Source organism: Pelophylax lessonae (assembly GCF_965119305.1).
Source record: "Pelophylax lessonae genome assembly, chromosome: 5".
Classification (NCBI taxonomy): Eukaryota; Metazoa; Chordata; class Amphibia; order Anura; family Ranidae; genus Pelophylax; species Pelophylax lessonae.
This window is the reverse complement of record NC_138772.1, coordinates 324,247,882-324,365,122: the sequence shown is the minus strand read 5'-3', so window position 1 is coordinate 324,365,122 and position 117,241 is coordinate 324,247,882. Positions and strand designations below refer to the sequence as shown.

Here is a 117,241-nt window from a genome sequence, read left to right as displayed (position 1 = left end):
ATCCTCTATGTGGAGATAGGATGAGAATGGACCGCCTGTGGGTTCTCATCCGATCCCATCCGAGCCGATCCTCCAGAGGGATTGAAAATAGGTTTTCCATCCGTCCGGATTTCACGGACAGGATTGGAATCGGATAGCAGTGGGTGTCAGCGGAGATGTCTCCGCTGACACCCGTTGCCCCATATGGTGCAGAATGCAGAACATTAATCTATAATTTAAGTAAATAATGACTCTGACACTAATAATATGGTGTAATTGGCTGCGGCCATTTATTAAACCAATATATATAACATGTGGGATATAACATATCTTTTTTTGATTCTTATTAGTCCAGCCAAGAAGCTCGAACTAAACCATTTTTACTACCAATACCAACTTATAACATGTAGCTCAATCAAAAAATTTGAGCTACCCATTAACACACATAACATATAATATCCCCCATAACATATACAAAGCCGCGACAGCAATAAGGGTGGGAGGGAGGGACGAATTTTCTGCTTCTCTCCCGCTGACTGTTGAACTAATGTAACGTTCCTCTTTTTTATAGAGAATTCCTTAATGCCCAAGGTTTCAGTTACAACCGATTACCGTTAATAACATCAATTTTTTAAACAATGGATACCATATTTTAAACTGACCAATTATATAACTACCTTAACGGACCAATCATATTTATTTAGTTTTATCAATGACTTAAACTGACTATTTTCAAAACTGTTTGTGTCATGCCTCTGCCCCATGCATGCAGTGTGGGTACAGTTTGACCCACCCTGCATATTTATGGTGCAGAATGCAGAACATTAATCTATAATTTAAGTAAATAATGACTCTGACACTAATAATATGGTGTAATTGGCCGCGGCCATTTATTAAACCAATATATATAACATGTGGGATATAACATATCTTTTTTTGATACTTATTAGTCCAGCCAAGAAGCTCGAACTAAACCGTTTTTACTACCAATACCAACTTATAACATGTAGCTCAATCAAAAAATTTGAGCTACCCATTAACACACATAACATATAATATCCCACACGCCATGCACTATATTAAGGGCATGGCACCACCACCAGGGCCGCGGCCAATTCTATACAAGAATGAAAACCTAAATTAAGAATGTCAATGGCTACATCTGACAAATGGACTGAATCAGCCCTGTAAAACCCATCTAAACCCAGAGTTGTACAAAGTACTCGAAACCCATACTTGAGTAAAAGTACAAGTGCTCAATCAAAAAGTGACTTGAGTAGAAGTGGAAGTGCTCGATCAAAAAGTGACTTGAGTAGAAGTACTAAAGTATTCAACATTTTTTGTACTTAAGTATTGCAAGTAGTTTTTTTTTTAATTTTGCTACTCAAGTACTGAAAGTAAAAGTACCAGTAGTTTTTTTAAAAAAATTGTTACTTAAGTACTGAAAGTAAAAGTACAAGTACTGTGTTATGTAGTTATTAAAGAAAGAAGTCAAAAGTTTATTAAAGTTAAAGTTATTAAAGTTATTAAAGAAAGAAGTCAAAAGAAGTCAAAAGTTAAAAGTAAATGACATTATACATATTTTTTTGAGCTTCATGAAACCTGCCATTTACTGTTCTGGCAGTGGTAATTTTTATAATTGTAACGAGTAACTATGCAGCACAAAAAAAAAATATCGGAGTAGAAGTATTGAAATCATCAAAAAATGTAGTGAAGTAAAAGTGGAAGTAGGAGAAAACAATTCTACTCCAGGAAAGTACAGATACCGCCTTTCGGTACTTAAGTACAGTAGTGAAGTAGTTCTACTTAGTTACTATACATCTCTGTCTAAACCACCCTCAAGGTCCACATGCCTGTAAGAAAGATGTCCAATAGAAGACATAAATTTTGAAATTGATCTATTAACCCGTTTGCGATTTTTCTCAAGAAAAATCGAATCCGAGGAAAACCAACTCAAACGAGGCACAATTTCTGAAAAAACAAATTTGCAGCTAGGAAAAACTGAACTAAAATAGAAAAAAATTGGATTTAATGTTTAAAATTAAGTCAATATTTTTTCTGTAGCCAATGTCATTCCCTCCTAAATGGATAATGACCACATCAGGAGAAGGCCAATGAAAACACCTATCTGTAAAAACTGAAAAAAGGTCAGCCCAATGCATCCCCCTATTACCATACCAAAATACTTTAAACATGGAATTATCAAAACACAAATTCTCGCCATAGCTCCTCAGACCAGCACGCCTACGGGCCCAAAAGATGTAGGAATGTCCAAGAAGCCACACAACAGTAGATTGACCTGAAATCAAACGCAAAAATTAGGTCTAATATAAGTTTTAAATGCATCTGAACGCCATCTGCCAATAGTTTTAATTGATGAATTAGGAAAACCCAAACCAGCAGCCGTAGTAGCTGCACCAATACGAAAAGAGTGTGAAGAAATGGGCAGAGGGCTCAGATTCAAGTAAACTAAACATTTTTTAAGAACAGCCCCAAATTGGAATACAGTAAGAGGAGAACCATTGATATGAATAAAAAAGTGATGGAAAGGAATCGGCCGAAGACTCAAATAACTCTCGGCTAACTTTATTACACAAATATCAGAATCAGTAGTGCTCCCCAAAGTAATCCATTTCCCTTTACCTATCTGATCAGTCTTACTACGTCGTAACAATATCCGTAAACGGTCTTTTAAAATAGAGACATCTGAAAATGTCAAACCATTAAGAGCTGAAGAATTGGAAGCAAGCATTTCGGATATCCAAAACGCGCCATAGTAACACATGCAAAAAGCACATTTGAAAAGACAAATTTAGGGAATAGATCTGCAGCACCACAGCTAAAACCTCCATCCCTAAAATTGTGAAAAGAAAATCGGGGAGGCCAGTGGGACTTTGAGTGAGGTGAGACATTAGCTGTTAAATTAACTGAATAAAAAATTGGTGCCAAATAATGATTTATTTTGTCAATGGCTACATGAAGGATAAAATTCAAGCAGCAATTGTCACAATCAAAACATGTCGATCAGTAAATATTGAGGACTAAAAACAACACGAGCATGGATACCATGGAGAAAAACATTCAAACATGCACGTGTGTAATGCATATAACATCAATAACGAATATATACTGTGTTATACTATAATATGAACCCATGTACATACAAAATACACGTTACATGAATGCTCTGAATCTGAAGAAAATTAGAATTTGACAAGACAAGCCTCGTATGGGGATGAGCACACTGAATCCGTGGCTACACATAACTTTTTCAACATCGCTAAAGAAATGGCACACCTGTTATCAGAAACTGCATGGGCCTTACGATAACCACGTAGAGCTAGTTTAACTGAAAAATAGTCCATACAAGAGGCACAACCATGCATTTTTGCAAAAAAGGAAACGCCAGCAAGCGTTTTTAGAACATGAGAATAGGAGAAATTCTGAGCCATCAAAAATTCCAGGAACTGTAATACTTGACTCTCAGGAAATGACAGCGAATTAGAGTCACAAAGCTCAAAAAAGGAAAGCCACAACTCCCACGCAGAACTATATGATTTCCAAGTGGACGGAGCAATAGAATTTTGAATGGCTGCAGAAACCGAGGTCAAACCAAATCCCAAAGATGATGGGGGCAAGGCAGCCCCAACACATTCGCCTCTGGAGCCAAATCCCTGAACCTCTCGAACTGCTGGCGAGAAAGGGAATCCGCAATGTCGTTAGAAAATCCTGGAATAAACTTGGCTTTTAACCAAATATTCAACTGCAAGCATTGAAAAACTAAGTACCTTAATAATGTAATGACAGGCAACGAGCGAGAAGCTAAGCAGTTTATCGTATAAACTACACCCTTGTTGTCTGAATGCAGCAGAATTCGCTTGTTCTTAAAACTGCCACCCCACAATTCCATAGCCACAATTACTGGGAATAGTTCTAAAAGAACTATGTTAGTAGTCAAACCTTCCGAGACCCAGCGTGGGTGCCAAGCAGAAGTGGACCACTGACCATTCCAGTACGCACCATAACCGTGTACCCCAGAAGAGTCAGTAAATAAGTTCAAGGCTCTTGCAGAGCAAAAACAGTCTTGCCAAACTGAAGATCTATTATAGGTATCCAAAAATCTTAACCAGACCAAGAAGTCTGCCTTAATGTCTGCCGAAAGCCGAATGAAATGTGAAGGAGATGATACGCCTGAAATGGCTCTGTAAAGTCCTTTGGAAAAAACACGACCTACTGGCATCACACGAGACGCAAAATTCAACAATCCTAATAATGATTGAACAGTTTTTCAATTGGACTTTTTGTTTATGCAGAATTAAGTGCAATAAAATTTTCATTTTTGAAATTTTTGAGTCAGGCAACCTAAATTCCATCTTTTCTGTATCCACAAAAATGCCCAAAAATTCCAGACCTGTGGTCGGATAAACTGTTTTCTCTTCAGCCAATGGAACATTAAACAAAGAACAAGTGACACGAAATTCAGTCAACAAATATAAACAGTCCAAAGAACCAGCCTTGCCTATAAACAAAAAATCGTCTAAGTAATGCAAGATGTTATTTGAACCTGCCTGATAAGACACTACCCATTCCAAGAAAGTTGAAAAGGCTTCGAAGTAAAAGCAAGAGAGCGAACAGCCCATGGGCAAGCACTTATCGAAAAAATAATTAGCTTCAAAAAAGAAACCCAGGGAGTTGAAAGCCTCAGGATTAATAGGCAGAAGCCTAAAAGCGGATTTTATATCCGCTTTGGCTAGCAACGCTGCCCCACCAACACTCCGAATTTTATCTAAGGCTGTATCAAATGAAGCATAAGATACTGTGCACAAAGAAGGGTCTATGTCATCGTTCAATGACATGCCATCAGGAAAGGATAGGTGGTGAATGATGCGAAATTCACCAGGTTCCTTTTTTGGGATAACCCCTAAAGGAGATATCCGAAAATTAGGAAATGGTGGCGACAAAAAAGGTCCAGCCACCCTACCACATTCTACTTCTTTAAAAATTTTAGTTCGTACAACTTCAGGATAAAGAAGAACAGAGGGCAAATTGCCCTGAATCACACATCCGGAACCAGAGAACGAAGGTAAGTCAAATCCCACTTCAAAGCCATGAAACAGCAAGTTTGCATCCTTACTGTTTGGGTATATTAGCAGCCAAGGGAGCATTTTTTCCAAGTTCACCTGAGCTGCCGCTCTTGAGAAAAAGATGCTCCCTGGAAACCTGCGAAGGGACGGGGGTGTTCTTCTTAAAACACCTGGAAAAAGGATGTGTACCAGCGCAATGGGAGCATTCGTGCCTAAACTTGCAATTGTTAGGCCATTTGCACATACCTTCATTGAACCCAAAACACACACCCTTCCTGAATTGACTTGAAGCAACCGGTTTAGCAGAAGAAATTAGCCTTTGAGGCAACAACAAATTGAGCCAAAGTCCAACATCCTTCGCTCCCCAGGTAAGTGACTTATGTACAGACAGTTTCTGACGAAATGACTCGTCATACTGGAACCAAGCAAGGCCAGGGAAATTTTTGTAGGCTTCAAGGATAATGTCCAGGTGTTGAAAAAGCTTACTGCATAATTGGGGTTGTTTCTCACCCAAAATGCAATAACCTTGAAGCCAGTTATTAAAAGACCTAGGTACCGTCCTAAACCTGTCCTCACCTGGTTTATCAGAATCAGCTCTAATATTCTTAGAACTAGGCAATAAAGAGAGAACATCCACAAATTCTCCTCTCCAAATTTTTTCTTTGATATTCTCCTTTAAGTGGAAACCTAATGGAGATAATTCACAAGGAAGAGCTTCCTTAACATAAGACTCAGGGACCGAAGTCAAACAAGTAGGAGTAGCATAATTAACATCTTTAGAAGGCAGAAGCTGAATATCATGATGCAAATTTTCATCACCCAATTCAGAACTCCAAACATTAGCAACCGGCTGCAAATCCCTAACTTGATTCATCTCAACAACATTAGGCACATGAGAAATATTTGAAGCATGAGAAACATTTGAAGTATTTAAAACATTGGTACATACAGAAGACAACAACTGTACAAAAGCATTCAATACAGAGTTGTTATCTTGCTCACCTGCATGTACTGTGTCAGTACCGACCACAGTGGTATTAGCTGGAGGGTGATGGGCAATCGACAGTGAAGGAACCGTTGATGTTGAGGAGGTTGATGGCGCAGCAAAAACTTCGGAATCCACCGACGCATCCAGCACTCGACCAACCGACGAATTTTCTCCCTGCAAAGTAAAAGGGTTAGCATGGCCAGGCTGAGAAACACGGGCCTTAATGGCATTTTTATTTTGCTTCCCTCTCTTCGCAGAATTTGCTGCATACAGGCCCTCCGGACCGAACCGACTAGGCCTCTTCGCTACCCGCACCGATCTTCTTCCGGTATTTCCGGCAATAGACGTCGCCCGGAAATGATGTATTCGGAAGTCGTCATCGGGGTCACCGGCCGCGGCGGCTCCCATTCGACGGTCCGCGGCGGCAGAAACAACGTCAGCCGGGAGGTCAACGATAACAGGAACTACGTCATCCGCAGCCGACAAAGATGGGGGATGAAGCTGGGACCGAACCGGAATCTCCACCGGAATCGCCAGACATTTCTTCATCCAAGCTTCCCCGTCTGCACTGCCAGCTCGGTCCATCAACTGCCACAAGAGAGACTCCATAGCCAAGGCAAGACAAACACCAAACAAATTTTCTGCTTCTCTCCCGCTGACTGTTGAACTAATGTAACGTTCCTCTTTTTTTAAGAATTCCTTAATGCCCAAGGTTTCAGTTGCAACCAATTACTGTTAATAACATCAATTTTTTAACCAATGGATACCATATTTTAAACTGACCAATTATATAACTCCCTTAACGGACCAATCATATTTATTTAGTTTTATCAATGACTTAAACTGACTATTTTCAAAACTGTTTGTGTCATGCCTCTGCCCCATGCATGCAGTGTGGGTACAGTTTGACCCACCCTGCATATTTAGGGATGCATGGAACATGCAATCAGGTCCGCCTGAAAAACTGACAGGCGGATCGGATCGCCCATGTGAAAGGGGCCTTACATTTACACTTTTGTTGTGCCTTCCATGTTTATTTAAATTATGTATTATCAGGAATTTCTTTCTTTTACTAATTTACCCTTTATGGCTACTTATATATTAGGAAATGTGGACAGTAGCCCTGCTGAACTGCTAAGCTAACATGTAGTTTTGAAAACAGTCTCTTGTTTCCAAGCATGCTGACTAGATGAATAGGCTTGCATTGAAAGAGAAGATTGGTAAGGCACAAGTACTGTGCAGTATTACTAATGAAGCAGAAGCTGAGTAAATATGGATGCCCCCAAGTAAATACAGAAATAAAGCTACCCAAATAAGCAAAGTTTTTAAAACATTAATACATATTGTTAAGTGTATTCACATTATGATCGTCACATGCAAATGTACTGTATGTCTAAATAACAATGTAAAGTCAACTCCACTTAAAAAATATATCCCCTGTTATCAAATAGAAAACATTATTAAATGCTTTTTTCAAATATAGCTAGTACTTGAAATATTTATTAATATTATTTTCCCATGCACGTCTGCACACCATGAGAAGGAGTGAAACCATTAAAAGCCAATCTGGACTGGAACTGAAGCTAGCTATACACACAGGGCCGGATTAACATAGGGGCTATTGGAACTGCAGCACCAGGCTCCCTCCCTTAACCACTCTACAACCGCTCACAGTAATACTACTGCGGCAGAGTGGTTCGTTATCGTCCAGCCACGTAGTATTAACGTCGTTGGACACTCCCCCTTCTGGGCGGCGCTTGCGCGCCGCCGGAGGCTCGCTCCCGCTGTTTTCATTCACAGCGGGAGTCGGGCCAGGGGAGGAGCAGCGGCGATCGCCGCTGCTCTTACCCGATCGTCGGGGATCGAGTCTGGAGATCCGCCCGCTGTGTGTAAACACAGCGGGCGGATCTCCATAGTGACAGGCAGTGACAGATCGGACTGTTCAGCATAGCTGGACATCCGATCTGTCCATGACTCACACAGTCACCTCCCCCCCTACACGTCAGTAAGCACCAGGCATACATTAACCCCTCCCTCTCCAATAAAATTAACCCCTTCCCTGCCAGTGTCATTTTTACAGTAACAGTGCATATTTATAGCACTGATTACTGCAGTAATGTCACTGGTACCCCCAAAAGTGTCAAAAATGTCAGTCAGGGGTCCGGTCTGTCCGCCGCAATGTCGCAGTCCCGCAAAAAAAATCGCAGATCGCCGCCATTACGCGTTAAAAAAAAAACACCAAAAATGACAGAAATCTTTCCCTTTGTTAGTAAACGCAATAACTTTTGCGCAAACCAATCAAAATACGCTTATTGCGATTTTTTTTACCAAACATATGTAGCATAAAACAAATTGGCCAAAAATTTTTAAAAAAATTGTTTTTTATATCTTTTTTGGGGGGAATTTCATATAAAAAAATGTTAAAAATATTGTTATTTTTTCAAAATAAACGCTCTTTTTTTGTTTATAGCGAAAAAAGTAAAAATTGCACAGGTGATCAAATACCACCAAAAGAAAGCTCTGTTTGTGGGAAAAAAAGGACGTAAATTTCGTTTGGGTACGGCGTCGCACGACCGCGCAATTGTCAGTTGAAGTCGCACAGCGCCGAATCGCAAAAAGTGGCCTGGACGGAAGACAGCAAAATCCTCCGGTGGTAAAGTGGTTAAGATAGGCCCACCCAGCCAGCAGCATGAGCCTGATTTCTCCTGTCCATAAACGTCTATGGGACAGTCCGTACAGTGAAGTGAAGGAGCCGTGTGGGCGGGAATTTATACACAGAGCAGCTGACAAATACAACATGAACATGATATGTGTGAGTGATAAGCCTCCAGGAACCATTCATATGTAAGCTCAGTGACTGGACTCTTCCCCTGCCTCCTTTCTTCTCTCCCTCCCCCTCTTTTTTAACTTTTTCTCCAGCTTTAGCTGTTAAAACTGTAGCCAAAGTGTTTAGAATTGTGTCATCAGCCTATGGTAGTGCTTAGTCCTTTGTGTGTTTAAGTTGGTTCACACTGGTTTCATGGTTTGTCCCATTGCACGTGTATCCGCAGATTCCTATTAGGTTGCATGTTTTTTCTGTATTTTCTGAAAGCACAACAAAATACCTGCATGCTGCATCTTTGGTACACTTTCAGAAAATGCAGCAAAAAACTTGCAACCTAATAGAAATCAATAGGATTGCAGCTAAAACTGCAGGTAAAATGCAGGAAACTGCGGATCAATGCGGCCAAACTGCAGCACACTAGTGTGAACCCAAAGGCTTGTACACACACGCAGCAGGCACTGTCACTAAACTGAAAAGTGACCGGCAGTGAGGAGGTGATATCATACTTCTTCACTGCATGTTTTTACCCCCCAAATGCCAATTCATGCAGGTAATAGTATGGTTCACTTTGAACTCCACCTTATTTCTGTCGCTCTCTTTAGGTATTCAGTCTGCTCTCATCCTATTTTCTATACATGCAATACCTTAAAAAAAAAGGAATTGAGATAAGGTGCAAAGTGAATTTCTACACTTAAGCGGAGCACTTCACAGAACATTTTAAGACATTGTTATAACTAAATGCAATTTTTTTTCTTGTTTGTTGATAGAGTGGAGCGGGATTAGATCCTCTGTCAGGTTTCCATCACTGCCTATGTCCCTGTTAGGGAGATTTACCCTTTCTGTTTGTCTCTATTTGTCCTGTTTACTGTTATCATGAAATGTGGAAGTAAATGAAAACCCTAAATTTTGGGTGTCCCCAGAGCAGGAATAGAGGGGAAATCATCCAATGGTGACACTAGTTCTGGTGACAACCAGGGATTCCCTTACTTTGGAGGGATTTTCTCTCACTTCCTGTTTGGCTATGGGACAGGAAGTGAAGAGAAATCTCCGAAATGGGACACAGATTGGAAAAAAAAAGCTGACAGAGGTATGAGCCTTGTTTCAGACTATTGCAAACACAGACATTGCATGCGATTTGCACCACATTGCTATGCAGATCACATGGGATATCTGTGCAATGCGAATTCAGCCATACATTTTGTATGGCTAAACTCCCATTGCATTCCCAAGAAAATGCTGTAGGAACCATTTTTTTCCCCGCACTGGAATCGGATTCCCATGCGATCCAATTCCTGTCCAAATTCACAGTTTGCACTGCGATCTGCAAACCAATCTGGGGGTTGTCATTACCTTTGTTTTGACACCGGCAGCTGTTTGCAGAGCGGAGTTTGAACTGCCTGCGGGGAGATGCGAGAACCGGCACAGGAGTGGCGGTGGCTCCCGTATCGCAGTAGTGTGAACCCAGGCTAATCCCTCCTTACTCTATTCAAAAAAAATAAAAGCTTTCCCTATGGTTGCACTTTAACCACTTACCGCATACTAACGTAGGTCTACGTCAGTAAACTTTGCGGTAGTGTACCGGGATGATGCCTCTAGCTAGAGGCACCATCCCGGTACCGTGGTTTAGATCCGACGGTTGGCTTTCCGTCGGTACCGACCGATGCGGCTCGGTAGCCGCTCGATCGGTACCCGGGGGGGCGGGAGGGGACGTCCCCCCCCCTCCCGCCGCCTTCCGTGGCTTTGCCCGGGGCTCCCGTTCCACCGGGAGCCCCGAGCACCCAGCCGTCACGTCCGCCGGCTGGATGGAGTCCCGATGAATGCCGGAAACGGCATCGATCGGGTCTCCGATGACGTAACCCGGAGGCGGCGTCCATGACGTCACTTCCGGGTTACTGTGCTGCAAAAGGCGGCAAATTTGAAAAACGGCTGTATGCAAAAATGCCGTTTTCGGCGTTTTGCATACAGGGAAGTGTAGTGGAGGGGTCTAGGGTCTTTTAGACCCTCGATCCCTCCATAAAGTGTACCTGTCACTACATATTGGTGTCACAAGGGATGTTTACATTTCTTGTGACAGCAATAAAAGTGATCAGATTTTTTTTTTTTTTTTTAAAACTTTAATAAAGTTAAAAAAATAAATAAAATAAATGGGAAAAAAAAAAAAAAAAAAAATTTAGCCGCCCCCGTCACCGTTAGCTCGCGCACAAAAAAAAACGTATACGGAAGTCGAGCCGCAAATTAAATCGCTGTTCAAACCACACATGTGAGGTATCGCCGCGATCGCCAGAGCGTGAGCAATAATTTAAAAAAAAGAGCTACACTCTAACTCAAAACTGGTAACCGTTAAATAAATTTAAAGCGTCGCAGATTGAGATCTCTTTTGACCGTAGTTTGTCGCGATCCCACGGGGGGGCGCAATTTTAAACCGTAACATGTTGGGTATCTATTTACTCGGCGTGACATGTTCTTTCACAATATACAAAAAAAATGGGCTAACTTTACTGTTTAGTATTTTTTAAAATTAGTGAAATGTGATTTTTCAAAAATTTTCCAAAAAAATGGCGCTTTAAAGACCGCTGCGCAAATACCGCGTGATAAAAAATATTACAATGACCGACATTTTATTCTCCAGAGTCTTTGCTAAAAAAATATATATAATGTTTGGGGGTTCTAAGTAGTTTTCTAGGAAAAAATACTGATTTAAACTTGTAAACAAAAAGTGTCCGAAATAGGGCTGGGGCTTAAGTGGTTAAACCCAGAGACTGGTGGCCTTTTATTATTAGTAGGAATAGTATTGCACATAATATCAGAGATATACAGAACTTCAGTTTTGGGTGGAGTAATATTTTCTTTTTGGTGCCACACTATATTACATTATTGTTTGATACACAGGATTTAAAATGTCCTTTTATTAGGGTTTACACCTCCCCTACCCCCTCCTTTCCTCCTCCCTGTCTCTCTCCCATCTCCTCCCTTATGGCACAATAATAATGAGTATTATGTGGGTACAACGACTTTGGCATGAGTGTGCAGTATATATAGTGACTAAGATTCTGTTTAAAGTGGAGTTCCACCCAAAAGTGGAACTTCTGCTTTAAGGCCTCTTGACCCCTTGATATGCCACATTTGGCATGTCCTTTTTTTGGAGGAAGCGGGTACCTAGATTTGACAGGTACCCACTCTCACTTCCTTAGCAAAAAGTTGTTTGCTTTTTTATTTTATTTATTTCCATAAAAAGGTCCACCAAAATCTTCAGCACCAGGCCCATGATGCTCTTAATCCGGCCCTGTATACACAGTTAGAATTTAGTCTGATTTCTGCTGAAACAGCCGAAATTCCAGGCACGGGTGACCCTGTCAGTGCCATCCAGCTTAACAAATTTTGAAAAATTGAAGAAGCAGGGTGGAAAAATGTTGCCCAAACAGTGACTGCATTCTGTCACATGTAGTCATTGTTCAAGTATCCTGATAGCCACAGGCCGCTTAAAAACAATAGCTGAGACTGCTTTCTCTGTAACAAATCATTTGTTATTAAGTTAATCATCTGTAATGAAAATGTTTCCATTGAACCCTTGTGAAATATTATTATATAGGTGTGTAGTAAGGCTATTTATAAACTTTGCCATTGCAAGCATTACTAAGGATTAGTTTTAACCTCTCCATTTCAATATGCAGTTTCTTAACCACTTGCTGACCACTAGCAGTACATTTACTGCTGGTGGGTAGCTCCCCCAGGCACCGAAAATGTACCCATACGTCGCAAAGCACATGTGCAGCTGTGCGATCTGTGACCTGCTATGTCCTCTTTAACACAGCGGATTGCGTTGCTTGATTTCTGGACGCTTTGAGTGGCCTAGATACCACGGGATCACTGTGCGATCACATGACACCTAGTAAACAATAGTCATGAATGGAATCCATTTATGACATCATTGTTAACTACTGTGTGGAATCTTTAAAGGGTCACCAGTAATCATATGGTATCTGGGCCAATCACAGCACCCTGTACCATGTGATAGCTGTGGGTCAGTGACAACATCACAATAGTAAACAATGCATCATGAATGAAAGCCATTCATGACAGTTCAAGTAATTGCTGTTACTGTGATCATCACTGTAACAAGCAATCACAGTGTAAAAAACAATTGCTGATCACCCCTCCAGAGTAGTACAGCGTCAGCATGGTGACACTGAACTCTGATGGGAATATGTAGAAAAAAAATGTTGAAAAAGTTGTTTATTTATTTCGTTATTTTTTTCACATACTGTCACCAGTCAGTATCCCCGATCACTGCCAATCCAGTCATATGATGATGCTGTACTGCACTGGTGACCATATATTAAAAAAACAAATTTTGAAACAAAAACTAATTTTATTGAAATTTCTTCATTCTCCAAAACATTGTGACAAAAAATGTAAACTTTTAAAAAAAACTTGCCATGCCTCTTACTAAATGCCTTACAGCCTTGGGCTGTCTACTTTCCATTGAGGTTGGGGGGGGGGGGGTATTTGTACTGTCCTGGCATTTTAAGGCTTTAAGAAATGAAATAGGCTGTCAGTACATCAGGACTGATCAATTTTTAACCACTTAAGCCCCGGAAGATTTTACCCCCTTCCTGACCAGGGCCTATTTTGCGATTCGGCACTGCGTGATTTTAACGGACAATTGCGCGGCCATGCGACGCTGTACCTAAACTAATTTGACGTCCTTTTTTTCCCACAAACAGAGCTTTCTTTTGGTGGTATTTGATCACCTGTGCAATTTTTTGATCATGTGCTATAAACAAAAAAAATTATATTTTTTACATTTTTTTATATGAAATTCCCCCCAAAAAATGTAAAAATCTAAATTTTTTAACATTTTAGGCCAATTTGTTTTACGCTACATATGTTTGGTAAAAGAAATCGCAAAAAGCGTATTTTGATTGGTTTGCGCAAAAGTTATTGTGTTTACTTACTAAGGGAAAGATTTTTGTCATTTTTGTTGTTGTTTTTTTAACGAGTAATGGCGGCGATCTGCGATTTTTTTGCGGGACTGCGTCATTGCGGCAGACAGATCCGACCCTTGACTGACATTTTTGACACTTTTGGGGTTACCAGTGACATTACTACAGTAATCAGTGCTATACATATGCACTGTTACTGTAAACTGTCACTGGCAGGGAAGGAGTTAACTTTATTTGAGAAGGAGGGGTTAAGTGTGTCCCTAGGGGTTAAGTGTGTCCCTAGGGGTTAAGTGTGTCCCTAAGGGCGTGCTTCTAACTGTGATTGGATGTGGCTTGAGGTGTAAGAACAGAGATCAATGGTCCTACATAGCAGAAACGGATGATCTCCATTCTTACACAGGGGAGAATGACAGGCGGCTGTGTTTACATTAGCCGCCTGCCTTTCTCCCACTGTAACGCACACACGCGGGGGGTCCGTGAGCGAGCGAGAGCAAGAGCGCGCCTCCAGCAGGGCGCGCTCGCTCCCAAGAGCCTCACAGGCTAGCGATGTAGACCTACGTCGCTTTGCCTGTGAGGGGCTGACTGCCGACGTAAATCGGCGTTAGGCAGTCGGCAAGCGGTTAAAGATATATACCATAGTTTGTAGACTTTCACACAGACCAAATAATATACTATACACTAGTTTGGGTTATTTTTACCAATGACATGTAGCAGACTACATTTTAGCCTAAATTTATGAAGAAAGATTATCTATTAGCAAAATTTTATAACAGAAACTAAGAAAAATGTCTTTTAAACTTTTTTTCAAAATGTTCAGTATTTTTTCATTTATATAGCAAAAATAAAAAACACCACCAAACGAAAGCTCTATTTGTGTATAAAAAATTGTATACATTTATTTTGCATACAGTGTTGCATGACCGAGCAAGTGCCAGTGAAAATAGCATAGTGCTAAATAGCAAAAAATGCTCTGGTCGCGAAGGGGGTAAAATCTTCTGAAGGCAAATGGATAATTTGCCAAGCACAACAAATAAAAACTCCCTGGCGGGCTTCTGTACAAAATGTGTATACAGTTTTTCCCCCCAAAAAATCATATCCTACCTATGCAGTTACCTCACCAATTAATGTCTTCACACACCTTGAAGTCAAAACATAGGCAATAAGAACTTATTTTCAAACAGTTTCACACATTGAGGAGGACAATAATGAAGGCCGTTTCCACTAAAAAGTAATTTTATAAACTTTTTGGCTGTAGTATTCTGGAGTATTGTTCACATGCTTGGAATCAATATCTAACAGGACTAAAACTGGCCACGGGTTGCAGGAAAGAAAATCGTTACTGACTATGTTGATAGGGAATCAAATCGTCTCAGCCGGGAGAACACACAGTGATTACTGCTAGCGGCTATAATAGCCACTAGCAATATTTGCATGTTAATCCAACAGGCTGGTTGTACCTAAGTTGATCAATTGATCAACTTGGGTACAATCAGTCTGCCCATACATGGTTCGATTCTCAGTCAGTCTCTGAAGAGATTCAAACCATCAATGGCTGTATTAAGATGGCTCCAGCCATACTCTTAACCGCCAAGCAGCAACATACCATTATATACACTTCACTTTTGCAGTGTCACCCAGTGTTCCCCACAATTCCCACGTTGACAATAGCTATCGGGTTTCCATATCAGCAAAAGGTATGAATCTAAAGAAAGCTTGCTAACATCCTTTAAGTAATCTGGAGGGGAATGTCTTTGTTTTTCTCAACAAAACTGGAAATTCACTTAAATAATAGGACACAAAAGAACCCAAAAAAACAATGACTTGCACCAGTGAAGCTTCGAATAGCAGTATTTGCTAGCTGCTATGTTTTATGTTTCTGTAATGCACACGTTTATGTAATCCTTAATCTTAAAATCACACAGCATCATACACAAATATTAAGACAAGGTACTTTATTAAAAAAATACTTTTTTCAATCTTTATGTAGCCTCTCACCTCTGGAGAGACCACTGGAAATAACCCAGGTCTCCCCTACCTGTTCAGTGGCTACCAGGTCCAGTCTTACCTTAAAACGAAGTCCCCCAGTGGCACACTGTCAACGCATCTATTTTCACCAGGTCTTCCTTCCAATTTCAGGCTTGTTGAAATGGTCAGGCTGTGATAATTTAATTCTCGTGCATGTGCATAGGAGTCTTGGTCGTGGCACATCGCTCTCTTGGTCGTGGAACATCCATTCAAAGTGCAGTACAGCTGCTACAAATGTGAATATCACCTAAATGGTACACGTTTAGGAGATATTCAGTGTATGTTCAGGTAAGCCTTGTTATCGGCTTATCTGTAGGTACAAATCATAAAGTGGAATTTACTAATGCTTTAAGGAGACATCAAGGGAGTAGTAAAGGCTAAAAGTTTTTTTTATCTTAATGCATTCTATGCATTAAGATGAAAAACCTTTTGTGTGTAGCAGCCTCAGCAGCACCCCCTAATGCTTACCTGTGCCCCATCTCTGTCCAGTGATGCCCTTCGGCCATCCGGGACTCTCCCTCCTGATTGGCTGAGACACAGCCGTGGTGCCATTGGCACCTGCGGCTGTCAATCAAAGTCAGTTAGCCAATCGGTAGAGCTGAATGGCAGTTCCATGTCTGAATGGACACACGGAGCTGCAGCTCGGCTCAGGTACCCCCATAGCAAGCTGCTTACTGTGGGGGCACTCGATAGGAGGGAGGGGCGTTAAGCCGCAATGAGGGACCCGAGAAGAGGAGGATCCAGGCTGCTCTATGCAAAACCAACTGTATAGAGGCGGTAAGTATATGTTTGTTTGTTTTATTTTTAAAAGAAGACTTTACAATTACTTCAAGGGTCTATTATCCTTTGAAGCTAATTAGGTACAGACAATGCTTGATTATCTTCTTTGCAACAGAGTACAGGGAATGAAAAAGCCAGAATGGGATCAGAGCTGTTTACTTACAGTGTGATTGTTCACAGAGGAGATTAGCGATCCTTTAGCTTTCTATGTCCCTCTTTCGCTATGATAGCCCTGGGAACCAAGAAGGTACAGGTGAGTCTGGAACACATGGTAGAGAAGGGGGGGCGGCATATTACAAGTGACTACACATATCACTTCTAGAAGAACGTTGGCAGCTTACTGTGAAAATGTACACAAAGTCTGTTTGCATGTCTGTAGGAGTTAAAGCTGAGCTATGCACTGCAAGGTTTAACTGTTTTTTTCAGTCTAAAGGACTTTGTAAAGCACTTTTACTTACCCAGTCCTCTGTTTCTGCAGCTCCTCTGTGCTACTAGACCAGTCCCTGTAGCCTCTTCTCTTCCATGCTCAGGTGGTCTGAGGTCCTCTCACATTATCAAGACTGATGCAGGGACCCTAGACATAAATTGGATGAGATGATACTGAGAAACAGTCCACCACCAGAGCATGGGGGAGTACTGTCTCCTGGAGGAGTGGAGGATCAGGTAAGTAAAACTGCCACCTGTCAGTACATTTACCAGATACTGTATATTGGACCAATAATTATAGCAGAGATTTATTTACTTTTTGGTATTCCACTGACTTTAATGCAACTTGTGATCTGCAGCTGGGAGGCTGCAATACAGAATACAAAAGTATTTTGACCTAGTTAATTGGGCATTGCTATAAATGAGTTTTCAAACTCATAAACCTTGTTATGATCACACACTCAACCAGTTCAGAGATTTTCCTGCTCTGGGACAACAATCTAACAAAAATCTAACCAGCAGGCTGAGAATAATTGTCACTGGGGCAGGTTACCTGAGCAGTTTAGCCGTTTACACCTACACACAGGGTGTGCGTGCCGGGTGTGCCTGGGCACACCCTAATCACCTATTGCACATTAGCATTATCGCTCTGTGTGTGGGCAGGGAGATGGGAAAGATCTCACTCTTACCAGCTCAGCCATAAGAGAAGTGCTAGAGCACTTCTCTTTCATTGTGCCAGCAGGGAGATGAATGCGGGCCATATACATGTAGACACACACATGCATATGTGTTTGAGATTTGAGGTGCACACCCTAATGCAATAGGCTGCGTACACCTATGCCTACACACACACACTAGCTGCCTACACATGGTTTATTGGAAACGTACATCATTCACAGAATTTTCATTTGCAATTCTGACCTTGTAGTGTTAATTTTGGCATCGAATTTTGATTTTGTTTTAGTTATAGTCTTTTGACTAAAATGCCACTTTAGTTTAAGCCCCATTTTAGTCATCTGCAATTGTTTTATTCATAGTGTTTTGACTAAAATGCCATTTTAGTTTTAGCATAGCTCCCAACTGTCCCTGATTTTGAGGGGCTGTCCCTGATTTGGAACAAAGTCCCTCTGTCTCTCTGTCCTTGTTTCCTCCTCATTTGTCCCTCATTTTGGTCTGATCTATATAGTTGTATAAAAAAATGCACTTTTTATTTTTCCAGAAAGTATTTCCTAGTGCTAAACCTTTAATCCAATTTCTAAATTGGTGCATTTGTAAATTTCAAAAGCCAGTATAAAGGAATAGTAGTGTTAAAAAAAAGCACTTGTAGGTTTAAAGTGATTGTAAAGCCTGTTTAATTAACATGTTATACTTACCTGTATATGTACCTTTTCTGATTGGCTTACTGAATTTGACAGCAGCAGGAGCCAATGGTGCTGCCATCTCAGCCAATCAGCAGCAAGAGTCTCAGGCAGCCGAGACACTCCTGCAACAACGCTGGATAGAGATGGGCCCAGGTAAGTATTAGGGGGGCTGAGGAGGACTGCTGCACACAGAAGGCTTTTTAATCCTCATGCATAGAATGTATTAAGATAAAAAAAACTTCTGACTTTACAACCACTTTAACTAATCATTTTGTTGTATAATTCTCCTTTAAGGGGGTGTGGCAGTGTGTGTGCCTTATGTCTACACACTTTTGCTACTCGGTGTCCCTCGTTCCAATCTGAAAAAGTTGAGAGGTATGGTTTTAGTCCCATTTTAGTCATCTGCAATTGTTTTAGTCATAGTCTTTTGATTAAAATGCCATTTTAGTTTTTATTTAAATATAATGTTTAGGTAACTTTGAATGCATTATTTAGGCATTTCTATAGAATTTCCAAACTCACTATATACTCCTGGAGTAAAAAAAATATCATGGTATTATTTATGGTATTAAGGTTTGAAAAAAAACTCAGACAGAGATTTAGCCACTCTGTACAATCTGAGGAGACCTGTCCTGCTCTGGACGGTGGTGTGAGGAGGCCTGTAATGCACACAGTGCTCTGGATATGGACAGTCTGAAGAGTAGGCATGTAATACATTGCAAACAGTGCTCTGGATGGTGATCTGAGGAGGCTTGTAATTCACATAGTGTTCTGGGCGGTAGTCTGAGGAGGCCTGTATTGCACACTGTGCTCTGGACATGGACACTCTAAAGAGGAGGCCTGTAATGCATTTCACACAGTGCTCTGGGCGGTGGTCTAAGGAAGCTTGTAATGCTACACAGTGCTCTGGATGGTGGTCTGAGGAGGCCTGTAATGCTGAACAGTGTTCTGGACAGTGGTCTGAGAGGTCTGTAATGCTACACAGTGCTCTGGACGGTGGGCTGAGGAGGCCTGTAATGCTGAACAGTGTTCTGGACAGTGGTCTGAGAGGTCTGTAATGCTACACAGTGCTCTGGATGGTGGGCTGAGGAGGCCTGTAATGCTACACAGTGCTCTGGATGGTGGAATGAGGGGAGGCCTGTAATGCACAGTGCTCTGGGATTGTTGTCTAACACTAAGAGGCCTGTAATTAGGGATGATCGAACTTTTCAAAAGTTCGGTTCGACCAGAACACCCGAACTTCCCGAAAGTTCGGCTCGGATTTCAGAACCCCATTGGAATCAATGGGACCCGAACTTCAGTAAACAAAAAACATCATTTTGAAGCCCTAAAACCCAATAAATGCCCCTAAAAAGTGCCTAGGGTTCTGGGTCATGCCCCAGGGACTATTAATCACACAAAAAAAGTTCTTAAAAATTGTAATTTTTGATAGAGAGCCAATTATTGAAAAAATTATTGAAAAAAAAAAAAAAGGAATTTCTTTGGATTTAGTGTCTGGGGGGTCTAAAAAGTGTACCTGTGAAGTTTCAGCTCTGTAGCATGTCCAGAACCAGAAAAAAAAAAGTTTGTTTGTATTAGAATTAATATAGAACAGGGATATGGCTTGCTGCGTTTTGTAGCAAGCGTTTTTTGGGGGACTTTGGAGGCAGGCATAACATCAGAACTTCTGTGTAGGGGTATATATACATACACCCAAATAGCGGAGCCATATCCCTGTTCTATATTAATTCTAATACAAACAAACTTTTTTTTATGCACATACACAGTATTTATACACATACACATACACATATATAGGTGTGAAAGTAGCAGAAACCTATGCTTGCGCTAATGAAATAATTAACAGGCATATGTCTCCGCTCCTATCACACCTATATATGTGTATAAATACATATACATATGTAGTGTGTGTGTATATATACCCCTATACAGAATTTCAGATGTTTTGCCTGCCTCCAAAGACCCACAAAAATGCCCAAAAAAATGCCTGCGCCAAAAAAAAAATGCCCAGGTGTGTTGTTGCAGGCGGTTTTTTTTGGGCATTTTTTGTGGGTCTTTGGAGGCAGGCAAAACATCTGAACTTCTGTATAGGGGTATATATACACACACACTTATATGTATTTATACACATACACATATATAGGTGTGATAGGAGAGAAGCCATATTGGTGTTAATTAGCGCAAGCATAGGTTTCTGCTATTTTCACACCTATATATGTGTATGTGTATATATACATACATGAGTGTATGTATATATACCCCTACACAGAAGTTCAGATGTTATGCCTGCCTCCAAAGACGCCCAAAAAATGCCCAAAAAAACACCAGCTACAAAAACGCCCAGGTGTGTTTTTGCAGCTGGCGTTTTTTTTTTGGGCATTTTTTTGGGGTCTTTGGAGGCAGGCAAAACATCTGAACTTCTGTATAGGGGTATATATATACACACACACTTATATGTATTTATACACATACACACATATAGGTGTGATAGGAGCGGAGACATATGCCTGTTAATTATTTCATTAGCGCAAGCATAATGTTCTGCTACTTTCACACCTATATATGTGTATGTGTATATATACATACATGGGTGTATGTATATATACCCCTACACAGAAGTTCAGATGTCATGCCTGACTCCAAACATGTCCTCACAAAATCCCTATAAACGCCTGCAGCAAAAAGCAGGGAGACAGGCGAGAAGCCATATCGCTGTTCTGTAAGTGACCTAAGAGAAACTATCTTTTCTCTATAGCAGTCACCCTGACATGGAAGGGTTTTGTCACCCTGCCATAGCAGTCAGAGTCAGTTAACCCTACAGTTAACCCTACACTACACTACGGTCCCCTTACACTTAACACTTTCCCTACAGAAACTAGATTATTAAAGCTAACTATAGTGGAAAATAACACCCTAACTACACTAGATATCCCTTTCCTCACACTAAAAATTGCTAAATGACACTTTGTAGCAGAAGTCACAGAACTGCTTCCACTCTCTTCCATGTCCCTGTATAACAATGCTAGGAATTTGGCGGGACTATCTTATATACTGGGGGGCGTATTCACTAATGATTGGCCTAGGGACCCCCTAGTCACTCCAATCACATTCCTAGCATTCTCCTGCTCCCTCAATTGGCTTTTACTGATGGTTCTGGTCCAATCACGGGCTTTTAAAGCCCATTTCCTGTACCATTGCATTTTGGTCGGTTCTGGTTGCTGAATTCCAAACTTTTCCAGCAAAAAGTTCGGAATTCGGCCGAACCTCGAACGGCCAATGTTCGGGTCGAACCGATGGTCGACCCGAACCTTTCGATCATCCCTACCTGTAATGCTGCACAGTGCTGGATCTGGATGGTGGTCTCAGGTCTGAGGGATGGCCTGCAATGCACAGTGCTCTGGATGCCGGTGGTCAGAGAAGGCCTGTAATGTACCCACAGTGCTCTGGACAGATGGTGGTCTGAGGGGAGGCCTGTAATTATAATGTACACACTGACAGTGCTCTCTGCTCTGGATGGTCTTTGTCATGAGTGGGAGTGGGACTCACACTGACAGTGCTCTCTGCACTGGATGGTCTTTGTCATGAGTGGGAGTGGGACTCTCGGCGAGAAGCCTGTAATGCACATTGCTGCTCTGGATGGTCTTCTCAGGACTTGGAGTGCCATGGAAACAGGAAGTTTACGAGGGTAAACGTCCCTGCCTCACATTTGTATTTAGTTTTGTTTGTTTCATCAGTGGATGAAAATGTGGTGTACATTTTTAGTTTCGTTTTCATCACTGTAAAAAGGCTACTGACGAAAATTTTGACAAATCATTAATTTAATTGACAAAATTAACACTGCTTTTAAGGAAAGTCTGTATTACTTGCTGCCACATGGAGATAGGAATGTAACAGAGTTTACATTATGATAGTGCCATACAAGAGGCATTTAGTGATTCAGCTTATCAATTTCTAAATATAATTTAATGAAAAGAAAGGAAAGAAGAGCATGAAAATATTTACTGAAAACATACTATCAGGGCTTATAAGTGAAAACTTGATAAATAAAGTTGCCTGGTAATTGATTCTATACAAAGTCCAATTCACTTACAGAAAATGCAAATCTAATGTTTGCAATAGTCACTGTCCCTCAGGAAAAGTGACTTCTAGTATCCGTAAAGGTTTGTATGTCAAACGAGAGCATAGAGCTGCAAATGCAGCCATTTTGTCATGTCCATTGAAAGGGTTTCTTATAGTCAAAACTACTCAATAATTTGATTAAGGGGTGTTCTGTAGGGGACTGAAGAGTATTTTAATATGCATTGCTTAGCAGATACACCCTTAATGCTAACTATTTTTAATATTTACATCTATATTTCCCTCTGACAAGATTTAACAATTTAAAAACCAGCACATTATTTAGCAGAATGAAATTAAATTTTTAACGATAGCAAACATAAAATAAATCCTATGCATGTTTCCCTTTGTTGGTCAAATGTGTCCTATTAGCCTTCTGGACCTTATAATATAGGCAGGGCTGCTGTTAGAAATCACGTGAGCCCTGTACAACCTACTTGATAGGGCAAGTACCCCCCAAAAGAAAATGTTAAAACTATAATTTGATTAAAAATACGCTAAAATCTCTAATCTGCACAATTACCATGCTCTGTTCTTCCTAAATAATTTGATTTGTACACTGTTTTTGTGTAGCGTATATGAGGTGTACTCCTTTCTTTAAATAAAGAAAGTTTAAAAAAACAAAACACCAAAATCATTATTACCGGACACAAAGGTAACATAACTTACACATTCCCTGCTAAATGTAAAAGATAAAATTGTAATTGTAGAGTTAATAAATAAAGCTCTGTGTGTAAATGAGGTCTTGGGGTTCATTCACATACGTGCTTTAGCCTGTACAGTGTAAATTAGTATTTTTTTTTTAAATGTGGCTATTGCTGAGTGCAGGCAGCCATGTGTTACGTTATGGTGACGCAGCAACTGAACGAACACGGCTGCAAGTCCTAATTTGACAGTTGCAAAGATGCAGGAGTATTGCCCCTGAACACAGACAGTGTGTATTTGGAGTCACCCACACCTGCACACCTGTCAAATTAGGACCTGCGGCTGCATCCTAATAAAGGCTCAGGCTGGACAAACCTCTCATTCACACTGTATTGGCCAGAGAACCCTTAACTTTTTTAAATCATTTTTTTAATTTTTTTTAAATAATTTTTTAGAATATTTTAAGTTTTTATTTTTTTTACATTTTTAAAATTATTTTTTACAATTTATTATTGTTCACATTTTTTTTTTACAATGCTGTTGGGGGGAGGGATTGGGTGAAATATCAGGGGTTTAAACAGATACCTGACATCTCACCTTTGAGACAGAGAAAGGAACTGAGGACATAGATTCTTCAATTTCTTTCTCTGCAGCCTCAGCTGCACTGCAAATGAATGAACAGGAAACAAAGGTTCCTGATCGATCATAAACGGAACACTGTTTACTATGCTTCAGTAATGAATGAACACAGTGAGTAATCACTGTGGGGCGATGTTCTTGGACTCACCCTTTGGAAGCTTGGGCCATGCCTTTTTTGGTATTTATTCACTTTTCTATATTTTCTCACTTCCCATGTTTTTCCACATCCATGACTATTTTATCTGGTCTTTCTTTTCATTTTTTATCCTCTACTCTTCCATGTGCCTTTTTTGGTTTTTATTATTTTTTCACACTTCCCATGTGTTCCTCACGATCGGGGTTCCCCTCCCCTTTGCACTACTGTTTTTTCCTTCACATTCAGCTTTACTAGCTTCACACCTTCGATCTGTACTTCATATATTTTCTTAACACTATTTGGTGTCACTCCCTTACTAATATATCCTTTACACCCCAGCAATCGACAAGCAGCACTATATATATTTTTATATATATTTCTTACTTTTTTATATATCTATATATTTTTTATTAGTTTATATACTGATTAATACAAATATTTCTTGCTGCTCACATGCACCATTTTTTACTTTATTCAGTTCAGCCCATATCTTCCGGTGAGTGGTACCCTTGCCTCTGCCCTTTTGCTCTGTGTTCCCTCAGCTCCTGTGGGAGACCTCTGGCCCCATGTCTTGCCTCTTATGCTAGCACGCATATCAATTGCAACGTAAGTTTTGGTAAACTGGGAGTTTTTATTTCATCCCTCCTTCCTTTTTTTGTCCAGTTTTCATTTCCCATTAAGGCTATTGTTGCTCTATACATATTTACACTTATATATTTTGTAGATATGAAGCCAACATCTACTCCTGATGAAGTGGCATTATAAGTCCACGAAACGCGTCAAGTTGTTTGATGTTTTGATTTTACACTACTATTCTACATTAGAAAAAAAAACGCTGAATGGCCATATATATCCATATATGAAAAAGACACCTTCATCCCATATGAACATGTAAACAATTTCAAACAGTTTCCATGAAGCAGACGCGAGGGACCGCCCAACTACAGTGGTGGAAGACGCCAATCCACCCTATGTTGAGCAGGTCACAACCGCGACATGGGAAGTAAGAGAAACAGGAGAGGGGGGGATGGGGCTTGGTGGGATTTTAATGGTGTTTTACACAAATTATAAAAGACAAAGCAATAAAAATATAGAGTTATTTTATTACATCAAAACATGACATTTAAAAGTGCAAAAGACAGAATGAGCACATCCAAACAAGTAAATACATTATGACAGGTAGGACATGGAAGAGTGCAGATTTTTCAAAAAACCAGAACACCTGGTAAATTGGTAATATGAAAAATCCATGTCCATCCACAAGACTTTACATGTTTTGCGGTATTTAGACCGCTTCTTCAGAAGTGTTTTGTATAAGCAGATACAAATGCTATAACTACAATGAAACAAAATAACAGCGTCAATAACATAGTTCATGCATATACATTATAGAAAAGCAGCCCATTGATTGTGTCCCAGAGACCAACACCAGTGTGTGCCTCCCCTACGCCCAAGTCACAAAGGAGTGGGCACAGATGGAAATTGAACCCCAAGCCACATCAGAAGGTCTCCCGGGCGGGTGTGGTGGCATACAAGGATCAAGACTAACCCAAGAATAGAAGTAAAAAATTGAGAAAATTGGTCAGATGGGAAATGGGGAGAATGAAATAAAGGGAATAGACTATACTCCAAGAGAGAGGGGAAAGAGGAAAAACCCACCTATAAATCGATAGGCAGGATAGATACCTCTTATATACCCAAGAATCCTCTGCAGTCTAAAAATAACATCAGAAAGGATACCCCATATCAAAATGACATGATGTAATCCATAACATCGCACACCTGAAAGGTTTCACAGCAGTATTTTTTGAAAATTGATAAATAATGACATATAAAGATGTATATATTTAACCAGTATAATCATACCGAGAATATGGTCCCTTGAGGAAAAGCGCAGGCGGCCAGAATGTGCAGTCAACAGGCACTATGGTCTAAGGCCCCTTGGTTTGACCCATGACAAAAAGAGTCACCAAATGGATCCCAATAAAATGTATATCAGCTTGTATCCAGGTCACAAGTGTTCAAAAAAAGGAGACTAGAATAATAGAAAGCGGAGATATTAAAGTAATAAAATTTAGGTATCAGTACCATTTAGAAAGGATTATTGTAATAGAGATTGTAAAAGAGATTCGATACCTGATGCCTGGACTGTACAACACAAATGGCCGACTGAGACCATTAACACACTAGGGTAGCGTCTTAAATTGCGCCACAATCTGGGCATCATCCAATCCGAAGGGACCGGAAATGACGCACTGGACCCGCTGTCAAAATGCGCACGCCGTGGAGTTCCACAGCCCGATCTGCCAGGGGAGGCGGGGGCTGCGGCCAGGACTTGTTCGCCGAGGACCCCGCCCCCCCTCCCGACAGCGCGCACCCGCCCATAGGACCAAGGCGCAGCTGCGATGCACATACCAATCAATAAGGGCAGGAACAGAGACACAACCACGGGCATTGCATCAAGGGAAACAAGCAAAGGGCTGCAAAAACCAAAAATAAATTACAATATATTACATATATCATACATAAAGACATGGGAGAACAATGCAATACATTACAATAACAACCGGTAATCGGGTGTATGTAACAGAAAATAAAAATACCGTAGGGGAAATGGGAATTCCAACTATGCTCCTCCCCTTCTTTTTACACATACCCAAAAACAGGAACGGCTCAAGAGATTCTTGGGTATATAAGTGGGTTTTTCCTCTTTTCCCTCTCTCTTGGAGTATAGTCTATTCCCTTTATTTCATTCTCCCCATTTCCCATCTGACCAATTTTCTCTATTTTTTACTTCTATTCTTGGCCAAAAGGAGAAGCGATCTTACTGGCCAGTGGCCAGGAAGAGGCAGAAGAGACACCGCTGGAGGAGAAGGACAGCGGCTCACGGTTCAGCCATCCAGCACTCCCCAGCTCAGACAGGAGGATGGAGGAGGTAAAAAGGCAGGCCGTGGGGGGGGGGGGGGAATGTGTCGCCTGCCAACCGACCGACTGGGGGGGTGCGCAATTGGTTTTGCCGCCCCCCCCCAGTTACCGAGCACCAGCCGCCACTGCTTATTAAATACCTTGCTAGTGGAGGTTTATGACATCACCACATTCTGTTTTAGCTGGTTTGTGTTTCATCAAATGTGTCACCTTCCAGAAATGCCTAACATAGACACGGGATTTAAAACTGACAATTTTTCTTGTAACTGACTTGCAGTGGTGGCTGGTGCTCTGTAATTTGGAGGGGGGGGGGGCGGCAAACCAATGCTCACCCCCCTCGGTCAGTCAGTCAGTCGGCAGGCGACACGTTCCCCCCCCCCCCCACTGTCTGCCTCCTTACCTCCTCCTTCCTCCTGTCCGAGCTGGGGAGTGCTGGATGGCTTAGCCGTGAGCCTCTGTCCTTCTCCTCCAACCATGACTCTTCTGCCTCTTCCTGGCCACTGGCCAGTAAGATCGCTTCTCCTTTTGGCCAATCATGAAAGGGGTCTCACAACCCTCTTCCTGATTAGCTGGGAGGTCAGTGTGACAATATTCAATCGCTATTGTCACACAATGGGTGGGCCCAGGGCGCAGTTCCCTGCGCCCCGAGCCCACCCTTTTTTGAAGCCTGTTAGAGCCTCTGGCTCTTATCACGTGCTTCAAAAAAAAATCCCCTATTAGAATCCATGAGTCCAGCGCCCTGCATGTAGATTAGGGGGCCGGATGCATGGATGGGGGGGCAGTGCCCCTGCGCCCCCAATGGACGGGCCATCCCTGCCGACTTGTGAATTTTGAAGAAATTAGGCTGGCACTGTGTTCAGTACATCTCCCTCATTCTTTACACACAGCTTGGGGCTTGTCAGACCACACTATTATTATAGACCTCTCTTAGAAAGAGCCGTGAAGCCCAACTTCATTAAGCAGAATTTATAACCAGGAATCTGAGTTTGCATGTGTAATGAATTGTAATGAAAAGACTATACTCAAGCCTTAAATAGCCTGAATAATGGCATACATGCACATTCTGTAAATATAGTGTGTTTTTCATAGACGAAGGTTCATTTCCTATATGCATATACCCAGGCCATCTTTTTTGTACCTTATCCTGACCTCCACCCTAATAAAAGCCTGTGTAGGTGAGCTTTGGGTTGCAATGGCAGGATGCTTTTGACATCAGTTGAGACATTTCTGAGCTCATCTAGAATTGGCAGTTACATTTAACCTGGCTTTAAGCTACATTTGACCTTGACCAGCTTCAGCATTCTCACTGAGTTTTATAAGGAGAAAAGCAGTTCCAACTCAAACAAAAGCCTATTAATACCGGTACTAACACTAATGTCAGAGTTCAGCAAAGCAGCAAGAGCTGGGAAATGAAAAGGTAAAAAAGTCAGAATCTGCAGGGCTAGCAACAAGGCCGGTTAAAATTTGTGGATAACAGGGCACCACATCTGCCAGACCTGCTACCCACCTGTACAGCCTATGTGGCCTATGCAGAACTTTGACCCTGAAAAGAACACATGAGAGTACTCCTACTGCTGCTGGTAGCCAAAGGCCTTGTTATATAAACTGCCTAGATCTTCGTATGATGCAGCAGCTCAGAAGCATCATTTTCTTTTATTATTTTTCTTTTATACAAAACAGAAAATAAATATTTTTAATTAAAAAAACATAATATGATTAATTAATGCAGACATGTACCCTATTGATTGTTGTGAACTGTACATTTTCATGACATGCCACTTTAGTAAGAAAGGTTGGAAAATAAAACCTATCGATATTACATTTGTACTGGAAGAATAGTAATAAGCACAAATATGAGATTAGGACATGTATAACTAAAAACAAGCACGGTGTACAAGGTAGGTAATAACAGCTCCCATTTCAGATAACCTGAGACAATAAATCAGAGAAACACAGGAAGCTGAGCAGGGATCTGCTGTTGTTCCTAGCAAGACACAAGCATTTCCTGACATTTTCAAGAGATGCTAAGGAGGCTAAATCACAAGACTCTTTAACAGGCATTTTATTGGGCAGACATTAAGCTTACATAATTGCTTCCTGATTCTTTGTGCAAAAACTGTACTCATTAATTGGGGTTATCAGCTCAATAATAATAGGATGTATGCTTTAAAAGGCAGCACAGTTAATGCATGTGAATGGAAGCACTTTTCGGGCTTGCAAGTTTTATCTGTACTTGGACTGAGAGAGCAATAAGCATTAAAAGCTTCAACTACTCAAGGTAAGAATTCTAATTTCTCTTCTTTACATTTAATGACATGTAATATAAAATATCACAATAGTTAAATCACTTTTAAAACTTAACACAATGGGCAAGATTAACAGTGCCATTTATTGCAATCAGATTTTTGTTCAGGTATAGCCCACCTGTATCAAGGCATTGATAAAAGATGGGCTGCACCCCACCGAAACGTTAGGCACGTAATAAATTGCACTGTTTATCTTGCCCCTTGTTTCAAGTTCTGAGAATGCTTCAACTATTGTGAGTTTATATGTGCCAACTTGCATACAGCACCTAGACAGCTTTATGTTTTATGTGTGCTAGAACCATAGATCCACCGCAATATTTTTTTCTATATAAATTATTTGAAAGTTGCCATTGTCTATCTCTGAAATGGCTTGTCCTGTGGCTGGTCTATTTTTAAAAATTGAGTGACCCACAAAAGAAAGCAGCAAGTTGTGAGTCCTCAAACTTATTTCTTGGTGATTTTTACTTTGGGCAGTGTATTTCCATCAACATACAGTATAACTTAAGTATGATAGTGCAGAAGTTCAGGAAAGAGATGTCACTACTGTCTGTGCAAAGTGAAATCCATGAGTTTTTATTAAATAATTTCAGAAGAATTTATGTGTGAAATGTTTAGATAATTAGTTATGTTCTGCAAGTTTTACTGTCTTCTATTTTCAATATAATTTTTTTTTTTTTTTTTTAAAGTGGTCCATAAAATAAAAAATGCAGACATTATTTTATCTAAGCTACGAGCTCTGAAACAAAATGAATTCAAATAAAACATTATCTGTCTTGGAAAGGTTACACTGTTAGGTTAAGGCACTGTTGTTCAGTGTCACTGAATAAACCATACGTACGTTAAGGTCTACTCTAAAGGCTTTAAAAATTCTGTCTGTAAAATGATAGAAAACTGGAGCAAAGACTGCATTGATAAACACTCTAAATGTTCTAAGGTTGTTAGTGATGTGGCGTACCCCAATATTCAGTGTTAGGCTACGTACTGGAATAAAGCTCCTTCAAGATGTCTTAAAAACAGAAGCAGACCTAAATGCAAATGAGGTTTTGCATTGAAATGCTGTACAAAGCACTGGTAAGACCTCATCCAGAATATTTAGATCAGTTCTGAGCACCAGTTCAAAAAAAGGATGTTGGGAAACTGCTGAGTTTAGAGAAAGGCAACAAGACAGATAAGAGGCATGGAAGACCTTAGCAATGGTTGCAATCAAAACCCCCCAGCACTGGTGTCAGTGACCGCTATAACAACCCCCAGCCTTGGTGTGAGAGACAGAAATAATAAACCCCACATTGGCATCAGTGCTGCAATAATAACCCCAGGCAGTGGGGTCAGTGGCAATACTATTAACAAACACACACACACACTCACACACACACACACACACTGTAGGTCAGTGGCAATGCTATAAATCCCCCAACCTCCTTGCTCTGATGGTCATTTTCAGTGCTATGTACCATCTCCACAATCCTAGTTGGTACTCATTTTCATTGTGTCCTTACCCTTACCCTCCCCCCCAACATTTGTTGTCAGTGGCAATTAAATTGTAACCCCCCCAACATTGGTGATCACTTATATGATCACATACTACCACACAGGTCCCTGTCACCCCCAAGCCAGGACTTTGCTTGTTAAGTGGGTGAAGATCATTCTGCCTCATGGTCTTTCTTTCTGTTCCATTTGCTGGAACGCACAAATGGTTCCAGTGCCTTGTACCCTGCTGTTAGTGCTGGATTGCATGCAGAGGGCCAGTGGGCTGCATTGCCTTAGAGAATCAGGAAGGGATTTTAGGATTTTTTGGGGGATTTTTGGAAAATTGACTCATGCCTTTTTGCTTTCCTGTGAATCAGATGTGGGTTTAGAGTTCTGTATATGCTGTTTATTTATTTATCTATTCATTTTTCTATAAAACTCATTCAATCTGATAAAAATGTATTTTTTTCCATTTGACCAACTATGTAACTATGCCACTCTGCATTCAAAATAATTTCCAACAAGTTAAAAACCCAAACATACAGAGATCAGTAGGAGCAGAAATGATGACAAAATATGGCTAACAAGGTATTAAAAGCTGGGATAAGAAAAAAACCTGAATAAGAAGTAGTATAAAATAAAATATATTTAAATCTAAAATGACTAAAGTAGAGTCACTATTGTCATGGTATTATTTTATTACTTGTTGTCTTACTGGTTATCTTTTTTTTTTTTATTGGTAGCTCATTTTTTGGTAGCTCATGTTCTGAACTATGTCAATAGAATATCTATTAAAACAGCAGGGCCATATAACACGTAATTCACTGGAGATATTACTGTTTGAGCACAGGTTTTTGTTTCACTGTTTGCTGTGTAAGAAACATGTTCAATAATCAATATATAAATATCAATGATTCAACTACAGTAACTAAATATTTTCAGCTGTGCAATTTCATAATTATTAGTCTTATCCATGTTAGTATTGTAACAGCTGAGTATTCATAAGTTTTTTTCTGTATTTGTGAGTAGAATCAGTTTTATTTAACCACTTCTGGACAAGAAGATTTTCCCCCTAATGACCAGGCTATTTTTTGTGATACGGCACTGCATTACTTTAACTGATAATTGCGCAGTCGTGCACGCTGTACCAAAATAAAATGTATGTCTTTTTTTCACCACAAATAGAGCTTTCTTTTGGTGGTATTTGACCACCTCTGCAATTTTTATTTTTTGTGCTATAAACAAATAAAGAGCAACAATTTAAAAGAAATATATATTTTTTTAACTATCTGCTATTAAACACAGCCAAAAAATAAATTTAAAAAATCAAATATTTTCATAAATTTAGGCCAATATGTATTCTGCTACATATTTTTGGTAAACAAAAATCTCAATAATTGCATATTGATTGGTTTGCTCAAAAGTTATAGCGTCTACAAACGATGCAATATTTTTATGGTATTTTTATTTATTTATTTTTTTTACTAGTAACAGCAGCGATCAGCGGTTTTTAGCGGGACTGCATCATTGTAGCTGACAAATCAGACATCTAACTGACATTTTTTTGGGGACCAGTGACACCAATACAGTGATCAGGGCTAAAAGAAATGCACTAATGACACTGGCAGGGAAGAAGTTAAAATCAGGGGTGATCAAAGGTTAAATGTGTCCCTAGGGGGTACTTACTAACTGTGGGGGAAAAGAGAAAAAAAAATGTTTTTGGCCTACTTGTGTGCTTTCTAATGAAAACAAACAACGGAATGTGTGGGTCCAATCACGGAGCAACACACCTGTGTTGATCAAACTGCATTCAGGTGATAATGTGATATGCAACACACATCTGCGTCTAGTGGTGTAAAATGCATCACCTTTATCCCCTGCCTTATGCCTGTACATTATCTGTGCTTGCTTTTAATATCTCCTGAATAAATTACATTGCATCTTATGGGAGTAGGGCTATCCTCTTCTTGTTTCGTTCATGACTTCCCGTAGCAGTGACAGGACGTGATCCCCATTCTAGAAGCCTGTTAATTAATTTCCGGCCCTGCCGAATCACCTGGAACAGTGGGATTTGTCTTTTAACTGTGGGAGTTGAACTGATTGGGGGAAGACAGAGATCGATGTTCCTGCTTAGCAGGAACACAAGGTCTCCATCTTGTCCCCTTGCAGAATAGTGATCTGCCTTGTTTATATAGGCAAACCGTTGTTCTGCCTCTTTTGGGGATGATCGCAGGTGGCCGGCTGACATCTGGTCAGCGGGACCCACTAATTGACATCCCCTCCAGCCAATCATGGAGTGATGGTCTCATCTAGTTGCTATTGAATGAAACAACGTGCAGGAATGTCATTTTGTGTAATAGAGCCACAGTGCCACAGTAAATACACAGCAACCACTCACTTATTCATTTTAAAGCAGAATTCAACTCTGCTGTTTATTTATTTTACTATTTTTTTTAATACATGGGCCCCCAGGAGCTTAACGCCATAATGTGCTGGTTTGCACAACATATTAACACATTAGGGCAAATGTACCTGTCAAATGATGTTCTCCAGTGATGCGCTGTCAGTCCCCCTGCTGGTTACTGATGCTTGCATCTTCTCTTGGTCTTCCTTTGGGGTTCGCTTTTTTCAGCTGCTTGACTGGGTGGCCAAGATGATGTCACTTTCACACAGATGCACAGGAATCACATCATCATGGCACAGGGAGGTAATGTGTGGCTTGGTGTACATTACCGCTAACAGGCAGGGAAAAAGGGTTTATATCAGAAGAAATCCACCACTGGCTTTTGCTGCTGTCAATCACAGCCATTGAGGAAGGAAGGGGCCAAGCCGTGCTGTGTGTGCCAATGGATCAAGCCTGGAGGAGTGCCCCCGTAGGCTGCTTGCTATGGGGGCACTCAGCAGGGGGAGGAGCCAGGATCACCGGTGGGGGACCAGGGAAGAGGAGAATTGGGGCTGTTCTGTGCAAAACCATTGCACAGAGCAGGTAAGTTTGTCATGTTCATTATTTAACCACTTTAAGATGGGAAGGATTTGCCCCCTTAATGACCAGGCCCTATTTTGCGATTCCGCACTGCATTAGTTTAACGGACAATTGCGTGGTCGTGCAACGCTGTACCCAAACTAAATTTTGGTCCTTTTTTTCCCACACATAGAGCTTTCTTTTGGTGGTATTTGTTTACCTGTGCGATTTTTATTTTTTGCGTTAAAAACAGAAAAAGAGCGACAATTTTGAAAAAAAAAAAAACAATATTTTTCACATTCTACTATATGACATTCTCAAAAAAAAAATTTAAAAATCTAAATTTTTTAACATTTTAGGCCAATTTGTTTTCTGCTACATATTTTTGGTAAAAAAAATAGCAATAAGCATATTTTGATTGGTTGGCTCAAAAGTTATCGTGTCTACTAACTACGGGAAAGATTTATGTCATTTTTTATTGTATTTTTTTTTCTAGTAATGACAGCGGTCTGCGATTTTTTGTGGGACTGCGACATTGCGCCGGATAGATCGGACCCCTGACTGGCAGGGCAGGAGCCAGCCTGCCGCAGTAAATATGGCGTAAGCGGTCGGCAAGTGGTTTAAAAAATCCCCTTGCTTACAATAAATTTATATTGATGGATCAGGGAGCAGAATATAACATTAGCTGAGTGAATAATACCTGGGGCACTATTAATCACCCAGCTGATTTTATATTCTGCTCCCTAATTCACCAATACAAATATAAAATATTTCAGAGCATTGAAGAAATACTTTGAGGTTTGATGTCTCTAGGCAGTGAAGGCTGGAAGATGGGCATGTAGTTGACAGCTCTTTATTCTGAGATCCACTTGTAGTGGTACTTGGAACTAAACAAGTGCTACCAGCATCTACAGTTTACTTTCTAAGAAGCACAAGGCCGAAAAGGACAGCACCAGAGTTGTCTCTTAAAAGGGAAGTTAAACCTGAGAAGCCTTTATATCACCCCGCAGTGAGGATTGCATGATATGACCAATTGAGGTCTATACTTGAGGTGAGAGTCCCCCTTAAACAGGAGGTGTGGTGTGATTTAACTTTTTGTCTATTGGTTTATTGCCTGGGATTTCGGTCACACACCTACGGAAGAAAAGTTTACCTATATCTGCGTTAAAGCATAAGGCATTACAGAAATCGTTATCGGTGTGGACATCTAAACACGTTTATTGTATTTAGAATCATTGGTTGCTTTGCAGCACTGTTTTTTTTTTTTGTTCACAATTTCCACATTTTTCTTTACTTGTACACTTTAGATAACTGTATTTTATATGATTGGTTGCCTTACAGCACTGGGAACTTGGTCACATTTCTATATATATTTTGTTGGTTTATCCCATCCATTTGTGTTTTTAATTATTGGCAAGTTTGGATTTGGTCATTTTGCTATTTATAGTTTTCGATTAAGTTGTGGGAACACGTGTCAGCAGCAACACATCGCATATTCAGTTAAGGGAATAGCAGCGCATTGGTAATTAGTTAAAGGAAAGTTAATTTTTTTTATTAGCACACATTTCTCATATACCTGCTAGTAGCAACCATGGAGGTCTTCTCATATTTAGAGAATAGGGACATAAATATGGAAGATATATTCTCAGGGGATACCCAAAAAGATAACGATTTATCCCATACATTTCGAAAAATAGGTCACCTGATGGATAAAAAGATTAATCTATGGTGGGATCTGTCAACTATGGACAAATATGTTAAGGAGGGTATAGTTCCAAGGAAGTTGAGATGGGATATACCTATTAGTGATGGTCTAACGGAAGAAGCTGACAAGCTGGAATGGTTTACCTTCTTTGACGAGAAAGGTAAGCAGCTGCTGGACTTCTTAATTAATGGCAATATAGAGGCAACCACCCACGGGGCCCACCTCCTTATCAGAACCAACACTGGGATAATCGTGGCCCCCCACATTACTATAGGGGACCACCACCATACCATCGTAATCAACATTGGGAACCCCGTGGCCCCCAACAACAGAATAGAGGACCCCAACACGGTGGTCAACAACAGTATGGAAACTACTACTCAGGTGGACAACAAAATAGAGCCCCACAATATAATAGAGTCCAGGGATCATACCAACAACAGGACCCACCATCCAGAGGGTACCCCAATAGGGGCCCCACAGAAACAAATCAATACAGATCACCTAGGAATAGGAACTCAGCAAACGGGAGGATGTATGAGACAAATTCAAGGACTCAAGGCCCCAATAGGGAGAACCGGAATGAGGGCTTCTACACCCCTAAACCTCAGAGGATAAACCAACGTAAGCTGGACCAAGAAGTGTATTCAGTTCCAACAAGCAACAGATATTCACCCTTAAGGAATGAGGAACGTAATGATATTGAGGATAGCCCTCCTTTTTTAGGGACATGGTGGGGAGCACCCACCAACGAGAGAAGAAAGGACGAAGGAGAGGATGTAGATCAAGGAGGAGACTACAGCAGAAAAAGAAGAAGGTACCAATAGGTGAAGGGATCTATAATTTGAGTGGGGCCACTCTTACCCAAGAAGAGCTGACCACTCTAGATAAAGGCATTAAATTTGCCCCTAAGAAAGGGTTGAACAAATATGAAACTTATGTAGGCATTTAAAAATGTATTAGACAGATTAACATTAAAAAATATTATGCCTCGAACCCTTATGAACGTTCCGCTTTGACCAATTCCCATACCCTATTAAGGAACAAATCGTTTTTTAACCCAGAGATTACTGATAATAAGTGTGCTGACATGTTTAAAAAATTGGTCACCACCGAACTGGACCTTTTACCTATAAAAAAGGTATATGGACAGGCCGATATTATAAAAGGGATCAAAACACTTGAAAAAAGAAAGGACATAGTGATCCGCCCAGCGGACAAGGGAGGGGGGTTGGTCGTATTATCCAAGGAGCAATATAATGGAGAAATGGAAAGGTTATTGGAAGACCGAGAAACGTATATGAAGCTGCTAACCAATCCTACAAAAAGATACAAGAAGGAACTTGATGAATTGATCCAATATGGTACCAAGAAAGGTATACTGAACAAGGAGGAATCAAGATATTTATTGCCATCTGCTTGCCGTATTCACATGATATATTCCGTACCCAAAATACACAAGGACAGTGTAAATCCCCGGGCAGATCAATAATTAGCGGGATAGACTCCCTAACCTCTCGGTTAGGGGAGTACATTGACATATTTTTACAGCCACTTGTAAAGGATACCGTCTCCTATTTAAAAGACACCAAGCATACCCTACAGTTGTTGGATAATATAGTAGTTGACCAGGATACAATTATGGCAACAGCAGATGTGGCGTCACTTTACACGAACATAAGCCACAAAGGAGCATTGGAAGCAGTCCAGAGAAATCATCAATTACCAATGTGAAATTGAAGAAATTTATCTTTGAAGTGCTTAAAATTCAGCTTAAGCCAAAACTACTTTTGGTATGGTAGTGCAAATGAAAACCAGCGCAAAAATGGTGTAACCAAGCTCATGGGATGGTCAATGGATCAAATAATTTAGGTGATGATTCAAAACTTAAATAGACATAAATAATCAAAATATCCTCTAGTGGTGTGATTCAGACTCCCAATATTAAGAATAATCAATTCCAATATAAAACAATAGCTCCCAATAGTAAGAATAATCAATTCCAATATAAAACAATATGATGACCAATAGTCCAAAATATTAATATTAATAGTCCCAAAAAATCATGCAGCAAGTAGCCAGTGAAAGTTCTATGAAGAAACAGCCACAATAAAGTGCTCAAGTGCTGGAAAACAAACACATGCCGCAGTGGTGTGATGCTATAGTGGATGATTCCTCTCCCCAAAAGTGATTCCACTTACCGGACAGCGTGGACCCCCAGACCTTATGGTGTAAGGGTCTCACAGGCAGGGTCCGGTATGTAATCCGGGCAATAATCCTTTAGATCGGGATGCTGGCCAGTGTGGATCCCCTAAGCTCTCTCAGCAGGTATTAGCCATGTAGAAGGGAAGAAAGGAATTCCAATAGCGTGATACTGCTATAACAGGTTTATTGATAAAGTAACAAAGAATAAAACTCACATTTGTTAAAATAAACCAGGCGATACAGGATGATATTAGTAGATCCTAATAGGATGACGGTGCGCAGCGGGGCTTGGCTCCGGCGTGCGTTCCACCTCTACCGGAAGTGACGTTGAAGAGCGTGCAGCCGGAAATTGCGTCGACGCGTTTCGCCAACCAATAGGCGTTCTCACAGACGTATTTCCGGCTACCAGAAGGGCGGTCTTTTTATACCGCTCGGTATAGGTTATGATTACGCATTTCCTTATCCTGTTGGGTGTACCTGGCCTCAGGTACACCCAACCGGAAGTCAACTCCGGTTCATTTCCTTAATAAACTGGTATGCATAATTCTACATGACAATGATATATAACAACAATATTAAAACAATATTAAAAATCCCCATTCCTCATTGCGCATTTCGGACATACCCCACCAGAATGTGCTTGCATTCTACTTTTGTAAAGGTATTGCACCGATGTCCCTAAGGTGCGCATCGGGGTATATAGTGATAGTATTATTGATATTAGATTGGATTTAAAATGTATTACATATATATCAGAATTGAGGATGGGGATACTCCGAATCATCCACATAATGGGTTATTCTGGTGGGGATATCCATCTCCGCTGTTACCAGTACCCAATTTATGTACACAAAAAATTCACATTCTTAAAGGGAAATTACTTCCTGTTTATCTTTACAAATAGTGATCTGCTATGCATCAAATATAAAAATGTTAAAATATTAAATTCTTAAAAGCTATGGTGATAAGTTATGGTGGTGTGTAGAATTTATAAAATATTAATCCCCAAGGGATATTAAATGCAAAAAAACTCAAAAAGGGCTACGAACCAATCATGAAATCAGGTTCTAGAAGTTCCTTTGAGTGAGTAGCAGTTGGATGGGAAAACTGGTATAATCTAAAATATATTCCAAAAGATATTTAATATATAGATCTTTAAAATACTTTTAAAATACTAATCAGGCCGTAAACAGGATAAAAATAATTATTACATTACCAATTGGATAAAAAGCAATTCAGATCGAAATCTATATTTAACCCATGGGGATGAAGGGTTTTTAAAAAATATATCCATTTCCCTTCATTCTGTGAAATGCCCTGGGTAAGATTTCCGCCTCTCCAGTTGGGTATCACCCTATCAATACCACAAAATTTTAGTTCAGTGGGGTCCTGGTTATGAAACAATCGAAAGTGGTTCGAGAGACTATGTTTTTTGAAACCATTTTTAATGTTGGTTACATGCTCTCTTAACCGAACCCCTAGTGGGCGGGTGGTGCGTCCAACATACTGGAGTTTGCATGTGCATTCCAGAAGGTAAGTCACATGTGTAGTGTTGCATGTGATAAACTTATCAATAGTATAAGTCCTACCACTGGTGTTGGACTTAAACTGGGTGATTTTTCTGACCCTATTTTTGGAGGTTCTGCATATAACACACCTTCCACAAGAATAAAATCCTACCAAATCTAAAAAAGTCCCTAGTGGTTTTGGAGGGTTGACTACATTCCTAGCCAGCCTATGTCTGAAGGTTGTGGGTCTGGTGTATATAAATTGTGGTTGTTTTGGCAATAGTTGTGCAAGAATGTTGTCTTTTTGTAGTATGTGCCAGTGTTTTTTAAAAAAAATTTCTACATCCCTGTACTGTCGATTAAAACCAGTCATAAAGGCAGTGCCATAATTGTTCCTTTTGGGCTTATTGTGTGTTTTGATCATATCTTTCCTGTCTAATTGGCGGACCTCTTCCTTGGTTTTGATTAAAGACAATGTGTTGTACCCTTTTTCTTCAAATCTTCTGATGATGGTATCAGCTTGTGTATTATAATCATCTTCATTACCACAATTACGCCTGATCCTAATCAGTTGGCTTTTGGGCACAGCATTTAGCGACCTGGGGTGGTGGCAGCTATGTTTTGGGATATACCCATTCCGGTCCACTTCTTTAAAATAGGTCTTTGTACATAGTTTACCATTATTCTTGGAGATGACCAGGTCAAGGAAGTTAATACTTTCCTTGTTCCAAGTGTCGGAAAAGGAGATGGAATAGTCATTGGTTCTAATTTCATCCATAAATTCCTGAAAGGATTCAGGGCTTCCATCCCACACAATCAAAATGTCGTCTATATAGCGTTTATATAGACGCAATTCTGGTCTCTCTTTACTGTAAATGACCTCTTCCTCCCATTTACTAAGAAAGATGTTTGCTACCGAAGGGGCATACTTCGTGCCCATGGTGACGCCCTTTTTTTGTCTAAAGTAGCTGCCACTATGCCAAAAGTAATTTTCGCTCATGGCCAATTCCAGTGCTTGCAAAAGGAAATCAATTTGTTCCTCAGGCATCTCGGATCTGGAAAAGGCCCATTTTACAGCCTCTAATGCGTGTGATTGGTGTATATTCGTATACAGGGAATCTACGTCAACACTTGCCAGGATTTGATGGGTATTTGTTCCTATCTGCTCCAATACTTGAATAACCTCCTTGCTGTCTTGTAAGTAGGCTGGAAAGGTTTTGGCTAAGGGTTGAAGGAAACAGTCCAAGTATTCCCCTAATCTGCTAAACACTGATTCAATCCCACTAACGATGGGGCGGCCCGGGGTCTATTTTTATTTTTGTGGACCTTGGGAATCTGGTAGATGACAGGAATTCGGGGGGCACTTGGAACTAAATATTTTGCTTCTTTCTTGCTGATGAGTTCATCATGCCGTGCTCGCTTAATCATTCTTTTCAGCTTCGCTTTATTCTTGTTTGTTGGGTTTCCTTTGAGTTTTTCATAGGTTTCCTGGTCCCCCACGAGTCTGTTGAGTTCATCGAGGTAATCTTGTTTGTTGAGGATCACCAAGCCTCCCCCCTTGTCGTCTGGTCTGATCACTACATTCTTTTTACTTTCTAATGCTTTGATCCCCCGTTCAATATCAGATTGCTTTCTCCCGGCCTTTGTGTTGAGTAGTTCAATCTCCTGTTCAACTAGGACTTTAAAAACTTCACTGAAATGTGGATTTTTGGTTTTGGGGTTACAAATGGACTTATTCCTTAATTCTGTATACCGATATTTCCCAGTATTGACTTGATTAAAATCTCCTTTGTTAAAAAAATGTTTTTTAATATTAATTTTGCTTAAAAACTTTTGCAGATCAATAAAAACTTCAAATTTATTTAATTGCTTGTTGGGGGCAAACTTAAGTCCTAGTTCTAAAACCTTGAGTTCCTCTTCCGAGAATGTCGCATTACTCAAGTTAAAGATACCTAGGCCTAATGTTCCCTTTTTCGTTTTCCTGCGGCCTCCTCGGCATCCTCTTGTTCTCTGCTTCTTAACCCAGAGATTACTGATAATACGTGTGCTGACATGTTTAAAAAATTGGTCACCACCGAACTGGACCATTTACCTATAAAAAAGGTATATGGACAGGCCGATATTATAAAAGGGATCAAAACACTTGAAAAAAGAAAGGACATAGTGATCCGCCCAGCGGACAAGGGAGGGGGGTTGGTCGTATTATCCAAGGAGCAATATAATGGAGAAATGGAAAGGTTATTGGAAGACCGAGAAACGTATGAGAAGCTGCTAACCAATCCTACAAAAAGATACAAGAAGGAACTTGATGAATTGATCCAATATGGTACCAAGAAAGGTATACTGAACAAGGAGGAATCAAGATATTTATTGCCATCTGCTTGCCGTATTCACATGATATATTCCGTACCCAAAATACACAAGGACAGTGTAAATCCCCGGGCAGATCAATAATTAGCGGGATAGACTCCCTAACCTCTCGGTTAGGGGAGTACATTGACATATTTTTTACAGCCACTTGTAAAGGATACCGTCTCCTATTTAAAAGACACCAAGCATACCCTACAGCTGTTGGATAATATAGTAGTTGACCAGGATACAATTATGGCAACAGCAGATGTGGCGTCACTTTACACGAACATAAGCCACAAAGGAGCATTGGAAGCAGTCCAGAGAAATCATCAATTACCAATGTGAAATTGAAGAAATTTATCTTGAAGTGCTTAAAATTCAGCTTAAGCCACAACTACTTTTGGTATGGGAACAATTATTACCTACAAATAAGGGGCATGGCCATGGGAGCCAGGTTCGCCCCTAGTGTGGCGAACCTGTACATGGCAAAATGGGAGGAAGGTTGGAGAAGCTCCGTGCAATCACCACAGATAGTCATGTACAATAGATTTATAGATGACCTCATTATGATAGCAAAAGGAGACCCCTCAGAGATGGAGAATCTATTTGAAGGATTGAATGCTAATGACCAAAATATATCGTTAACATGGACCATCAGTAAACATACCAAGGGGTCAATATATACGTCTAAGGAGAAATTGCACAAATACGGAGGACTTCGAGGCACAGGCAAACAAACTCACGCAAATGTTCCAAAATAAAGGCTACCAAAATGAATTCTTGCAAAAGGAGGTGAATGGGGTTATAACTATGGATAGGCGAAACCTGGTGTATGCAGAAAAAGTTGAAAATGAGACAAATCATAAAGAAACTAAATTCGTGTTAGACTTTAACATACAACACAAAAAGGTAGAACAAATCATAATTAAATATTGGCCTGTATTGAAGCAGGATACAATCTTAGGCCCATTATAGAAGGAAAAACCGGATTTCGTATACAGACGCGCTCCAAATTTGAGGGACAAAATCATTAAAAATGTGATAGAACCCCCCACTAAACCATCTATGTTTGGATGGAAATTCAAGGGTTTCCATGCATGCGGGCGATGCTATGGATGCATGAGGGTGCCCGACAATGTAAGGAAACTATTAACATTTGATAACCCCCCAAACAGTATATCATATGAAATTAGGGACTTCATCACATGTGATACGGAGGGTGTCGTTTATGCCATCAAATGCCCCTGTAACAAAATTTATGTGGGACATACCAAAAGACCCCTGAGGGAAAGAATTAAGGAGCACGTCTATAATATTTATAGGGGATTTGAAAAACATTACCTATCTATGCACTTCAAAGAAAAACATAAAAAAAGCTGTAAGGACATGTCCTTTTGGGGTATTGAAGCCCCCAAAAAACACTGGCGTGGGGGCAACTTTGTCAGGGGACTCAGTAAGAGGGAATCTTGGAGGATACACCAGCTTGGGTCCCTATATCCCAGGGGAATCAATAAGGAGTTCGATTTAGGATGTTTTATCAGTAATTATTAAAAGACTTCACATTTTTTAGGTAAATATATGGTTTTTAACATTATACATGTGAATGTGGAAAATAACCACGCTAAGCTAATGTACCAATGAGCTGCAGCTTATAGTGTGACAAACACTTAAACAAAAATGATATCAACATAAGCCGCGCTAAGCAGTGAATCAGTGCTATAACACACAAATTATTAAATATTGTGAAATACCAACTTGAATAAAAATATAAACAGCAACTTGGTGTATGTTGGGTGTATGTCACATTCCAAGTTGCTGTTTATATTTTTATTCAAGTAATCAACTTGGTATTTCACAATATTTAATAATTTGTGTGTTATAGCACTGATTCACTGCTTAGCGCGGCTTACTTTGATATCATTTTAACATTATACGATGTATTGATGCATAGTCGACACAATTTTTTAATTGCACAGATGGATATAGATACTTGGAATGTTACATGTTGGCTATATAAATGGTGCAAAATTGATTTTAAAACTTGGTTTTTATAAATATACTTTTTAGCCTATGTTTTTGGCAATATATTGTTGCCCATATGAATATGTTGTATACTGTTTTTTAAAAAAATATACACGAGTGGTTAAGAGGGAGATGCCAACTAGATAGTTAGCTCCTGTTCGCCCTTTTTAATATGTGAAATTGCTGCGATTTGTATGTCTATAGTAATCGGATAGACTATCATTGAGCCTTGGAAAAATGGCGCTGATCCACCCTTTATAATACAATGAGCACCCCGCCGTCCAATCAAATCCCCCTGAGGAAGACACGTGGTCCCTTGTGTGGTCACGCGTAGGGGAGGGGCAAGGACGGATGGAGCGCTTTGCTGGATTACATGCGAGACTATCGGGCTGTCGGCTGAATCCACTGCAGAGGATAAGGACACAGCTGCGGCGTCTCCCACTACACCACAATGGTACTTTGGAAAGTGTTTTAACCTGGATGGCTTATTAAAGGTGCATGGATGCACCTGGAAATGTGAGTGCACTATTATATCATTTTATGGAATAAATAGATTTTAAATGGTATAAACACTATTGTGAGCTTCTTTACTTCCATGTTATGCTGACTACTGCGGAGAAAACAGCTAGCATATGGGATAAGATCACCTGGAATCGTTAGATATTCAGCATATTCAGCATTTGAGCCTAATTTTATCATATATAAGGTGAGCGCCCAATAACAAGAGGGTGCACGAATAGGATAAAGTTGTGACACCCTGGTCACCCACCTGGTTTGAGGGTTGTGATCACTGCCACATATTGGTGGCTCAAGCACTTATAGAAGACTTTATTGCACAGATTGGCACCAAGATTTTATTGGACACTTGATTGTTTTTTTGTTCTTTGTTTGATGCATGGACATATATATTCTTTATTTTTTCACAGTCATCATTTATAAATATTTTTTATTTTTTATTTTTAAAGTGTTTGGACTGTGTTTTTAAAGTGTTTGAACATTTTTTGCACTAGGATTTAATGTGATATACACGTGTATCCCATCACTTTGCACTTTCTTATAACTTTCTTATAGCACAAATATTTATTCAATTTTTATTCATTTTAGGAATCACATATAGCACAAACATTATATTATATTTTATCTCTCAGCAACGGATTTTATATATGATATAACATTTTAGATCACAGAAATTTATTTTATCCAACTGATCCTTAATGGGGGTGGATTCCCTGCTACTAAGACTGGCGTGGGCTTCACATTTTTTAGAATTACACATATTAGTGTTGGGGGGATAATGACATTTTAATCATTATGTCCTAAAATTCCATCTCTTTTGTACCCAACTTACTGTATATCTTAAAAATATATTGTACACATTTTTATTAAGACTCAAAGAATTGTTGAAATGTCATTAGGCTACTTCTCCATCCTTTATATACAGGTGCTTCTAAAAAAAATTGAATATATTCAAAAAGTTAATGTATTTCAGTAATTCAATTAAAAAAGTGAAGCTCATATAGTATGTAGATTCATTACACACAGAGTGATATATTTCAAGCATTTATTTCTTTTAATTTTGATTATAGCTTACAGCTAGTGAAAACCCAAAATTCAGGATCTCAGAAAAATAGACCAATAAAAAAAAAAAAAAAAAAAATTTCTAATGCAGAAATGTTTGCTTATTAAAAAGTATGTCCATGTACAGTATAGCATGCACTCAATGCTTGGTCAGGACTCCTTTTGCATGAAATCCTGCATCATTGTGGCGTAACATGGAGGCGATCAGCCTGTGGCACTGCTGAAGTGTTATGGAAGCCCAGGTTGCTTTGATAGCAGCCTTAAGCTGGTCTGCATTGTTGGGTCTGGTGTCTCTCATCTTCCTCTTGACAATACCCACAGATTCTCTTTGGGGTTTCGGTCAGGTGAGTTTTCTGGCCAATCAAACACAGTGATACCATGATCATTAAACCAGGTACTGGTACTTTTGACAGTGTGGGCAAGTGCCAAGTCCTGCTGGAAAATGAAATCAGCATTTTCATAAAGCTGGTCAGCAGAGGGAAGCATGAAGTGCTCTAGAATTTCCTGGTAGAGGGCTGTGCTGACTTTGGACTTGATAAAACTTAGTGGACCAACACCAGCAGATGACACGGCTCCCCAAATCATCTCTGACTGTGGAAACTTCACACTGGAACTCATGCAACTTGGATCCTGTGCCTCTCCACTCTTCCTCCCGACTCCGGGACCTTGATTTCCAAATGAAATACACAATTTACATTCATCAGAAAAGAGGACTTTGGACCACAGAGCAACAGTCCAGTTCTTTTTCTCTTTAGCCCAGGTAAGACACTTTTAATGTTCAGGAGTGGCTTGACACAAGGAATGCAACAGTTGTAGCCCATGTCCTAGATACTGTACATCTATGTGGGGTGGCTCTTGAAGCACTGACACCAGCCATAGTCCACTCTTTGTAAATCTTCCCCAAATTCTTAAATGGCCTTTGCTTTACAATCCTCTCTGCGGTTGCGGTTATCTCTGTTGCTTGTGCATCTTTTTCTACCACACTTTTTCCTTCCACTTAACTTTCCATTAATATGCTTGGATGCAGCACTCTGTGAAAAGCCAGCTTCTTTAGCAATGACCTTTTGTGACTTACCCTCCCTGTCTTCTGGACAACTGTCAAGTCAGCAGTCTTCCCCATGATTGAATACTGAACCAGATTGGGAGACCATTTAATGGCTCAGAAAACCTTTACAGGTGTTTTGAGTTATTTAGCTTATTAGAGTGTGGCACCATGAGTCTACAATACTGACCTTTTTCACAATATTCTAATTTTCTGAGATTTTTCTTTTTGTTTTTCACTTAATGTAAGCCATAATCATCAAAGCTAAAAGAAAGAAATGCTTGAAAAATATCACTTTGTGTGTAATGAATTTGTATATAATATATGCATTTCACTGATATACTGAAATAAATGTACTTTTTGATGATATTATTTTATTTATTTTTTTTTTTGATGCACCTGTTTACACCTTAGCGATAGAACAACATGGTCCAAAAACTCTTACATGCACATAACCACCATATCTCTCAATAACCTAGATGGGACAAACAATCCTGCCAAGGCCACTCCTCTCAGCTATATATAATATTAACCATTAAATACAAATTAACTGTTTTCCAAAATAAATGCTAGGTCCATAATCAAATTGTTCTGGACTTCTATATATCTGTAAAAAGTGCTTGCAAGTTCAACCAATTTGTTGTGTCATTGAAGTACAAGGACTGCGTTGTTTAAACCATTCTCCTCTTATTATACTCAGTGAAATTGACCTACCATGTAATTGCTATGGTTGACTTAGGAGGGTAATCGCACAATGAGCTGCTTTAACTTATTTACCCATATACTGTATATGCCCTATATCAGGGGTGTCAAACCATTGCAGGCCGCATTAGCATTATGGTTGCCATCGAAGGGCTGGTTATATCTGTAAGATTAGATGTCCAGAGCACCCCACATCCCCTTACACCCTTACATGGGAGATGTCAAGAGCCCCCCCTGCACCATCAGAAGTCAAAAGTCACCTACCCTCCCTTACATCACAATGCAGCCCCTTACCATGAAGAAGATGCGGGTGGATATGGGAAGAAGGGCAGGGTCTGGAGGAGACCCAGAGGAGGGCTGGAGTCAGCTTTCAGAATCTGCTGAATGCTGGGACCAGGGGAGGCAGAGGCAAGGTGGTGTTGCAGCTGTAAAGAGAGGTGCAGGATCTGTAGGAGGAGTTCTGCCCTCTTCTCTGCTGTGGACTGCTGAGAAGGGGGGGGGTGGGCAAAGATGAGCCTTTTTTCACCTGTACAGAGGAGTGCAGGATCTGGCAAAGGGGTTTGGTCCTCTCTGCTGCCGACCACAGAGACAAGGTGGGGGCAGAGATGGGGGGGGGGGTTGCTGCAGCTGCAGGAGAGGTGCTAAGGCCACATGAAATGGCCTGGAGGGCCACATTCGGTACGCGGGCCTTGTGTTTGACATCTGTGGCCTATATGATGATTAGAGTTCCTCACCACTGAAATAATATGTTAAACCAGTGGTATTTCTGTTACTGTAACTTTATAACCATTTAAAAATTGGAATGTTGAAATCTTTTACCTTTACATATTTGTATTCCTCATGATTCATGACATCCTCCATGTCCAATCTAAGTTTTTAGTTAAAGTGTATGTAAGCCCCTAGCAATGAACTTTTTTTATTTGCTAATTATTGATCTGTTAAATATACTATTAAAAGTGTATGTTATATTTTTTCAGAAAGTGAAAAAAAAAAAAACATGTTGATCAGGTCAGATATTCAAAGCAGCTTTTTGTCCTTTGCACATTTACTGTGTTATTGATCAACATGGGTATAACCAGCCTGCTGGATTTTACATGCAATTATCACTAGCGGCTGTTATAGCCGCTAGCAACAATCACTATGTTCATTTAGCGGGAACGGTTTCCCCTATCCCCCAGCTGGGAAAGCACAATGGCTCGGCAGGAGGGATTTCCCCGTCAACACTGACTGACAAATTTCTTTTCTGCAGCCCGTGGAAGCAGGAAAGAACTTTTTATCTTGTACCACAGAATAATTTTGGGTTGATTTACTAGGCTGTTCACTTTGCAAGATACATTTTCTTAATGCATAGTAAATGTGTTGAAAATTCACTGTGCAAAGATTACCCAATCATTTGCAAACAGAATGTTTGCTTGCACATGATTGGACGATGGAAATCGGCAAAAGCTCCACCTCATTCACTAAGCTAAATAAACAGCCCATTTGCCTTTGGTGAATCAACTTCTTTTTCTCTATGTTGTAAAAAATAGAATAGGGGAGGGTTTGTGTGGTTTAGCAAAAGATAGCTGAACATAGCTGACATTACTCAGTCCAGAAAAATGTTGCGTGTTGTCAGCTCACAATAGGAGAAGAGTGCTTTTCTAGCAGATCAATGGGTATTTTTCTGTACTTGTTGGCTCTTTAAAATGATAACAAATAGAGCATTGTGCAATTATTATAAAGATGCACAGTATATATACATACTCTATATTATCAAAAGTATTGGGAAGTCTGCCTTTACACACACATAAACTTTAATGGCATCCCAGTCTTAGTCCATAGGGTTCAATATTGAGTTGGTCCACCATTTGCAGCTATAACAGCTTCAACTCTTCTGGGAAGGCTGTTCATAAAGTTTAGGAGTGTGTCTATGGGAATGTTTGACCATTCTTCTAGAAGTGCTTTTGTGAGGTCAGGCACTGATGTGGACAAGAAAGCCTGGCTCATAGTCTCTATTCTAATTTATCCCAAAAGTGTTCTATCAGGTTGAGGTCAGGACTTTGCGCAGGTCAAGTTCCTCCAACCCAAACTCGCTCATCCATTTCTTTATGGATCTTGTTTTGTGCACTTGTCCAAATCATTTGGTGGAGGGGGGATTAGGGTGTGGGGTTGTTTTTCAGGGATTGGGCTTTGCCCCTTAATTCCAGTGGAGGGAAATCTTAAGATGTCAGCATACCAAGACATTTTGAAAAATTTCATTTTCAATCAATATTGAACCCTACGGACTAAGACTTGGATGCCATTAAAGTTCATGTGCGTGTAAAGGCAGGCGTCCCAATACCTTTGGTAATATAGTGTAGAAACGGTGTGTGTATATATATATATATATATATATATATATATATATATATATACAGTGCCTTGCAAAAGTATTCGGCCCCCTTGAACTTTTTGACCTTTTGCCACATTTCAGGCTTCAAACATAAAGATATAAAACTGTAATTTTTTGTGAAGAATCAACAACAAGTGGAACACAATCATTGAGTAGAATGAAATTTATTGGATTCAAACTTTTTTAACAAATAAAAAACTGAAAAATTGGGCGTGCAAAATTATTCAGCCCCTTTACTTTCAGTGCAGCAAACTCTCTCCAGAAGTTCAGTGAGGATCTCTGAATGATCCAATGTTGACCTAAATGACTAATGATGATAAATAGAATCAACCTGTGTGTAATCAAGTCTCTGTATAAATGCACCTGCACTGTGATAGTCTCAGAGGTCCGTTTAAAGCGCAGAGAGCATCATGAAGAACAAGGAACACACCAGGCAGGTCCGAGATACTGTTGTGGAGAAGTTTAAAGCCGGATTTGGATACAAAAAGATTTCCCAAGCTTTAAACATCCCAAGGAGCACTGTGCAAGTGATAATATTGAAATGGAAAAAGTATCAGACCACTGCAAATCTATGAAGACCTGGCCGTCCATCTAAACTTTCAGCTCATACAAGGAGAAGACTGATCAGAGATGCAGCCAAGAGGCCCATGATCACTCTGGATGAACTGCAGAGATCTACAGCTGAGATGGGAGACTCTGTCCATAGGATAACAATCAGTCGTATACTGCACAAATCTGGCCTTTATGGAAGAGTGGCAAGAAGAAAGCCATTTCTTAAAGATATCCATAAAAAGTGTCGTTTAAAGTTTGCCACAAGCCATCTGGGAGACACACGAAACATGTGGAAGAAGGTGCTCTGGTCAGATGAAACCAAAATCAAACCTTTTGGCAACAATGCAAAACGTTATGTTTGGCGTAAAAGCAACACATCTCATCACCCTGAACACACCATCCCCACTGTCAAACATGGTGGTGGCATCATCATGGTTTGGGCCTACTTTTCTTCAGCAGGCACAGGGAAGATGGTTAAAATTGATGGGAAGATGGATGGAGCCAATTATAGGACCATTCTGGAAGAAAACCTGATGGAGTCTGCAAAAGACCTGAGACTGGGACGGAGATTTGTCTTCCAACAAGACAGTGATCCAAAACATAAAGCAAAATCTACAATGGAATGGTTCACAAATAAACATATCCAGGTGTTAGAATGGCCAAGTCAAAGTCCAGACCTGAATCCAATCGAGAATCTGTGGAAAGAACTGAAAACTGCTGTCCATCCAACCTCACTGAGTTTGAGCTGTTTTGCAAGGAGGAATGGGCAAAAATTTCAGTCTCTCGATGTGCAAAACTGAAAGAGACATACCCCAAGCGACTTACAGCTGTAATCGCAGCAAAAGGTGGCGCTACAAAGTATTAACTTAAGGGGGCTGAATAATTTTGCACGCCCAATTTTTCCGTTTTTTATTTGTTAAAAAAGTTTGAAATATCCAATAAATTTCGTTCCACTTTATGATTGTGTCCCACTTGTTGTTGATTCTTCACAAAAAATTACAGTTTTATATCTTTATGTTTGAAGCCTGAAATGTGGCAAAAGGTCGAAAAGTTCAAGGGTGCCGAATACTTTCGCAAGGCACTGTATATATATATATATATATATATATATATATATATATTTTTTTTTTTTTATATATTTATTATTTATATATATATATATATATATATATATATATATTTTTTTTTTTTTTAATTTGTACTTTTGTACTGACATATGGATTTAACAGAGAAATGGATTACCCTTAATCTTTATTTTTCTTTACCTCCGTCATAGGTCTTATTTCTCCTGTTGTCATATTGTTTCTATTTTTACATGACCAGTTTTTTATTATATTTCCATAGTTATTATTTAACCACTTAAGCTCCGGAAGGTTTTACCCCCTTCATGACCGGGGCTTTTTTTTGTTATTCAGCACTGCACTAATCTAACTGGTAACTGTGCGGCCATGCAACATTGTACACAAATGACATTTTTATAACTTTTTTTACACAAATAAAGCTTTCTTTTGGTTGTATTTGAGCAACGCTGGCTTATTTATTTTTTGCAGTTTAAATGAAAAAAAAGAAAATTTTGAAAAAAAATTCAATATTTTCTACTTTCTGTTTTAAGGCATATCCAATAAATAAAAAAAATAAAATAAAAAAAAAAACATATTTCTCGCTTTAGGACAAAATATATTCTGCTAAATGTCTTTGGTTAAAAAAAAAAAAATCCCAATATGTGTATATTAATTGTTTTTTGCAAAAGTTATAGCGTCTACAAACTATGGTATATGTACTTGAATTTAAGCATGACACTATACTGGTAATGGTGGTGATCAGTGCCTTATAGTGGGACTGTGATAGTTTGGCAGGCAATCAGGTGCTATCTGATGCTGGCTGGGAGGTACACCATCTGACTAACTGACACTGACATCAATAGTGACACTAATACAGTGATCAGTTGTAATACTATATGAAAACAAACAACAGGAGCACCACTTTAAGTGTAGTATTAAAAAGGACTGTGGTTTTATTCAAACAATTAGGCAACTTACAAGATATAAGTAGGGATGATCGAACGGTTCGGGTCCACCATCGGTTCGGCCCGAACATTGGGTGTTCGAGGTTCGGCCGAATTTAGAACTTTTTGCCCAAAAAGTTCGGAATTCGGCAACCAGAACCGCCCAAAATGCAATGCTTCAGGAAATGGGCTTTAAAAGCCCGTGATTGGACCAGAACCATTAGCAAAAGCCAATTGAGGGGGCAGGAGAATGCTAGGAATGTGATTGGAGTGACTAGGGGGTCCCTAGACCAATCATTAGTGAATACGCCCCCCAGTATATAAGATCGCCCCCGCCATATTCCCAGCATTGTTATACTGGACATGGAAGAGAGTGGAAGCAGTTCTGTTAATTTTACTTTAAAAGTGTCATTTAGCTATTTTTAGTGTGAGGAAAGGGATATCTAGTGTAGTTAGAGTGCTCCTTTACACTTAAGTTAGCTTCAAAAATTTAGTTTCTGTAGGGAAAGTGTTAAGTGTCAGGGGACCGTAGTGTAGTGTAGGGTTAACTGACAGTGACTGCTATGGCAGGGTGACAAAACCCTTCCATAGCAGGGTGACCGCTATAGAGAAATGATCATTTCTCTGCTTCGGGACAGGTATGTGGCTTCTCACCAGCAAGCATTTTTTAATGCTGCAGGGGCTGCCACTGCCAGTGCTTTTTTGAGGACATGTTTGATGTCAGACATGACATCTGAATATGTGTATAGGGGGGATATATAGACATATATGTCTGAATATATACCCCTAGACATATATAGGTGTGATAGTAGCAGAAATAAATGCTTGCGCTAATGAAATCATTTACAGTAATATATTTCTGCTACTATCACACCTATATATGTCTAGGGGTATATATTCAGACATATATGCCTATATATACCCCCTATACACATGTTCAGATGTTTTGCCTGCCTCAAAAGAACCCCAAAAAATGCCAAAAAAACGCTAGTGTCAAAAAAAAAAAATGCCCAGGTGTGTTTTTGCTGGCATTTTTTGGGGGGTTTTGGAGGCAGGCAAAACATCAGAACTTGTGCACAGTACCACTATACACAAGTTCAGATGTTTTGCCTGCCTCAAAAGAACCCCAAAAAATGCCAAAAAAAACGCTAGCGTCAAAAAAAAAATGCCCAGGTGTGTTTTTGCTGGCATTTTTTGGGGGGTTTTGGAGGCAGGCAAAACATCAGAACTTGTGCACAGTACCACTATACACAAGTTCAGATGTTTTTCCTGACTGCAAAGAACCCAAAAAAATGCCTGCTATTAAACCGGCAAGGTGTTACAGCAGAGAAGCCATATTCCTGTGCTTAAAGTTTTCTAATACAAACAATCTTTTTTTTTATGGTTCTGGACATGCTACAGAGCTGAAACTTCACAGGTACACCTTTTAGACCCCCCAGACACAAAATCACACAAAAAAAAGTTCTTAAAAATTGTCATTTTTGATAAAAAAGCCAATTATTGAAAAATTAAAAAAAAAAAAAAAAAAAAAAGAGATTTTTTGATTTTTACTTTGGATTTAGTATCTGGGGGGTCTAAAAAGTGTACATGTGAAGTTTCAGCTCTGTAGCATGTCCAGAACCCCCCAAAAATTAGCATTTTCTTATAATTTTTATTAGAACAGGAATACGGCTTCTCTACGGCGCTTTTTCTTGCATTTATCGGGCATTTTTGGAGGCAGGCATGACTTTTTTTGGATTTAGTGTCTGGGAGGTGTAAAAAGTGTACCTGTGAAGTTTCAGCTCTGTAGCATGTCCAGAACCAGAAAAAAGATAATTTTTCAGTAGAGCAGGGATGGTGGGACCCCTCTTTTACACTTATATGATCTTTTTTTGGGGTTCTGGACATGCTACAGAGCTGAAACTTCACAGGTACACATTTTAGACCCCCCAGACACAAAATCACACAAAAAAAGTTCTTAAAAATTGTCATTTTTGATAAAAAAGCCAATTATTGAAAAATTAAAAAAAAAAAAAGAGAGATTTTTTGATTTTTACTTTGGATTTAGTATCTGGGGGGTCTAAAAAGTGTACATGTGAAGTTTCAGCTCTGTAGCATGTCCAGAACCATAAAAAAAAAAGATCGTTTGTATTAGAAAACTTTAAGCACAGGAATATGGCTTCTCTGCTGTAACACCTTGCCGGTTTAATAGCAGGCATTTTTTTGGGTTCTTTGCAGTCAGGAAAAACATCTGAACTTGTGTATAGTGGTACTGTGCACAAGTTCTGATGTTTTGCCTGCCTCCAAAATTCCCCAAAAAATGCCAGCAAAAACACACCTGGGCATTTTTTTTTTTTGACGCTAGCGTTTTTTTTGGCATTTTTTGGGGTTCTTTTGAGGCAGGCAAAACATCTGAACATGTGTATAGGGTGTATATATAGGCATATATGTCTGAATATATACCCCTAGACATATATAGGTGTGATAGTAGCAGAAATATATTACTGTAAATGATTTCATTAGCGCAAGCATTTATTTCTGCTACTATCACACCTATATATGTCTAGGGGTATATATTCAGACATATATGTCTATATATCCCCCCTATACACATGTTCAGATGTTTTGCCTGCCTCAAAAGAACCCCAAAAAATGCCAAAAAAAACGCTAGCGTCAAAAAAAAAAAATGCCCAGGTGTGTTTTTGCTGGCATTTTTTGGGGAATTTTGGAGGCAGGCAAAACATCAGAACTTGTGCACAGTACTACTATACACAAGTTCAGATGTTTTTCCTGACTGCAAAGAACCCAAAAAAATGCCTGCTATTAAACCGGCAAGGTGTTACAGCAGAGAAGCCATATTCCTGTGCTTAAAGTTTTCTAATACAAACGATCTTTTTTTTTTCTGGTTCTGGACATGCTACAGACCTGAAACTTCACATGCACACCTTTTAGACCCCCCAGATACTAAATCCAAAGTAAAAATCAAAAAAATCTCTTTTTTTTTTTTTTTTAATTTTTCAATAATTGGCTTTTTTATCAAAAATGACAATTTTTAAGAACTTTTTTTTTGTGTGATTAATAGTTAATGGGGCATGACCCAGAACCCTAGGCACTTTTTAGGGGCATTTATTGGGTTTTAGGGCTTAAAAATGGTGTTTTTTGATTACAGAAGTTCGGGTCCCATTGATTTCAATGGGGTTCTGAAATCCGGGCCGAACTTTTGTGAAGTTCGGGTGTTCTGGTCGAACCGAACTTTTCAAAAGTTCGATCATCCCTAGATATAAAATGATATGTGTACGTCAGACCCTCCAGGGGTTAGAGAGGCTACAACACAAACAGCGTGTCTGAGGCTCGGCAAATCTGTACGTGTGTTGGTTCGGTTGGTGGGGAGAGCAGGAGGCTTCCAAACCACCACTATACAAGACAAGCTTTGAGAAAAGAGCCATGGACAGCTCTGAAACGCGTTAGCCACACCCAGTCCATACCCCCTGTGCTGAACCTGGCGGCTTACACACGCGGTCTTGTATAGTGGCGGCTTGGAAGCCTCCTGCTCTCTCCACCAACCGAACAGACACACGTACGGATTTGCCGAGCCACAGATGCGCTGCTTGTGTTGTAGTCTCTCTAACCCTTGGAGGGTCTGACGTGCACATATCATCTTATATCTAGTGATGTCGCGAACCTAAAATTCGCCGTTCGCGAACGGCGAACGCGAACATCGGAAAATGTTCGCGAACCGGCGAACCGGGCGAACCGCCATAGACTTCAATAGGCAGGCGAATTTTAAAACACACAGGGACTCTTTCTGGCCACAATAGTGATGGAAAAGTTGTTTCAAGGGGACTAACACCTGGACTGTGGCATGCCGGAGAGGGATCACGCAAAAAAAAGTTCTTAAAAATTATAATTTTTTGATAGAGAGCCAATTATTGGAAAAATTAAAAAAAAATAAAAAAAATTTCTTTGGATTTAGCATCTGGGGGGTCTAAAAAGTGTACCTGTGAAGTTTCAGCTCTGTAGCATGTCCAGAACCCCTAAAAAACAGCATTTGTCTTATATTTTCAGGAATATGGCTTCTCTGCGGCTGGCTTTTTCTCTTGCAGGCATTTATCGGGCATTTTTTTAGGCAGGCATGTCATTTTTTGTATTTAGTGTCTGGGGGGTCTAAAAAGTGTACCTGTCAAGTTTCAGCTCTGTAGCATGTCCAGAACCCCTAAAAAGCAGCATTTTTCTTATATTTTCAGGAATATGGCTTCTCTGCGGCTGGCTTTTTCTCTTGCAGGCATTTAGCGGGCATTTTTTTAGGCAGGCATGTAATTTTTTGTATTTAGTGTCTGGGGGGTCTAAAAGGTGTACCTGTCAAGTTTCAGCTCTGTAGCATGTCCAGAACCCCTAAAAAACAGCATTTTTATTATATTTTCAGTAATACGGCTTCTCTGCGGCTGGCTTTTTCTCTTGCAGGCATTTATCGGGCATTTTTTTAGGCAGGCATGTCATTTTTTGTATTTAGTGTCTGGGGGGTCTAAAAAGTGTACCTGTCAAGTTTCAGCTCTGTAGCATGTCCAGAACCCCTAAAAAACAGCATTTTTCTTATATTTTCAGGAATACGGCTTCTCTGCGGCTGGCTTTTTTTCTTGCAGGCATTTAGCGGGCATTTTTTTAGGCAGGCATGTCATTTTTTGTATTTAGTGTCTGGGGGGTCTAAAAAATGTACCTGTCAAGTTTCAGCTCTGTAGCATGTCCAGAACCCCTAAAAAACAGCATTTTTCTTATATTTTCAGGAATACGGCTTCTCTGCGGCTGGCTTTTTCTCTTGCAGGCATTTAGCGGGCATTTTTTTAGGCAGGCATGTCATTTTTTGTATTTAGTGTCTGGGGGGTCTAAAAAGTGTACCTGTCAAGTTTCAGCTCTGTAGCATGTCCAGAACCCCTAAAAATCAGCATTTTTCTTATATTTTCAGGAATACGGCTTCTCTGCGGCTGGCTTTTTCTCTTGCAGGCATATATATCAGTGGTGGGTGGGCAGTGGCACAGTACACTCTCTGTGGACCTGACAGCAGTCACTGGCACCCAGGCAACTGCAATTTAAAAAATATATATATATTTTTTTACTTTGCAAGCTGCTGTGCCACTTTATATATCAGTGGTGGGTGGGCAGTGGCACAGTACACTCTCTGTGGACCTGACAGCAGTCACTGGCACCCAGGCAACTGCAATTTAAAAAATATATATATATTTTTTTACTTTGCAAGCTGCTGTGCCACTTTATATATCAGTGGTGGGTGGGCAGTGGCACAGTACACTCTCTGTGGACCTGACAGCAGTCACTGGCACCCAGGCAACTGAAATTTAAAAAAATATATATTTTTTTTTACTTTGCAAGCTGCTGTGCCACCTTATATATCAGTGGTGGGTGGGCAGTGGCACAGTACACTCTCTGTGGACCTGACAGCAGTCACTGGCACCCAGGCAACTGCAATTTTAAAAAATATATATTTTATTTTACTTTGCAAGCTGCTGTGCCACCTTATATATCAGTGGTGGGTGGGCAGTGGCACAGTACACTCTCTGTGGACCTGACAGCAGTCACTGGCACCCAGGCAACTGCAATTTTAAAAAAATATATTTTATTTTACTTTGCAAGCTGCTGTGCCACCTTATATATCAGTGGTGGGTGGGCAGTGGCACAGTACACTCTCTGTGGACCTGACAGCAGTCACTGGCACCCAGGCAACTGCAATTAAAAAAAATATATATATTTTTTTACTTTGCAAGCTGCTGTGCCACCTTATATATCAGTGGTGGGTGGGCACACAGTGGCACTGCAGTGGGCACAGTACACTCTGTGGACCTGACAGTAACTGGCAGCCCAGGCAACTGCAATAATAAAAAATATTTTTTTTTTTTCAATTTATTGCAACAAGATGCTGTGCCACCGTATATATATCAGTGGTGGGCAGTGCACTGCAGTGGGTACAGTGCACTCTGTGGACCTGACACAGCACTCACTGCAATTATGACAGAGGAAAAAAAAAATATTTTTTAAAATGCAAGGTACTGTGCCTGTGCCACCCGAAATGAGTGTGGTGTGCACACAGTACAGTCTGTGGTAGGTCTGTGGCCTCTCACACACAGCGGGCAGGCAACTGCAGTGTACAATAGATATATATAGATATATATATAAAGAAAAAACTCTATTACCTTACCAGCCCTTAAAAGGGCTTTTGGGGACACTATATATATATATATATATATATATATATATATATATATATATATATATGTATATATATAAATAAAAAAAATCCTCAATTACCAGCCCTTAAAAGGGCTTTTGGGGACACTAGATAGATATAGATATATATATATATATATATAAGAAGAAACAACTCAATTACCAGCCCTTAAAAGGGCTTTTGGGGACGCTAGGTATATATATATATATATATATATATATATATATATAAAAAAAACCACAAATACCAGCCCTTAGAAGGGCTTTTTGGGGTGCTGATATTACAGCAGTAGTGGACCAAGAACACTGCAAGACCAGGAACACTGACTAACTGTCCCTAGCTTAACAGCAGCAGCAGCAGCAGCAGCAGCTCTCTCCCTACTCTCACTACACACACTGCTTCAGAATGATCTAAGATGGATGCTGCCCTTGCTTATTTATAGGAGGTGGGAGGGTGTGGGAGGGAGGTATGCTGATTGGCTGGAAATGTGTCTGCTGACTGTAAAGTTCAGGGTCAAAGTTTGCCTCAATGATGTCTTATGGGGGGCGGACCGAACATCGCATATGTTCGCCGGCAGCGGCGAACGCGAACATGCTAAGTTCGCCGGGAACTGTTCGCCGGCGAACAGTTCTATACATCTCTACTTATATCTTGTAAGTTGCTTAATTTTTTTAATAAAGCCACAGTCATTTTAATACTGCACTTAGAGTTGCGCTCCTGTTGTTTGTTTTCATGTTACTCCTTCATCTCCTGTGAGCTGCCTTCTAGTTGTGCTTGTTAGTGCTGCTGCTACTGCTGTTCATCTGCCATTCCTGCCAGATCCTTTACGTTTAGGCTGTCGCTTTGGATATCATGTCTCGTCCACCTATGCGTCATCTGCCCTGCCTCAACTCAGTGATAATACTATACACTGTCACTGTACTTATGACAATGGCTGGGAAGGGGTTAAATTGGTAGTAAACTGCAGTTGAAGATTAAAAAATTAAAAATAAAATTTCCCTGCAAAGCAATGTCATAATGTGCTAGCATACATCAGATACTAACACATTATGAGAGACTTACCCTAAAACAAAGTCCTCCAGCGCTGCGCTGTCACCTCTGAGAGGGCTTCCATCTTCCCCCAGTCTTCCTTCAAGGGTTTGCGGCCTCCGGGTACATGAGTGGTCGGAGGAGCGATGATGTCCCTCCCATGTATGCGCAGGAGCAGCTGTTTACAGCATGGACTCTGAAGGTCTGGCACTGTTTGCTGGACCTTCAGAGTGCATGTGTGGGTGAGATCACCGGCTGCATGCACTCTGAACATCTTCTAAACAGTGCAAGTTTAGGAGATATTCACAGTACCTACAGGTAAGCCCTATTATAGGCTTACCTGTAAATACTGTATAAGTAGTGGAACAGAGATTACTACCACTTTAACTTCTAGGGCAATCAAAGGGTTAACTGTGGGCCTAACAATGTGTAATGAGTACATACAGTATATACAGAGAACCCTAAAAGGTTCAAGCTACACATCGATATAAACCTAGGGATGGAATATAATATCCCAATTAGTCCCTAGTATAAGTTAACTGTCACTCATTAATAATAATAATATGAAAAGAGAGTGTTAACCTCTAGACAAATCACAGCATACAGTAAAGAAGAATGAGTCCTCAAGAGTTTCATCAAAAACCGGTTTGAAAATACAAAATTATTTTTATTGAAATATACAAATATTATTAAAAACCCCCCTCCACCATAACCATAGTTAAAAAATGACAACATTGTCACCACAGACAGGCAGCTGCACCAAACACGCTTCCATCCATCCACCTACATCTGAGTTAACATAATGAGTAATGATCGGGGCAGTTCGGTGTTTGGAAACAGACAATAATCTCACAGTCAACAGCAGCCAATCTGCTTGAAAAGGCAGAGGAAAGTCAATCTAATAAAACTGAAGCCATATAAATTTACTTTAGTAGTATAATTAGATGGGTGTTTGGAGTGAATAGCTGCTCAAATCCCTTAGAGGCTGCACAGAGATAAATCAAACCCTCAAACAAATAACATAGAGTTCTGTGCTATGTGGGCGATGCGAGGCTTCCGCTCAGTGTAAAGCAGCACACGGGATAACCTAGAGCAGGTGAGTAGTGGATGATTGCGGGTATGGGCAGTGTGCAAGTATGGAGATGTAAGAGATGCTATACATTGGTGAGAAACAAGTAGGTGTGCAGTTGAAAGCTGTTTGCAATTATCTCACCGCTTCCCGGTAGGTTTTTTAAAGTACCAAGTTAGTCCTGGGGCCGCCACTAATGCACATCTGTGGTCGCGTCCACACTCCTTCCCAGACAGCCACTTGTCAACGGATGGATGGTCGATCTGGTCTCACTCGTCACACAAGCTTCTTCAGAGCTGTTAGGGGCAGGGGAGAGGTGTCTTTTGTTGGCTCTGCACACCGGAGGCATTATTTCATTCCTTCTCACTGCTCACTAACCCATACACCCCACCACAGGAGTCAATCAACATAATATAATGACTCAGTCAATATAATGACTCTGAGTGCAAACTAACAAAGTGCTTACTATGTACATACTTAAAAAATAAAAATAGGAATATTAATATGTAAATATCAATGCTGATATTCAAACCTAGATGAGACAGAGGAAGATATAGGTATTATACTGCACTGGTAAAATCTGCCCACTCTAAACTTTTAATCAGTGGTCATGGAAGTGGACCAAAAATTTTACAAGCGATCCGAACCTCGTAGACAATAGGAATATTGTCCAATGGGGTCCACATGGTGATAATTGTAATTATAGGGAGGATGTCAGGGTTTATTGTTCCAAAAAGGCAGATAGATTGCACTCTGTATTTAACCAATGGGGATACAAAATACCTAATCAATATATCCACATTTTTTCCTTTTGAATAAGAATCCTATCAAAGTTTCCCCCGTCTAGAGGTAAATTGAGGCTATAGATACCCTTGGCCTTTAATCTCCTGGGGTCACCTCCATGGTGTTGAAAAAAGTGCACTGTGAGTGGACATTCATCGTCCTTTTTTGAATACTCTGGACATGTTCACTAATCCGGACTTTCAACTGCCTTTTCCTTTTACCCACATAAGATTGACCACGAGGACAGGTAAGCATATAGGTAACTCGAGTGGTGGAGCAGTTGATAAAATGTTGAATCTTAAACCTGTTATTCCCATCCGAGCTAGTGAACGTGCCTGTTTTTTCTTCATACTTACAAATTGTACAATCTCCACAGGGGTACATACCTCATAGGGGTGGGAGATCTGTTAGCCAAATATTTTTTGTTGTTCTTCGATTTTCTGTGAGTGAGTAATGATGTCCCCTAGATTTATTGACTGGCGAACTGTCAAAAGAGGAGGAGTCATCATGATCTCTGCCAACACTGGAGATCTGGTAAGTATATGCCAATGTTGGTATAGGATTGATTTGACCTAAATCTATTGTGACCCGGAGCGTGTAATTATCCTAGCGGGATTATTCTTCATTGGTACGACATTACACTGTTTTTTGGGTTGTAAAAGATCCAATCATTTCCTTTTCAATTGCTCTTTTTTTAGCCTTTCTAATGCAGCTGTGGGAATAGCCCCTCACTCTAAACCTGCGATACATATCCTCTGCTTCATGGAAATCTTTCTCCAATGTGCAGTTATGTTTTATTCAAAAAAAATTGTCCCACCGGAATTCTCTGAATATAAGAATGAGGGTAGGGACTGGTAGCCTGCAAAAGCGTATTAGCTGCTGTCTCTTTACGGTAGGTTTTCATGGAGATTTTGCCCTCAGATGTCTCAATCTGAAGGTCCAGGAAGGGTCATTTCTGATGGTGAAAAGAGTACAATAATTTAATGTTTCTATTATTAGAATTGAGCTCCTCCATAAAGGAGGACAGTTGGGTATCTGTACCCTCCTAGACCATCAGCACATCATCAATATACCTCAGCCACCGTGGATGGTGGCTGAGGTACAGAGAGGAAAGGTAGTCTACCTCTTCCTCCCAGAGGCCCAGATGGAGACATGCATATGATGGGACCCGAGGGGCCCGCATCGAGGTGCCCCTAAGTTGCTGGTAATTGACACCAAGAAATTGAAAGCAGTTATGGTTTAAAATGAATTCAAGGGCCTCAACAATGAACTTGTTATGGGCACCCAGTTGTGGGAACATCTGATCTAGGAAATGCGTGACCCTTCACTCGTGTATAAAGTTATTCAACATTGATTCCAACTAAGAGGGTTCCTTCAGGGACCTCAATAAAGTCTAACCTACAGTATGTACAATAAGATATCTCTTGTGTCCTGCACAAACAAGGGTAAGTCCCACACTAATTCCTTGATCAGGGCATGAATGAATTTACCAACCCTTTCTAAGGGGCCCCCTCATAGCTGAAACGGTCTTCCAGGGGGATTGCTCATTGATTTGTGAAGCTTGGGAGTGATATGAAAAGTTGGAATATTAAAATCCCAGACCATAAGAAAGTCCTGTTCTTTTTTAGAAATTAAACCAGCTTTACAAATTAATTTCATCCTGTGATTGAGGGCCTCCACTAGGGCTGGGAAGGGGTTATTAGTTAATTTTTTCGTATGTAGTTTCATCGTTGAGCTGGTGCAAAACTTCATGCTCATACACATCTTCAGTCAATAAAACTGTATTCCCTCCTTTGTCACTGCTCTTAATCACCAGGTCGGGGGCCTTTTCCAGTTCCCTCAGAGCTGTCCTCTGTTCTCTAGTCAGATTATGTAGACCTTTCCTGTTCCAATTTATTGTGGCCAGGTCTTTTTGTACCTGGTCTAAGAACAGACCTATCTACTTATGTTTAGAAAATGGGGGCATTTTAGTAGATCTAATTTTGATGTCCACTGATCTTGTGTAGCTGGGAGAGGAGATGTCATAATCATTATTCAATTTACTGTCAGCGTTCTCTTCAAGGAGTGAAACCAAGGCATTGAGCGCTTCTTCTTCATCTCTGTTCACCTGTCGTTCCCATTGTCCCACTATCGGTAATTATGCCAATACCTGAAGATTACCTTCCACAAAAAGAGGCTGATATCCTTAAACACTTCAAATTCACTGCTAGAAGAGGTGGGAGAGAAGGATAAACTCTTATGTAATAGGGAAAGGTGATGTTGGTTTAAAGGAAAGTCTGAAAAGTTTACCACCTTGAAGTCGCAGTGCCACCCCCCTTATCCTTACTAATAGATGCATTAGAGGGGTCCATTATCTCCTGCGATTCCTTGGTCTTAACTCCCATTTATCTTTTCCTATTTCTCTTCCTCTTTCCTTGTCTGCTGTGGACATCTGGGTAAACTCCTTTCCCCCTTGTTTGTTTTTTTTGTTAATGCTTCTCTTTGGAATAACACCCTTCTCTGCTAGTTCTATCTTTTCCAAAAAAGTGACCAATTTATCTAGTTGTTCACCTTCGCTGTCTGACGAATAATATTTGTATTGGTTAGGGGTTTGGTTTCGCCCTCTACCCTGACAGGAACGACTTCTGGCACGTTGTTCCGTTAGATCAAAAATATCATCCTTTTCCCAATTTGAATATTCTGCCTGAGTTTCTCTTGTTTAGTTATTCTCAAATTTTTCTGTACCCTTTCTACCTCTTTTTGTAATGTGTGTAATATTTGTTGCTTTTACTTTAGTATCTGTTTGATTTTTTTTCCCCCCTGCTTTGCATGGAGAAGAAACAGACAGATTGCTTTTCGCAGGACACCAAGTTCTGTGTTTTTATAACCACTTTGGGACCGGAAGATTCCCCCCTTAATGACCAGTCCTTTTTTTGCAATTCGGCACTGCATTACTTTAACGGACAATTGCGCGGTCATGCGACGTTGTACCTGAAAAAAAAACAATGTCCTTTTTTCCCCACAAATAGAGCTTTTTTTTGGTGGTATTTGATCACCTCTGCGATTTTTGTTTTGCGCTATAAACAAAAAAAGAGCAACCATTTTGAAAAAAAAAAACAATATTTTTCACTTTTTGCTATATAACATTCCCGATAAAAAAAATTAAAAATCTAATTTTTTCATCATTTTAGGCCAATTTTTATTCTGCTACATGATTTTGGTAAAAAAAAAAATCCCAATAAACCTATTTTTATTGGTTTTCGCAAAAGTTATCGCATCTACAACCTAGGGGAAAGATTTCTGTAATGTATATTTATTTTATTTTTTTTACTAGTAATGGCGGCGATGAGCGATTTTTAGCAGGGCTGCGACATCGCGGTGGATAGATCAAACCAGTAACTGACCTTTTTGAAACTTTTGGGGGGACGAGTGACATTACTACAGTAATGAGTGCCAAAAATATGCTCTCTTACTGTAATAATGACACTGGCAGGGAAGGGGTTAACCCAGGGGTGATTATAGGGTTAAATGTGAGCCTAGGGGGTGTTTTCTAACCGTGAGGGGGATGGGCTTGTGAAATCAACACAAAGACCTGTGTTCCTAAATAGGAGGAACACAGGAGCTCTGTGTTGATAGCTGAGAGAAAAACAGTCTGCTGTGTTTACAACAGCAGACCTCTGTTCTCTCTTCACGGGGAGCGATCGCGGGTGCCCAGCGGCGATCGCGGCCGCCGGCCATGTAGATCGGCCTCCCCACTGGCGAGTGGGCACGCACCGCCAGGATCGGTCCCGCGAATCGCCATAGAGGTACAGTGATTCGCGGGAACCTGCTGCCGTATAACTGCGGCGGCTGGTCGGAAGGTGGTTAAACACAGAACTGTCGATAAGCTGACTTCACCCAAAATCATTGGCTGAAATCTGCTGCCAAACTTTTGATGTGTCCAATCACATCGTATACGCGCACCCTGAACCCAGAAGAAAGGCCGCAACATACAGGTACATCGCCCGGCCTGGAGCTGCCGCCCACTCGCAGTACAACTACTGTGGGTGGGTAGCAAGCAGTTAAAGAAAAATGAAGATGTCTCTACTAATGGGCCATACACACTATAAGATTTTCTTTAGACTTTTTCCTTCAGATTTACCTTTTCTATGTATTACAAGGGCCTGCCAGATTGCATACAAATTGAAAGTGTTTAGGTTTGACCTCATATTATATGGATTTGGTAAGTCTGAAGGAAAAAGTCTTCAGAAAATCTTATAGTGTGTATGGCCCATAAGCAAACATTTGATATTTTAATCTAAATTAGGTATATTTTATTCACCTGCTCTGTTACCCGTTATAGTCTTCCTATATTACCCAATTGTTCTCATCCATCATGCTTCCTTCTTTCAATAACCAATTATATTGAAAATAATTTCCTATCTTCTCCACCTAATAAAGCTGAAGTAGCATCATCTTTCTTATGGATTTCAAATTCATCACTACTAGGGTTGAGCGAATACGGACTGTATTATTCGTGTTCGTACCGAATAATTGGATTTTTGTTACCCGAACACGGACCCGAAAACTTTACTGTATGTTCGGGTAAAAATCCGCGTTCGGTCATATTATTTCCGGGTTTTGCATGCATTGGCGCGCTTTTCATGGCGGGCTTTCAACAGCCAATCAACAAGCGTTTAACTGGTGTGCCTAAGCCATCCCAGCCATGCCTACAAATGTATTAGTAGCTGTGATTGGCCGTCTGAAGCATGTGACCAAGTCTTTATAAGTTCGAGGCAGCGCCGCTGCAGGGTCATTCTGCTGTTTAGTTCAGGGAAAGAGCACACATCAACGTGTGCTGATTAGGGACAGACAGGAAAAAAAAACATTTGTGTCCGGATAGAATTGAGGGACAGGTCGGAGTGTGTTAGGCAGGGCGAGTTGTAGGCATTTTATGGAGAGAGTCTGCTGATTTTTAGGGTCAGTTTTCTACGATCGATTTTGCTGTGTGGGAGGGGTTTGCAGTGACCGATCTACGATCTTATCAATCCTTTTAGGGAGAGAGTCTGCTGATTTTTAGGGTCAGTGTGTTCTACAAACTACAATCGATATTGCTGTGTGGGGTGGGGTTTGCAGTGACCGATCTACGATCTTATCAATCCTTTTAGGGAGAGAGTCTGCTGATTTTTAGGGTCAGTGTGTTCTACAAACTACAATCGATATTGCTGTGTGGGGTGGGGTTTGCAGTGACCGATCTACGATCTTATCAATCCTTTTAGGGAGAGAGTCTGCTGATTTTTAGGGTCAGTGTGTTCTACAAACTACAATCGATATTGCTGTGTGGGGTGGGGTTTGCAGTGACCGATCTATGATCTTATCAATCCTTTTAGGGAGAGAGTCTGCTGGTTTTTAGGGTCAGTGTGTTCTACAAACTACAATCGATATTGGTGTGTGGGGTGGGGTTTGCAGTGACCGATCTACGATCTTATCAATCCTTTTAGGGAGAGAGTCTGCTGATTTTTAGGGTCAGTGTGTTCTACAAACTACAATCGATATTGCTGTGGGGGGTGGGGTTTGCAGTGAAAGATCTACGATCTTATCAATCCTTTTAGGGAGAGAGTCTGCTGATTTTTAGGGTCAGTTTGTTCTACAAACTACAATCGATATTGCTGTGTGGGGTGGGATAGGAGATAGGCAGGTGTCAGTGGTCCACATCGGTTTTGCTGTGTGTGGGGTGCAGTGAACACAATCTTTTTGGGGTGCAGTGAAAACAATCTTTTTGGGGTGCAGTGAACACAATCTTTTTGGGGTGCAGTGAACACAAACTTTTTTGCCCACTGAGGAGGAGGGAGAAAAGTATTTTTCTATCAGGCACTGTGTGCAGCGTTTTTCCTTCAGCTGTGCTGTGCTGACTGATCATACACTGCTGTGTTCAGTTCACATGTGCTATTATTGAGTGGTTTCAAAAATCATACACTTTTTTTCAATTCCACTATTCAATATACAGCCTTGGGTTAAAAAAAAATTAAATTGTGGCCTGCAGCAGAGCTGAATGATATTTGGGGTTTTTGGGGTTCATCTCAGACTTGAGGGTGCTGCCTGTTCCAAACTCCTCCTACTCCTCATCCAGCCTTTTAGGGGTACAAACAATAGTAATTGGGGCCTAGTGTGCTTCTGTACGTGTGAGATACATACACTTTTTTTGATCATATTTCCTTTTCCGCTATTCAATAAAAACCTTTGGGGATCAATTAAATTGCGGGATAGTCTGTGTTGGTACGTGTGAGATCCACCTTTCCAAGTTTTTGGGGTTCATCTCATACTTCTGAAGATTTGAGGGTGCTGCCTGTTCCAAACTCCTCCTACTCCTCATCCTGCCTTTAGGGGTACAAACAATAGTAATTGGGGCCTAGTGTGCTTCTGTACGTGTGAGATACATACACTTTTTTGGATCATATTTCCTATTCCGCTATTCAATAAAAACCTTTGGGGATCAATTAAATTGCGGGATAGTCTGTGTTGGTACGTGTGAGATCCACCTTTCCAAGTTTTTGGGGTTCATCTCATACTTCTGAAGATTTGAGGGTGCTGCCTGTTCCATATTCCTCCTACTCCTCATCCAGCCTTTTAGGGGTACAAACAATAGTAATTGGGGCCTAGTGTGCTTCTGTACGTGTGAGATACATACACTTTTTTGGATCATATTTCCTATTCCGCTATTCAATAAAAACCTTTGGGGATCAGTTAAATTGCGGGATAGTCTGTGTTGGTACATGTGAGATCCACCTTTCCAAGTTTTTGGGGTTCATCTCATACTTCTGAAGATTTGAGGGTGCTGCCTGTTCCATACTCCTCCTACTCCTCATCCTGCCTTTAGAGGTACAAACAATAGTAATTGGGGCCTAGTGTGCTTCTGTACGTGTGAGATACATACACTTTTTTTGATCATATTTCCTATTCCGCTATTCAATAAAAACCTTTGGGGATCAATTAAATTGCGGGATAGTCTGTGTTGGTACGTGTGAGATCCACCTTTCCAAGTTTTTGGGGTTCATCTCATACTTCTGAAGATTTGAGGGTGCTGCCTGTTCCAAACTCCTCCTACTCCTCATCCTGCCTTTAGGGGTACAAACAATAGTAATTGGGGCCTAGTGTGCTTCTGTACGTGTGAGATACATACACTTTTTTTGATCATATTTCCTATTCCGCTATTCAATAAAAACCTTTGGGGATCAGTTAAATTGCGGGATAGTCTGTGTTGGTACGTGTGAGATCCACCTTTCCAAGTTTTTGGGGTTCATCTCATACTTCTGAAGATTTGAGGGTGCTGCCTGTTCCATATTCCTCCTACTCCTTATCCAGCCTTTTAGGGGTACAAACAATAGTAATTGGGGCCTAGTGTGCTTCTGTACGTGTGAGATACATACACTTTTTTGGATCATATTTCCTATTCCGCTATTCAATAAAAACCTTTGGGGATCAGTTAAATTGCGGGATAGTCTGTGTTGGTACGTGTGAGATCCACCTTTCCAAATTTTTGGGGTTCATCTCATACTTCTGAAGATTTGAGGGTGCTGCCTGTTCCAAACTCCTCCTACTCCTCATCCTGCCTTTAGGGGTACAAACAATAGTAATTGGGGCCTAGTATGCTTCTGTACGTGTGAGATACATACACTTTTTTTGATCATATTTCCTATTCCGCTATTCAATAAAAACCTTTGGGGATCAATTAAATTGCGGGATAGTCTGTGTTGGTACGTGTGAGATCCACCTTTCCAAGTTTTTGGGGTTCATCTCATACTTCTGAATATTTGAGGGTGCTGCCTGTTCCAAACTCCTCCTACTCCTCATCCTGCCTTTAGGGGTACAAACAATAGTAATTGGGGCCTAGTGTGCTTCTGTACGTGTGAGATACATACACTTTTTTGGATCATATTTCCTATTCCGCAATTCAATAAAAACCTTTGGGGATCAGTTAAATTGCGGGATAGTCTGTGTTGGTACGTGTGAGATCCACCTTTCCAAGTTTTTGGGGTTCATCTCATACTTCTGAAGATTTGATGGTGCTGCCTGTTCCAAACTCCTCCTACTCCTCATCCTGCCTTTAGGGGTACAAACAATAGTAATTGGGGCCTAGTGTGCTTCTGTACGTGTGAGATACATACACTTTTTTTGATCATATTTCCTTTTCCGCTATTCAATAAAAACCTTTGGGGATCAATTAAATTGCGGGATAGTCTGTGTTGGTACGTGTGAGATCCACCTTTCCAAGTTTTTGGGGTTCATCTCATACTTCTGAAGATTTGAGGGTGCTGCCTGTTCCAAACTCCTCCTACTCCTCATCCTGCCTTTAGGGGTACAAACAATAGTAATTGGGGCCTAGTGTGCTTCTGTACGTGGGAGATACATACACTTTTTTTGGATCATATTTCCTATTCCGCTATTCAATAAAAACCTTTGGGGATCAATTAAATTGCGGGATAGTCTGTGTTGGTACGTGTGAGATCCACCTTTCCAAGTTTTTGGGGTTCATCTCATACTTCTGAAGATTTGAGGGTGCTGCCTGTTCCATACTCCTCCTACTCCTCATCCAGCCTTTTAGGGGTACAAACAATAGTAATTGGGGCCTAGTGTGCTTCTGTACGTGTGAGATACATACACTTTTTTGGATCATATTTCCTATTCCGCTATTCAATAAAAACCTTTGGGGATCAGTTAAATTGCGGGATAGTCTGTGTTGGTACGTGTGAGATCCACCTTTCCAAGTTTTTGGGGTTCATCTCATACTTCTGAAGATTTGAGGGTGCTGCCTGTTCCATACTCCTCCTACTCCTCATCCTGCCTTTAGAGGTACAAACAATAGTAATTGGGGCCTAGTGTGCTTCTGTACGTGTGAGATACATACACTTTTTTTGATCATATTTCCTATTCCGCTGTTCAATAAAAACCTTTGGGGATCAATTAAATTGCGGGATAGTCTGTGTTGGTACGTGTGAGATCCACCTTTCCAAGTTTTTGGGGTTCATCTCATACTTCTGAAGATTTGAGGGTGCTGCCTGTTCCAAACTCCTCCTACTCCTCATCCTGCCTTTAGGGGTACAAACAATAGTAATTGGGGCCTAGTGTGCTTCTGTACGTGTGAGATACATACACTTTTTTTGATCATATTTCCTATTCCGCTATTCAATAAAAACCTTTGGGGATCAGTTAAATTGCGGGATAGTCTGTGTTGGTACGTGTGAGATCCACCTTTCCAAGTTTTTGGGGTTCATCTCATACTTCTGAAGATTTGAGGGTGCTGCCTGTTCCATATTCCTCCTACTCCTCATCCAGCCTTTTAGGGGTACAAACAATAGTAATTGGGGCCTAGTGTGCTTCTGTACGTGTGAGATACATACACTTTTTTGGATCATATTTCCTATTCCGCTATTCAATAAAAACCTTTGGGGATCAGTTGAATTGCGGGATAGTCTGTGTTGGTACGTGTGAGATCCACCTTTCCAAGTTTTTGGGGTTCATCTCATACTTCTGAAGATTTGAGGGTGCTGCCTGTTCCAAACTCCTCCTACTCCTCATCCTGCCTTTAGGGGTACAAACAATAGTAATTGGGGCCTAGTATGCTTCTGTACGTGTGAGATACATACACTTTTTTTGATCATATTTCCTATTCCGCTATTCAATAAAAACCTTTGGGGATCAATTAAATTGCGGGATAGTCTGTGTTGGTACGTGTGAGATCCACCTTTCCAAGTTTTTGGGGTTCATCTCATACTTCTGAATATTTGAGGGTGCTGCCTGTTCCAAACTCCTCCTACTCCTCATTCTGCCTTTAGGGGTACAAACAATAGTAATTGGGGCCTAGTGTGCTTCTGTACGTGTGAGATACATACACTTTTTTGGATCATATTTCCTATTCCGCAATTCAATAAAAACCTTTGGGGATCAGTTAAATTGCGGTATAGTCTGTGTTGGTACGTGTGAGATCCACCTTTCCAAGTTTTTGGGGTTCATCTCATACTTCTGAAGATTTGATGGTGCTGCCTGTTCCAAACTCCTCCTACTCCTCATCCTGCCTTTAGGGGTACAAACAATAGTAATTGGGACCTAGTGTGCTTCTGTACGTGTGAGATACATACACTTTTTTTGATCATATTTCCTATTCCGCTATTCAATAAAAACTTTGGGGATCAATTAAATTGCGGGATAGTCTGTGTTGGTACGTGTGAGATCCACCTTTCCAAGTTTTTGGGATTCATCTCATACTTCTGAAGATTTGAGGGTGCTGCCTGTTCCAAACTCCTCCTACTCCTCATCCTGCCTTTAGGGGTACAAACAATAGTAATTAGGGCCTAGTGTGCTTCTGTACGTGTGAGATACATACACTTTTTTGGATCATATTTCCTATTCCGCTATTCAATAAAAACCTTTGGGGATCAATTAAATTGCGGGATAGTCTGTGTTGGTACGTGTGAGATCCACCTTTTCCAAGTTTTTGGGGTTCATCTCATACTTCTGAAGATTTGAGGGTGCTGCCTGTTCCAAACTCCTCCTACTCCTCATCCTGCCTTTAGGGGTACAAACAATAGTAATTGGGGCCTAGTGTGCTTCTGTACGTGTAAGATACATACACTTTTTTTGATCATATTTCCTATTCCGCTATTCAATAAAAACCTTTGGGGATCAGTTAAGTTGCGGGATAGTCTGTGTTGGTACGTGTGAGATACACCTTTCCAATTTTTGGGGCGCATCTTATACTGCCGAGGATTTGAGGGTGCTTCAGTCTGCCTCCTGCCTGTTCCGAACTCCTCCTACTCCTCATCCTGCCTTTAGGGTACAAAAAATTGTAATCGGGGCCTAGATTGTGTTTGTACGTGTGAGATACACCGTTTTGTAAAATTTCTCCTATTCCGCTATTCAATATACACCCTGTTTGAGTGTAAAAAATTAAATTGCGGGATAGTCTGTACCGGTACATGTGAGATACACCCTTTTAAATTTGTTTGGCGCATCTCCTTCGACCGCCGAGGATTGCAGGGCGCTTCAGTATTTGCTCCTGTTCCCAACTCCTCCTACTCCTCTTCCTCATCCTGCCTTTAGGGTACAAAAAATTGTAATCGGGGCCTAGTCTGTGTTTGTACGTGTGAGATACACCGTATTATAACATTTTTCCTATTCCGCTATTCAATATACACCCTTTTGGAGTGTAAGAAAATTAAATTACGGCATAGTCTGTATCGGTACGTGTGAGATACACCTTTTAAATTTGTTTGGCGCATCTCCTTCCACCGCCAAGGATTGCAGGGCGCTTCAGTTTGCCTCCTGTTCCCAACTCCTCCTACTCCTCATCCTCCCTTTAGGGTACAAAAAATTTTAGTCGGGGCCTAGTCTGTGTTTGTACGTGTGAGATACACCGTTTTTTTTATCATTTTTCCTATTCCGCTATTCAATATACACCCTTTTGGGGTAAAAAACATTAAATTGCGGCATAGTTTGCATATTTGACTGTCAGATACACCCGTGCGATACTGTTGTTGTTTTGTTCCGCTATTCAATAAACACCTTTCTAGGGCAAGATCATAAATTACAGAAATATGAGGAGACCGCCAAATAGGGGCCGTGGCCTGGGTCGTGGTGCTGCTGGTAGAGCTCCTGTTGCAAGGAGAGGACGTGGTCGATCTGTGCCAGCTACACGCACAAGTGAAACACCTTCCACAAGTGTGAGTAGGCGACAGAACCTGCAGCAGTATTTGGTAGGGCATAATGCGCCTCTAGACGTAATGAGGCCTGAAGAAGTACAGGCGATAGTAGATTGGGTTGCTGACAGTGCCTCCAGTTCCTTCACATTGTCTCCCACCCAGTCTACTGCAGAAAGGTCAGAGTTGGCACTTGCAGCCAATGTCCAACCGTCTTTCACCTCACCCCCTTGGAAATCAGGCAAGCAGTCTGAGCCCCAATCCATACAGCAGTCTCTTCTTCTTTTTGAGGTCTCTTAGCAGGGTTTCCCAGGGCCATCCACCTAGCCCTGCCCCAGAAGTGGAAGAGATTGAGTGCAGCGATGCCCAACCACTTATTTCTCAAGATGAGTACATGCAAGGACCATCGCAGCATGTCTCCGATGATGACGAAACGCAGGTGCCAACTGCTGCGGCGTTCAGCATTGTGGAGACCGACAAGGAGGGCAGGTGTGAAGACTGGGTGGAAGATGATGTGGAGGACGATGAGGTCCTCGACCCCACATGGAATGAACGTCATGCAGGTGACCTGAGTAGTTTGGAGGAAGAGGCGGTGGTCGCACAGAGCCACCAGCACAGCAGAAGAGGGAGCAGGGTGCAGAAGCGGAGCGGCCGTGCCCTAGACACTACGCCCGCTACTGCCCAACGCAGCAAGGGAACGAGCGCACCAAAGTCAGCTCAAAGGAGTTCTCTAGCGTGGAAGTTCTTTAGAAAATGTGCTGATGACAGGACACGAGTGGTTTGCACACTGTGCAATCAGAGCCTGAAGCGAAGCATTAACCTTCTCAACCTGAGCACAACCTGCATGATCTGGCATCTAAGTGCAAAGCACGAGCTGCAGTGGAGTAGACACCTTCAAAACCAAGAAACGTCTCTGGCTCATCCTGCTTCCTCTTCTGCTGCAGTCTCGGCCACTCCAGCCACATCTGTAGTGATACCGGCACCTGCCACCCCGCAAACAGAGGATCTGTCAGCAACACCCCCACCGTCTCCACAATGTCCCGTGGAAGCGTTCAGCTTTCCATCTCGCAAACACTTCAGAGGAAGAGGAAGTACCCCCCTACCCACCCGCGATCCCTGGCCCTGAATGCCAGCATTTCAAAATTCTTGGCCTTTGAAATGCTGTCATTCCGTCTGGTGGAGACGCACAGTTTTAAAAACCTTATGTCGGTGGCTGTCCCACAGTACGTCGTGCCCAGCCGCCACTACTTTTCCAGGCAAGCCATCCCTTCCCTGCACAACCAAGTGGGGGAAAAAAATCAGGTGTGCACTGCGCAACGCCATCTGTGGCAAGGTCCACCTAACTACCGATACGTGGACCAGTAAGCACGGTCAGGGACGTTATATCTCCCTAACGGCACACTGGGTAAATGCAGTGGCGGATGGGCCTGAGGCGGATAGCAATTTGGCGCATGTCCTTCCACCACCGAGGATTGCAGGGCGCTTCAGTTTGCCTCCTGTTCCTAACTCCTCCTACTCCGCTTCCTCATCCTCTACCGCCTCCTCATCCGGACAGCGTAACACCTTCACCACCAACTTCAGCACGGCCAGGGGTAAACGACAGCAGGCAGTTTTAAAACTTGCCTGTTTGGGGGACAAACCACACACCGCGCAGGAGTTGTGGAGGAGCATGGAACAGCAGACAAATGAGTGGTTGCTGCCAGCGAGCCTCAAGCCCGGCCTGGTGGTGTGCGATAACGGGCGAAATCTCATAGCAGCTCTGGGCCTAGCCGGTTTGACGCACATCCCTTGCCTGGCGCATGTGCTGAATTTGGTGGTGCAGAGGTTCCTTAAAAACTACCCCGATATGTCAGAGCTGCTGCAGAAAGTGCGGGCCGTCTGTGCGCACTTTCGGCGTTCTCACCCTGCTGCTGCTCGCCTGTCAGCGCTGCAGCGTAACTTCGGCCTTCCCGCTCACCGCCTCATATGTGACATGCCCACAAGGTGGAACTCCACCTTGCACATGCTGCAAAGACTGTGCGAGCAGCAGCAGGCCATAGTGGAGTTTCAGCTGCAGCACGCATGCGTGAGTCGCTCTGCGGAACAGCACCACTTCACCACCAATAACTGGGCCTCCATGCGAGACCTGTGTGCCTTGTTGCGCTGTTTTGAGTACTCCACCAACATGGCCAGTGACGATGACGCCGTTCTCAGCTTAACTATCCCACTTCTATGCCTCCTTGAAAAAACAATTCGGGCGATGATGGAAGAGGACGTGGCACAGGATGAGGAGGAGGAGGAGGAGGATGAAGAGGTAACATTTCCAAGGCTTTCAGGGCAGTCATTCGCAAGGGGCTCCGAGGGTGGGTTCCTGCACACACAAACGCCAGGGACACAATTGTCCAGCAGGGGCACAGTTCTGGAGGATGAGGAGGAGGAGCTGGAGGAGGAGATGGAACCATGTTTACAGCAGGGTGGCACCCAGGCCAGCTCATGGCCATCACTGGTGCGTGGCTGGGGGGATACAGAGGACACGGACGATACACCTCCCACAGAGGACAGCCTTTCGTTGCCTCTGGGCAGCCTGGCACACATGAGCGATTACATGCTGCAGTGTCTCCACAATGACCACCGAGTTGCCCACATTCTAACTTGTGCTGATTACTGGGTGGCCACGCTGCTGGATCCCCGTTACAAGGACAACGTACCGTCCTTAATTCACTCACTGGAGCGCGATCGCAAGATGCGCGAGTACAAGCTCACACTGGTAGACGCGATGCTGCTGGCATTCCCACCTGACAGCGGGGCCACAGTGGAAGCACAAGGCAGAGGAGGAGGAGGAGGAGGAGGAAGAGGTCGCCAACGCAACCAGGGCACCGCCAGCACCTCAGAAGGCAGGGTTAGCATGGCCGAAATGTGGAAAAGCTTTGTCAGCACACCACAACAAACAGCAGCACCAGCAGCTCATATGGAACGTCTTAGCAGGAGGCAGCATTTCACCAACATGGTGGAGCAGTATGTGTGCACATGCCTAGACGTACTGAATGAGGGGTCTGCCCCCTTCAACTTCTGGGTCTCCAAGTTGGGCACATGGCCTGAGCTTGCCCTTTACGCCTTGGAGGTGCTGGCGTGCCCTGCAGCCAGTGTATTATCTGAACGGGTATTTAGCACGGCTGGGGGCGTTATCACAGACAAGCGCAGCCGCCTGTCCAGAGACAATGTGGACAAGCTCACGTTCATTAAAATGAACCAGGCATGTATCCTACGGGACTTTTCCGTACCTTGTGCAGAATAGCGATGGATACCGACCTTACCCAGCCATTGTTCCATTTTTGCTCTTTCTCACTCTTTTGGGGTGTACCCTCATTTAAAATTTGTGAAAAGAAGCTGTGTTGGCTACCTCGTCCTCCTCAGGGCCAGATTAACGTAGGGGCTATTGGAGCTGCAGCTCCAGGCCCCTACCTTTATATAGGCCCCGGGTTGGCCATATTCACTGTTACCGCTCTTCTGTCACTTGTAAACACAGAAGTCTGGCTTCTATGCTCGCTTCCCCAGGCAGCTCCCTCAGAACCTCCCCACACAGCACGAAGGCCGGACAAGGAGGGACAGTTGCCGATGCATGGATGTGTTTATGGGCTTCAGAGACAGCATCCCATGTGGAATTAGGCATCCATGGCTGCACCCTTCCTCCTCTGGGTGCATGCCAAGGCACGGCCCTTAAGGCCCTTCAAAATCCTCAGCACCAAGCCCATGATGCTCTTAATCCGGCCCTGGTCCTCCTCCACCGCCGCTTCCACCTACACCGCCCATAGGTGTGCGCAGCCTATTGCATTAGGGTGTGCACCCCAAAGTTGAAATACACATGCATGTGTTTGCCTACATGTACATGGCCCCGATACATTACTCTCCCTGCTGGCAAAGAGAAATAGAGCAGAGCAGGTCCAAGGGAGATCTTTCCCATCTCCTCACTGGCAAACAGAGCGATAATGCTATGTGCCCTAGGTGATTAGGGTGTGCCCAGGTACACCCGGCACACCCTGTGCGCACGCCTATGACACCGCCACATCCACCACCACCTCAACCTCCCTCCTACTCCATATGGGCCTCGTCCTTCAGAGATGAAGAACATTGTTTTATTTTTCTGTTTTTTTTTTTTGTTGTTTTAAGTTATTTCCCTATCCACATTTGTTTGCAGAGCACTTGTCATGCTCTTATCTACGTTTTGCTGCCATTTGCAGCAGTCTAGCCCTTTGCATTGGTGTTTTAGAGCCATTTTAGTGCCTGAAAGTTCGGGTCCCCATTGACTTCAATGGGGTTCGGTGTCCGGGAAAAGTTCGGCAAAAGTCCGGGACACGGACCCAGACTTTTTTTTTAAAGTTCTGCCGAACCCGCCGAACACGGACATCCAGGTGTCCGCTCAACTCTAATCACTACCAGTTGCAGAGGTGAAAAACCAGACCCCTTTGCAGGAGAAAACACGATTAGGACCTAATGTAAAAGCTGTAAATTTCACTATATTTGTAGTTTCATCATTTTATTTTGTCAGATGTGTTCTCTTTGAGTTCCTTTTAAGGACACTTAAGTTCTTCTAATCTATTATTTTTATCCAAACATCTTTTTCTTTGACCTCTAACAAAGTTACCTGTTCTTTTGATTTCTATAGTACTTTTCATTAAAATTATCAGAATCATCAATTTGTAACCTGGAGAGGTATCTTATGTTATCCAAGTTTAACCACTTCCCACAAATGGATGTACTTGTACATCCTTGGTTTTAGTGGTTCTCCTGGGGCCATGGCCACTTACCTGATCTGAAATGTGCAGATACTCACCTATCCAGTTGCCACAGCTCCATTCCACACCACCATGCTCTCTCTGACATCATCCAAGTTCAGCGGGCGGGCCTCTCGATGATGCGCCGATAGGCCCACCCCTCCTCTTTCCTTGAATAAAAGGCTATGCCTCCTGGAATGTGTGACGTATATATCACAGGAGGCACAGAGGGCAGTGTGCACATAAGGCGATTCACGGGCATGGGAGGCAGGGCAGACTTAAAATTTATAAAAAGAAGTAAACAAAAGAAAAAAAAAAAAGCAATGCCCTAGTCCTGCAGAAGAAGGGAGGAGAGGTGGGGAGGCAGGGTTGTCCTCAGAAGGCTGAAGGTCCTCTTTAAATATGTCAATAAATAATGGTGGCCTGACATCAGCCTGTAAAAGTTCCACCCAATGTATTTTGTGCTAATGCATATTTTCAGGGGACGCAATTCTTTGGATGATTTGCTGCTGCCCTTAGTAGAGAGTGGTGGAACCTGGTTGTATATCATTGGTCCCATGCCTTCTGGTGGAGAAGGAGGAAAAGGGAGACAAAGTCCATATACAGTATCTCACAAAAGTGAGTACACCCCTCCCATTTTTGTAAATATTTTATTATATCTTTTCATGTGACAACACTGAAGATATGACCCTTTGCTACAATGTAAAGTAGTGAGTGTACAGCTTGTATAACAGTGTAAATTTGCTGTCCCCTCAAAATAACTCAACACACAGCCATTAATGTCTAAGCCGCTGGCAACAAAAGTGAGTACACCCCTAAGTGAAAATGCCCAAATTGGGCCCAATGAGCCATTTTCCCTATATAATAAAGTGAAAGTATATTCCAACTAGCCGCGCATTACACCCAAACATTATGTGAGTGAATAGATAAAACAATAAATTCAAAATTCAATACAAAGAAACAATAAATGAATGGGGATTGGTAAAATCGTGCACAAAAATGAACAGTGCCAGCAAACAGTCCACATTCAATCCACTGTAATCAAGGATGATAGTAATAGTTGGTCATCGGATAATAAGAGTCCGGTGCTGAATAATGGGTCACCACAAAGTCCACCACTTCAGTGATTCCGCACCCCTCCGAAAAAGAGCCCCACTAGTGCAATACGGTATAGACTAATTATTTATTAATATAAACCCAATACGTTTGCACTTACAGAACATTAAAACACTTGGGCCTATTTAAGACACAAGGGATCTGGGGTGCTCCCTCGGTCCTCACCACCTCCACGATGGTACGCCGGACCTCCGGGAAACACCTGATCATTCCTTCCGGTGTGCCATATAGCCACACACTGACGTGTTTCGTCACATCTGACTTTGTCAAAGGGGGATGTGGATATATAGATGAATTTATTTATTTATTGTTACATATGAAATTATATATTGATATACTTAAGTTTACTTTGGGCGCCGCACATTTTGTTTATGTATTCTCACAGGTGGTGTATGTAGACCTGAGTAGCTAGCAGCCTGTTTTTTCATTCTAGCACTGACTTGTCTCTTTTTATAATGGTTCTAGCAACATTTCTGGGTGTTGGGGACCTGGAGATTGTAGAAATTAAAGCTGGACATACATTATACAATTTTCTTGTTGAATTTCTTTTAGATTTACCTTCAACTACGTAGTGCAAGGGCCTGCCTGATTGCATACAATTTGAAAGTGTTAAGGTTTGACGTCATATTATATGGTTTTGGTAAATCTTCAGGAAAATTGTACAAGAAAATTGTATAATGTATGGCCAGTCTAATGGGCCATATACACGATTTTCTGAAGACTTTTTCCTTTAGATTTACCAAAATAATAGATAATAGATAATATGAGGTCAAACCTAAACACTTTCAATTTGTATGCAATATGGCAGGCCCTTGCACTACATACAAAAAGGTAAATCTGAAGGAAAAGTCTTCAGAAAATCTTATAGTGTGTATGGCCCTTTAAGCTGAATACACACTATACAACTTTTGTTGTCAGTAACAAATTTTGTTGTTAGATTTCCTTTAGATTTACCTTCAACTATGTAGTGCAGAGGCCTGCCTGATTGCATACAAATTGAAAGTGTTTATATTATATATTATATTTTTTTTGTAAATCTAAAGGAAAAAAATCTAAAGACAATTGTATAGTGTGTATGGCCCATAAGAAAGCACATGTAGACTGTTGGTTGGGCACTGGAGGTGTACAGTAAATAGCAGTGCATGATGCTAATGGTGATCACCTGGTCATTGTTCACTCCTTCAAGTGCTACTGTTCATTAGGGTTATTCACTGAAAACATCATTTCCTACATTCTCTATTTGCTTTCTCTGTACATGAAGCATTGGCTTCACTTAACTGCTTTGACTCATATTATTGATTTAGGTAGATTAATCATGTTCCACTGGTTAATAAACAAAATAACGAGATAACCAGCTGAATCATGTTTCAGTACTTCAAACTGATTTGGTTAAAAAAAAAAAAAAAAATTCTCTGCTTTCTGAGCATGGTGTTCTTGACAGAATTTAGGCTGATCACATGTGGTTGGAGCTCAAAGGATATCGTGTTCCTGAAAATATAATTGTGCACACATAACAAGCTCTGCTCTTGTTTTGAACGATCCCTCTTATAATGTTGTTTTTTGCAACAATGGTATGCCTAAAGTACACTTGGCTAGAGTGTTGTGTATCATAAACAATTGTTTTAGTTTTTTTTGTCATCATGCATTGAATCTCAGTGCTGCTGATCTCCTGCAGCCTCCTAGCAGCAACTTCCCATCTACATGCATGCATTAGCAAGATGCTGCATATAATTTTTCAGGAGGATTTGATGGTAGCAACCGTGAACCATGCCTATCTAATTTGAGTCAGCATGGGTGCTTGTAGTCTCTAATGGGGGAGAACAATGCAAAAAACAATTGGAAGACTGGGACAGCAGATTGTCATACAATCGCATGTGCTTGTGGATACTGAAGAAAGCCGCGACATACAGGTACATTACGGTGTCTGTACAAGCCGTCCTGGGGCAGTATATGTACTGCAGTAGGTCAGAAAGCAGATAATACACTTTAAAGTGTAAATATACAGTAGCTTACCTGATAATTCTTCTCACTTTCTATTGGTTTTCTGTGACAGGAAATAAAGGGAAATCTCCCTATAGGACACAGCCAACAAAAAAAAAAAAAACAACTGACAGGGATTTTAACCTTTCCTTAAGCACTTTAGCTTCGAATTGTTTACCCCCCCCCCCGCCTTCATGGCCAGGCCATTTTTTGCGATACGGCACTGCGTTACTTTAACTGACAGTTGTGCGGGCATGCGATGCTGTACCCAAATACAATTGATATCCTTTTTTCCCACAAATAGAGCTTCCCTTTGGTCGTATTTGATCACTTCTGCAGTTTTTAATTTTTGCACTATAATCAAAAAAAGAGGGACAATTCTGAAAAAAACAAACAAACAATATATTTTACTTTCTGCTATAAAACATATCCAATAAAAAAAATGTAAAAATCAAATTTCTTCATCAATTTAGGCCAATATGTATTCTGTTACATATTTTTGGTTTAAAACAATCTCAATAAGCGTATATTGATTAGTTTGCACAGTAGTTATAGCGTTAGTTATTTATTTATTTTTTTTACAAGCAATGGCGGTGATCACTTGACTTATAGTGGGACTGTGATATTGCAGCGGATAAATCAGACACTAACTGACACCAGTGACAGTAATACAGTGATCAATGCTAAAAAAAAAATGCACTGTCATTGTACCAATGACATTGGCTGGGAAGGTGTTCACATCAGGGGCGATCAAAGGGATAAATGTGTTCCTAGGGAGTGCTTGCTATTTGTGCGGGGGATACTTGTATTGTGGGAAGGCAGAGATCCATGTTTCTGCTTAGCAGAAACACAAGACCCCTGCCTTCCCTTGTTACAGAACACCATTCTGCCTGTGCCTCAATCAATCGGTGGGACCCACTAATTGGCTCCACTGTATCCAATCACAGTGGGAGCAGGTCATCGTGCCCCAGACCTGCAAGTGCAGAATCATTTACCTGTGCATGAATCGCCGTACAGGAGCCACCGCTCCACAGTAAATATACGTGGGGCGGTCGGCAAGAGGTTAACAAGTTTGTCTCCTCCACCTCTTAACCTCTTATAGACCAGAGTAATTTTTTCTCTTCTGCTATGGACCTGTTTCTTTGGCAATATCTTTGTATTTACTAAAGATAATAAGGTAATACATATATTGTTTTTGTTTAAGGACAAACATGGCTTTCTTTTCATGGTATAGTCTTGCAACAATAATTTTTTTTTTTTTTTGCAATCTTTAGACACTAAAACTTACCAAAACGAATTAAAACACATTTGTATTATTTTTTGAGCAGTATCAGTTTAAAAATAAATTGTTACTGCACATAAAAAGTGCACATTTAATTCTGTAATTTGTCCTGTTTAAAATTACACTGAGAGCTGGTTCACACGTGTGCGGATGCGCTGATTGCATGTAATTCGGAGCGCACTGCTCCTTCATTACATGCGATCTCATGTGCGGATGCGAGTTCAGCCATACACTTTCGCATCCACAGCAAACTCGCACATGAGGCATTTTTTGAGCCCCCTCAGAATCGGATCGCACAGTGGTTCACACTTGTGCCATCCGATTCTGTGCGAACTTGCAGATCGCACTGCGATATGCGATCGCAACTGTGGGTGTCGTTAACTTTTAATTGACACCCCCTGCGTATCGCATATGGCAGTGTAAACTGCCAGATGTGTGGATGCGATTAGGGAACACGCTGCATATTCGCAGCGTTCCCGCATCACACAAGTGTGAACCAAGCCTAAAACTATGATTCTGGTACAAAGCATTGCAAAGTTATTTACAAATTAAATGCATTGTTTTTTTTTTGTTTTTTTTTTTATTCAATGTTTCACTTTTTTTAAATGGGAAATCGGTAAATATATGTTAAATATGTAAAAATTTTAACAAACAAAACAAAAAAGCTTAACTATTAATAGTTAATGAAATAGAAACAAACAAAAAATCTGCAGCAAAATAATAGTTGAAGAGAGAAGGAGACTAAGGAGTTAATTAGGGCTGATTGGAGTAAACTAAGGGTTAATAAGGGGTTAAACTGAGGAACATTTTATTTAAAAAAACAAACTTTTATTTGCTTTTTAGGTTGCTTTAACTGATATAATCTGCAGATCTAAATTCATCCCTTTTGATCTGGAGATGAATGAACAAAAAGATACAAATGTAACATTATGCTACATTGTACCTTTGTATAATCACAGTCTGAGGAGTGTTGTTTAACCACGTCAATACTAGGCCTTCCTGCCCAGGCCAATTTTTATCTTTCAGCACTGTCACGTTTTGAATGACGATTGCGCCATCATGCACTTCTGTACCCAAACAAAATGTTAAACATTTTGTTGAGACAGATAGGCCCCTTTCACATGGGCTTTCTGATCCGATCTGCCTGTCAGTTTTTCAGGTGGACCGAATCAGATACTCCATGCAGTCCTATGGAGTGGCGGATGTCAGCGGAGACATCTCCGCTGACATCTGCTGCTCTCCGATCCGATCCAGCCTGTGAAATCCAGACAGATGGAAACCCTATTTTCCATCCGTTTGAAGGATCGGATTGGATCGGATAGGATTAGATGAGAACGGACAGGCGGTCCATTTTCATCCAATCTCCCCATAGAGGACAGCGGGGATCTGACAGCTTCGTCTCTGCACACAGAGTGGAGATGGAGCTGTCATCAGCCTGGTCAGCGGGGATCGGCGGACCGATCCCTGCTGAGCAGAACAGACTCCGTCTGGCGCACAGCCCATGTGAAAGGAGCCATAGAGATTTTCTTTTGGTGGTATTTGATCAACACTGTTTTATTTTTAATTTTTTGCTAAACAAATGAAAAATGACCGAAAATTTTGAAAAAAAAAGTTTTTCTTTGTGTCACAGAAAAAGTAATTTTTCTCCTTCACTGATGTGCACTGATGAGGTTGCACTGATGGGCACTGATGAGGCGGCACTGATGAGGTGGCATCGATGGGCACTGATGAGGAGGCACTAATACGCAGCATTGATGGGCACTGGTATGCCGCACTGATACGCAGCACTGATGGGCACTGATGGGCACTGATAGGTGGCACTGATATGCAGCCTTTATGTGTACTTATAGGCAACAATAATAGGCACTGAAAGGTGGCACTGATGCGCAATGATAGGCAGCACTGATGGGTGGCACTAATGGGCAATTATGGGCACTGATAGACGATACTGATAGGCGGCCCTGATGAGGAGGCACTGAAAGGCATCACTGATGGGCACTGAAAGGCATCACTGGTGGGCATTTAAAAGGTATCACTGGTGGGCACTGATTGGCATTACTGGTGGGCACTGATACGCATCACTGATGGGCACTGGTGGGAACTAGTGGGCATCGCTGATGGGGGCTGCACTGATAATCACTGCACTGGTTATCAATACAGACCCCCGTCAGGAGAGCCACTTATCATCTCTCCTCTACTCATGCCCTGTCAGCGTGAATAGAGGAATGCCGAAAAACCGACACTTTCTAGTTACGCTGTGATTAGCTCTATCCCATGATTGGAGATGCAATGTGTCACTACCTATTGCTGCCTCCAGGGGCATGCACAAGCGGCTTGTTCTGAAGGATGTCATATGACATCCCGTTAGAATGGAAGAGTCACCGTCCAGGCGTCATTTTGCTATCGGCCGGGCAGGACGCGGTTAATAAACACTGATTAAGACTGATTTGTTTTACAGCTAGAGCTGCTGACTTCTTCTGCTGGCTCTGATTAACCACAGCCCACAATTACAGTATACTTGCAGGAGGGGTCCCAGAAACAGGGCAGAGTGACTGGACCTGCTACACACATCCTGTGTACAATGATGATGTTTTTTTTGGGTGTGTGCAGCATGCCCAAAATCTGCAACTAATGAAACACCCAAAGATTTAAAGGATATACAGTATATGTTCTAGCATTTTCAGTGGCAAATATTATTTTTGTTGCATTGCTGTCCTCTTTAGTGCTAAGCCTTATCTCTTTTATTGCTACAGGAGTAAAGGATATGTCAGAACAGAACTGCTAGTGCAGGCTGGTCAGTTCCCCTTCACTGTATTTGATACTTCAGGGACAATGAACCAGGTGGTGCCTAGCACTTAGCCTTTTTGTGAACAGACGTATCCTGCATGTAGTGCTGTCCAAGGGTGGCTCTGCTCAGGGCCGGGACAAGGGGTGGGCAGGAGGGACGGCTGCCCTCCAGTTTATCGTGGGGATGGTGCCACTGTGTGGCGAGTTCCTTCTGCTACAAGACTGACAGGAGTAGTGACCGTGGTATCACTTCTCCTGTCAGCCAAGCACTAGAAGTGGTGAGGTGAGGAGGGGGAAAGCTGGCATTAGGTGTGGGCTGTGCTCTCTCCCCTCTCCAGTTCCTTCTTCCTGCTAGTGCTGTGCTCCTGTATTAACAAGCCTGTAGAGGTGTTCACAGGAATACAAGAGTGTTGAACTGGCATGAAGTCGAAAAGGAAGAGAGAGCACAGCTTGCACAGCTGAGCGCTAAAAGTGGTTAGGAGAGGAGGAGAGACCCAGGAGGAGGCAGCTGTGAATTTCTCTCTCCTTATTTAGCTCCTCCTTTCTGCCAGTGCAGCAACCCGGAATTCCTATACTTTGCATACAGCTGTTTTGAATACAGGAGCACAGCCAGATTGGGACTTTGCAGGGTTTGCTTACTCAGCCCCCTATCTTTTTTCTGTCATCTTACACCCCCCAGCCACCTCCTCTGGCAGCAGAAATTGCGGATAGAGGGTGGGTAAGCAAATCCTTGAAAGTCCTGATTTGTCAGTGCATCTGTACTAATAATCACACACAGGCCTGCTTTTAGAAATCACAGGGCCCCGTACAGCCTACCTGGTGCCCCCCCCCCCGAATATGTCAAGACATTATTTTCACTAAAAATACACTAAAATCATTATTAGCGGACACAAACAGAGAACCTGTGTGAATTAGCTCCTTTTAATTGTTTTTTACATTTAAAAAATAAATAATTTACTTTTTTTTTTTTTTAAAGGTAAAAATGTTTACAATTATTTTATTTTACAATTTATAAAATGACAATACAATGTTTAAAGATTATTTTTTTATAATTTGTTATTTTTTTACAGGACAGGGAAGCCTACAGCGCTGCGGGAGGGGGATTGGCACAGTGAAAGGGGGGCACACGGGGGGGGGGGAATCAGAAGCAGGCACAATAGGGAGGTTGATTGGTGTCTGAGAAGTAATTACAGGAACGATGCCCTGTGTCTGTGGCTCTCTCTACAGCAGCTGAAAGCTGGCAGGAGGGGAAGAAAATGTTTTTTAGCTGCTGCGGAGAGCCACACAGGGCTTCCTTCTGTAATTGCCCCTCTGCCTGACCGCAGCGATTGCACTTGCTGTTGGGGCCGCCCTGTGTTGCAGGGCCCCCTACAGGAGGACTGGTGGCCCCCCCCCTATCAGCGGCCTTGATCAAGCAGCACTGTCCCCAGTGCTGCCTTCATCTAACAGAGGCCTCTGAGGAACTAGGGTATGAATGGCTTTGAATATCTTAAGATCCATCAATTATGTATGAATGGGTATGAAGGTAAACAAAGGCATTCATATGAATGTAGAAAGCCAAAGTGAGGAAAAGGGTGACTGACTACTGTACTCACTTCTTAGATCAGAACTATGAAAGGATTTGTTAATAAACACAAATCTATTCATAAGTGTAAAAAAAAAAATGATAAAAACAGAAACATAAAATAACTTCCTTCAGGGTACAGTCACACACAGCGTGTGGGATGACAGCAGGACCGATATGCTAATTGTGGCGCATCACACTGTTCACTTTTTTTAAAACAGATTTTATTGAAATGTCACACAGTGAAATGTTCTATTGACTGCTGTGTGAGGCAAGATGAGGCAGTGGATTGCCTCACACTGCACTGTGCTGAAAAAAGTAGCTTATTAAGTACTTTATTCAGTGCAAACCACAGGTCAGGTAGGGGAAAAGGCATTTTGCCTTGTCTTGTGGTAAAACTGCAGTTTTACCACTGGTGTCACAAGTTAGCCTGCAGTTTCCTGCTAGTGTGTTCTTACCTCCTTGCTGCAGTGCTTCGCTACCCTGATACCTTTTACATGTGTGGTTTGGCTGTGCTCACTTATGGGCATTGCCTGCTATCCTGTGGGCTCATTTTTCCTTCCCTTCCATCACTTCCTGGCCCCCAGTAGAGATGTATAGAACTGTTCGCCGGCGAACAGTTCCCGGCGAACTTAGCATGTTCGTGTTCGCCGCTGCCGGCGAACATATGCGATGTTCGGTCCGCCCCCCATAAGACATCATTGAGGCAAACTTTGACCCTGAACTTTACAGTCAGCAGACACATTTCCAGCCAATCAGCATACCTCCCTCCCACACCCTCCCACCTCCTATAAATAAGCAAGGGCAGCATCCATCTTAGATCATTCTGAAGCAGTGTGTGTAGTGAGAGTAGGGAGAGAGCTGCTGCTGCTGCTGCTGCTGCTGCTGCTGCTGCTGCTGCTGTTAAGCTAGGGACAGTTAGTCAGTGTTCCTGGTCTTGCAGTGTTCTTGGTCCACTACTGCTGTAATATCAGCACCCCAAAAAGCCCTTCTAAGGGCTGGTATTTGTGGTTTTTTTTTTTTTTATATATATATATATATATATATATATATATATATATATATATACAGTGGGTACGGAAAATATTCAGACCCCCTTAAATTTTTCACTCTTTGTTATATTGCAGCCATTTGCTAAAATCATTTAAGTTCATTCTTCTTCCTCATGAATGTACACATAGCACCCCATACTGACAGAAAAACACAGAATTGTTGACATTGTTGCAGATTTATTAAAAAATAAAAACTGAAATATCACATGGTCCTAAGTATTCAGACCCTTTGCTGTGACACTCATATATTTAACTCAGGTGCTTTCCAATTCTTCTGATCATCCTTGAGATGGTTCTACACATTCATTTGAGTCCAGCTGTGTTTGATTATACTGATTGGACTTGATTAGGAAAGCCACACACCTGTCTATATAAGACCTTCCAGATCACAATGCATGTCAGAGCAAATGAGAATCATGTGGTCAAAGGAACTGCCTGAAGAGCTCAGAGACAGAATTGTGGCAAGGCACAGATCTGGCCAAGGTTACAAAAAGATTTCTGCTGCACTTAAGGTTCCTAAGAGCACAGTGGCCTCCATAATCCTCAAATGGAAGACGTTTGGGACGACCAGAAACCTTCCTAGAGCTGGCCGTCCGGCCAAACTGAGCTATCGGGGGAGAAGAGCCTTGGTGAGAGAGGTAAAGAAGAACCCAAAGATCACTGTGGCTGAGCTCCAGAGATGCAGTCAGGAGATGGGAGAAAGTTGTAGAAAGTCAACCATCACTGCAGCCCTCCACCAGTCGGGGCTTTATGGCAGAGTGGCCCGACGGAAGCCTCTCCTCAGTGTAAGACACATGAAAGCCCGCATGGAGTTTGCTAAAAAAACACCTGAAGGACTCCAAGATGGTGAGAAATAAGATTCTCTGGTCTGATGAGACCAAAATAGAACTTTTTGGCCTTAATTCTAAGCGGTATGTGTGGAGAAAACCAGGCACTGCTCATCACCTGTCCAATACAGTCCCAACAGTGAAGCATGGTGGTGGCAGCATCATGCTGTGGGGGTGTTTTTCAGCTGCAGGGACAGGACGACTAGTTGCAATCGAGGGAAAGATGAATGCGGCCAAGTACAGGGATATCCTGGACAAAACCTTCTCCAGAGTGCTCTGGACCTCAGACTGGGCCGAAGGTTTACCTTCCAACAAGACAATGACCCTAAGCACACAGCTAAAATAACAAAGGAGTGGCTTCACAACAACTCCGTGACTGTTCTTGAATGGCCCAGCCAGAGCCCTGACTTAAACCCAATTGAGCATCTCTGGAGAGACCTAAAAATGGCTGTCCACCAACGTTTACCATCCAACCTGACAGAACTGGAGAGGATCTGCAAGGAGGAATGGCAGAGGATCCCCAAATCCAGGTGTGAAAGACTTGTTGCATCTTTCCCAAAAAGACTCCTGGCTGTATTAGATCAAAAGGGGGCTTCTACTAAATACTGAGCAAAGGGTCTGAATACTTGGGACCATGTGATATTTCAGTTTTTCTTTTTTAATAAATCTGCAACAATGTCAACAATTCTGTGTTTTTCTGTCAGTATGGGGTGCTATGTGTACATTCATGAGGAAGAAGAATGAACTTAAATGATTTTAGCAAATGGCTGCAATATAACAAAGAGTGAAAAATTTAAGGGGGTCTGAATACTTTCCGTACCCACTGTATATACCTAGCGTCCCCAAAAGCCCTTTTAAGGGCTGGTAATTGAGTTGTTTCTTCTTATATATATATATATATATATATATCTATATCTATCTAGTGTCCCCAAAAGCCCTTTTAAGGGCTGGTAATTGAGGATTTTTTTTATTTATATATATACATATATATATATATATATATATATATATAGTGTCCCCAAAAGCCCTTTTAAGGGCTGGTAAGGTAATAGAGTTTTTTCTTTATATATATATCTATATATATCTATTGTACACTGCAGTTGCCTGCCCGCTGTGTGTGAGAGGCCACAGACCTACCACAGACTGTACTGTGTGCACACCACACTCATTTCGGGTGGCACAGGCACAGTACCTTGCATTTTAAAAAATATTTTTTTTTCCTCTGTCATAATTGCAGTGAGTGCTGTGTCAGGTCCACAGAGTGCACTGTACCCACTGCAGTGCACTGCCCACCACTGATATATATACGGTGGCACAGCATCTTGTTGCAATAAATTGAAAAAAAAAAATATTTTTTATTATTGCAGTTGCCTGGGCTGCCAGTTACTGTCAGGTCCACAGAGTGTACTGTGCCCACTGCAGTGCCACTGTGTGCCCACCCACCACTGATATATAAGGTGGCACAGCAGCTTGCAAAGTAAAAAAAAATATATATATTTTTTAATTGCAGTTGCCTGTGACTGCTGTCAGGTCCACAGAGAGTGTACTGTGCCACTGCCCACCCACCACTGATATATAAGGTGGCACAGCAGCTTGCAAAGTAAAATAAAACATATTTTTTTAAAATTGCAGTTGCCTGGGTGCCAGTGACTGCTGTCAGGTCCACAGAGAGTGTACTGTGCCACTGCCCACCCACCACTGATATATAAGGTGGCACAGCAGCTTGCAAAGTAAAATAAAATATATATTTTTTAAAATTGCAGTTGCCTGGGTGCCAGTGACTGCTGTCAGGTCCACAGAGAGTGTACTGTGCCACTGCCCACCCACCACTGATATATAAGGTGGCACAGCAGCTTGCAAAGTAAAAAAAAATATATATTTTTTTAAATTGCAGTTGCCTGGGTGCCAGTGACTGCTGTCAGGTCCACAGAGAGTGTACTGTGCCACTGCCCACCCACCACTGATATATAAAGTGGCACAGCAGCTTGCAAAGTAAAAAAATATATATATATTTTTTAAATTGCAGTTGCCTGGGTGCCAGTGACTGCTGTCAGGTCCACAGAGAGTGTACTGTGCCACTGCCCACCCACCACTGATATATAAAGTGGCACAGCAGCTTGCAAAGTAAAAAAAATATATATATATTTTTTAAATTGCAGTTGCCTGGGTGCCAGTGACTGCTGTCAGGTCCACAGAGAGTGTACTGTGCCACTGCCCACCCACCACTGATATATATGCCTGCAAGAGAAAAAGCCAGCCGCAGAGAAGCCGTATTCCTGAAAATATAAGAAAAATGCTGTTTTTTAGGGGTTCTGGACATGCTACAGAGCTGAAACTTGACAGGTACACTTTTTAGACCCCCCAGACACTAAATACAAAAAATGACATGCCTGCCTAAAAAAATGCCCGCTAAATGCCTGCAAGAAAAAAAGCCAGCCGCAGAGAAGCCGTATTCCTGAAAATATAAGAAAAATGCTGTTTTTTAGGGGTTCTGGACATGCTACAGAGCTGAAACTTGACAGGTACACTTTTTAGACCCCCCAGACACTAAATACAAAAAATGACATGCCTGCCTAAAAAAATGCCTGCTAAATGCCTGCAAGAAAAAAAGCCAGCCGCAGAGAAGCCGTATTCCTGAAAATATAAGAAAAATGCTGTTTTTTAGGGGTTCTGGACATGCTACAGAGCTGAAACTTGACAGGTACACTTTTTAGACCCCCCAGACACTAAATACAAAAAATGACATGCCTGCCTAAAAAAATGCCCGCTAAATGCCTGCAAGAGAAAAAGCCAGCCGCAGAGAAGCCGTATTCCTGAAAATATAAGAAAAATGCTGTTTTTTAGGGGTTCTGGACATGCTACAGAGCTGAAACTTGACAGGTACACTTTTTAGACCCCCCAGACACTGAATACAAAAAATGACATGCCTGCCTAAAAAAATGCCCGCTAAATGCCTGCAAGAAAAAAAGCCAGCCGCAGAGAAGCCGTATTCCTGAAAATATAAGAAAAATGCTGTTTTTTAGGGGTTCTGGACATGCTACAGAGCTGAAACTTGACAGGTACACTTTTTAGACCCCCCAGACACTAAATACAAAAAATGACATGCCTGCCTAAAAAAATGCCCGCTAAATGCCTGCAAGATAAAAAAGCCAGCCGCAGAGAAGCCGTATTCCTGAAAATATAAGAAAAATGCTGTTTTTTAGGGGTTCTGGACATGCTACAGAGCTGAAACTTGACAGGTACACTTTTTAGACCCCCCAGACACTAAATACAAAAAATGACATGCCTGCCTAAAAAAATGCCCGCTAAATGCCTGCAAGAAAAAAAGCCAGCCGCAGAGAAGCCGTATTCCTGAAAATATAAGAAAAATGCTGTTTTTTAGGGGTTCTGGACATGCTACAGAGCTGAAACTTGACAAGTACACTTTTTAGACCCCCCAGACACTAAATACAAAAAATGACATGCCTGCCTAAAAAAATGCCCGATAAATGCCTGCAAGAGAAAAAGCCAGCCGCAGAGAAGCCATATTCCTGAAACTTCACAGGTACACTTTTTAGACCCCCCAGATGCTAAATCCAAAGAAATTTTTTATTTTTATTTTTTTTTAATTTTTCCAATAATTGGCTCTCTATCAAAAAATTATAATTTTTAAGAACTTTTTTTTGCGTGATCCCTCTCCGGCATGCCACAGTCCAGGTGTTAGTCCCCTTGAAACAACTTTTCCATCACTATTGTGGCCAGAAAGAGTCCCTGTGTGTTTTAAAATTCGCCTGCCTATTGAAGTCTATGGCGGTTCGCCCGGTTCGCCGGTTCGCGAACATTTGCCGATGTTCGCGTTCGCCGTTCGCGAACGGCGAATTTTAGGTTCGCGACATCACTAGCCCCCAGTGTATCCCACATTGCCTGAGCAACTTCAGTTCTCTAAGCTCCTGTTCACTGGTCTCTTGTGTATCCCCCGCCTGACTACCTGTGTACCGACCCTGGCTTTGTTTACCATGCTTGTTTGCTACCCGCCCTGACCTTGGTTTGTCTCCTGGATTTCCTGTTGTCCCCTGCTGCTTGTACTATGAACACGCATGTGGTCTCCACATCTTCAGATGGGCATACCTGGGGGGTGCATCCTAGTTCCAGCTTGCTTCAAGCACATACCCACCATCAGGGGCTCTGGTGAAGAAGCAGACTGGGGCTTAGACTCTGCGCCTTGGGGAACCCCGATTTGGCGATCTATAAGGGCTCACTACCACAGACGCTTGACAGTGGGGCTTAGACTCCACGCCCTGAGGAACCCCAAGTTGGCGCTCTACAATGTCTCACTACCACAGACGCTTGACAGTGGCGCTTAGACTGCGCTCCCTGGGTAACCCCAAGTTGGCGCACTACAAAGTCTCACTACCACAGATGCTTGACAGTGGGGCTTAGACTCCGTGCCCTGGAGAACCCTGAGTTGGCGATCCACAAGGCTCACTACCACAGGTGCTTGACAACTGATATAGCCATCCAACACAGTCTTTCTGCATTTGGTGTAATCTACCCTCACAAATTGTTGCATATTTTTGTTATATTTTAGTATTTAAGCTTTTAAACAAATATAAAAAGAAGTCCAAATAGCAAATTTTAAAATGTAAAGAGACATCAACATGGGCCCAGTGTTAAAACTGCAAAAGCTGCTATTTTCCACCAATTTTTTCCCTATCGAATTAGCTACCAAATACTTCATTCATTTCTAGGTGATCTGACAAACAACCTGTCGCTTCTCCCAAACTTGTGAAACTACATACTCCATGTGACTGACATGTGTGCTCTGCCTTTTGTTTTTGGCTCGGGCACAAGGAGCCCTGCTGAGGCAGAGAACATAGTAAGAAGGTCCTGAACATCCCCAGACAGTGATTGTGACAAGCAGATGACTGCTGGTAGTAGGATCCCCTAAGCCAGGGATCCTCAAACTACGGCCCTCCAGCTGTTGCGGAACTACACATCCCATGAGGCATTGTAAAACTCTGACATTCACAGACATGACTGGCATGATGGGAATTGTAGTTCCTGAACAACTGGAGGGCCATACTTTGAAGACCCCTGCCCTAAGCTCACACATATTGGAACAGGGAGGGGGTGTGGTTTGGCATCTTTGCCCCGGGTGCTGGATGACCTTTTCCTGGCACTGGCTCAACTGCTTCTACGGAGATAAAGGAGACATCCTATGACACATAGTGTGCTACTGGCATGATCACCGGGGAAAATAAATGAAATAGATTAACCAGCCACATCTAAACATTGGAAAGCTGCCGTATATTAACTTATTGTTCTTTGGTTTTGGTTTTTGGTTTTGGTTTTTGGTTTAAATATGCTTTAAATTGGTGTAAACATTATTTTCATACTATATTATAGTACATTAATGCATGTGTTATTTAAAAACTATTATTGTGTCTAAGTGTATGTAGAAAAAATCAAAAATGAATCAATAGCCGATCTTTGTAACAAATATGTCCATAGAAATGACCTGGACCACTCCCTGTACAGATTAACAGAAATCAAATTACAGCTTACTATAGAAAACTGATCTGTAATTCCATTTTTTAACAGGACACAATGACAATGAATGAATCAAGCATGGAATTCAACAACGTCTCAGTGAAAAAATTGAATGGAACGGAAAATGATGGACCATCGCAAAGAAGTGCTTACTTCATGGCTTTGACTATTTTCTCTCTAGTTCTGTGTGCTTTGGGGTTACTGGGCAATGGGACTGTGTTTTGGATTCTTTGTTTCAAGATTAAAGGAAACCAGTTTACCATTTATATCCTCAACCTTGCAGTTGCTGACTTTACCTTTTTGCTTGGATTAGGGGCATGGATGATGTACACCTTCTGTTTTTTAAATGGAGTAAGGGATTCACCGATTGTGGAAAACTATGTTGCTTTTATCACTGGCCTACTTTATAATTTTGGATTTAATACTAGTACTTATGTTCTTATGGTCATTGCACTGGAGAGATGTCTTGCTGTTTTATATCCATTTTGGTATCAATGCTATAGGCCCAAAAACTTATCAGGATATGTGTCCATCATGTGTTGGTTGCTGTCCTTGCTGGTAACACTGCTAGAAAATGTAATATGTACTGGTGAACAACAATATCAAGCCTCAGGCTCAAAAAGCTGCACGAGCGTCTACTTTTTTACTTCTGCCTTGTATGTTATCATTGTTCTCATTATGGTAATCTCCAGTTTAACCCTTATATTTCAGATACAAACAGCTTCAAAGAAGTGCCACCCCCCAAAAGTCTACATAGTTATTGTCATCAGTGTCACAATCTTCCTCATTTCTGTGGTACCTGCAAGAATACTAGGCCTTCTACTATACTTTAATGTCCTGCCGTCTAAACCATTCCTGGTTTCATTCTTCTTTACAACATCCCTGTGCTCATCCTTTAATTGTAGTGCTAACCCATATATTTACATGGTTGTGGGTAGATGGGGCAAGCTCAAAACCGAGGACCGATCAATTAGAAAAATGTTGGAAAAGGTGTTTAAGGATGCTGCAGAGATGGAAAATCCAACAAAAAAAACAGATAATATTAAGGATGGCCCAAAAAAGGCATACAATGTGCCCATATAGGCCAACATACATTTGCTTCCTCTAAGAGAGCCTAACTGCATGGACAATTTATATCTCATGCAGCTGAATATTCCAATAAGCATACAACCACTGGTCCTAAAGACATACCAGGCATTCATATCATATTCTCAATAAAACACTTATAAGCCATGTCCCATTTTATATATCATGTACTATTGTACAAAATACATGCAAAACCATGGTATCCCTTAAAAAAAATATACTCTAATGCCTCGTTTCCACTGAGCGGATCGGTTCGGGTCAGTTCGGTACGGTAATTTGAGTGTTTCCATTATGAAAGTGGCCCATACAACCGAACCAAACTGCACCATTCCTGGTCCTGCTTCAGATGTAGGGCCATAGGAAATGGTACGGTAGGGCGGAGCTACTGGCGTCACACGATAGATTCCACTGATTGGCGGACAGGAAAACTTCAATGCTCACGTCAAATGAAAGAGCAAAACAAACACCTCATTTGGTGTAAACCCCGCATGGTCCCTGGTGGCCCGACTTGCAATGGAAACGCTCACCTGAATAGACCGGACCATTCTAACCCTTCCAAACTGTACCGACCCAAACCGTTCCGCTCAGTGGAAACAAGGCATAAAAGACCCCCTCTGCTATCAAGAAAATGTAACATTTTCCATCAATATCATTGTGTAAACAGGTATCATAGCATCTTAATATAATCCAGATATGAATCTTAATTAGACTATAAATCTATCTGATGTATTATAGCACTAATATTCAGTGTGAAGACTAATATAATATCAAAATGACTGTACATCCTGTAAATGTGAAATGATGCAGGGAAATTATACAGTCCTCGCTGGATGCATCAGAAGCCCAACTCTGGGAGCTGGACCTCTGATGCAACTTGTCAGGACCGGCTAAACTAGTTAGTTATGGGACTGTGATATAGTTATGCTACTGATTGAATACATACACAGACGGAAATTTGGAGCAGTGTCCCCATAGTGAAATTAGGAGAGCATTTTGAATTACTGAGAAAACTATATAGGAGTGCTTGTGTATGAGAAAGTATCTTGTTCCCTTTGTATTGCTTCCTTTGTGGGAAATCCTTGTTGTTCTTGCTAGTTCCTCTGCTTTCCTATTAAAAACTGACCACACTAAGCAGGAGAGCACATCATGGTCAGTTCCCTAGCTATGCTGGCAACACAGTGTGCTTTCCTCCAATGATCAGACTTGTCCTGATGCACAGCCATTCACTGGCAAGCTCAGTATGCTGCTGCTTCTCCCCCAGCTCTTATGCAGCTGAGAACAAAGGGAATGTGATCACTAATAAAAAAGGGAAAAAGGTATTAATAATGTTTTTTTTATATCTATACAAAAATGTTTTGCAATTTATTTCTATTTTAAACTGAATGGGTTGTTTTACAAGGTGAACGTTTACAATCATTTTAATTACTAACATGGTACTCATAGTTCCCTTCTTGTCCCATGGAAGTTTTGTGGAATAGATTTTAGTTTGGATGCAGCAAAAAGAGTTAAGCTAGCCATAGATGGTTTTCTTTTCTTTTTTTTCAGTTACGGGGCTGAACACACAACAAAAAAAAAATGAACAGATTTATTCAGCTACCCAAGAAAGGAGGAATAAAGAATGCCTCCCACTGCTGTCAGAATACAGTTAGCAGCGGCTGCAACCAACTGACTGCAGCCGCTGATCAAGAAAAGTTTTCCAACTTGTCCATGGACAGAAGTCAATTTAATGATTGACGTCTGTCAAACAGGGACAGCCACACATGGATTGAAATTTGACTGTTTCCTGCTGAACCAGCAACATTTATATCTTCTTAATGCCAGCTTTAGATTTGCTGCTTTGTTTTTTTATGTAAAGCCCATGCCTGTGTTTTATTTGAGTGAAAATGAAGGCTTTTCATCTAAGGCTGTTTCCCATCATCCCTTTAGGTTTTGTACAGGGAATTTGAGATATGAAAGATGGGATATTTGGACTCATTGGAATTTTTGGTACAGAGACTGGAATTAGAGATTTGTAGGGTAATAGTGATAGACCGATATTGTTATTTTTAATGTTGATACCGATATTTTGGTCACCGGATATCGGTATCGGCCGATATTGGTCGATATTTTCGGACATTTAAATTTTTTTTTTTTTTCACAGGTACTGCACTTAAAAGCATTCAAAACGCCAAGTTTGGCTGTTTTGAATGCTGTCATTTTTTTTGAATTTGGCGCTGAGTACCCGTAAAAACCCGGAAGTGTCATGACATCACTTCCGGGTTTTTTACATAGAGACCCGATCAGAGCCGAATGCGACTTTGATCGTGTCTTCTCTTCGACGGCCATGCAGGTAGGATGCCCGGGTCTCCCGGTGGGACGGGAGACCCGGGCGAGCCGCAGAAGGCGGCGGGAGGGGGAGACGTCCCCTCCCGCTCCTTGTAATGACAGCCAAGCGGCTTCTCAGCCGCATTGGTTGTCATTACAAGACAACCGACCATCTGCTATGGACGCCGGTACCGGAGCGATGCCTCTAGCTGCAGGCATCACTCCGGTACAAGCACTTTCCCGAAATATCGGCAATATCGGTAACCCCACGGGCCAATTCTGATATATCGCGGAAAGTGCATATCGGCCCCCTATATTTGGTGTTGCCGATAATCGGTCGATCCCTATAGGGTAACATCCTCTTTAGCAAGTATCAGGTGTACATTATACAGGTGTATGTTTATTTTTGATTTTTGACCTACCTGGAGATACCCATTACTGTCACTATAAAACATTATGCTTGTTTAATGTTTGTGTGCTCCTGAAAATCTTCAAAATGCAATAAGCTCACTTGTGTACAACTTAGACAATCTTGATCCAATCAGTAATTTTAATGAAATGTTAATGACATTGTTGAAAATAAAACATATGCATCTTATTTATGATTCATGGAAGTTTCTTTTGTATTAAAAATCAAATCTGTCAATGTCCATTTTTTTTTTTTTTTTTGCATATAAATAAAAAATAGTTCATTAACCTTATAGATAATTCTAACCATTGCAAATAAACTTTCATCAAAAACTAAGAAAGAGTAAAAAAACCTCCTGTTATTACATGTGGTACTCTCATTATCCCAGTTGGCCAACTTCTGTAATGAAGAACATTATTACTGGAGCACTGGGCACAAAAAATGTTCATTCCAAAAACTCTGGCATACAGGTAAGTTAGGGCCAGTGTTGACGGGCATTTGTTTTTTTTCAAGCTGGTCTGCATTTCAATAAAAGTCTATAGGTTTGCAAAACCAGCTTGAAGTAGGTCAAATGAAGATAAAAAGGAGGTTAACTGAAAGTCAAATGCACCTGTGAATAAACTCTGAATGATCTCAGAAGCGTCTCAAACTGATGTTAGACTGATGTCATCTATACAAGCCCAAAACTCCCCCAATACAGACCCTAAATCATATGCTAATATAATTTTCTGCTGATTGGTTTTGGGGCAATGCTCCATAGCCATAAGTGTAGCAATAAAAGAGCATGTGTAACTTTAAAAAACCTAAATGCCACATATCTGTAACTCTTTTTGAAACAGTAAGGCCCCGTTCACACTGGGGCGACGCTACTTCCCGGGGCGACCTCACAGGTCGCGGCGCGCTGCCTCGGACTTCATAACATTGAAGTCAATGCAGGTCGCTCCAGGTCGCCCCAAAGAAGCTGCGGACCCTTTTTCTAAGTTGGAGCGACTTGTGTCGCTCCTATTAGAACGGGTCCACAGCTTCTCTATGGAAGGCGACCTACGGCGACCTGTCAGGCGACCAGGTCGCCTGACAGGTCGCCCCAGTGTGAACGGGGGCTAACACCCATGTAATATTTGCTGTAATATCAACTTAAAAAACAAGGAAATAAGCACCTATAAACTGAATGCAGAATAATAATTGTAAAGATCTCATACTCTAAATATCAATATATAAAATTCAGCAAGTCAAGCTTGCAATAAAATATACAGTGCCCAAATCATTTACAGCAAGCTTTATAACTTGTTGCTCTGTTTACTTCACATTAAAGTACAAAAGCTAATACTGTACATATCTAATATGGTGCACACAAATCTAATACTCCTCGGGTAGCATGCCTGCAAAGTTTAATGATATTAGTCCAAACATGGAGCATAAGACAATAAGATCATATTGCTGTTAGATCTTGCCCACCACAAGCATGCATGGAATGATAAATCATGCAGCAGCAAAAATTAGGAATTATTACATCTTTCGAAAGTATACAGTATCTCACAAAAGAGAGTACAATCCTCATATTTTTGTAAATATTTTATTATTATATTATAATATTATTATTTATTATGTGACAACACAGAAGAAATTACACTTTGGTTCAATGTAAAGTAGTGAGTGTACAGCTTGTATAAAAGTGTTAATTTGCTGTCCCCTCAAAATAATTCAACACACAGCTATTAATGTCTAAACCACTGGCAACATAAGTGAGTACACCCCTAAGTAAAACTGTCCAATTTGGGCTAAATTAGCCAATGACTCCTCCCATGTGACTCCTTAGTGCTACAAGGTCTCAGGTGTGAATGGGGAGCAGGTGTGTTCAATTTGGTGTTATCGCTCTCATTATCTCATACTGGTCACTGGAAGTTCAATATGGCACCTTATGGCAAAGAACTCTTTGCCATAAGGGGATCTGAAAAAAAGAATTGTTGCTCTACATAAAGATGGCCTAGGCTATAAGAAGATTTCCAAGATCCTGAAACTGAGCTGCAGCACGATGGCCAAGACCATACAGTGGTTTAACAGGAAAGGTTCCACTCAGAACAGGCCTCGCCATAGTCAACCAAAAAAGTTGAGTGCGAGTGCTCAGCGTCAAATCCAGAGGTTGTCTTTGGGAAATAGACGTATGAATGCTGCCAGCATTGCTGCAGAGGTTGAAGGGGTCAGCCTGTAAGTGTTCAGACCATACGCCGCACACTGCATCAAATTGGTCTGCGTGGCTGTCCACCCTCTTCTAAAGGTGATGCACAAGAAAGCCTGCAAACAGTTTTCTGAAGACAAGCAGACTAAGGACATGGATTACTGGAACCATGTCGTGTGGTCTGATGAGACCAAGATAAACGTATTTGGTTCAGATGGTGTCAAGCGTGTGTGGCAGCAACCAGGTGAGGAGTACAAAGTGTGTCTTGCCTACAGTCATGGTCTTGGGCTGCATGAGTGCTGCCGGCACTGGGGAGCTGCAGTTCATTGAGGTAACCATGAATGCCAACATGTACTGTGACATACTGAAGCTGAGCATGATCCCCTCCCTTCAGAGACTGGGCAGCAAGGCAGTATTCCAACATGATAACGACCCCAAACACACCTCCTAGATGACCACTTTCTTGCTAAAGAAGATGAGGGTAAAGGTGATAGACTGGCCAAGCATGTCTCCAGACATAAACCCTATTGAGCATCTGTAGGGCATCCTCAAACAGAAGGTGGAGGAGCGTGAGGTCTCTAACATCCACCAGCTCCGTGATGTCATCATGGAGGAGTGAAAGAGGACTCCAGTGGCAACTTGTGAAGCTCTGGTAAACTCCATGCCCAAGAGGGTTAAGGTAGTGCTGGAAAATAATGGTGGCCACACAAAAAAATGACACTTTGGGCCCAATTTGGACATTTTCACTTAGTAGTGTACTCACTTCTGTTGCCAGCGGTTTAGACATTATTGACTGTGTGTTGAGTTATTTTGAGGGGACAGCAAATTTACACTGTTATATAAGCTGTATACTCACTACATTGTAGCAAAGGGTAATTTCTTCAGTGTTGTCACATGAAAAGATAAAAAAAAAATTAACAAAAATGGGAGGGGAGTACTAACTTTTGTGAGATACTGTATATAAACCTAACGTGTTAGTACAATATCAAATGCAACAATCCAACTGGTAGCAAAATATATTCCATACTATAGGTGTATCTTGGCCAATCCTGTTGCATGATAGCCTCCAAGAGAGAGGGTAACTAGATTCCAAGGCAAGGAACATAATGTGTCTGCTGACGTGTTTCGCCAACTAGGCTTTCTGACAGGGATTTTAGAGATTTCCCTACTTTATCCACAAGGAAAATAATATTTGGGTTCAGATACTGTATATTTTTAAGGACTAAGGGTACTAAAGATGCAAAAAGAATATGCTGCATCTATTTGTTCCCATGATTATTGACAGACATTTACCCGATAAAAATGTGGCTATACAACTACAGAAATGATAAGGTGTAAATTGCAGTTATCCATAGTGACTAAAAGGATATCTCTTTATTCAGATAAATAAAGCATTTATTTTATTACTGTCCTTTATTTACCTTTTTCACGCTGATGGGCAATTTTTAGGTATCTGGGTGAAAAGCAGTAGTTTTGGTGCTTAAATTAGAACTAAACTCTCTCAATCATTATTAAGTATTTTATTACCCTTATACTGCTATCATTAGTAAATAGATGGGAAAGTATATTATATTTATCTATTTTAACCATGTTTTTTACTTTCTTCAGTTGCCTCCTGGTTTCTAGCCTAGGCCAAAATGATGTGATACATCCCAAGAGTCTTCATGGGCATTGTTTTTCTTTATCTGGAAGTAGGGAAGAGGGGCTTTCTCAGCTAAGCACACCTTCCTGTCTGCCTGCCTGAGCTAAGGAAAGATGGATTCCAGGAAGAATCATCTGCCTTTACTCAAGATGGCCGCAGCTAGAAATTGTTGTGTTGTTTTTTAAATTGGAATCTCAACAAAATAAAGCATGGAGACATGGATGCATGGGTGAGTTTGCTTTGAATATGAAAAATTAATTACATGGTGTTTTCAGTTTGTGGTGCTCAGATACAGTTAAAGGGGTTGTAAAGTCAGAATGTTTTTTATCTTAATGCATTCTATACACTAAGAAAAAAAAACCTTCTGTGTGTAGCAGCCCCCTAGTACTTACCTGAGCCCCATCTCTGACTAGGGATGTCCACGAGCCCCTCGACTGTCCGGGACTCTCCCTCCTGATCGACTGAGACGCAACCATTGGTTCCCACCGCTGTCAATCAAAGTCAGTTAACCAATCAGGAGAGAGAGGGAGCAGGGCCGAATGGCAGCTCTGTGTCTGAATGGCCACAGGGAGCTGCAGCTCGGCTCAGGTGCCCCCATAGCAAGCTGCTTGCTGTGGGGGCACTCGACAGGAGGGAGGGGCCAGGATCAGCAACGAGGGACCCGAGAAGAGGAGGCTCCAGGCTACCCTGTGCAAAACCACGTTTGTTATTTCTTAAAAAAAAAAAAAATGAGACTTTACAATCTCTTTTAAGGGATTGTAAAGGCAGACACTTATTTTTATCTTAATGCATTCTATGCATTAGGATAAAAAAAATTCTGTATACAGCAGCCCCTTTCAGCCCCCCTAATACTTACCCGAGCCCGTTTTTATCCAGCGATGTTGCAGTAGTGTCTAAACTGCCTGGGACTCCCCTTCTCACTGGTTGAGAGCATGGCGCGATCGACTCCCGCTGCTGTCAATCAAAATCATTCAGCCAATCAAGAGCGAGAGGGGGCGGAGCCATGTCACGGCTCCATTTCTGAATGGACACAGGGTGCTCCCATGGCAAGCTGCTTGTTGTGGGGGCACTCAACAAGAGGGAGGGGCTAGGAGAGCTGAAGAGGAACCCGAGAACAGGAGGCTCCAGGCTGTTCTGTGCAAAACCAACCGAATGGAGGAGGTAAGTATAACATGCTAGTTACTTGAAAAAAAAAAAAAAACAGACTTTACAATCACTTCAAGTTCTGCTTTAATGTAGATACTGATAGTATTAAATTGATATGAGCGAATTTAATAAAATTTTTTGATCATGGGGACACAATTGGTGTTTTGAAAATATCAACCAACAAATCCAAATCTTCCAGTTTGAGAGAAGGGTTGAAAAAATGATGTTACATTTTCATGATAGAAAAAGACACATTTCCATTTTCCAAGCGTAAATGCAATTCAGTTTATTTGGTCTCCTTGGATACAATTAAAAAGACAGCTATTACTCAATTTAATTATTTACTGAATTCTTTTGAACAACACTGGTATGATTCCTAGAATATAGACTTTTCTGTTAATTGGATAACACATCTACTATATTTTATTCCCTTTTTTTTTTTGTTATTACTGAGACATCATATATAATTATTTTTTTCTGTAATGATGCATATACTGTATACATATCATCTGCATTAAAAAGATTAAACAATTCTACTATTTATATAATAATTGTTATTAATCTAGGATAAAATATCCCTCTCCATTAATAAAAAGATAATAAATAAAACAAAAGAAAAGCAGTAGCTTTGGAAAAAGCACAGTGAGGATAGTGTTATACACTGCTTAAGGCAATACAGTAGAAACAGTATATAAACAGGTCAGTGGTGCTCTCTGCTGGTTATCAGTGTTATAAACCATGCTACACATTGCATGTGTATGGTAAAAATATATTTAACCATTTCGCTACTGAGCATTTTTTATTTATTTTTTTTTAATTCCCGTACACATTAATATTATACAGGATTTATATAGCGCCAACAGTTTGTGCAGCGCTTTACAATGTGAGGGAAGACAATACACTTACAATACAATTCACTACACGATAAAATCTTTATTTGTTACTAGAAAATTACCTAAAACCCCCAAAACATTATGTTTTTTTTTCTGAAAACAGAGTCCCTGTAGACTAAAAAGATAGCAGTTGCAATTTTTTGTGGTGCGCAATATTTGTGCAACTTTTATTAAATCCACATTTACAGTAAAACATACACAGACTTGAATTTTAGTTCACATAAGAATATAATAATCCCCAATTTTTAAACAGTAAAAACTGAGGTTGTGTTGATTAAATAAGTAATACATTTGTCAAACCTCAAACCTGCGTGTACCTGCAAAATGTAAAAAAAAAATACTTAGAAATAATAATAAATAATTAATAGATAATGCTTTAAATGCCTTTACAGCTCATCCATTTAGAATTACTTGTAAAAGAAGGGGGTACAGAGGAGCTTATAATTTTAATTATAAGAGGCAAAAAAGCCCCTTTGTGTAGTTGGGTAGGTGACAGGTACACTTTCTAGAGACATAAGGGGTCTATTAGCCCCCTTATTTTCTTTCCTGCCCTCTGCTTCAGCCTGTTGAACACAGTCTGTGCTTGATTACCCGTTTACCCAAGTTTATAGCAGGAATTTTGAAAATTCTGATCCAGAAGTGCTCAGGGCTGAGAAAGCAGACAGTTTCAAACCAAATTCTATGTGCCAAAAGAAACACATTTGCCTTTTTAGGTGTTAGCGATTGCCCAAATAATTTTATTAAGGGCCAGTGTTCACTTCTGAACTGTTTCTCTCCCCATGAAACGCTATGGGAAGCCAAAAGCAGCTTAAGGGTCCATGCACACTAGGAGCAGAAAACAATGCAAGAAATAATGTCAGAACTTGGGGCAGAAAAAATGCTCATAACAGCTCATATTACAAAGAGTTTAGGAGAGTTTACAGGCATTTGCCCATAAGCATTTTTTTTCCAAAACATTCCTCTCTGTTCATTTTTTACTATAACCAATGTACACTTGAAAACACATGGAGTTTTCTTAGTTTAATGATAGTGCTAAAACAGTAAATTTACTCCACGCCAGAAATAGTTTTAAGGGCTTTCCTGACCATTTTTATTAAAAGAAACGTCAAAAGTTCATAGCATATATTCCCACGCAGGGGCATACTTGCCACCTGTCCCGTTTTTGCTGGGACAGTCCTGGCAAATAGGAGCCTGTCCCGGGTAATTTACATTGTCCCGGCAAGCACCCATTAATTGGGCTACCTGTAAATGCCCGTTTTGGGCAGCCAGTGGCCATAAAAAAAATGGTTGCGGGCCAACATCGTAACTGCGCATGTGCTGTTCCGACGCCTGCTGGGCTCAGGAAAACTCGTACAAGCTTGGCCGGGCGGCACATTCGCAGTTACGTAATGGCGCCGCCTGGCGCCATTTTAAAAAATCAAAGGCACTCAATCTCAGCAGCGCCTTCGCTGGCGCCGGCTGCCACAGCAGAGCAGAGAAGGGCCCCTGGAGAGTGAAGACACATTCACAGAAACGAAGGTAGGTAGGATGAAAGCAACAATCTTATGTGCAAAAATATCTGGTAAGATGACATGTGAATAAAGTGTCAAATGTGCTCAGGTGTGACCATACAAAAAATGTAATATGTAAATAAAATAAAGTGCAAGGTGTAAATAAGTACTATAAAACCTATTTATAGCACATAGTATAATTAGGTTTCATCGTACTTATTTACACCTTGCACTTTATTTATATTTCCACATTACATTTTTTGTATGGTCACACCTGAGCACATTTGACACTTTAGAATTGCAGGGAATTGTGATGAGAATTTTAAACTTTAGGCAGAAGTAGTGCAGCTGAATGGGAGAATTCTTCCAACGCTGCTACTTTGGCCTTAAGTTTGAAATTCCCTTTTCAATTTCCTGTAATTCTCTCTTTGTTGAGTGGACCCTATAATCTGATAATAAGTAGGTGGCGATTAATTATGCGGAGTGGGTGGAGATTCAGGGAAGTGGGTGTGATAAGTAATTGATAGCTGTGCTGCAAAGTGTCCCTGGAAATTTTTTTCAAATGTTGGAAACTATGCAGGGGGTTGTCACCATCAATGCAACAAACCTAACATCCAGCCTCTTGGCTATTCTGTGGCAGCTTTACTGCTCCAACTAGTACCGCATTGGTCCTCCAGACCATCAAACACATCCCAGTGTTCGCTGTACTTCAGCTCTGCGTCTTTACTTCCCGCAGCTCCCGAGCTGCTTTATCCCTCCTGGACTCTCTCTCCAGCTCAGGCCTTGGTCTGTTCTGACGTGGACAGTATAGTGCATGCCAGCACCTCTCATGGCTCCCTTCACATACTGATTTCCTCGGGAGGGTGGGGCACTGACCTCTAACTCTGTCGCTAACATAAACACATCACACACCTGCTTCAGTAATGTGCCTGTTTCCTGCAAAATTTGGTGTAAACCACCACTTTAAAAAATGGCACGGGGTTACCCTGCTAGATACTCCCATCTTGTTTTGAACCATAAGGAGAAAAACATAAACTCGTCACTGTGGTTGTGACACCTCTGTGCCAGCCGTTAGCTGCGTAGACCCATCTCTTTTTCCGGGTATGCTTGCACCAACAATTTTTCCTGACCCTTGGGGTCCCACTGGTCTCTTTACCACCCCTCTTGCTTCCTGATTCAACCTTAGCCCTTACTGTCTGTCTTTCAGGTTTTCTAATACCTGGGTGGTTACCCTTGGCAACCAAAATTCCATAAATCCATAACTTATTCTTAATATCAGGAACTCTTGTCCCATTGTTTGCTAGGACAGTGTCTGAGGAGGGGCCACATACAGACCAGTGGTTACTCCCTATGGAACCTTCCCAAAGTTACACATCCCTCCCTGTTGTCCAACACTCCATAACTGACTGTCCTACCAACCAACCTTTTTCAACATATTTTTGTACACGAGTCTCTTTAACCATTTCTGTGTCCTCTGGTACTTCAACCAATACCTCTGACCTGTCCGACAGAGCTCTAGAGTGCTTCTCATACACAACCTCAGTAGGAAGCAACCCAGCACACTGAGACAACTTTCAGCACTATCACAATACATTGCATCACATAACCCCATTCTTAGCAACCTTAGCCCAGTACAGCCTGTAATATCTAGCTCAGAGTAGAAGTGCACCGTGGTACATGTTCTCCTGACCCAGGAGAGAATGGCAAGGTATATACTGGCTGTACACTCCATGACTCAAGAATTTCTTTCAGTATGTCTCTCACAATAGACACCTTAAACCATTAATTTTTTTATGCGTTGTAGGCAAAATTTCAGTTATGCGTTTGAGCTCACTCGGTCCTTCTGGTATGACAGGGTTAACTTCTGCAGTAGCCAACACATCCCTGGTCTATAGGATCCGCCCAAGGAGACACAGACAGACCAATGGGCTCAACAACATCTGACAATACATTTGTCAGTTTTACTTTCCAATTGCAATACTTACTGTATATTCACAACCTGCAGCCACTGTCTGTTTCAATGAATAACCCTTTTCAATTAGCAATGGGACATGACAGAGCTGCCCCTTGTCCCCTCTGATTTTTATATTGTCATTGGAACCAATCTCACACACCATTAGAGGAAACACTTCCATAATAGGCCTCAATACAGTCAAACTTATCCATAAGTTTGCAGCACATGCTGATGATCTTATTCTCTTCATCTCATCTTCACAAATTACCTTACCTGCCCTACTACAGGAACTGGAGTATTACGGGGTTCTCTTCAACTATAAGATCAAAGTCTCAAAATCTGAAACCTTAAATATCACCCTGTCAATTAAACAGTTCGAGCAGATTTACCAGAACTTTCCGATGACTCTCATCCCATATTAAATACTTAGGTACTCTGATCCCTGCAAAATCAAGACATATTTTCAAACTAAACTTTCGCCCTCTATCCAAAAGGATCAAATTAGACTTCTGTAACTGAAAAAAAGAGGTGTACCTGGTTTGGACGTTACTATGTCTTGAAATTTAACATCCTTCCTCATGTACGTACTAGATCTATTACAGACCCTTCCAATTAACCTGCCACAGGGATATTTAAAATATATACAAACCAACTTCCTTAATTATATGTGGGGAGGGAAAAGAGCTAGAGTAAGTAGGTCTATCTTACCCTATCCAAATCTAGAGGTGGCATTGAGTTTCCGGGACCCTGTCAAATACCACTTGGCAGTTGTCCTGATGAGACTGCTGGACTGGTGCACCCAGAGGGAATAAAAACCAAGGCTAAATCTGGAGTAAGCATCACTCCCCTTGCTTCTTGAGAGACCTGCCTGGGTGAAACTCCCACCCTCATTAACCACTTCCCACGAATCGACGTAGCCTTACGTCGGCTTCAAATGTGGTTGTATTGGGTTGATGCCTGCAGCTAGAAGCATCATCCCGGTACCATTTTTTAGATCCGGCGGCCGGCTTTCAGGTGGTAATGACCGATGCGGCCCTGGAGCCACTCAGTCATTACCCCAGTGAGCAGGAGGGGACACCTCCCCCTTCCGTCGCCTTCCTCGGCTCCCCCCGGGTCTCCCGTCCCACCAGGAGACCCGAGCAACCAGCCGCCACCTCCGCTGGCTGGTTGGAGTCCTGAACGAAGCTGGATTCAGCTTTGATCTGGTCTCTGATGATGTAACCTGAAAGCGGCGTTCATGACGTCACGTTCAGGTTACTCGGGGGCTAAAGGTGCCAAATTTAAAAAAGTGACAGTATTCAAAAATGCAGTTTTCACCATTTTGAATACATTGAAGTGCTGTGGAGGGGTCTGGGGTCTTTTAGACTCCCGATTCCTCCATAAATAGTACCTGTCACTGCCTATTGCTGTCACAAGGGATGTTTACATTGCTTGTGACAGCAATAAAAGTGATCAGAGTTTTTTATTTTTTTTAAAAAACCTGTGCTAAAATTAAAAAAAAAAATAAAATAAATAGGAAAAAAAAATAATAATTTTACAGCGCTCCCATCGCCATGAGCTTGAGCACGAAACAAAAGGTATATGGAAGTCGCGCCCGTAAATGGAAGCGCTGTTCAAACCATACATGTGAGTTATCACTGCGATCGCCAGAGCGGAAGCAATAATTTAAAAAAAAGAGCTACTCTGTACCTCTAAACTGGTAACTGTTAAAAATGTTTAAATCGTCGCCTATGGAGATTTTTATTGACCGTAGTTTGTCCCCATTCCGCGGGTGTGCGCAATTTTAAACCGTAACATGTTAGGTATCTATTTACTCCACGTGACATTATCTTTCACAATATATAAAAAAAAATAGGCTAACTTTACTGTTTCGTTTTTTTTAAATGCAGTGAAATGTATTTTTTCCAAAAAAATGGTGCTTGAAAGACTGCAGCGCAAATACCGTGTGACAAAAAATATTGCCACAACTGCCATTTTATGCTCCAGAGTCTTTGCTAAAAAAATAAATATAATGTTTGGGGGTTCTAAGTAATTTTCTAGCTAAAAATACAGATTTTTAACTTGTAAACAACATGTGTCAGAAATGGGCTTGGTCCAGAAGTGGTTAACACAACAGATAACATCCCATCCTTTAATAGGTCCCACTGTTAAGTTTACCAAAACCATTTTCAAGACAACTTCCCTCTCCCAGTCCCCACATGCTAGTCCGATACTACTCATTCTCGGCTCCTGACACCTTACACATAGCACTACCTATTCGCAACTCAGTAGCCTTCTCTCCAAAGAGGTATTTTGGTTATGCCATTTTCCTATCAGAACAAACAAATGTTTAATGCATGTATCAGAGCCTTCTCTGGCCCTGACCTAGACTTTATACGTAGCCTACACCTCAGCTTTTTTCCAAGATCCCTATCGGCTGAATACCAAACTATCTGTACAACTACACCATTTAAGAAACTCTGAGTAGAAGTGTATCTGTCAGACACACGTTATCACAATTGTATTCCATGTTAATGGCAAACGTCAAAAGGACCCCAGTTTCTTACCAAAGTGGGAAAGGGAACTCCAAACGACATTCTCCCCAACTCAAAAATACTGAATCCTCCTCTTTGCTCACAAAGCCTTCCTAGCAAACACATACCAAGAAAATTGATACAAAATGCTCACTAGGCGGTAACCCCCCCCCCCAAATATTACGCACAATGAATCCTCAGGTATCATCTCTTATGCTGGTGATGTAAAAAAAGTGAAGGATTACTCCTCCAGATTTTCTGGGACTGCTCAGCGTTAGTCAATTTCTGTTTGGGAGTCAAAACCTCCATTAAAACTGACCAGATGGTCTCTTGCGGACACATCAGCCACTTAACGTCTCCATGATATGCAAAAACTTGTATACTGGTTCTCTGGAAAAAAACAGACATGGCAACCTTAGAACAATGGCATGCCAGAGTTTTTGACATTCAATTAATGAAATGTACGGCATTGCTAAACTAATATATAGGGATTCTCTCTAAAGCCTCAGTGTGGGACATTACCCCCCTCCCTACTTTTTTCTTTTCAGTCAGATGTACAGTTGTGATCCAGCTGTTCTCAGGCACCACTGTATGGTGGAATGTAACCCAGAACCTTTGTGCTACAGGGCAAGAACATTAAACAATTATCCTTAAGGAATTTGGACCCTGTAAAACAGGATGCTAATACTGTTTTATCATAAGACTCACAAACTTTCATAAATCAGCCTAGATGTGCATGCAATTCTTTCTTTTTTTTTCTTTTCTTTTTTTTTTAAAGTGACACTAAAGGCGTTTTTTTTAAACGAATAGCCTAGTTTAAACTCTACCACCTCAATGAAGCTCATAAAAAAGGGTAAATATTGTAGCCTCCACAATTCAGTACTGCATTAGACTGATTCATATCACAAAAGCTTAATTCAATACAATTAGTAAATCATTTACAGAGAAAACATAATTTAAAAAAAATACCAACTTAACCACCCCCTATCATATTCCTTCACAATATACAAAATGCTCATCACATATGTCATGCATGTGTATAATTCCTTTTTTCATGTGTAGCACACCCCCTAAGGAGCTACAAGTAACTAGGACCCCCCACCCTGCATAGCCAGGTACATTAATCTTCACAGGCACCCTTGAGACAGGGAACAGTCATAACTTGTATAGGGATGGGAGGTTATGGGATGCCCACTTGACTTCATCAACAAGCTTTATGGACAACTCTTCCTAAAAACAGTCTCTTTATACAGTCTCTATGTACAGCTCCACTTCTTCCTCCAGCACTCACTTGCTTGCAGAACGCGGCAGGAACATTGTGAGATCTGACAGTTACTCTGACAGTTACAGTCAGATTAAAAACAATGGCCCATTACAGGCAGGAACCCGAGGCCCCTTGGTTGTGTAGCAGAATTACAGTGTCCAGCTTGCATCTCTCCTGTGGCTACTGATCCCAGCACCAACTCTTCAGGCACTGCCACCCCTCCTGGCTGCAGATCCCTCTTTCACTAGCCCTCCAGGATAACTTCTCCCCACAGTCCTCCAGACTGACACTCACCAGCCCACCCAGCTGATTTTCAGGAGATCTCCCAGTAGTGCTGACCTTCTCCCGCTGTCCTCTCTCATTGCTCCTGTGCCTCCAGGAAGGGCTTCCACCTTGTGTTTTGGCAGGATACTTCCTGCACCCAATCCCTGGTCTGAGATCACCCCCCCCCCCCAGACTAGGGGGCATCCTCAAGGGCCACTGAGCCACTGACAGCCTCCCTAGCGCTCCATCTTACACCAGGCTGCCCTTGCTGGCATTACTCTATTTATGAGGTGACATGCCCCGTGCCAGCCCTTCGCTAGGGATTGGCTGAGGACCTCATAAATTTGCCAAGCAGCTTCTCCTACCTCCACTCACTATGTCTAGAACATTCTCCAATGTCCCAGAAAACAGGAGGAGGTGCAAGAGCGGCTGCTAGATTGAATCATCCAGTCCTGGGGCACTGAACCCTGACCCAGATTCATAGGTCAGGCTGAACCCTGAGCTAAACTAGTTTTTACCTTCACTAACAAAAAAACTATCTACAGCTAGCACACATACTAGAGGGTGCTACACATGAAAAAGAAATGTGTGATTCAATGGAACAAAATTGGGGCTGAAATGACTTAAATATCCATAAATTGTGAGCGTCCTTTTAAACGTATGAACCAGCAGCAAGATATTCCGCATATAAGGTTGAAAACATAGCAGCAGAGTGTTCATGAAGGCCCATATATTGTTTTCAAAAGAACTAGAGTCTCCTGTAAGTTCAAAAATCCACATGTGAGCAAATTAACCCCCACCTGTACAAATCCAGCTTTAGCTAATAATGCTCAAGACATGGCACAGTGCTCTAGAGGAGGATAAGTGAATAAGTCACCAAGGTGAACTAAATTTTAGTCATCACCTCCACCATGTGGATTCCATATATGAGGTGACTACCATTAGATCTGAGAGGTCTAGAGATTAACACTTACCATAATCTATCGTCTTGTGGCAGCCGGCATTTTGGTCTTCTTCCCTCATGCCCTCATGGGGTGGCGCAGTGTGTCAAGTAGGGGAGCAGTGTGTCAGAGGGGGGGAGCAGTGTGTCAGGGTGGGGTAGCAGTGTGTCAGAGGGGGTAGCAGTGTGTCAGGGTGGGGAAGCAATGTATCAGAGGGGGGGAGCAGTGTGTCAGAGGGGGGAGCAGTGTGTCAGGATGGCGGAGCAGTGTATCAGAGGGGGGGAGCAGTGTGTCAGGTTGGGGCAGCAGTGTGCCAGGTGGGGGAGCAGTGGGTCATGGGGAGAGCAGTGTGTCGGGTTGGGGGAGTAGTGTGTCAGGTTGGAGGAGCAGTGTGTTAGAGGGGGAGAGCAGTGTGTCAAGGTTGGGAAGCAGTGTGTCGGGGGGAGCAGTGTGTCAAGGTGGGGGAGCAGTGTATCAGAGGGGGGAAGCAGTGTGTCAAAGGGTGGGAGCAGTGAGTCAGGGTGGGGGAGCAGTATGTCAGGGTGGGGGAGCAGTGTGTCAGAGGGAGGGAGCAGTGTGTCAAGGTGAGGGAGCAGTGTGTCAGGTGGGGGAGCAGTGTGTCATGGGGAGAGCAGTGTGTCAGGTGGGGGAGCAGTGTGTCAGGTTGGAGGAGCAGTGTGTTAGAGGGGGGGAGCAGTGTGTTGGGGGGAGCAGTGTGTCAGAGGGGGGAAGCAGTGTGTCAGGGTGGGGGAGCAGTATGTCAGGGTGGGGGAGCAGTGTGTCAGAGGGGGGAAGCAGTGTGTCAGGGTGGGGGAGCAGTATGTCAGGGTGGGGGAGCAGTGTGTCAGAGGGAGGGAGCAGTGTGTCAAGGTGAGGGAGCAGTGTGTCAAGGTGAGAAAGCAGTGTGTCAGAGGGGGGGAGTAGTGTTTCATAGTGGAGGAGAAGTGTGTCAGAGGGGAGGAGCAGTGTGTCAGGGTGGGGAGCAGTGCATCAGAGGGGGGGGGGGAGCAGTGTGTTAGATGGGGAGCAGTGTGTCAGGGTGGGGGAGCAGTGTGTCAGAGGGGAGGAGCAGAGTGACCAGTAACATATAATAGACAGCACACAACGTGCACAGCAGCACCCAGCTCACCCCACATCACGCACACACAGCTCTCTGTGCACCCGCCTCACTTACCCCCCCCCCCAGCAGCCACAGCAATGCCTTGCACAGCTCAACCACCACCACCTCATGGCTCAGCCTCCTGTTCTCTGGTCTCAGGTGTCTCTCCAGGGCAGTCAGGTCCTGCAGCACAGCCGCCAGCAGCTCCTCCCCACCGCCTCCTGCTCCACCGCCATTAACCCAGCTCAATGTGAGGAAACCCGGAAGTAGCGGCACACAGAGCTGCACGCGTGGTTGGACCGGGTGCTTAGAGAGGAGGGGGGGCAAGAAGGGGCCACACACCTCATACCGGCCAGGCTGGACTCTGTGTGTCGGTACATAACACCGGATAACATCCGGGCACCCGCACCAGAGTAGGGTGGTGGCCAGGCTTGTAGGGAAACCAGTGGCCGAGGCTGCGCCCCCTAGGCAGCAGTGCGCCCTAGGCAGCTGCCTAGTTCACGTGACAGATCCAGCAGCCAATCGCACAACGCGTTTCCGAGCGTGCGCAGTAGCCTCACAGGGCTGCACTTGAGAAAGGAGCGTGCACTACCTGTGAGGCTACTGCGCACGCTCAGAAACGCGTTGTGTGATTGGCTGCTGGATCTGTCACGCCGGGCTCCCCTATCTGTCGGCGCCGGATGTACTGAGGAGCAGGGCGCCCTTCTGAAGCCGCCAGCCATCCTACCTAACGGTCTCTCGGCTCACCAGGTGTCTCCCTGAGGAACAGAACACCTTCCTGAAGTCGCTGTGAGAAAAGAAAGAGGCGCCACTGTAATAAGCCAAAGGTTTTATTGCACAAATTTACATAGTAACTTACACAGAAGTTAATGCCAGTACATGTAGCAGCGCCTCCAGCCGCACGATCCGGCCGTCCACCGGCCCGGAAGTGACGTCGCAGGAAGCTGGTCCGAGGAGCTGGTTTCACCGGAAGCCGCAATGGAGCGCAGGCTACCGGAAATGACGCAACGCGTTTTGGAGCATGCGCACTCGGCTGCTACATGGACTGGCGTTAACTTCTGTGTAAGTTACTATGTAAATTTATGCAATAAAACCTTTGGCTTATTACAGTGGCGCCTGTTTCTCTTCTCACTTCTGCCAGTGGAATTCTCTGAGTTTTTCCCACCAGTGCTGCCTTGTACCCGGCCATCCTGGACAGTTCACACCAAGAACCTGGAGACATCCCCTGCGCCCCCTTATTGCGGTGGATCCCCCCTCCTCTTGTTTGGTTAGAAGCGCCCAACATCCACTTTCTTTTCCTGAAGTCGCTGGCCATCCTACTATCTAGTCTCTTGGCCCTCCAGACATCTCCCTCCTTCACCATCCCCTCCACCACCTCTTGGAGCCACAAACATCCAGCCATGGACCCCTGTGTTCCTGCAGACCACCTAACAGATGAGCTATTTTATACTGTTTTAAATGTGAGCAGTTTTTCTGTACCTGCCTTACCCTTTTAATTAAACTGATAACACTTAGAGGCGCTCTGCTTTTTGTTTTTATTTTCAATTTTAGAGCTGACTTCTCTCTGCAGCTGAGCTGGCCCTGAGTGTAATTTATTTCAGCCATTAACTACACCAGACTAATGACTATACATGAACTGCATACCCCTTGATGCTATATAGGTATGTGTGATGCGCCAACTCCTATCCTGCTTGTGAAGGTTTATACCTAAGGGCTGTGACAAACACAGTGTTCCTCGTCATTTCCTCAGGGCACATAATAAAAACATTGGGTGTCTAGAGGTAATGGCGATCGAAATGATACCCAAAGGAACGCTCACAGTCAACAAGTGTTTTGTTTTGACAAAGTGCATGCACGCGAAACATGTAATCACGTCAATGAGAAGCTTGCGTTCCATGCTAATCCTTGATCTGTTCCAGGCGTGGCTGATTGACGTTGGTGTGACGTGGTTCCCAGAAGTGACGCGAGGTCTGGCGGTTGTGTGTTACGGCTGACACACACGCCGGGTTGCCTTCCAGCCCCGCTCCTCCTTTCCATCAGGGTCTCCTCCTTGTCCCCAAGAGGATCCGGCAATGCGGCTATCTGAATTCCATCTGACCGCTTGGGACCCCCACAACTCCTTCATGTGACGCCCAGGACTTGATGACCGGTTTTGTTGGTTCACTTTTATCTGGTAACTTCAATAAATTTTAACCGTTATCCCCCATTGACTGTTTTCTTATCCTTTGGAGTCCAGTTTTACACACCACCTCTATGCACCATCCTTCCTTGTAGTTTTTTTTTTTTCTTACTGTTTGCATCTACATCCTGTGCTAGGGACTGGCTGCACAGTAAGTGGCATTTATCATAGGATTTATTTCTCATCATTGCCACCATCACCACACGAGTGTGGTTTATGGTTCAAGTACCCCTAGAGTCTGTTGCCCAGAGGTCCAGCACACGGACAATTCTGTTTTTTTCAGTGGAAAAGTGCCCCATACATTGCTGGTCCCCTTACATTAGTGTTCAGTAAGGTGTTCCTTACACTGGTGATCAGTAAAATATCTCCTTACATCAGAGGTCAGTAAAGGATCACCTTACATTGGTGGTTAGTAAGGTATTCCTTATGTAGGTGGTCAGTAAGGTGTTCCTTATATTGGTGAGCAGTAAAATATCCCCTTACATCAGTGGTCAGTAAAGCGTCCCCTTACATTGGTGGTTAGTAGGGTATTCCTTACATTAATGGTCAGCAAGGTGTTCCTTACATTGTTGGTCAGTAAGGTGTTCCTTACATTGGTGGTCAGTAAAGCTTCCCTTTACATAGGTGGTTAGTAAGGTATTCCTTACATTGGTGGTCAGTAAGGTGTTCCTTACATTGGTGGTCAGTAAAGCTTCCCTTTACATTGGTGGTTAGTAAGGTGTTCCCTACATTGGTGGTCAGTAAGGTGTTCCTTACATTATTGGTCAGTAAGGTGTTCCTTACATTGGTGGTCAGTAAAGCTTCCCTTTACATTGGTGGTTAGTAAGGTATTCCTTATATTAGTGGTCAGTAAGGTTTTCCTTACATTGGTGGTCAGTAAAGTCTCCCCTTATATCAATGGTCAACAAAATATCCCTCTACAGCAATGGTCAGTAAAGTTCTCGCTTACATTGGTGGTCTGTTAGAAGTTTTATATAAACAGTATATATATATATATATATATATATATATATATATATATATAGTTTATATATATATACTGTATTTATATACAGTATCTCATAAAAGTGAGTACATCCCTCACATTTTTGTAGATATTTTCTTATATTTTGTAACTATTTTATTATATCTTTCCATGTGACAACACTGAAGAAATGACAATTTCCTTCTGGGACGACAGCCATGCAGACCAATTTGATGCAGTGTGCGCCATATGGTCTGGGCACTGACAGGTTAACCCCCCACCTCTTCAACCTCTACAGCAATGCTGGCAGCACTCATATGTCTATTTCCCAAAGACAACCTTTGGATATGACGCTAAGCACGTGCATTCAACTTCTTTGATCGACCATGGCGAGGCCTGTTCTGAGTGGAACCTGTCGTGGTAAACAGATGTATGGTCTTGGCCACTGTGCTGCAGCACAGTTTCAGGGTCTTGGCAATCTAGCCTAGGCCATCTTTATGTAAAGCAACAATTCTTTTTTTCACATCCTCAGAGAGTTCTTTGCCATGAGGTGCCATGTTTAACTTCCAGTGACCAGTATGAGAGAGATGTGAGAGCGATAACACCAAATTTAACACACCTGCTCCCCATTCACACCTGAGACTTTGTAACACTAACGAGTCACATGACAACGGGGAGGGAAAATGGCTGATTGGGCCCAATTTGGACATTTTCACTTAGGGATGTACTCACTTTTGTTGCCAGCGGTTTAGACATTAATGGTTGTGCATTGAGTTATTTTGAGAGGACAGCACATTTACACTGTTCTACAAGCTGTACAATCACTACTTTACATTGTAGCAAAGTGTCATTTCTTCAGTGTTGACACATGAAAAGATATAATAACATAGTTACAAAATATAAGAAAATATTTACAAAAATGTGAGGGATGTACTCACTTTTATGAGATAAAAGTGAGTATTGGGCACCGATCAGCCATAACATTGTGATCACTGATACTTACAGTACAACTAAAGGCACATTTAATTAACATTTCGGACAGAGTGGAGATAGATTAGAACAATTGTCATTTTTTTTATTTTTTATTTTTAACATAGAAACGTAAAAAAGTGACGTCAGGGAAAAAAAGACAAAGTGGGCTATCTAGTCTGATGTATGTATATATATATATATATATATATATATATATATATATATATATATATATATATATATATATATATATATATATATACACAGTATCTCACAAAGGTGAGTACACCCCTCACAGTTTTCTGAGTATTATATAATTTATATGAGTAAATATTTTGTAAATGTTTTCGCTTACATTGGTGGTCTGTTAGAAGTTTTATATAAATACAGTATATATATAAACTATATATATATATATATATATATATATATATACTGTTTATATAAAACTTCTAACAGACCACCAATGTAAGCGAGAACTTTACAAAATATATACTGTTTATATATATATATAGAAGTTTATATAAAACTTCTAACAGACCACCAATGTAAGCGAAAACATTTACAAAATATTTACTCATATAAATTATATAATACTCAGAAAACTGTGAGGGGTGTACTCACCTTTGTGAGATACTGTATATATATATATATATATATATA

The 117,241-nt window shown here is 41.6% G+C and overlaps 1 protein-coding gene across 1 annotated transcript; it reads left to right on the top strand.

The window, feature by feature from the left end:
- Positions 1–29,051: 29,051 nt before the first annotated feature.
- On the top strand, positions 29,052–94,365 carry LOC309556505 (mas-related G-protein coupled receptor member H-like; the record flags this gene model as incomplete). The annotated part of the gene is made up of 2 exons (XM_082258954.1): positions 29,052–29,149; positions 93,334–94,365. The coding sequence occupies exon 2, from the start codon at positions 93,340–93,342 to the stop codon at positions 94,363–94,365; it is 1,026 nt and encodes a 341-aa protein (XP_082115080.1). The 5' UTR covers positions 29,052–29,149; positions 93,334–93,339.
- Positions 94,366–117,241: the final 22,876 nt, after the last annotated feature.